This window comes from Aptenodytes patagonicus, chromosome 4 (genome assembly GCF_965638725.1).
Source record: "Aptenodytes patagonicus chromosome 4, bAptPat1.pri.cur, whole genome shotgun sequence".
Lineage (NCBI taxonomy): Eukaryota > Metazoa > Chordata > Aves > Sphenisciformes > Spheniscidae > Aptenodytes > Aptenodytes patagonicus.
In genome coordinates, this window is record NC_134952.1 from 56,980,704 (window position 1) to 57,108,696 (window position 127,993).

The window sequence follows — 127,993 nt, forward strand, 5'->3', positions numbered from 1 at the left end:
GAGAAGGGCAACGAGGCTGGTGAGGGGTCTGGAGAACAAGTCTGATGAGGAGCGGCTGAGGGAACTGGGACTGTTTAGCCTGGAGAAAAGGAGGCTGAGGGGAGACCTCATCGCTCTCTACAACTACCTGAAAGGAGGTTGTAGTGAGGTGGGTGTCGGTCTCTTCTCCCAAGTAACTAGCGATAGGACGAGAGGGAATGGCCTCAAGTTGCGCCAGGGGAGGTTTAGATTGGACATGAGGAAAAATTTCTTTACTGAAAGAGTGGTGAAACATTGGAACAGGCTGCCCAGGGAAGTGGTGGAGTCCCCATCCCTGGAGGTATTGAAAAGACGAGTAGATGAGGCACTTAGGGACATGGTTTAGTGGACATGGTGGTGTTGGGTCGACGGTTGGACTCGATGATCTTAGAGGTCTTTTCCAACCTCAATGATTCTATGACTTTTTCAATGTCAGGATTTCTCCTCCTTATACTTTGGGTTTAATTTATGACCTGTGTGGGGACGGAAAACTGAGCATGTGGACAAAGCGTCACCGTACCTGACACGGTCCTGCTGTGTCGAGATGGCCAGTGGTGAGCAAAGCCGCCTGGAGAAGGGCAGGGCTGTGTTTTCCAGCCTACAAATAGCACAGGGATGACTTCAGTACAAGTTCCTGCATCCTCCAAACAGGACAGGCTGCACACCCCGCCGTGGGCACAATCCCCAAACAGCTCACGCTGTCGGTGATCTGTAGGCACAGAAAAATTGTTTCTTTGAAACTTTGAAAGCCCAGACCAGAGAGACAGCACATTTGCACTATTCATTCATCAAAAGCCATCCCTTGCCTTTGTTCCCAAGACACTGCTTGAAGCAGTAGACCGAACCTCTCCCCGCCTGCCCGGCTCCCGCTTCTGCTGCTCCTTCCACGTCGTTCCACATGGGGAAGAGAAATCCACCACCTATGCTGTGTCGTGCTCCTGCACATGCTACTGCTTCAGGCCAGCAAAGTTGCAAAGAACTGCTAAAATGCTTTTTAAAAGAAGTTTAAAAAATAACGATGAGCTTTGAGAAACCATTTGACGGGGGCAAGCATCACTCCAGATCACGTCTTTTACAAGTTTTGAGGTTGGGCACAGCAAGCAGAGAGTCAGGCTCCAAACTTTAACAGTGTGGAGAGGGCCAGGTAGTGCCTGTCACAAATAGCTCTTCTCGGTACGCAAATGCTTTCATGGCTGTGCAAGGGCAGCGGGTGCAGCCCAGAGAGGTGCAGGTGCCTTCCACCCTGTAACGCCATGATTTTTTGGAAATGGGCAAAAGCAAATCACCTGAGAGAGCAACCAAAAACAGCACCTCACCGTGCGCCACGGACTGAGATGTACTCAAATACTGCCCAGACCCACAGTGAACTCCTCCTCCCAGTGCTCAGCCTTCCTGCTCCTAAGCTAGCAGCCAAGCCTGAGCGACTGAGGGGGGCCCAAGTGCATCCAGGTTTTTGGAGGATGGAAGAATCGTAGAATCATTAAGGTTGGAAAAGACCTCTAAGATCATCGAGTCCAACCGTCGACCCAACACCACCATGCCCACTAAACCATGTCCCTAAGCGCCTCATCTACACGTCTTTTAAATACCTCCAGGGATGGGGACTCCACCACTTCCCTGGGCAGCCTGTTCCAATGTTTCACCACTCTTTCAGTAAAGAAATTTTTCCTCACGTCCAATCTAAACCTCCCCTGGTGCAACTTGAGGCCATTTCCTCTCGTCCTATCGCTAGTTACTTGAGAGAAGAGACCAACACCCACCTCGCTACAACCTCCTTTCAGGTAGTTGTAGAGAGCGATGAGGTCTCCCCTCAGCCTCCTTTTCTCCAGGCTAAACAACCCCAGTTCCCTCAGCCGCTCCTCATCAGACTTGTTCTCCAGACCCCTCACCAGCCTCGTTGCCCTTCTCTGGACACGCTCCAGCACCTCAACGTCCTTCTTGTAGTGAGGGGCCCAAAACTGAACACAGTATTCGAGGTGCGGCCTCACCAGGGCCGAGTACAGGGGCACAATCACTTCCCTCCTCCTGCTGGCCACACTGTTTCTGATACAGGCCAGGATGCCATTGGCCTTCTTGGCCGCCTGGGCACACTGCCGGCTCATGTTCAGCTGGCTGTCGACCAACACCCCCAGGTCCTTTTCCGTCAGGCAGACTCCCCAGAGCCTCCATCCTTTGCAAACAGCAGCACTTACTGCCATGGAGGAGGGTGGAAAACAGCCCCAGCAATAAGAAACCTACCTGGGAGGGAGGGAGGGTGATGCACGGGCCAAATTTCCCTGGTGATCACACAGTGGCAGCACCTGAAGGAAATGATCAGGGTGATGGGGGACACATGTGCCTCAGGGCCAGCTCCCTTGTGTGGTGAGCACCCCGGTGTCTCTCCTAGCCCCTCGGCCAAACACGGTATGGCACAAGAGCATGAAAGCTTGCCACGGCTCGTAAAGCACCCAGCTTAATCAGCATGAAAGCGTGGCCTGGTTCACATCCAGGACCCATTTTATCTCCATCTCCCGGAGGTCCAGGCCAGGCCCCTCATGCAGAGCAGAGAGGGGCCCATGTTGAGCAGAGATTAAATCACTGTAGTGCAGTAGGATTGAGTCATCACTGTCCATGTCTGCAATGAATGCCCATGGATTTTGGGATGTGAGGGAGGGACCTGGGGAGGGTGTGGGAATCAAGCCCGGCAAGTCCGGGGCAGACAAGCTGCCCTGGGCAGCCATGCGGGGTTTGTACCCAGGAGGTGCTTTCCCTCCCAATCCTGCCTCTTTGCCCCCCTGCTGTGAGCAGGGGCTCTGGCCAAGCAGGGGGGAGCATTTAGAGTTTTCTGTAGCTCACCTTTGGGATTTGACCTGCAAGTCCAAGCAGCCCTGATGCTCAGCACTCTGTGCAGAGTAGCTGCAGGTACCCGCATATCGACTCCTCTCTGCCCTTTGCATCAGGTGTGTGCCTCACTGAGGTAAGCCGTTATATCCCAGGTGAAAAGTCTCCCTCCCATTACTTTTTTGATAGTAGCAGCTCTTTGCTGAGCTCCCTGGTACTAAGTCTTCTTTGGAAAGGTATGCATGGGGTTCATGAAAATAGGACTGAAAGTATCTGAGTGTGATCAAACTGGTTGGTGTGGGGCACGTGGGGCCACATCCTGACCCACAGCAAACAGCACTTATTGTAATCTGAGGGCTGAAGGCCAGAGACAGTTTTGTCTCTCCCGTGGGTTTTTCTTGGGGTGGATGTGAGCAGCAGAGTTCAGCTCTGGCTCTGAACTACCCCCAGCTACGCGGGTTTCATTTGGCATGCTCTTCCTCACCCTTCCTCCCTCACTTCACCAGCTAAATTCAGACGAGGCACTCGTATGCATAAAAGCTGTCAAAAGAATAACTTACAAGTACAGGAGCTAGAAAAGGCTTGAAGTGTAAAGCTGGCAGCCCCCAAAGAGCTGTGGGGACTATCCAATCCATACGGTACTCCTGGGTACACAGCAAAAAGGCTTTTGACTAGTTCATAACCGTGGCACATGTGAAAGGCTCAATGATTGCTTCTTAGAAAAACCAAATTATCTCCTGGAGTCGGAGACTGACAGCCACACAGTCTCCGCAGCGTTACGCACAGCTGAATTTTTGCCATCTTATTCTCTGCTGTTCTGTACTGCCTGTAATTGCATTGCATTTTAATTGTTTAGCATCGTCAGAACTTCAGCCTCGGGGGCAGCGGAGGTGGTGAGAGTTCAACACATCAAATTACTACCCGAAGACCAAGCAGACAAAAAGCAGAGTCGGGGGGGAGGGAGACAAATGAGCCACATTCATTAGAAGAACAGCAACCCTGACTGGGGAAGTGTCCTACTGATGTAATAAGAAAGCTGAAAGTTATTAATAATAAAGAGCAGAATAACACAGTTGCTTTTCTATCAGAAAGCACCACATCTGGAAAAAATTAATGCACCATGGAAAGCAGAGATGAAAACCAGCAAAATGGCCCTTGCCCACATAGCCCTGTCTTCCCTCCCGGTTTTATTTAGTGGCATTTTTTGTGGGGGTGAGTCCTGTAGTTGCACTGTTTAGTGCTCTTCCCTTGAATGCTGCGATGTGGCCCCAAAAGCTGGCATCTCTGCTACAGAAACCCCGCTGGGCGAGGCAGCGAGGCATGCTTTCCCACAGGCAGGCTTGCATTTCGCCCTTTGCCAGCCAGAGGTCCTGAGCGCTGCTCTTTTTGCTTCCCCAAAAGATGCTGCAGGTTCAAATCCCTAGAGCAGGTTTTGAAGGAAAAGGCCGTTCGTAGGCTGTCCCATGGCACAGGGAACAACGGCAGTGGCGGGGCAGAGGCAGAAACCAAGGGATTGGGACAGGGGCGACATGGCCCCCCGGTGCTTGCACAAGTTGGGCAGAAAGTGCATCTTTTTTTTCTACTCTGGAAGGTCTGCCCGTGGGGACCAAAAGGGGTGGATGAAAAGGCTGGATCATGTGCTGTTGATGAAAGAAATGAATTTTGCCATCTGTGAGTATCCTGATGCACATCAGAGCCCATGTCGGGGCTGCCGTGCTGAGGCACCACAGTAGCTTTGACCTCAAATAACTGAGTAAACTCTATGCAGCACCTGGAGCTGCTTAACACCCTTAAGTTACAGGAGATCCTTCCAGGGAACAGGTATAGCACAACATGGCAGCCGCAACGTGACAGCCACAGGACAAAGGGTTACCTGTAGCCGCCTGAAGAACAGCCCCGGAGCTGCTGACTATGGCGTGGGGTCCCCATGCCCCAGCAGGACCTGCTTGGTGTGCCTTGCAGGCCACCAGCAGGCTGCTCATGGGTCTTTCTCCTGGCTGCCTGCAAAGCCACGGGCGGATAAGATCACAGAATCATAGAATGGTTTGGGTTGGAAGGGACCTTTAAAGGTCATCTAGTCCAACCCTCAAGATGAAGGCAAACAGACGGGCACGTCAACAGGCATAGCCGGCACTTCCAGCAACAAAGATGCTGGTGGTAGCAGAAAGATTTCTGGCCCTGGCCCCGGTGCAGCCGGGTGGGGAAGTGTCTCTGCCGTGGCTCTTCACTCAGGGGAGTGTGCAGGGTGGACATGAGGGAGCTGAGAAGATCCTTCAGCTGTCTGTGCTGAATATTTTGAGGGTATTGGCATTTCACGTCAGCTGCATTCACCGGGGTTAATTAAAGCCTCTGTTTTATAGATTGTCCTCGGCCATAAACTGAAAAGCTGCCTCAATTGGGAATCAATAGAGTAATCTTTAAGCTCATTTATTTTATTAGATATAGAGTCCTAATTTGAAGAAATTGAGGAGCCATAATTAATGGTGCCAGAGGGCTCCTGAGATGTATATTTAAAGCTTCCTGAGAAGAGCACTTTGCCTGTAGGGCGCAGCGTGCTGCAAGTGCCCGGCGCGCCGGAGCGCAGCAGCCAGGCTGGGAGGATGCTCCGGTGGGCGAGCCCCGGGGAGCGCTCCGGCACCACAGAAATCCAACAGCAATTCAATAGCCAGCGCGCTGCGCTGCTCCCTCACCCCAAAATTGAAGGGCAGGCTGCGAACAGCAGTGTTGCCACCACGGGGCAGAAAAGCCAGATCCTGGGGTCAGCAGAGGGCTGCTGGCAACCGAGGCGTCCCAGAGATGCTGCAAACACCCTCCCTGTCCCGAGCCAGTGAGACGTATGTGCTTTATGCTCTTCTCAAAATCTACTGCGCACCGGCGTGCGATTAAATGGTTCACCCCTCTTCAGTGGCGTGGAGTCGCTCCAAAACCACAAAAGCCTTTGGGGGTTTTGGAGGGTGAAATATCCGGACGGTGCCGCTGCTTGCCCTCGCAGCGGCCTCGCCGGCGGGTGGTATGGCTTTCCCACACCGGACAGAGGGCCCCCAAGGAATATTTTTTTATTTAAGCACCTTTCTGAGCAGTGCCATAAGCAGCCTGTAAACAGTCTTGCCCACAGACCCTGGGATGTATGGGCCAGAATGATTCCTGTGATACAATAAGCAGAAAAATGAACAAAAGACTGACCTGTTCATGACCAGTTCACATGAGGCCCTCGGCCAAACATGCAAAAATAGATATTTAAGGACTTAGAAGGCTAATAAGCTGCTCGTGGAATTTTTAAAAGCACCTAATGCCTACCTCTCTGGCCCCTACGTTTTAGAAAGAATTATTTTCTTTTTTCTATGCTGTTTTCTCATTTCTGGACCTTTTTCCTGTAAATAATGATCAAAGTCTTTTTCTTTCTGGTATTTTTTCTCTATTTATGTAAGTCAAATAAGTTGCTTGATACAGCGTCTTAGAGTAGAAAGGCAATAGTCAATATGCTGTACCACACCTTTTTGTTTGTTTGTTTGTTTTTTTCTTTAGTGCCTACCTGTCTTGTTTGGGACTGGGTCCAAAATCCCAGCGTGCTGCATGAATTTGATCACTCCCAAAATATTGCACGTCTTTTAACTGAACAGAGTTAGGACTCTGGGAAGGGCTCAGGGAAACTTTTCTATCCTTGAAGACAGTGACTTGCCGTCCCAGTTGAGCCTGAGATGAACAGTGCTGAAAACGCCTTTCTCCTGGCAAATCTGAGCCCCGCAGGCTTTACTGACAGTGGCTAACAATATCCCAAACAAAGTCTTTGCCAGCCAGTTATGTTCTTTAGTCTTGGATTGTAACATGTAGATCAGAATCATATGGTTGACCTAAAAACGTGTTTAACTAGTAACTCATGAGCGGAACTAATTTGAAAGTCGATCCAGTTCAATCACATTCGCATGGGCATGCTCATTCCACACTGAAGTGGACATCATTCACTTCTGTAGCAAATGATGACACAGAAGCTGAAGAACACTCAATTTAGGTGGGACTGTCCACAGAACATTTAGTCAAACTTTAGTGGAAAGTATTTTACAAATGTAGATCCACTTTCCTAGGTATCCTCAACAAACCTTGCATGTGGAGGACCAACTTTTGCTTTTGGTTTTTTTTGGCCACGCTAGTGACTAGAAAAACTTGAGTGGATCTTTCAGACACGTATTACACTAGAGCTGTTGAGCCGGACAACTGGAATTGATTTTTCATTTCTTTTTCATCTACCTGAGCCATTGCGTGTAACTTCTCTCCTTTAATAACTGGGTTCTCTTTGCAGTCAGTTCATCACCTCCCATTAAAGCCAATTCCAGCATCTCCAGTGTTGCAGAAGAAAGAGCCCCGAATATTCTTCCAAATCCTTTCTGTGCTTTACAGATATCCTTCAAGCAAATCTGTCTTCTCTCCTTCATATAAACATCAGTTCCCTTCTGATCCTTCACAAGGATGGAAGAAGTTCATACATTTCCCTTTACCACAAGCTCTGTCGCCCTAGGGGTTAAGAGGATCACAGGTTCTTCATTTCTACTCTCCACTAAACCCACCTCTTTTTTCTTCACACACTCACACAAGCCAGTCATTTTGAGGTACGTTTCCCAGCCTTCTGATGAGAGCTTGGTTGTCTGCCATGCCCCTTATCATGAAAAGCCCAAACATCTCCTCCTGTTTTGGTGTTTTTCACTTCTCCAGTACCAAGATTTGCAGTGAGCCCGTGTCCTGGTTTCAGCTGGGATAGAGTTAATTTTCTTCCTAGTAGCTGGCATAGTGCTGGGTTTTGGATTTAGCATGAGAATAATGTGATAACACACTGATGTTTCAGCTGTTGCTAAGCAGTGTTCGTACTAAGTCAAGGACTTTTCAGCTTCCCATACTCTGCCAGCGAGGAGGTGCACAAGAAGCTGGGAGGGGGCACAGCCAGGACAGCTGACCCAAACTGGCCAAAGGGATATTCCATACCATATGATGTCATGCTCAGTATATAAACTGGGGGGAGTTGGCTGGGGGGCAGTGATGGCTGTTCGGGAACTGGCTGGGTATTGGTCAGTGGGTGGTGAGCAATTGATCGTGCATCACTTGCTTTGTCTATTCTTCTTCTATTATTATTATTATTATTACTATTATTACTATTTTACTTTATTCTATTTCAATTATTAAACTGTTCTTATCTCAACCCACGAGTTTTCTCACTTTTACTCTTCCCATTCTCTCCCCCATCCCACCGGGGTGGGGGAAGTGAGTGAGTGGCTGCGTGGTGCTCAGTTGCCGGCTGAGGTTAAACCACCACAGCCCTGCTCTCCCCATCAACTCTGGTAATGAGGAGGAGTTTTCTGTAGTCCACTTGCCACCCCCAGGATGCCTTCTGCAAGGTCTCATGCTCCTCCTGCCACCACCGTGCCCAGAATATCTAATCTCTGTTCTCTAGGCTCACCGTAAAGAGTTCAGCTCACTCTGTGCTACAGGAATGCAAAGTAATGAACAATAGTTGTATTAGGTATGGGTAATGAATTGCATTTCTGCAAAGAGAAAAATAAGAGCCGCTTAATAAAGAGAATAACTTTTAATAGGCAGTTAAATTTTTTTTTCTTGACACACCATGGTAGTTTCTGAACAAATTTCGCGCAAACATATATATATATTTCACAATCTTTCTCTGCTTTTTTTCTACTGTCCTTTCAGTATGATGCAACATGCTACAAAATACCTTTGGTTTTTTTTAAATCAACATGAAAATCCACAATGATTGCTTTTTTCATAGGAAACTTCAGCAATCAGGAATCTGAATAGTTGCAGATGCCAACTAGTGTATTTTAGATGGCCTGACCTTTCCAAAGTAGGCATCCAAGACTCCTCTGCTCCTGAGCAACCCAAGTGATCCCAGAATACCTGAATGAACCACAAAAGTTCAGCTGCTGCGTGGAGGGCACTTGTTGGTTCCCCACCTTTTACAGAGCTTCATTAAAGGTTTCTTATGGTGCTGCTAAGACAGGATTATTAGACCCATCTAAGTGGAAATAAGAGCAACAGTCAAGCACAGGGAAATGAAGACTTTCCAGCTTCATGTATAAACATGAACTAACAAATCTGCTCAACCTCTTACCATGCTGCTAGGTAAGTTTTATTATTTCAGAGAGAGAAATCGGAGAGAGAAGTTCCTCAAAAGCATTGTATCAATAGGTATCAAAACTTAGATCATCGTCCTGGCTCTTGGTGCTGCACTTTCACCACCAGTTGTCTTCTTTCCATTCGCCAATAAAACAATGGAGGTTCTTGGCGCGCTACCAGAGTCAGTGGATTGAGACTGAGCAGATGCTCACAGTAATATAATTTTCAAACATTTATAATTCTAGAAAAGTAGGATACATGCAGGTAGAAGCACTACTTGATATTTTTGAATTGCCAGCTCTGTACAAATTAAGAGAGTCTGTGATTAGCACTTGAAAAACTCTTTAAACTTCCAGAGTTATTCAATAACCCACAGGAATCCCATGCATTACTCAGAACAGAGGGAAGAAGGTTCATCTGTAAAATTGCTTATCTTGCTGATACCCACTGTGCGCCCCAGGCTATATAGGAGACATCTTTATAGCACATGTAATGCAATTAGCCAAGGAACAGGTGAAAATAAACTATGCTGCCTGCTACATTATAAGGATCATATTCAGTAATTTACAGAACTTCAAAGAGCCTCAGTGCAAGGTATATTCCCCCCTTCACAGAAAAAAGCACACACTTCAGCATTTCACCCAGGCATCCCATCCCGTAAACATTTATGACAAGTGAAGTGTGTGCTACAGTGAGGAGTCTCATGGGAATCACTGAATTAATTTTCATAGTGGCAATTTGCCCAGTACTGTTTCAAGGGTCAGGCCCTGTTTGTATTTTGCTACATACAATTAAAAGAACCCTATCTACCCTAAGTTCAACAAAGTATGCTAACATATTCCTTCCTCTATGTGCAGAAAACGTTTTTAGTAACTACTATGCAAACATCACCTGATTTTTACATTCTCTTCAACCTTCTTGAAAGTTTTCCTGCTTTTACTATATGTGAAAATAATAAATACATATGATATACCAGTTATTAAGCCATCAAAAAATTACATGTCGTTCCAGAAGGGACAGGAGACACTTGAGATTTAGAAGTCAAGAGCTGGTCGTTAACGCAAGAGCTGGTCGTTAACGCAAGTGTCCTGCCTGGTAAAAAGCTTCAGCTACTCCACATTTCCTGTGGAACTGCAACTTTGGTGGGATGTTCCTGCATATTGTGATAAAACAGGCTGCTTCACATCTGAAATGACAACAGTATCTCAAGATTATTATTTCAGATAAGGTTGTTCAGGAACACAAAAGTAAGCTGAAATGGATGACATAGAGTAAATCCAACATGGGATAGACAACAAGGAGTAAATCCATTGTCCAGGACATTGTCCTGCATCCGCACAAACAGAACCGCCTCTGGGTTTTCAGTAATGTAGGCAAAATAGCATTCTGCTGCTCTAATTCAAGGGACAGAGAAGGTTATTTTGCCCTTACTGTTGGCATCAGGAAAGCTCAGTTTCATCCTGGGGGAAATGAGAATAGGACAAAACCATCAAAGATGTTTTGCAAAAGGGTCTCTCCACATTTCTGGTCAACTGGATCTCTCTCAGTGGAGGGTGATGGGACCCGTTCTAGAGGGGCTTCATCCTACAATGATGGTGGAAGGCCGGGCTTCGTCTGGGCCCAACATAGCTGCCTCTGTCCTGTCCATCCCACATATGCTGTGACACCTAGTTCCTCAGCCCATCCTTCTCCTCTACCTGGCTGCACTACCCTGGTCACACAGGGCCCTTCCCAGAGCCTACCCCTTTCCCGCAGCCGCTTCCTTCTCCCACCCTCAGCAAAGGACCCCATTTCCCCACAAATGAGAGAAGCAACTCCATGGGAAGTGGAGATTGTGGTGCCTGAGAAAGCTTCGTACATGAAGGAAAATGCAGCGCCCACATCACAAACAGTGGGTTTCAGCGGTGCTCCGACAGTCTCTGCCCTGACACATGTAAGAATACTGTCCAACACCTGCCAGTTTTGCGTGTTAGCCACCAAGGATTTTAAGCCGTAATAAACCACCCCAATGAAAGTGCTTGCTTTTGCATGATGTGGAATGGACACAGATTTTTCACGAAACCAAAGGAGCTGAACATTTCTAGGTACCGAGTTCCTTTTTTTATAGGTAACTGCCTTTAAAAATCTCTTACTTCTCACACAAACAAAAAGAAAATTCACCTAGGGAATTACAACCAGGAAGTGCCGAACAGTTAAAGCCAAATGCTCTGCCTATAAAGGTCTACCTCTGCGAGGTGGCAGCTTCTTCAGTCCCTCGGTTTGCCTGGGACTCTGTTCGTGATGGTGTGCTGAAGCTGGGCTTTGTTTAAGCCATTGCTCCTTGAGGCTGCCGCCAACTGAAGTCATTGCTCTTTTTGTTTTGCATTTTTAACCCTTTCGTTTAGTTGCATAGCACAGTACTGAGACTAACAAGTATTACCAAGACTAACAAACACTAATGTTACAGGACATAAGACAAAAAGCAATAAACTTACGTATTTATTGCTGAGGTGTGAAGAGTTGCCGGCTTTTATTCTTCCCCTGAGATGAGTGCTCTCCTAAGAAACAGAAAATATATTTACATCAGTTAAACATGCAAAGACAAAAGGACAAACGAGTCTAGCAGGAACACATCACCGACCACCGTACAACCTAGCCAGTCTCCTTGTCAGACTTACTTAACCAGCAAAAACTGTCCACACAATAGATTTTTACTACTCTCTCTGTGTTTCATAGCTTACTTCCCCTATGATTTGCTCTCAAATGGTGGGTTACTACCACAAAGTATTTCTAAGGCAGTTCTCAAGGGGTTAGAAAAGGCATGAATGTAATTAATTTTTAACTATGATTAGAACATTAAACTATAAAAAGACACAGCTATAAAATTAATTATTGCCGATACCACTGACAGCAGCTCAGTTCCTCCAAAGCAGGAAAATGAACATTTAACAACTTCAGTCAGGGATTACAGACAGTTCTCACTCCTCCTTCCCTGGAGAAGTGGAGCCGCTGCCAGCAATTATAGGCAGACAAATAAGCCTCCAGATGAGGACGTGTTTACAGTCGTCCCAGGAACGGCAGTGGGATTTCTTTGCGCCAGAGATTCGTACATGGAGATGAACAGGGAATGGCATCCCCAGACTGGACAGAGCCCCGTGGAAACAGGCACAAGGGTGGGAAAACCCAAATGCCTCCAGGAAACTGCCTTCTGCCTCCCTGCTCACCTGCAGGAGACAATTTAATGCCTGACACATACACGAGAGGCAAGAAAGTGATGTGCTACATTCTAGCAGAAGCGAATACGTATTAAAAAGCTTGCATATGATCTATAGCCGGGGGTTGAAAACTGTAATACAAATTAGGATTATAACAAATTCACTGATTAGGCATTTAAATAATTAGCAGTCAAATTAGATAGTTGCACTCCTGAAGAAAATAGAAAAGACTCGTCAATGGTTTTCAGACAACTTTTCCTGGCAGCAAAAAGTGCTCTTTAATTTAGTGCAGCCTTTCGGAGATGAGTAGAAAACTTGGTATCTAATGGGGTTCAATGAGAAACACTGAAAATTGTTCAACAATAACGTGCTGGAATGGAGTTTGCTTCTCAAGTGTTCAATTTTGGATAAAATTATTTTAAAAACATTATAAAGTGTTGCTAAGTTAGAACTTCAGAAGTTCTGATGATGTTAAATTTCAGCTAAAAAGACCTTCAGCAACTACTTCAATATTTCATAACATAATTTTTTAGAGAAAAGGAAAACACAAGTTTCTGGTAAAGAAAATGAAACATTTCAACAAGATTTATACATTTTTGGTAGGTGAAAAGTTTTTGTTAGATAAAAATTGTGTTTTGAAAAGCTAAAATAAAGTGAACCAGTTCAAATATTGTATCGTTTTGTACTAACAAAGGAATGAGATTTTCAAGAACTCTCATTTCTTTTTAATTTTATTTTTATTTATTTCTTCCTTCTGCATGTTTTTACTTTCCTTGCTCAATATACAGAAATAGAAGATTTAATAGGGCACGAAAGGGAGAAATTGGCAAGGTTGTTTAAAAAAGAAGGTGTAGGAGAAATTCATTGAGAAATATATTACCATGGAGAAGATAATATTCAATAGTTTGTTATCAGTTCCACTCTCAGCTGGTTTCCCTGCGTACGCTAGAAATTAGGCAGACTTACATGGAAGACTGATACTTTGCACCACAGGAAAATAATGTCTAAGGAGAGGCTCCAGAGCCAGCGTAGCTCCCTGGATAACATCCCATTGATGTCAACAGGCTTTGGATCAGAGTGTGAAATGGGTGAGGCAGTGCTGGCTGCAGGAGGCAGACTCCCCGAGCGGTACCTGCCGACAGCGGAGGTCAGGACACGAGTGGTGAATTTGCCTTATTGCAGACCCTGAGACGGCAGCACACAGACACTCACATGCCTTATCCAGATTTCCTGGTGCTATACACATAATCCCTGGAAATAGTGAACTGCCACAAACTATTTTTGGGGTCAGTGTCCCCCTATAATATCAATGATTGTCTGATGAGGATTTGATGCAGGCAGGGATGCTCTGCGTTGCTTTGCCACTGCACTCCCAAGAGGGCAGGAGCCTCCAAGAATTCTGAAACAAAACCAAGTTATCGCTACTCCATGGTTGCAAATGTGCCTGAAGATATTCGCATTACAGGGTCTGTATTGTTAGTGCCAACTAGCAATTCCGTGATGAAAAGAATGACTATATACTGGAGAAGAAATGGTCACACAGATGCTCTCTGATAAGAGAAACAAGGGTAACACACGGGTTTAGATACAGGGCTGCAGTAAGCCTTAAGACTGCACAGAGAAGTGTCTAGAACAATTTTGGACTCTAATGGCTCAGCAGTTTGATGTTGTCCTAAATATCCAGCTGCAACACAAAGAGCAAATTAAGAAGAACATTCAGGTTAGTTGCAAATGGGAAGACAGTTTTATTGATCTCAAAATAGCCTTAACTGACAGAAATAAATTCCAAGACTGCAAAAAACCCAAACTTGCCCCCAAACCATCACCCACTAAAAACAGTACCTTGCTTCCCATAAGGGAAATGAAAAACAAATACTTGTGTTTAGTATTTTGTTAGAACAGATGATATTTTAATTGACTGAAGGAATTCTTTCACACCGAACTGTTTGCCAATGGAAAAAATACGCAGTGCAGTGGCGGTGCTCAACCAGTCTAGATGGATTACCTGCATGGTTTGAAGACTGTCGTCGAGAGAGAAAGGGTATAGTTAATACCAACAAGAGCAAAACTGCTGGACATCATCATCAGTGAAAAGTTGACTTTTGTTGATTCTGGGTTATCCATTTAGGGGAGGGTGACACACTTAAACTCCAGTGTTGCACACTAGGAGATGGAAGGTATCAAGAGAGACTTGAACCATCAGCTTCTCACAATATAGTTATACAGCATCTTGCATAAAGGTAACCTGGTATCGGTTGATCCCATTTGATAGGTACTATGGCAATAGTTTTCTGATAACGGGTTGAAAGTTCATTGCAGGTTTGTCTACTTTGATAAGTAAATGAGTGAACTGCAGAAAGTGGAGATGAAGGGAACGGGAAGAAAGCATTTGGTGCAGTTAACAAAGCACTGTCAACTGTGCAGCTGCAAGTGCAACGTGACCCCCTTTACCTGCGGTCCTGCCTTGTGACACCTCTCCTGATGGAGGAGGAGTTGTGGGCTCATATAGATTGGCAGAGGGCAGCGAGAAGCCAACCTCATATATATCACGCACTTCTACAAAAACTGAAAGAAATGATGGACAGTTTGAGAAAGAGGCCTTAGGAAGAATATTTGGAAAATGAAATCAGATTGATACCGACATGGAAGTTTTAGCTGAGAAGCAAACCCTCCCATTAAACCTTTTATTCTCCCTCTCGCCCTCCGATGTTGCACCTGTTTGTTGATTTTTGTCTGAAATTGGATTGTAAACACGAAGACATAGGCACCATGAAGTCTCTAAACATTATTGTCTTATAATACAGACAGATCTGTAGTTAAACTGTCTGTTAGTTAAACTTATTGCCGCAGGAGGCTGCGGATGCCACAGGGGATAAGACATATTCATGGAAGTAAAAGCCGCTGAGAACTACAAAGCACCAAAGATACAACCTCTGGTTCAGGACATCGCCAAGCCACAGACTGCTGGAAGGCTATGGCGGAAGACACGTTACTGGACTCCTTCCCTATTTGTTATCCTTCCCTTCACGTCTCATGCTAGCCACCCTCAGTGACAGGACTTGAGGCTACATAGATCCAGGATCTGAGCAGGTACAGCTGGCTCCGATCATAGCTTCATAGCTTCAATATTAAAAGAGAAGGTGCTTTAGCAACTACTGTAATACAGCACCGGTCTTTCATATGCACAGCCTCCCATGTGGCACCCCTCAAACACTTCTTCTGGAGCCCGGATCGCCGATTCACCCAAGTAAATTGGCAGTCTAGGCACTGGGCCTGATCCAATACACACTGCACACATCCTCCTCTAACACGCAGACATGTGTAAAAAGGATGAGGATAAGGAAGATGTAATAGGAAAAATTTTGTATTCATAACTCCTGATCCTTCAACATATTTGTTTTAAGTGTATGGGAAGTAGACTGAGTACACAGATACTGAGGACTCTGCAAATTTAAATGTTTAACCAGGAAAGTAATAGTACTTCAATGAAAACACAAGGTTTTCTTCCTAATTAAAATTTCACTTGTGCAGTATTTGATTTGATTTTTCACTCTCACAAATATACTCATTTCTGACTATTAATGTTGCATCCTGATGCCAGTATATGTGAATAAGTAATATGCACATAATCAGCTGAAATTACAGATTGTATAAAATCAATTTTGAAACTCCGAAACAAACATTTCTTTGTCTCACCTTTGTGGAAGGCTATTGTATTAATCTCACTGTAATTTCCACCCCCCCTCCATTTGGTTCAGAATCTGAACATATTATTCAGAATACACATACACTGCAGAACATGATGATATAAAAGAGAGTTAACAGGTCATGTCACTATGAGTACAGAAAGTCTTTGACCTGGGCAAAGCCCTCTTTGACATTATTGGGAAAGCTGGAAGAAAAAGGATATTAAAAAAACCCAGTCTTTGACATAAAAAGTAGGTTGCACTGCATCTCAGATTACATTGTCTGTAAGAAAAAATGAGTTGCACTGTTATTTCACTGTAATATCTGCTGCTGAGAAATTGCTCATAAGTGGCAATCTGGTTTGGAGCAAAGAATTAAAGCAAGTTTTTCATAAAATATGATTGCAGAAACCTATTTTTTATAAAAATATAAAACTACCTCTGCCGACACAGGAATCTAAATGTCTGTTTTTACTGTGCTGAACTAAAAAGAAAGAGGGGTGCATTACAGATGCTGGAGAACAGCACTGAGCGGGACCCAGCGCCTGGAGGCACTGGCTGGGTTTGGTGTGGGCCAGTGGGTCCAGCACCTGTGACATGCTGCAGCGCTCCCCTGCCACGCACTTCACCCATGCCCCTGCAGACTGCTCCTTGCCACCGTCAGCAGGACAGAAGGTTCTGTACAATTCACCATGGCAGAGAGAGCACGTATGGAAACGTTCAGGGGAAGGATAGGAAGGCAATTGCTGCTGAACAGCCAGCAAAGGGTGACGAGATGGTTCCCCCAACAGAGGAACATCTCAGAAAGCCACAGGCTGGAAAGTTAGCAAACGCTCCACAGGTGAAAGCGCCACCTGACCCTCAGCAGTCTCTGATTGTAAGAGACTGCTTTAAAAACTCTTGCAAATATGCTCAGCTCAAACTGAATTAGAAATATAGAAGGAAGCATACGCTATTTAATGTTTTTGACTACAGTTTTGCCCAAAAGTCTCAGCTGGAAGTGTGTGCAGTCAGATCTTTGTGGTGCGAGTAAACACAAACAGAATCCAGCCATGAGCTGCAAAAAGCTGAGAAAGTTTATTCTTCATTTTCTATGAAGAAAGAAAACACAACTTCAGGCCATTATACAATACAATGTTAAAAAAAATAGAGTATCAGAAATGAGAAAGAGAAGGAAAGGGAAGCAGGTACTCGATCTATCTCTTTGGTGTGAGGGGACCTTTTTCTATGAAGCAGCTTCTAGGTTTTCTACCTGCAGGGAAAAAAAATAAGACACTGAAAGTACAGCTCATAATAGGAAAAAGAAATAATCACATTATTAGGAACACCCGCTCTTACCACTTCTAAGCACTCAGCATGCCAGCAGACTGCTCTCTGCTGACCTGCATTGCTTATCTTGCAAGTGAGAGGAGGTTGGAAGGGAATTTTCAGTGACTGAGTGCCTCACCTAGAGACCCAGCTTCTTCAGCTGCTCCTAGAGGCATCCACCTGGATCCTAGACAAAATGAGAGAGAGATGAAACTACCAATGCGTGTTGAGAAACCCCATGGCCTGTTATGGAACCATGCCCCCTGGCAGGGGTAAGCTTCCCTGGGTTGGGCCCCTAATGAGGTAAAACCCGAAGATTTCTTACCTCCTTAAATGCCACGGTCCATGCTCAGATGTGCTCAGCATAATAGAAACAAAGGAGGAATAATCCTCTACCCCAGCTCCAGATTTGTCCCATTCTACCACAGCCACAGGCGGAATAATTAAACAGTCTCAGCATTTGAAGATTCATGGAAAGCGGTGATGAAGATATTGTCATTCAATCACATCATTTCAGAAGACCACAGGATTTTCCAGGTCCAAACCCTAGCACCACAGTGGACTGTCTCGTCAGGTGCTAAACTTCATGTGTATTCCAATGACCGAGGCAAGTTTTTGTGCTGAATGAGAACAAGGGTTTTTTTCTTTGTTCTGTGATGATTTTGGTGCTCAGTCACTATGTATAGTACAGTCATCAGCCTCTGACATCGAAGGCTAGGAATCCTCAACGCCTTTACAGAGAAGGCTTTGGAAATTGAGGAAGTCCAGAGGAATGCTGCAAGCACAAACTAGGGTCATCTCAAAAGTGACTGAAGTTATGGGGTCCAATTAATCTATGCCATGAAATCCCACATATCTTCAAGGTAGGTAGCTCATCTTGTGCAAGGGACGCACCCAAGAAATGTTATGAAAATCTACAGGCAGGAGGTACATCCAGTTGAAGAAGCAGATAACGGCTCTAAGGTTGTTATTACTGTTAACCAACAGCAGCTTTTGGAAGAGATATGGAGCATATGGCGAATGCTGGTTGGTCTACATCCTCGTTTCATACTATATTGTACTGCACTGCCATCTGAGAGTGCCTCTAGAGATTGACTGATCCCTTTCTCCAATGTGATTACAATTACGTAAAGGGTGTTTCACATGTGACAGGTCAGGTGTCTCCTCAAATATCCATGTTTGCCTGGTACATTTTCCCAGCTTTGTTTAGTAGCAACACTTGAATTTTCATTTGTGTCCACAGTTGGTGTCTTGGGAAGCTGTAATGCAGATGTGTACCATGGACCCTTCTCCAGCCACCTTCCATTCCAGGTGCCTCACCAAAATCTGAGCCACATCAGCTTTGACACATTTAATATCCTTTCAGCAAATTCAACACAGAACACACAATACCCCTAGAAGCCGAGTAAGTCATACCCTACCCTATCATCTCAAAAGAGCACACACTGGATAGAAAACCTGGCCTAATGAATCAGCTTATGCTAAGGTGCCAGGATTATACCTAACAACTCTGAAATATTATGTCACCTACCACATTCCTATGAGACTTTATATTGAATATTGAACTGGCGTGCTGTTACTATAAAGGCCCTTCATACATTTTACCTGCTCTAGAACAGGTACTCCAGGCAAGGGCCATAAAAGAAAATTGTCAAGTCATTACTCAGGTATCAATATTTCTATCACGCATCATTCATCTGTATGGAATAGCCTTACCCCAATTTCTATACCTCAACCTTTCTGTTACTGAGGAATTTCCATCCCTCAACATTTTTCATGAGTCCTAAAAGGTGATCAATACCTTTGCTGGTTTTCAGTGAAATATGCAAGAACCCTTACAGCAAAAGTTAGGTATGTTTTCAAGGTAGGCAATACTTTATCATTAACATCATGGATGGTGGTATTGATCTCTTAGTCATCAAGTAAAACCCTCCATCTTATATTCTTGGGAAACATATCTACCACTGACAAGCCAAACACGCTGTGGGCTATGTTGAATCCCAAATAAGAAATATTTTTGCAGGTAGATTTTCTAGAGCTCTGTATTGTGGAGGATCATTTATTATCCCTAGGAAGATCCACCCTAAATTTGCCTGTATAGTGAACACGGAATGGCTGTAGCAAATCCTGTATTTGCACATTAGTGTAAAACTTTTGAGACTATTCACTATCGTAAGCATTTTTATCCAAGTTGAGTTTTCACATAAGTAGCATGTACAGGCACTTATCTTGCACCAGGTGTTGCAGTTCACTGGCAAACGTGCATGAAAAATTCAGTGTTTAGTTTTGTCTGTTTGGTTTTTTACTCTACATCAATTCTCAACCAGTAGTGCCTTAGAGCTCATAAGCCATCAGCATCTCCATCTTTCTAAGAGTTTTAAAAAAATGAGAATATTAAAGCTCAGTTTTACCTAGTGTTCCTGATGATATTGCTCGATTAAAAAACATTACTTTAGTCCAGGCTTAACTGAAGACTGTTTTCCTGTATTCTTTCATATTAATTGTAGGTATTTGAAATAATAGTCTTGATTAAATCTAATTCAACTATGCTTCTGAAAAAGGAGTCTTTCCTTTTTTCTTTTAATTTATAGTCAGAACCTAATTTTAGAAGTCCTAAAATAGGATCCTTCAGTAGTCAATGGACCTCCATAGGTCAGCTCATTCCAGTTCAAGATACGTGTCCAAGACAGATGGGAGAAATAGCCCTTTGGACACATATATCTCTTTCAACTGACTGTGTGCAGCCAGCTTAGTTTTTAGATAGATAAAATAAGGCAAGATTAAAACTCACCAAAACATTTGATCAAGATATATCACGCACAACACTGACACAGGGTTTTTCTAGGTTGCCTGCTTGAGCAGTTTGTAGGTCGTATCCTTATTTGGTTTGTATATATGGTTTTTACACATTTTTGAAACAATTACACAATCTCAAAATCTCCTGTTTGGAATAATAAAAGTAAAAATTAAAAAAAACATAAAGTATACTTATAATTAAGCTTAAATTGAATACATGTCAAAGCAGAACTTTGTTGTATGTCTGCTTGACCTTAGGAGCTGAGCAGCCTATTGATAGTGAGAGGATGATGTAGGTCTATCTGTGAAATTAAGGCTGCTCTTGAGAACTTTCTAGTTATAGTCAAAACCTTTTGTAGTTTTGCTGGTATGTACAATCAGAGGCAGCTATAACACACACTTTCTAAATGGTTGGACAATGAATTCACCTTTTGATTGAGCTGGATTTTATGTGTCTAAAAAGGAAAAAGAACACCACATGTAAAGAGGTTTTACACAGTGCGATTGTTTTTGGTAGTTGTAAGAGGGACCACGAGTCAGACGTTCCTCAAGTTTCTATCTGTACCGTAAGAAACACTTGCCTTTATGCCCAAGCTTTTAATGAAGCAAGTAAATCTTATTCAAATGGGCAGGCATCCTAACATATTCAAAAATACCTGTATGAGTGACAAATATTTCTGTAAGAAAACAGGCCCTTCTTTCAGAGTGCTTTTAATTTAAGAAGTAAAGTGTCTCTAAAAACCTGGGGGAGAACAGGACTTCCATTTCTGTGAAAGCATGTTTAATTTTGAAACACATAAAGATGTAAGAATTCAAGAGAAAATGGTAGCTAGTTTAAATATGAATGGTATTAATGAGAAGAGGGCAAGAATCTTGTCTTCTAAGTGGTTATGACTCATACCTTCCAATTATAGCATGCATACATCATACTTCAGTAAAAAAAGAATATCAAGCATCCTCTGGATGGAAGAAATTCAGATACTTGGTGAACCGGTAGCTGATTAACAGGCACCAGACCTCATCTTGTGAAAAAAACCAGTGAGCCTGAGTCTTTTCTCATTTACCCTGCTGTAGAACAGACATAATTCTGCTGCTGCCAATGAAGTTACTTTATTGTTGAAACCGGTATGAGGGCAGAATCAATCAAAAAAGGTCTATGAATTCCAGTTTCTGACTTCATTCACCTTTCAAAAAAATTACTATGATTTTAAATGTTAACATACACACAACTCCATACCCCTTAAAATAAAGCTAAAAGTGCATTCCCAAAGACATATACTAAAAAAAAAAAACCCATAAAAAAATTCCTGAATCACAAAGCTCTGAAGTGCAGTCTCTTAAGTGCCAAAGCGTAGTTTGCAGTTGCTCAGCAGCAGTGGGGCAGAATGATGCAACCTGCAATAGAGCATGTTCCTCCTCCCCCTCTAGCCTGCTAGCATCCTGCTCTGCGCCTGCAAGGCTGCAGGGGTCTTGCACAACTCCTGTTTGTTGCAAGGGCTGCCAGAGCTGCCCTGTGGGTCTTTTGGATTGCGCAAAAGCTTCTGGGAATTGCAGAGAAGGCTGGAAAGTGCAAACTGTGCCTCGTCGGCAAGTAGAGGATAGTTCAGATCAAGTGCTGTGTTTCAGAGGACTTCTCGAGAATTTAGAGGAAAGGGGAGAGCAGCTATAGGGCAACCTCTGAAATGTCAGTAGGAGAAACAGGTGGCCAGAAACCTTAAAAAAAAAAAAAAAAAAGGGGTTTATACCTAAAAAACCAAAGTAAGAGGCTGTTTTTCCTGGAGGACTTCTGCAGATGAGGCAGGAGCAAAGGTAGGACCTACATGGCTGAGGAAGCGAACTGCAATGGGCGAAGGGGGGAATTTTAACCGTGAGTAGCTCTACCATGAGAGGTTTCATTTTTTTGTTTGTTTTTGTTGAATAGCTGGGAATCAGATTAGTCAGAATTTTGTTCTGCTTCAGTCTTATTTTGTGCTACTCTATTTCTTGCAGAACTTATAACTGCATCCATCTCTTAGCTTATATTGATGAGATTTTGCTTTCTTTTGGGCATGTTATCTATAACCTCTGTTCCTTTAGGTTTTATTACACACATATTTTGCAAGAAACTGGATCAGTGAAGCACAGGACAGAGGAATTTGCAATGAGAGTAGGATTTTGAATGCAAATGGTGTCTAGGTACAGGGCTGACTGCTGAACACTGCCAACACCAACTCCAGCAGAGCCCTGTTTACATACAGTACTGACTCCCAAACCTTTTGGCCCCTGGGATATTACCAGTCCTCAAACTTCCTTGTATAGCCAGATCTAGCTGATAAATATCATGATCACGGTTATTCCTGAACATGCCTAGCTGTAGATCACTTACCATCAATGACGTTAAAAAATTATTTTCCCTAAGAGAGTCATACTTACCACTTCCAAATACTGATACCACACACAGTGCAGCTGCACTGCAGCTCTACAGGCTCCCAATCTGGGGATTTGCACTGTAGAGGAATTTTTTGCAGTGACTTTGACCTGACAGGAGCTGAAGATGGTTCTACTATTGGAAATGACATTCCAAAATTGCTCCTCTCTGGGCTCAGAGAGACAGACATACACACAGAGGAAACACTCACCAGTCTCAGGAGAAGTTGTCTTCACAGAAAGAAGTTTGACTCCTTCTTTATCTGATTGGGCCCTGTTGAAGTCAGAAAACATTTAAGCAGACAGTCAGCATGCAGCTCAGCATGCGTGTTGGTCAGCCAAACAAAACTCTAAGATTATGATCCGGAGGAGGCAGCACCTATGCCAGTCTACACCGGCAGGCTTGAAATGGGCTTTGCATGGGATCATGGGTAAGTCTTGGTGGTGGAAAACACCGTATACCAATATCTCTGAAAACACCCTTCCCTTAAAATATGTAATAAATCAAGTTGCGTGTCTCCAGGTTCAATCTAGTGCTCCACAGAAGTAGTACATCTGGGGGAAAAGAGGAAGTAATCTTTTTTTCTCTGTCAATACAAGGCTTTTAGCCACGTTGAATTGCAAGAACCACCACTTCAGATGTCCAGGGAGTCAGGGCTAGCAAGTAAATCAGCAGTCCAAATGTTGCTTTTGGTCATGCAAAACATAGAGGCCACAGCCAGACTCAATGGCCTCTAGTATATATCTTCTAATGGATCTTTCTCGGTCTCACTCTCCTGAAACTCCTTATGCCAATACTGTTTTAACTGAGCCTCTGCAAATGGACTAGTGGAGAGAAGATGGGACAGAGGAAAATTAAATAATGGGGGACACAAGAAAAAGAAAGAGAAAAATAATCCAGAATAAAAGTCATTAAAAAGAGAGAAAACACGAACAAAAGAAGGGGAGTGGGAAAGGATGGGGGGAAAAAACAATCAATGGGGCAAAAATTGAAAAAAAGAGAAAAAAGACTGGGCCAGTTGGACCTGTGGCACAGCATAAGCCATTTCAGAAGGATCCCCTGCTAAACAGTTGAGAACCATCACATTTCTATCCACGCTGGAACAGCTGCTTATCATGCATACAGGTGTACAATAACTGCAAGCGCACCACTCTCAATAGGATATTTCTCTTTGGGGCAGCAACCGCTTATTATGTTTAAACAGAGAAAGATCAAAGAAAATCTCATGCGGAATCTGCTGCATTCACAAGTGCCCCATGATAGATCTCAAAGCAATGAAAAGACAGGATTCAACCTACTGTTCAGTGCCGTTCTCTTGTCTCTCTGGAAGAAGGAACAAAGTTAATATCATTTTGACTGCTGGAACTCGGTTAAGTAAACATTTAGACATAGCTATTGCAGTTGCTAGCAGAAGGCTTAGTTGTGATTTTCCAGTATTGCATTAAGTACATTAACACAATCAACCAGCTTGAATGGTAATTGGCACTTTCCTAGTTTGTCTTCCCAAAAGATAACCATGTCATCTATGAAAGTGAACTGATATTGCTGAAATCAATACTTCTGGAAACTAGGGAGAATCATATGTGACTTGCACAAGAGCACAACAGAAACGCATTTTTCCCTGCAGCTCCCAAATCCCCGGGTAGCTGGCACAGAGGAGGCGAGCATGCAACAGTTCTTGAGTACATAACTGAGCTGAAAGATACAGGGTGAGGGGAGTGAGAGAACAAGCTGTCAGACTGTACGCTCTGGGGGGATTTAACCTGGCACGACATCTGAGAACAGAGTCTGTCATCCCCGCCAATGAGGAATGGGTTTCCCCCCAAAATGAATCATATAGAAAACATATTTTATTCTTATGTGCAAGTACGGGCAGATGGATGAGGTTGAGGAGAGACATCAGAGACGCGGAGCCGATTTTAGCCCCATGGCACTGGGCACAGGGCTCTCCGTCCGCAGGGGAAGCATAGTGGATAGACCTGAACAAATCCTGCAGAAAGCAACACAGATATCGACCTACTCTAGCTTCCAAATGAATTTGCTAGTACTGTGCCTGCTGGCACTTGTGCATGGGGGAGGCTGGCGAGGAAATGTTCTTCACCTCATATCTTTACCTCTTGACTCCAAATATTCAGTAATTTCCTAAGCAAGGATCACACCTTCCTCTGTTTATCTGGGTTTGGTTTTCCATGTCATTGGCTAAATTGGTTGCGACACTCTGCCTTGGTCTACAGCTTCAACACCCTGTTGTGATTTTATATTTCCAAGGCTTGGTGATTTCACAGTTGAAGCTCTGCACAGGTCTCCTAACTCATGCCAGCTTGCAGGGAGAGAAAAACCACAGTCTGGATTCAGATCTGGGTTTTCTCTTAATGGAGAATTACACTTGCCTGTGGCCCACTCTTTGAAACATTTGGCAAATGGAATTTAATGGAATTACACCCCCCATTTTCTTAAGTATTTCACAGACAGCAGCAAAACAGATACTGGCTTTAGCTGATCTGTCAAAATGACTGTTTCTGAAAATACTGTTTGCTCAGGGATTTTGTGCCCAGGTGCATTATACTGTAACTGGAAAATTTTACTTCTATATGTATGTATGTGTGCGTGTGTGTGTATGTGTATATCAGATATTTCCTAAAAGAAAGCATTGATATTTCTTTGCCTGTATCTAGAACAGAGATAAAATAAATATGGTGATTTTGTTAAACAATATCTCCAAACTTAGTTTTCACTGTCTTTCTATCTGATTGACTGATTGTGTTAGCGCAGCTGTTTCTTAGCTCTTTGTAGCTGCAAAAGTGTGAACAAAAAGCTTTATGGCATTATATATTCTCCAAAAACCAGAGACATTTTTGCTCCCTCTGTTCTTCCTACTGATTTTGAAAATGACGTGTTACTTTCCTACTTTAGGCAAAATACTTTGAAATACAAGAAGCTTTCCTACCAGACTACTGCAACATCTATGGTTAAGGTAATCTAAAAAGACGCCTTTTAATTATGTGTCTAATAATAATAATAATTAATTAATTAATAATTATTTTATTATTAAAAGAGATCTTTTAATAATAAAAAGCACATTGAACTTTTCCCCCCCACAGAGAAAGCAAACCAAATACCTGGAGTTTTCTTCTGGCACATTCTGTACAAAGCCACCAGTGAGAAGACAGAAAGGGTAATGACTATCAAGGTGATGACAATTGGCAAGATAACACCTGCAAAAGAGGGAGAACATACTGTCAGTTTGGGGGCCAGTGTTGATGGGCTCCCAAAGGTTTTGCGAAACAGTCATGTTTCAGGAATAAATTTTTGATATATGCAATTTTTTTTTCCTCATTTTTGAAAACAAGACTCATCTGAAATTCAGCAACTGAAGCGATTGTTTCTCTTTTAACATTGTATGCCCAGAAAGACACCAAGGAGTTACATAATGCAGTAACATTCCCCACAGCACTTACAACCAGGGATAGAAAATGCAAGATCTCCTTTTTAAATGAGGACATTTCTTTCCTTTTATTATTTCCCACCATCTGCCATTTCCTGACAGGTGTTTCCCAGCCAAGAAGCAAAAAGGAAAGAATTATGTAATGAAGAGAAGCTTTCCCGGGGAAATATATAAGCCCAGTTTCTCCCCATTTATCTTTTTTCTGGCAGCGATCGGCCACATTCAAATTTAGCAGGTGCTCTCTCGTCTGCTGGCCTAAGCCCTGTGTTGGGGGAGGCTGTGGCTGCATTCCCGCAGCCTTCCTCAGCATCGGCCAACATGCCCACCCCATATTTAGAAATAGCATCTTCAATGGCTCTTGATGCAATTAATATTTAATATTCATATAGATATGTGCGTGCATCTATGGAACTAGAGGGAGAACCCGGAGACAAGTTTAGAGTGGAAAAACATCAAACATATTTTGCTAAGCTAGTACTTTGGGTAGGAAATAGCAGATCTGCAGCAACGCTTTTGCCCTAGAGATGCATAATATTAAAATAAAAGATTAAGTAACATGCATCATGCAAATATCTAGTGCTTGAAGAGTTTGCAGAAAGCTCCCTCCTAGTCCTTCTCTCCCATGACAATATGAACAATATATTCATATAATACATTCATAACAATCTATTCATATAATATGTACTCATAACGGTATATGAACAACATTTTCATATGTTTTCTTGTGTTTTCTCCCACAGGGGATAACTCTGTTCACATTTTTTTTTTCAGTTTTATCACTTTGACTTCAGTCCTTGGGAATAAATGTGCTGCTCTCTAGTGAGAGTGGTGTCAACTTGTTAAGCTCTGTTTCTCTTTGAGAGGAGTTTTATAACAGGCAGTTAAATTGGGTTTGTAACAGGGTCTATGTCTGGTAAGGCTACAAATAAAACTGCCAGTTTCATTTCTCTGCTACTTCCAATCACTCATCGAAAGCGAAACTGATCAACTGAAAACTCAAAAGCTGGACAACAAAGCAGGAACACTCACTAGAATAGTGGATAGCACTCTCTGGCACTTTCTTGTTTCCAGAACTGCTTCCAGGACTGCCAAAAGCTAGATTTGCAAAAGAAATATTGCCTTTCAGGTTAACATGTAATTGCCAGAACTCCCCAAACAACTCCCCCCGAAAAATTACCCTCTCAAAACAATCTGTGTCCCCAGTTCTGGAGCCATTTGGTGCTCCACAGCTATAGTTCTTCTCAATAATACCTGGATAACTTGGCATGAGGGGTGGAAAAGTTTATCTAGTGTGGCCTAGAAGAAACACACACTTTGCATGGGTGAAGTCTTCCCTAGGATCATCTGCTTGTCCACTTACAGGTTATGAGCTACAAACTTTGTCATGTTTAGGAGGTTAAGGTACTGTTCAACACTAGAAGAGATCTCTTGAAAAGCAAATAAGCAAGAGAGTGAAAATTAGACCTCCCTCCAAAAGAAGAAAGACCATGATTTTTCAGTGCTAATGAAAAAAAAGTGCTAATAGTAGACGAAGAAGTCTAAAGAGGTGCAATGTTAGTAGCTAGCGATTTTCTTGAGAGTTGAGTGTTATAAAGGGATGTGCGTGCTCTCTCTGCCACATTGGAGGACAGCAATGACTGTTGGGAGCCTCTGGGCGTTTTTTAGGGCAGGGTTTAAAGGAATGCATTTCTACCTTCAGGTGCTTATCTGAATTTGAGTCAGGTATCAACAACCCAAGATATTTATTACCTTGTTGCATACAGTCGGTGGAAAAACAATCACTGAACTTCGAGAGAGAAAAAAAGAAAAAGCAAACATCCGTGCTTCCCTAGTTACATTATACAGCACAAAAGATTGTATTCCCTATTGGATGGAGGCTTGAGTAGATGTGTGCTTACTGCCACTGAAGAAGCTGATCAGCTGGACAAATGGATAGCTAGATGCCTACCATCGAAGTTGTAATGCAAGGCCGAGCATTTCCATTGCTCATTTAAATATCAGAAACGGCTCTCAAACAAAGGTGCCTGGGAAGGTGGTCTGTTAAGCAGGGGGCCTAGTAGAGAGTATAGCTCTGTATATAAGTAGTGAGAACACGGCAGCAGTCACTGAGGCTCTGTTGCAGGCTCTGATCCATTGCTTATGTACCCATTCGTACCCCATACACCTGTAGGGTTGCACAGAAGAGGGCTCAACTTGATGGGTAGAAACTACTAGAAACTAAAAAATTAGCTGGGTCATTAAAACCAATTTACCAGGGCCATTCTGAGGGCTAGAATATAATTTTGTTCTGTTAAGTCTCTGAATGACACGTCCATCTTTTTTACAGATGGATTTTTTTTTTTTTTGTATAGGCAGTACATGTAATTCTAGTGTACTGAATTAGAGTAACAAACAAGTTTGTTTGTTCCAACCCTGTAGGGGTTCCTTGCTGCACTGATTTTAAGAACTCAGGCCCACTATTGATAAATGTTTTGGTGATTATTTTTTCTCCGCTATTCTCCTTTTGCCTGTATTCCCATGCTCACAACATACTGGTCTGTTCAGATATGTAAGAGTACGTTGTCTCCTGATGCAGGAAAGCAGGCAACAGCCAGGGGCCAGATTCCCCACAGGTTTGCTGGATATACCAATACACTGGATTTTCCAGGTAACTAGGAGCCACATGGTCCTGCTTAAAAATTTATGTGGATTGACTGGTAGCCCAAAGGGAAAGATTTGAGAGAGCTGTGTTTTCATTTTTGTTCTGCTGTTGTGTAGCTGTGTGAATTTTGGGCAGATTGTTTAGCTTCTCTGTTTCCTTTCCTTTTTTTTTTCCTTCCCCCCAGCCCCTTTCATTTGTCTGGCCAGAGACCAAAACCTCCTGGGGAAAAAGGATCACTTACTATGTGCTTGTGTGGTGCCTAAACAATACGGCCACAGCTGAGACATTCTGATGCTATAGTGTAGGAAACAATCACTATCTGAGACTCTTATCTCTGAAAAATCACTGTGTTTCTTTAAAGCAGAAGTTCTCTCTCCGTGGTGCCTCTCTGCTGAGGGGTGATAATGTAAGGATGGAAACTGTGAGCCATCATCAAGTGGCTGAAATAATTCTTATGAATTCGTAATTCCATGTGATTGCTTTAGATTTCCCAGGGAAATACTACTGCCCTTTTCACTACCTTACCTGATAAACTGCATGATATACAGGGCAAGCGGGCAATTATCACAGCAATGAGTTATCCTGGATACTGACTGAAAATGTCAAGAGAAACAAATTACACTGAAAAATATGAATGTGTATCCCTGCATTTGCGCAGCATCTCCTCAGGAGAAAAACTGAGGATTCAAATTCACTGGTTATTTTCCTAGTTCTCTGTTAAATAACCAAGATGTGAGTAATGCAGGAAAGACAAATCCATAGGTTACCATTTTAACTACTTGAGACCATCAATGAGAAATACAGTAGCTAAAAAGAAGGAGTACTGAATGAATAAAATTAATTACGGAATTAAAATCTTTAACTTGGGGGGGGGGGGAGTGAGTGAGCAGCTGCGTGGTGCTCAGTTGCCGACTGAGGTTAAACCACAACATCTCACAAGCCATCCCATCATGTCTACTTTCTCTGGATCTGGAAAGTGAATCTGAAAGATATTTTCCAGCTATGGAACGATCCGGGACCAGAATAACAACTGGAGTAATACACCCATCATGGTAACAGGACAGACAAACTTTTGCTGGCAGCAGCAGCGAGAACTGCAGGGACCAGTACAGAAGAGACTGTTTCCTGATAAGCCCAGAGAAAGGAAAATAGGACAATACAGGTTCACTAGCACAGGAAACTCTTGCCTTACGCTGGGACCTGCTGCTTCTAACCACGGGACGAGGAATGAGAGCTACTGACAAGAACAAGCTCCTTGGTAAACAATCTATTTATATCAATTTCCCATTGCATCATGCAATACCCAGGCCTGACTTTTTTTTTGTGCTCCCACCCTGTTTTCTTTTCATATCTGCTAGTCCAACATGGCATTCAGCCGAAATCACAGCAAAGTTACTCATTGGTACAAGTTGAACATCACTCCTCTGCTTCTCTGTACTACGCTTCAGGTTCTTTCTTCCTCCAGAGCCTCCTTGTTCCTGAACGTTTCCTTTCCTCAGGCTGCCCCCCTCCCGCCCTTTTCGCCAGTGTGCACAAAGCTCTTACTTGTTGATTCTGTCAGCGAGCTCACATGAGGGCCTGGAATAAAACATAAGGAACAGGTTTGTTAGTAACTGTTTTAAGGTTAGATGTCCAGAGTCTTCACATCATACAAACCGGCAGACTCTAGCAACACGCTCAGTAATCCCAAAAGAAATGCTGACCCAGAACTGACACGCTGACACCATTCCCAAGCCCAGAAAGTCTGAGCTGTGGATGTCTGCAGACATCCCTTATAGATGGGAGCAGAATCCAAAGCACAGCCTACGCTGGGTTGTTATTCTGCTTAAGAGAAGAAAATCCTGAATTAATTGATATATTCCTAAAAGATTCCTCCTGCCAAAACCAAATAAGTGCCTGGGAGTTAATAGCTGGCATTTAACTGACAAATAAGTGTTTTAATAAAAGAACCTCAAATGCCTAATTGAGACATGTCTTCAAGTGTCACAAAACCCTTTAAAAATCAATCTTCATTAATTATCTTGGTGCTTTTGGCTAGCAGACTGCAGAGCAGCAGGAGTAAGAGGCATTGGTAATGAAGAAGAAATGGACCTTGTAGAGCGCTGTGAACAATGCTTACTGGCCCACTACTGTCAGCTTTCCCCGGCCACTTCACAAGTTTTTGGTGCAGAACACTAATTTTTTATTAGCTTTTTGTTAGTATGCTGCTGCTTTTGTGTGTCTAGACTGTAGCATGCTTGGAAATTAAGGTGTCTGTGAATACTTCACATTTGGAAGCTAGCCACAGACAACCATCACTCCCACAGTGATTTTTATTACGTTGCATTAAATCTCTTCTGCGATCACTCTAAAGTCAAAGGGAGACGGGCACCTAACTCATCTGTGTCTTTGAGAATATCCACCTGTGTGAACTGGCAGTAAAACATTTATCTGTTTGTACAAGACAGACTGTCTCTTGCCAGGGGCGAGTGACTAGCACTCTGCCCGTCTGGTGAGGCCTCTCACACTGGATTACTGGAGCTACCATGGAAAAAAATCCCTCAGGCACTATATCCTCAGCAGTTGCTCATTATTTTGAGGTATAAATCACAGCATTTGGTCATCTTTCTCTAGGCTGGAGGGCACCATAAAAGCCCCCTCGCTGGGTCTCTTCAGGGTTCACTGCTGCCACAGCATCTGTGGGGAACATGGTGCATCTGACCCTGTCCCAAGAGCTCCCTGGGAGGACGTGACGCACCAGCACGTCCTCCATGTCCCAGCTGTGCCAGGCTGGGAGACTGCAGAGGGAGTGGCGTGAAGGCAGCCGTAACTCCAGGCAGGCATGGAGCCTCTCCCCTGAGTGCCCGGGGTTACAGCACTCCTCCTCCTCCGACCGTGGTCCCCAGGGAGTACAAATCCACTCTTACGCCCTCGCTGCACTTTCTGTGCTGTGGACTGATGCTCTGCACAAAGACAGCTCCTACCACCGGAGCTGTAACACGGGTGAAGCACATTATTCTATTGCTGTGAATGTACTCTTTGAAAACCAGAATGGCTGCTCTTGTTTTTCCTCCTCTCTACACCCAATTAAAAAGATGGATCACTTGAGCCACTGGGGTGCAAATAACCACTTTTGCTAATGATATAGGTGACAGAACTTTAACTGCATTTTAATCACAAACATGCATGAAAAGCATGTTCAGGTTGAAAAGCCAAGTACTTAAAAGTCATCAGTAAGAGCTCTTCTTGAACATACTAAATATTAGTAATGCTAAGTACTCTGAAGGTATATAGTTACGTCATCCTGGCTTCCTAAGATCCAGAGGAGACTTTTTTCCTAAGCTTTTTATCATCTCATCAATCCATCTGCAAAAAGCAGTGTCACCTTGCTCAGAGAGGATCTCTGTGATGATTCATTAGGCAATGTTTATAGCATGTTTGGGCAACATTAACGACAAGAGCCAAGGAAAAGCTTTCAGGAAGTTAATAACTCGCCTGTCAAAGGAGGTTTGGCAACACACAGTACAGAACGCAGCAGGACATACACCTGGCATTAAGGAAACATCCAAATATTATATGATTGCTTGTTACCCAAATACTGCCTTTCCTTCAGCCTATAAGGAGTGGGATCCCATGGAAAAAATACCATGTGATCACACAGCAATGGTTGAACAAGCAAATGGTAAAACCCTGTGTGTGCATATTCTTGGAGAAAGGTAGAAGACCTTGTCAAATCTTGCAAATAGGTCACTTCTCTATGAAACTTCAAGCTTTGTCTCCCAAGCCTGAGGAAATTTGAGCTTTCCTAAGAACCCCCCCAAGATTATAACATCATTATACATTTTCCCTTAACTTCACTCCTGCAAAAAAAGTGAACCATCTTGGCTCAAATTAGAGCAAATAAATAAACAGAAAAAGCATGTCAAGCCTGAGACTGATATCCAAGTTCACCCCAAATACTTAAGGTTTGTCAAAGCTGTATGCAGGTGACATTAGGCTCTGTGAACAGGAAGGGCCAGGCGACCTGCAGGTCGGTACCCACAGGCACAACCAAAACCCACACTGCTGTTCGGCCAGACCTCGCCACTTCAATAAACACAGACAGCAGAAATGATCCCAGGTAGGAAACATGACAGCAGCCCCCTGCCCTTCCTTCAAGGATTGTAGGAGCCTCCTAAGCCTTTGTTATTTTTTTACAAACTGCACACATCTACACACAATAAAACTACAAGCATCTTTCCCAAAGATATCTCACCCAGATTCTGCTAGAGCATGAAAAATTAAATAGGAAAAATCTCGTGCCCTTCTCTCTCTCCCCCCATCTCCAGTATGCAAGCAAGGTGCCAGCTCACCCTCTGTTCAAAGATTGCTCAGCCCTGCCACGCAAAGCAAGCTGTGCTTATCGGAGTTGTTCAGCAGGTACTTTCAGTTTGCATTTTCTAAATAACCATGCAGTGCCCTTTTTGGTGGCAGAGTCACACGCTGCTGTTCTACAGAAAGAGGAGGACAGAAGGAAAGGCAGCATTTCGCTTGCTGACATAGTTACCATAGTTGTTCTAGCCGCCTGTTCAGAGCTTACCACATCCTTTGGTGCAGCGAGTTAGGGGGCAGATGCTCTGCATAAATAATCTGGGAAGATTTCCAGATTCATCATGAAAAGTGAGGTGTGCAACACTGACTGTGCCGAGTCCTCGTTGTGCAATAAGGAGGACAAGGATAAAAAATTTGGCACATGACAGTGGTTTGATTTGAAAATACCTGCCTGAGTCAGGTCAGTGCTAGTTAGAAGCTTGACAGATGGAGAAAGAGACCAATAACTAACCTCTCCCCACTTTATTCTCCAATGACCACTACCTAGGCAGCCTGGATACCCTGCAGTTTGCTGCTTCTGTTTTTGGAGGGCAGCCACATGAAACTGTGTTCACTGGCAAAACAAACGAATAAATTTGGCTGATTACTCAGAGGGGATACCACAATATAAATCAAAGCAAAATTAAGAACTTTGAAAAACCCTCCTTGCCCTGACTATGCTATAGATGTGTAATTGTGTTAACTGAGGCTTTGCTATATTTTCCATCTCCCAGGCACTTCGATTTTTGTGTCTCTCTCTTTGTGAAGAAGCTGAAGATACGGTGGGTAATTTTTACCTAATATCACTATCCAGAGTTCCTACACAGTTTGCGTACAGAAAGAGTCAAACCCTCCTTGTCTTACTCATAAGAATTTTTCTTAGGGAGATGCCTCCTGTGAATCAAGTGAGTAGGATTTATAATTGGAGGAGTGCAATAAAGATATCAATAGATGCAGCAGGTTGATTCATCTGACAGTTTATTATAATAGATCATTTGATCTTACCACCCTGCTGGGTGAACTTAAGCTCATATTGCTTTATGGATTTTTTGTTGTTTAGGTCACAGAATAAAAAGCTACAATACTTGCAGTTTCTCAGATGTATTTAGACTCTGACTGATCCATTAAATCTCCAGTTTTTCATTAATTAAACAAAAGGAGAACATTAAATATTAGCAAGCAATGCTCTGTGGAGGTGGAGAATGAGTAGGAGGTATATTATACATGACAGCCAAAGTTGAAGTTAAAGAAGTGTATATGTCGATGGCACGCATGCAGGTTGCTCTCTTTGCTAAAAACAGTCCCTATTGCCTTCCCTAGCCTGGGTGAGCACTACGCAGCCCCTCCTCCGTGGCTGGTGGTTTCAGTCATCTTTAATACAGCAATACTGTTCTCTGATGTTTCTCCAAGTTCTTTCCTAGGCTCCCCCACTCATTTCAGTTGCTCTTCAGCTCTCCGTGGCACTCCTCCCACACCCTGATCTTTTGATATGGCTGATTGGAAATTTCTCTTCAAAATGTGCTTTTTTCTTTTTCTGCAGCAAGAAAGGAAATTTTTACCAAAATGGCATTTTTTAAAAAAATGGAAAATGGTCTCAAAACTAAATATATTCTTTTGCATTGAGGTTAGCCAGCTGAATTATTTTGGTTGAGTGTACCAAATAGAAATGTTCTGTTTTGGATGAATTTCACATTAATTTGTCTTCCCCTGAGCTCCCACACAGAAGCTATGGCTTGGATGCCTTTGGCTTGCAAGCTCTGCTATCCCCTATGGGCTGCAACGCCAGCCCCATTGTGCATACCAGCCTCTGCTCTGGTGAACAAAAGGTATCCAGCCCCCATAGAAGCCCCTGAATGTGAAATTTCAAAGAGAAATTTCAAAGCTGGGAAGAAATAATCTAATGGCAGTGAGAGAGTCAGCATTTCTTCTAGTCTCAGCACAGAATGAAACAACTGGCTTCGCTTGGCCCTGAGCGATTGCACATAGGAGAAGAAATCTGTTTAGAGGGAACCAAACATTTTTTCTTAAAGTCTTTAACGTACACAGAGAATAAGGGAGCAAGGGTGGTCTGAAGGTGCACCCATTTGGGATAAGCTACCTAACTCATCAGGGTGAGTAATGGGATTTCTTGCACATTTAAGCTGCAAGAAAGAAGCAAGGAGCTGGTGCTGTGAGGAGACAGGAAAGGTGTAAGCGTGGAAATCCTGGTGCGGGAGGAAGTGATTTTGAAATGGCAGTTTCATGGGAACTCAGAGTACTGGCTATGCCAAGCACCTAGACTGACTCCCCCTGGATAGATGGGCCCTTTCTTTCTCAGCCAGGCAATTATAGTCCTGACATCTTGGGTAGTCCCTGAACTCAAGAAGATTTATTGGTTTTACAGCAAATTGAGCTGAGTAAGATGATGACTTTCACAAACAGACCCAAGGAAGGTTGTAAAACTATCTGGGCAAATTTTAAATGTAAAATGCAATTGTACAAACAATGTGATCCATAGCCAGCTATGTATTACAATTTCATTTTAACCTGGAGAATTTACCTGTGTGAGAGAACCTTTAATTAAAAACATTGTAATTTACTGCTTTATTGCAGCGTACCAATGGCAAGGTTTCCATACCATGCACGTGTCTGCCAAGAGACACAAAACCTAACAGGATAGCCAAGTAACTACAGCACACAATATACGCATTATGGGGCATAGGCTCATTGAAATAATTGCAAAGAATCCTCTCTAAATCAGTGGCCTTGGATTAAAAATGAAAAAATCCCAACTCCCTTAAATGTTTATTATTATAATACCTTTTTGCATGCTTCTAAGCATTTCAGTGCGTACTGAGCATATGATATTACTCCACTTTTATATCCAAACCTATCCTCTATGAGGAAAAATCACAGTACACACGCATGCTTATCTCCCACAAACACAATTCAGAGGTTGTAAAAAGAGTCTTGTATCCTTTGGGGGATGAAAACATTAATAATAATTGGGATACGCAAACAAAGTCAGTGTCCTTATTGGATTTACACACATGTAGCTGAAAGTAAGTATTAAGTGAAGTGAAGGCTCAAGAGACCTTAAGAAAAACTGAGTAAGTGGTTCTTCAAAATCTAGGAAAGTTAAGCCAGCTAGAAGCATAATAAATGGTCACTCATATGACCTGGCATCTACGTTCACCACAGTGCTGCTTAGTGGATAAATACACCAAAACACACCCAGAAAAACAATAAAACTAGACTGGAGTTGGGAAAGATTATTATCTTTTTGACCCTGCATGTGACCATGTTGTACTTTGAACAATGTCATTTAATTGGTAATATGCATTAACTTGCCCTCCAGATTTATTAACAATTTTAAAAATTATAGCTGTTTTCTCCTTTGTCTCCTTTGCTTTGCAGCCAGAGAATTTATCTTGATGACCTCCTCTGGCAGTCAATGCTACACAATGACCACATACAGCACATATAAAGATTGCTATTGTCATTTGTAATTTATATCATTCTGTAATGACACTGAGTATCCCAGCTGAATGTTTTGAAGTTCACCCATCACTCATCATAACTTCATAGCTAGATGACATGGACACAGCGTACCCTGCATGAATAAGGAGGTGGCACTCATTCCAGAATGATGCACAACAAATGAAGAAGAGATTCAAAATTATTTGCATCTTTTTAACTGTTTGTATAGGAAAATAGACTGTATGTTTTCAAGACTTACCTGAGGTTCCAGGAGCAGAAGTGGTTTTTTGTAGAGAGATTGTAGAAGAAAAAGACCATTCCTTAGTAGATGAAGCATCCAAACTCTCATTTTGTGCCAATTGTGTTCCACTTGCTTGTGTGGCTGGAAATGAGACAGATGTTCAGGTAAGATACACCTGTATAAGCATTGTCTTAGATCCTGGACCATCCCTCAGACAAACGCTCCCACCATCATAGAAGAGACTTAAGGTCAGAAAGCACTACAGCTTCTGGTAATTGCTTGTCAAGTGACAAACCATCTCTATGGAGTCGTTACTACTGGCACAGTTGAGGCATCTTTAAAGCATATCCTAGCATCAGAAACAGTCTCACATCTGTGCCAGAAGACAGTCTAGAGCTCTGACTTGGGAGCCCAGAATAACTAGGCAGTCTTGCACCAAGAGCAACATGAGCAGAAGAGAGAAGCTCGCTTACTGCCCTCTATCTTTAACCTTCATTTTAAAAAAAATTAAAAAAAGCAAGCTTCAGCCACAACCGTCACATAATGTGATATTGTAAGGAGTTTTAGGGATTGTAATTAAGCCCAGAGTTAATTATTTCATTCTGTGCTGTTAAGGCCTAGGAAATAATATATCCTTGAAAATTAATGTATGAAAAATTAAAGTGTCTTATTTCTGCTCTCACACAGTCAATAGAGGATCAAGGCCATCTGTGTCACAAGATTTGCAGCCTAAGGTGAGTCCAAGACGATGGTGCAGGGCACCACCTGAGCCCGTGGAACTGAAGGTCACCAAATGACAACAAGAAAGAATTTAAGCTGTTCCAGCGCAGCTGATAATTCCTACGTCTACGCTCAAACCTCAGCATAACGACAGGTCAGACAGTGCCTACTGAATAAAACATAGGGGTGCCCAAGAGTAACCTTATGCTTCCTGTCTGATATAAATCAGAGATGTGACTGAGCTGTAAACTGTTTTCAGTGCCTCTTCATATGAATTTCAAACACTGGAACTAAAACAACTTTAAGACGTGTTTTAGTCAAACGAGTGCAACATCACGCACATGCAACATGTGAATCTTGAGGAATGCTTCATCACACGCTTTATTCAGAAACTCTGATTACCAGTTTGGCCCCTCAAAGAACCCTTTTCTCAGGAAAAAAAAAACCAACACCCAAAGCTCCCTATTCTACCACCACACACCTTTAACTTGGCCCTTCCCTTCCCCTCTTGTTTATTAAGTGCAATGCCTTGGAGAGGCAAGCTTCAAAAATCAATGAGGTAAGAAAGAGTGAGCTGAAGCCACTGGAGTCAGGGGATTCATACAACTTTGGGAACTGAGAGGAGCTGGACAGCCAGGGATGGTATCTTTGAAGGTCGAGGCATGGAAGGAAACCATACTGAATATTATGCAAAACAAGCTTAAATGCCTAAAACTTTCACTGGGATTCTAGTGATGAGAAGCATAATTTCACTGTCAGCTAATTTGCAGTAGAGATGAGCATAAAAAGCCCCTCTACCTCATTTTTTACTATGGTATAATGCAAGGATCTGAGAACTTCAATAATTCCTGCATTCTCATCATACAAGCCTTGAATGAATCTTTAAAAGCAAACTTTTTCCACTTTTGGTTCTTACTGTGGTTGCTTCAGACTCAAATTTTAAATGTTGAATTTTAATGAGATCAACTAAAAAAAAGGGCAAAAAACCCAAAGAACCTCCCTCTCCCTTTAAGATGCATGGGCTTGTAACAGTAACAGCAACCATCTTGTGGCTCCCTTATCATAAGTTAGTAAAAGCTTGCATGGGAGAATGAAAAGTAAGGCAGAATAACAGTAAGCCTTCATGTGCAGAGACATTTGAACACAAATACACTTTGTGAACACTGCAAAACAATCAGGTGTGTGGGAGAGATGAGGAGGGAGGCAGCCAGTTGCCTTGTAACCCCACGGAGAGCTGTTTTCCTATGGGGTTCACACGTTCCAGGCATCCTATCAGTCCTGGCAGCAGCCCAGACCTGGGTGCTCCTCTTGTGTTTGGGAGCGGCGAGAACAGATTGTTCTCGGGAACACGGGCTGTGCGCTGGATATGCCTCGGCGGGGGATCGGGAGGGGAGGGATGATAGCGTTTCCATTTAATTTGTTTTTAATTCAGGCTGGGTGAGATTCTTCCTGCAACTCGGGTAGCACCAGGTACGACTCACGCCTTTACCTAGGGCTTGGTGTGAAGTTTGTTGCATTTATTTCAGCAGACTGCAGAACAGGCTCCCCGCTCCCAGTGTCAAGGGGTGAAGTAGATGTGCTACGGTGCAGAAGTCTGTGTGCCAGTTTTCACCACTTCCAAGATGAAAAATGCAACCTGGCGGGGAAGGTTCCCTTAATTCCACTGTACTACTGTAAGATTAAATCCTAGCAACCCAATTCTCGGCTGACTTGTGGCTTTGAAGCGGCTTTTAAGCAGCATCCAAGCCTTACGCCTAATACACAGCATAGGCTCTACCACCAACACATTTAGCAGATCGAATAGCTTCAGTGCCAAAAGCCTATGGGAACAGAAGCAGCCATATCCAGCCACTGCTCACGTACACGACAGCAGCAGTGACAGCACAGTACGCCTGCTAGAAATCTGCCTTTTTGGTAAATCCCATAACTCATCTCTATGCAAGGTTTAATTTGATCTCAACAGGAGGAGACAGCGCAAGTCCTTACTGCGGTGCCTGTGCTCTGCGCGGGAACAGGCGGGGGACTGCGCGGGCACACAGTGACTCAGTTCTGCCGTCCCCACTGACACATCGCTGCAGTAATTCATCGAGCTTCGGCTCAGCCAGCTGCAGCAAAGATTTCTGCCTGTCTGGCAGAGGGGTGCCTGCGCTCACAGAAAAGCAGCACGGCAGAGGAGGGCGGCTGCTGCTGCAAAAGCACTCACATCATCGGTTAATGCGTTTGTTGTCAACAGCTGATTACGAATAAAAATGGTAAAGCAGTAAAGATTGTAAAATAGCTGTCCGAATGGGGCTGATGGCTGCAGCGGCAGAACTCCCTGGTGGTGATGCAGCTCTCCCTGCTGATGTTTTGATAAGATAAATGACAGTGTGTTAACACGTATTTGTCAAAGGGATAATCAACAACGGGGAACCTGAAGCTGCTCTGCAAAGCTGCTATCTGAGCCTCAGGTATTTCCTTGCTCTTTGTGCTCTGAAAACCCTTCATTTTCTTTAACCAGCTGAAATTCGACACATATCCTCACTTGATCTTAGCATGATTTTCTACTTAACCTACATATAATCCACATATATTTTGGCATTTTCCAACAGTACTTTAAATTTTCTTTACAGCAGGCTGTTACCTAACTAGCTTTGACATCATAAGATGCTTCAAGTAAGCGGCAAACACTCTGCATATACTCTATGAACTGCAAAGAATATAGACATCTGTACATGTGTTAAAACCTTACTTGGCCAATCAATGAATCAAGGAAACACCTTTACAGGGCAGAAGGAACTGCACCCAAACCACATTAAAACATCAGCATGAGGGCTTTGTAAGATGGAAGACTAAACCTTCTCCCTTGAGCTCCTATCTTTAGCATAAACACACATATAGGCCTCGCCCCTGTAATCAATAGCCTGAGAAACCATTTGCATTAACGAATGCATTCATGAAAGTTTTGAAAAATCCCGGTGTAGCAAAACCAATACAACTTCACGCCCATTCAGAGGAATGGAAATTGGCTAGGGAGGTAACCAAGCAGATCTCCCTTTCAATGTTTACACCCATAGCTGATTGCATCTGCCGTCTGCCACCTTTACGTTTTCTGGTAAGCAAAAAATCCCAAGTATTTCAAAATATATATTTTAAAACATCTCTCTGCCTAACATGTCTCCGCAGCCAACTATACTCAGCATTTACCTATAGCATGCAGTAATGACCTGAGGACAATTGAGCAATACATGTTACCATAACCCTCTTCTGGTAGTTTTACTGAAGTAAAGCTTCCTTCTTAATTACCAGTAGTTTGATAAAAAGAGAAAAAGTATCTCCTCCACTCTTTCCTTTTCTCACTTTTTAATATTTAATATTTCACTGCACCATGATGTATCATCATCCAGGAGAGTGGCATGAGATAAATTAGAAACACAACAGCCAAAAATCCATTCTTACTTGTAATTTGATGACCTTGCGTAAGATGCTTGCTCTGTATCCAAGGGAGGAAGAACATAATCTTTTTTTGCATTTCATTTCATATTCTCTTTGCTAACTCCAAGTGTCCCAGGATATGAAATCCTGATTGCAAATGCAACTTGCTATAGTGTGGCACCATATAAATTCTTGTTTGGGGGCCTGGACTGCACAAGTGAGGTCACTCTTTTCACTAAATGTGAGCTATTGTATTTGACCCCTTATATTAATAAATAAGAAGGTTAAGGAGACAAGTCTAATTGCTGGCTTCCAATATAATAAACAGGGCAGGAGGGCAAAGAGGGAGAGATTGTACTTATGGCCTGCAGAGGAAAAGAATACTGAAAACTTAAAAAAAAAAGTTGTTTGCATGATTTCAGAGCGTGTGGAGCACTGGGGGCTTTTCCTGAATTTATAATAAAAGGTGACAGCAGCCACAGAAATGGCAGCAGAGAGAGGAAGCCCTGTCAAATCTCTGCTGTGTGAATGCGATCATTCGCTGAAGCTTTTAGCGGGGATTGAAGCAGAGAAAGCGATGGCCTCCATTACAAAACAACAGAGGCGCCTGCTTTTTATTAAAAATCAGGTGTAGTAAAGGTAAATTTTGAAGTGTCATAAAGGCACCGCCAATTTCTGCCTCCATCCCATACAGCCAGCCCAAAAAGGGGGAGAAGTGAGTGCTAGTGAAAAAGGAAAAGAGAGAGTACACAACTTTCATCCCCTGTCCATTTTGAGAGCAGAAGTCTTGCTACACCTGTGCTTGCTCAAGGGAGCACGACTCCCCCAACCCTGCGCTGCTGCTGGGGATGCTGGCAGGGGCTGGGAAGGTGCAGTGAAGCCAATGGCACCTTGCCGTACCAATGTGTGGGGTGGAAACAGAGAGATGGCTGTAGCCAGCAGCCAAACGGTGGGGTCTGTGGGTTTTCTACAAGGGCTGGCCACACATCTGCACAGTTCCTGTGGCCTGTCCCAAAGCCACTACCTTGTGTCCCATCCCACTCCTTTGTGCTGAAGCCAAGGCTATGACTTTCTTGAAAAGTAGACCAAAATTTTGTCTTAAAACCCACTAAAATTGGTTTTCACCTACGCAGTTTTTCCAAATACTATTTAGCGTTGAAAGAAAATATAAAGTCTTTTAATGCAGAGCAATTCCCAATGTCTTCTTTAATTTTCCTGTTTACAAAGGGGAGTGAGAGGCAGATAAGCCCTGTTTTTAGGTTAATTTATCAACCATTTTTGTCACAAGTTTTTGTGGGTTTTTTAGCTTAAATGAGGATTTTTAAAAACAAGTCACAACCCAAGCAACTAGGGACTGAACTCTAGCTGGTGGGAAGAGAACACAAGAGGAATAGAAAGGAGGCATGTCGGTGAAAACTTCATGCCCAAGCCCATCATACCCCCAGCACCATCGTACCTCCAAGCACCAGTTTTTCAGGGCATCAGTGCAGAGCAGTGGCCAGAGCTAAGCTGCACTGGCAGGTATGCCTTTCCTCGTTAGCTTTCCTTTCCCTGCTGGGAGCTGTACCTGTCACCAAGGTTTATTTCCAGGTGGCTGTGCTGCTCCGGTACCCACAAGCCAGGAACCTCTGCCAAACCGAAAGGACTAGGAATCGCATCTGTAATGCGATGCACCATGCCGCGGGCTTTTGACAGGCCCACAGGGTCACAAATGCAAGCTTAAAAAGATTCTTTGTGGCCTTCGGTATCACTTCAGCAGCTTGTGCATCGGCCAGACTGTATCCTGTGACTCACTGATACTGGCATTTAAAAGCCAAGCCAAAACACAAAAGACTTCGGGCTGACAATCAGACTACTCCCTACACCAAGCACAGCGGAAAACCTGCATCAGTAGAAGATGTAACCACTAAGTGAAAGGGTAATTTTTCTCCAGGCAGCTTAGCATGCTTGGGTCCATGAGGGGTAGCTTTAAAGGAGAATTTGCACAGAGAAAGCACACAGGCTGTTTCATAGGAGTCCCTTTTTAGGCAAGGAAACCAAAGGAAGAGAAGTCAAATTCTAATAATTTGTCACAGTTCAGTATGCTCTAAATGTCAACTCCGAGAACATTGGTGTACCACTGACTGCTGAGTTAAATATATTAAAGTATTTATTTTTAATTTTTTGAGTCAATTGAGTATAAAAAATGGAGTATTTCAAAGCTGCGGTTCAGCAAAAGACGAGCAAAAATTTACTGTGTAGTTCATAGACAAAAAAGGGAGACTGAATTTAATCTTAAGTTTCCTGAGCTCCTTTTGGATGTTATCATACTTGTTTAAATTAATCCAACTACTTGCTGGATATGTGGGATTTTTTTTTTAATTTTCTTTTTCTAGAATCCAATCTGATGCGCTGGGCCAACATACATGTTATTCTGAAGATTTATGGGGAACAAAAGTATTTCCTAAGATTGATGCAGGGTAATTAGTGCCATCTCTCTGCTTTCAGTACTGTGACTCATAATAATATAGAACATAATTAACTGTAGCATTGTAACATATACAAAAATAAAAAACAAAGGGGGCTGTGCTAACACCACTCTGATCACACAGAATCATTTATTTTTGATGAAACACTTATTAAAAAAAAAAAAAGAAGAAAATAAAAAATGAAAACCCTTCCAAATACATCTCTCCCAATTGCAGGGAGATTCAAATCCTGTGTAATGGCTTCAGATGACCTCCACTACAAATTAAAGGTATAATATTCTTTGTGTAAGATTCTAGAGCAAGATTCATTGAAGATATGTAATATGGCAGGATGAATAGCTCTGCTTCCCCAAACCTCCAAATGCATAACCCAAACTAGTCTTTTTGACCTCCTTTTATTGCTCCACACTGTTTTATAGACATGTAGCATACAATAAATCAGAAATCTCTCAATGAAATTATCACTTACTGTTTGTTGTGCTGTCACTTTTATCTGCTGCTGTAGTGGTCGCTTTTACTGGTGGTTGTGGTGTTGTACCTTGTGTTATTTGTTGTGTAGTACTAGGTGAAGAAGGCGTGGAGTCTAATAAAGGAATGACATTCAAATTACTTCCTCAATTTTGTAAACTCACATATGCACACACACAAAACACACCTATTGCCCTGCTTGCAGCCTAGTTTTAAATTATCAAAAGAATATTTCACTTAAATTGAAGATCAACAGGGACAGGACTCCCTTCCCTGCACAGAAAGCCACTCCCTGTCCCATAGGTGGGTCATCCCACTGATAACAAGCCTGTGATAACGCAGGTACAAGGTCTGGCTTGGAGCTGCGTTGAGCCTGACCAGGAGGAAGCTCCTGTGCACACCTGTAAGATTTCACCAAAGAGTTCGCTATCTGTAAAACAAATTCCCAAGCCAAGAGGCACTGCTGCTTAATTTCCTGAATGACCACTGGAACAGCATTAACAATTAGCTCAAACAAACTTTCACCTACTGCTTGTGATGGATTCATTTGTAGCCCTGATTGCAGTTGTTGTCAGCACTGACGTTTGCAATGTTGTTGCTTGTGATGTTGGTGCATTCACAGCTTCTGTTACTGCAAGAAAGGCATTCACATCTTTATTGGTTTATTTTATCATGCATAAATAAACTTCACATACCTCTAGCTGCCTTCTCTCACAAAGGCAGTGAATTTCTGTTTAAAGTCTGGCCCTTACAGAGCTTTCTTACCCACACATTTTTAAAGAGGATTCAAATTGCATACGGTTGGTATCAGAGGAAAGGTTTGGCCTGTGGACAATCCACAAGTTGCCCACTGAAAGTTAGCAGCTGTAGCTTCCGTCCATCCCCTAAGAAAGAGGCGTATGCTCTTTGGGAATTACACAGAGGTGCTTGGCACGACTGCCAAGGGCAGAGGTGAGGGGAAAGGAGCCTGGCATGGATGGATGGGTTCACTGTGCTGCCGGACTGGACTGCTGACTAGCACTTTGCTGCATACCTGTTTAATAGGAGGAGGGATGTAAACTCCCCAGAAAGAAGTGCAAGTGACACACAGGAACACAGCTTATATATTACAGGTAAAGAACTGAAGGGGAAGAGACTCTAATAGTCCTTGGGCAGTTTTTTCTGCTTCTTTCTGCTGTCCACCTTGAGCCCTGCTTGAGTCTTCCTCTCTGGCTAGCTTTCCCAGACCCTCTTCCTCTGCACCCAGATTTCTAGGAAAAAAAGAGAACCCAGCAGGCCTTCCCCTGCGGTGTGCAAGCAAAGCTTAGGACATCTTGGATGAGATGAATAAGTGATATTCCCCAGGGTGAACTTGGTGCCCTTTGTAAGGTGGCTCCTGGTAGTTCTCTTCTCCAGAGGGGTGAGATTTGGAGGCTGAGGGAAGCAGAAAGGGCTCCCTTGGGGAGCAGGGATCACTTCCAGCTGCTGCTGGTACAGAAAGAGGGGAGCAGAGCTGCGCAAACATCACTAAGGCAATGGCAAGGTTTAAATAGGCGTGCCTTGCTGTGCATGAATGGCATACTGCAGGTCCTATGTGCCCCTGGCACATGCTCAAGGGAACAGATTGGCCAAATTGCTGCCAAGGGATCTGGGCTAAAAACCCCATAACTAATCATTTTAAGAGCCCAGTTTTCAATTCTGTAATCTAATACAAACAGAAAGTGCTACTGTCAGCTACAGAGGCTCATTTCAATCCCTGACAACAACCCAACATGTATCCTACTACCCCTTCTAGCACTTTTCATGGATGGGAAACATGATAGAATAGGAACAAATCATGATATGACATGTCATTTTCCCTCATATGACTTGAGAACTTCTAAATGCAATGTTCACACCAGAACTTTTAAAGTATAACTTATACTCTCTTCCTCCTCTCAGTTTCCTGGCTGTTCACCTAGAATAGCAGTGCCTCAAAGAATGGACCTCCTTGGGAGCTTGCTCCACACCCACAAAGTGCTTTAATCTCATAGGCATAATCTTCTGATGCTTTTCTCATGGGCATAAACCACAATACCGCTTTCCCTTCTGTGACAAAAAGCTGCAAGAGACATTTCGGTGAAACATTTGAAGAGCTCATTCACTGTGAGGTGTTGGGCCTTTATTAAATGTCTTTGAAACAGACATGAACTTCAGGGTTTTTGAAACATAAAAGAACTGCAACACAATTTGAAAGGGACTAATTCTTCTGCTGTAATAAACATAACATGCATACTTTACCTGGCTGCATCTCATTCACTTCCCTTACTAGCACTTCAAGCGTATACATCATTATCTCAGGGCTTTCAGCTCCTAAACAGACTCATTAGTATCTCTAGTCATCAAAAAACATAATCCTGTGTCCAAGTTTTCTTCTCTCATCACTTATTAAATGCAGCAGTCTTCAATATTCAAACTAATAGAGGAGTTGATATTTAGCTCACATGAATGAAATACGGTCAATATTGATTTTTCATAATTACAAAGCTACAAAATAAATAGAACTGAATGTGTCAGTTGAAGATGTAAACCAGAATCACAGATTTTTACCATATGAAGCAGATATTCTGTGTGTTAAGTCTTCATAGTTTTAGGACTTTAAGTTTGATCTAGTAAAAACAATCACAAACAAAAGAGAGAGAGAACACAGCTTTTGAAACTGAGAGCACTGGTGCCACCCCCCAAAAGTGAATCTTGACATCAATAGTTTCAAGAAGTTACCAACAGCATTTTTACAAATGACAGCTTTATGCACATGTATTCTTTCCTATTAATTGAGGCCCAACATTGGCATATATTGTGTAACTCCTTACTATTAAAGTCCATGTCCTCTTCCGTCACTCTACACCCATCAAACCAGCTGCCCGATCCCTTAACTGGTACTGTTTCCCAAATTATTCTCAGTCTGATGACCTCTTGAACTATAAGTCTTAGCTAATTTTTTTAATATCTGATCACACTTGAACCACTCCTTGAGAGCATAGGAACTCAGAGAATTTCAGCCTTTTTCACCTGAAACAAAAAAATGCAGCCTGCTCAAATTAACCCTCTCCTTACTAAGGTCCCTCAATCCTTTCTTCTCAACAGGCTTTTGTAAGAGGCCCAGGGAAATACATTGCTCTACAATCACCTTACATGAAATGATTCACCTAATTTCTCCTAGAAGTTGGAAAAGCTGAAAGCTAAAAAGGCAATGGGAGCTTCAGAATACCAGATAACAGTGAATTTGAACTCTTACCAGGTTTTGATGTTGATGCAGAAACGGTTGCACTGATGTTACTGGTTGGAATACCATCTTCTGAAATAAACACAGAAAGAATCATATTACTTCAGCCACCTTCCAGATCTATTTAGTGCTACATAGGCATATAAGGCAGAGAGCAGCAAGGACCTTCCTGGAAAATCAAGTTCAGAAGCCTATTAGCAGAAGCAACCAAATCATACAACTCTGCTAGCAAACTTTTCAAGCTGTATCCTAACTCTCTTAGCTCTACCCTCACTGCTGTAATGGGGAGCATCTGCTACGGCCTTGACCCTTGGACTGCGGGTTGTTTTCCAACAGGTATTAGTGTCTCTAGTTTGGAAAAAAACCTGGAGCAATTAAAGGTTTTTTGCTAGCTCCTCCTCTCCTTGACTACAGCCACAATTGCTCTGGGTGTTCAGGGTGGAGGATTGACTAAATAACTGGCCACAGGAGTAAGCACCCATTCTCCTGCCTTGGACGAACAAAATTGTACTAGCTCCCTGGCTAGTACAAGCACTTCAGGAGGGGTTTTCAGCATCACCTTGATCCCTATATGTGAGGGGAAGAGGAGAATTCACAGAACATGGCTTGGAAAGCAACAAGTTGAGTAACGACTGACTCCCCACTGCCCTCAAGGCAGTGCTCCAGCTGTTGGGAGTTTACTGCAGTAAATGACACCAGTCTTAAAAATCCTAGGTCAAGTTAGTAGGTGAAAGTCTCCAATATTACAAAACAAACAAACTGGCCAAAAAATCCCCCCACCTAACAAAAAGCAAAATAATTTCTATCTCTTCTGGCTGTGCTGAAAAGTAGTAACGGCATAACTCAACTAGAGTTTTGGCTTCAAATAAGATTTTCAGTCTTATTTCTGGGGTGTCCATATTTTTCTACTAAAAGAAGTTAAGGGGGTGATGAAGGGGATGAAAAGACTACACTGAGTCAGAAACAGTGGCATTTCACAACCATTTTACACCGCTGTGAGACAAGGATGGGTACATTTGGGGGGGGAAGAGATCAGCTCTGCAACTGAATGGGAGAGCAAAATGGCACAGACTAATCCCCCAGTGCTTTCAGGTTTGGAGCGTGACATCCTGTCACGCTGCATTAGCATGCTGTAATATAGACATCACAAAACTGAGTCAGGACAGCATGTCACTATTCTTGTGTGACTCCATTCATCTGCTGGCATTCTCTCTTTTTTTTGGCTACAGGGCAGAACAGTCAGCTTTGTTCCCTTTGCTCAGTGTGCTGTGCTCCGATTAACATTTCACGAGCACCACCCGAGGCCTGCCAGAGTCACAGATCTAACCTGGGAAAAAAAAAAATACAGCTGCAAGAACTCTGCAGGCTCATATTAAGGCCTAGTCAGATAAGCCCTTACAACTCCTCTTCAAGCAGTGTAAGGTGTTATTGGCCCTCTTGGCACCTGCGCATTTCTAATGGGCCTCAGCTGGGTTGTTGCCCCTTCCTAGTGAGCCCCACTCTCTTGGGCGTCTCTTCTAGCTATGCTGCTGCCTTCACAATGCCTCGTCACAGCACGTGCTAGCCCAGTTTGATATGGGTATATTCCATATCAAATTAAATCAGTTCCCTATGGGCCTGCTGCTGCCCCAGCCCTACTCCCCAGGACACATGAATACAGTCAGGCTATGCACAGCCCTTTGCTCAGTGCATTTAAAATACTGTTTTTTCCTGCCATTTAGTTACCCAGTCAGAATAATGCTTCATAACTCACTCTTGAAGTACTTTGAAAACAAATTTTATCCCAATAGACCAAAAAGCAATCTTGTTTCCCTAAACAACAAGCATTTTTCCATGTCTTCATTCTCATTACGAGCTGCTGACAAAGCTCCTGTAAATCCCCACGCCATGAGGCCACAGCACTAAAACAGAATGTTTTTTCAACAGTGCCTACATTTCATATGGTTTGTTATAACATCTCTCAGTAACTACTGTGTCTGTAACACCAGCTAAATGCACTAGCTGGCCAATTAGCTCATTCCCTAACTCTTCCCTTAACTCAGCATGACTTTGTGGAAAGCTCATTGCAATACTTAGATTATTCATCCTTTAAAGGCATTCCATTTAATAATTATGTTGATAGGCCAAGATTTCCTCAAAACTAAAAAAATTGAGAATTTAACTCACAGTTTTGTTATGATTCACAATTTGCTGATTTTATCACAGGCTAGAGATAAAGTAAGGTAAATTTGATTAGCAGAGTAGAATAAAGTGGAGTTTTATGAATTAATTGCTTTCTTAAAATGGTGGATAATTAAGTATACTTTAAAAACAAGTTGAAAGCAACATGCAAAAATGCTTAACACTAGCCAGGATTTTTGGGGGAATTGATTGATTAAAAGAAGCGATAGAACTGGTGGCTTATTATGCTTTTATCTGCAATGTTAAGTTCTGACTAACGAGAATCCTATGAGGTATAAAAGCCAGGGATCAAAAATGATTGAGAAAAGAACTTTGGCCCATTAGAGACTGTTGCTAGACAAAGTGAGAGACAGAAAGATTAATTTTTCTGCTCATGTCAGGTTGGCTGCAGCCTCAGATGACAGACAACCAATTGAGTTACAATTGCATGGTTTTGGCAAATTTAGATGCAGTGATCCCTTTGATACGAGAGCACCTCGATGTACTCTGATGTGGGAATAGCCAAAATCTACTTGGCAACTGCTCCCACACACAAACCTCTCCCATTTGCTGTGCTTCCTGGCAATAAACTCAGCCAAAAGCACGTAGGTGACCTGTGATGTAGCACCCTTGTGTCTGGAGAACACGCGCAGAGCTAAAAGGTGCTCAGATGTGACACTGAGCTGAATAAAGGGATGATGGTGGTGGTGGTAAGATCCAAAAAGAAAAAAAAAACATGTCTAGATAACAAGGTGAGAAGAAATCAGAACTGAGAGAAAGATAACAGGACAGGAAGAAGATGAGAGGGGAAGGGCAGGAAGGCCCAGAGACAGTAAGACAATAAGGGTGGCAGGGAAAAATAAGAAGGAATTAAGAAGAGCTCGAAAAACATTTGACCCATGGCCACAAGGCCAAAATTAAAAAAGAGAAACTGTTTTGGTTTTTTGTTTTTTTTTTTTCTTCCAGGTTCACAGAATTTCCCTTTATTGTTCTTTCTGGCTTGGATTTAAATGGTACATTTGTTCTAAAATTAAAGCAATGGTGAAATCGTTTGTATCTGGTCTTCAGACATGATTTCGAAATGAACGAACTGAAACACTGAACTTACTTTCTTTTTTAAAATTCAGAGGGAGTCCCTGAATTCAGCCAGGGCTGACCAACAGCCACAGTTGTCCTCAAACTGCAGCTTTTGATGTAGGCTTCAGTCTCCAAGGTCTGAGCTTGGAGCTCTTATCATTTCTTCCCTCTCTCTCACTCATTATTTTTACCTTTACACTGAGAAGACTAAGATAAGTGGGTTTTGACCTTGTATTAATTAGGTGCCTGTCATTGCTATAATCAAGACAGAAAAAAAGCAGAAATGACTGCGTGATACTACATCAGTAGTTCTGTTTATGCACTACAGGATACTGCAGGGCACAAACCACTAAGTTCAAAACACCACATGAAACAGCTCATACAAAAGTGAATGCCAAAAAGTCAAAACAAAAACATTTTTAAAGATAAATAGATTGTTCAAAATATATATTGATCATATTCATTACATGAATTACTGAATTTAAATGCTGTCTGTTTTGCCTTCAATATCTGATTTTGAAAAGAAATTATTTTTATGGAAAAGTCACTACTTCTACAGAAATAGTGAGTGAAATGGCCTGTTTGACATTTTTTCACTTGACCTTGCACTAGGTAGACAGGAGCATATGTTCATATTAAAATCCCTCCATTCAGATGAGCACTGGTGAGGCCACAGCTGAAGTACTTGGTCCAGCTTCAGAAGGGTGTTGAGACGGTTGTAGATGCCTGGAGCGGGGCTTACTGGAGAACCATAAAAATCATCAGGAGTCTAGAAAAAAATGACCTCTCAGGAAGGATTGCAAAAATTCCATTTGTTTAGCCCAGAAAGGGAAAGATTAATAGAAGGCATGATAGCAGCACTCAAGTAGGTGAGGGGCTGCAATGAAGACAAAGGAATAAACTTCTCATTACATCTCCTGAGGATGAAACTAGAGGTAATGGACAAGGGAAATTTGGACTAGAAACTTTGCAGGTTTTTCAGTGCCTGTGTCAAGCTGATGGCATAACAGCCAGAAGCTACTGTTTTAACTGTCTTCCCGATGAGGATGCAAGATATTCCCACTCAAAAAACAGACCAATACCCAAAAGGCTATAGCTGGGAGCAATTACCAAAGAGGTGTCCTGAGGAAACCTGTACATGTTAATTCCCTGCTTCAAGGCTATAAAGCAGAATCTACAGGTGGAGTTGTTACGTTTTTTTATTGTATATTATGTTATATTATGTTTGTTTGTGTGACCCTGGGCCTTTGCAGTTATGCACAAGTCATGGAGAAGTCAAAGTTGCTTTCCTGCTTTCTGTCAGGAAAACAGTGTTTTCTGATGGAAACACACCATCAGAAATAAATAGTGACCTTTTTCCAGGAAGCAAATGATAATTCTGCCAGCCCCCACAACAATGATAAAGCCTCCTGTAACAGCTGCTCCAACAGTATCTGTGGGAAGACTGTACACTTCTTCTGACATTTTGTCCTTTCTGGAGAAAGTTATAGCTGTCCTTGTGAGAAAAGCTGGTGCTGATATTCTCAGAGTTCCCAGTAAATAGCTGCTGCCTGACAATGTATACAACCTGTTGACTCTTACCTTGGAGTTCTGTTGTCTATTATGTTTTCTCTTTCATTTTCATTTATTGCTGCTTCATCTCTTCATTCTCTTATCTGATCTTTCCCCAGGCCCGGTGTAGTTCTCGCACTTCTCTTCTTTCTGTTTTCACTCCTCACCCATCTTTCTTTCCTTGTTCATGACCTTCTATCCTAAACCTTGAGATAAATTTCTTTCTTCTTTCATAATGCATTTTTGTGTAAAGAGGCCCACATCCTCCAAAGAAAAAAAAATACGGTTTGCCTAGATGAGTAGTTCATCTCCCATCAACTAGTCATTGTACAAACACCGCTTCCACGTGCGGAGAGCAAAAACAAGTTTTGGACACTGCTCAAACCCTACTCAAGCCCTCCAAACAGAACTCAAGTGCACCCGAATACATTAATTTAGGGATCAAACTTAAGGTTTAATTCCTGATGTAGAAATAGGCCTTCTACATGGGCCTTCTACCTGGTGAGGTTTAGCATTTAGGTGCTTTTGGGCTTTCCTCCTCAGTAATGTTTTGTGGAGGCCCAGGTTGCACCTCCAGCTAAGGGGGAGAAGGCAGAGTGCTATAAGCAGTGTTTAGGAAACCCAGGCTCAGTTTCCTGCACAGCTTCAGGATAATATTCTGCCAAGACACATATAAAGTAGCTTTAAAGTAGCTGCCACCGATGTTTATGGCTGGTTTGTAATGATACGGTGCTGGCCAGTTCTCAAAGGAGCTACCCAACTTCCTGCATGTCTGTGGCATCCACACTGCAGTACTGTGCTACCATAAATAGTGTGTGAGCTTGCTGGTTTACAGCTCTCCTGGCTATATCATCACAAATAAGATAAATGGCTACGACTGCGGAGTAGAGATTACTCCATCCTCCCTGGTATGTCTATGTAGAACAATACAGTTTAATTAGTTTAGATGGAGCTTCTGGTACTTAATCTGCCTCATTTAGATCAGCTTGCGTATGTCTATGTATTTTGCCACGTAGACACTCCTTGTGTCCCATTTTCCAATTGATAAAAGAGGAGTAACAGTATGTTCTTATTTTCTAGAGGACTACAAACTGCAACACACAATGGCACCACACTCTAGCATTAATGGAGTTACGCGAGAAACAGAGACTTGCAGGTCAAGATCTCAACTGCATCTGCAGTTTTTATCATTTGGATCTTCCAGAATAATAATATGCATACAAGCTGCAACATTTGCATTTGCAACCGATCTCAGCTTTCTCAATATTTTGCTTTGTCTGGAGCATGTGTTCAGTGCAGAATCAACCCTCTGAAAATACTGCCGAAAGCTGTAATGTAGGACAGAGCAAGGAATGGGATTAATTTTAGATAACTGCTGTTATTTCAGTCCTCCCTCTGCATTTCTGCAGCTTATTTTATTTCCACTAGATACAGCCTTTTTTCCCCCCACATTCTAATTGCACAAATAAGAGCTACCTAATACCAAGAGAAATGCATTGCCAGGAAATCTGCAGGTTCAAGACAGGCATGTTTCTAAGAGCAGAGGGGTTTATCTCCAGTGTTTCGATAAATCTTAAGAACAGTTGTCCCTGTAGTACTTTCAATTTCATCTGGAGTATTTTGTTAAGACTGAAATCATGACATGGAACTTCCCAAAAATCAATAGTGTTGAATTCTGGTCATAGGTTAGTTGCTGGTTGGCTAAAAATGACTAACCCATACTATGCAAATTATTTAGAAAACCAGCAAACACTGCAAAAAATCTTAGAGGAAGCATACATGCTTCCAGATCACAAAAACTTCCATTTGGGATGTACTGTTAGAAGAGGCTTAAGTGCACTTTTAACAGTATCGTTCAAAACCATCAATTCCTTTCTTCCTATTCAAAACCTCCAAGATCTCTGAATTAAATCTATGAATTAAACATTCAAGAATTAAAAAAAAAAAACCATGATAAAATATTAAAAACCTGCAGATATTGTGTTCTAAAAGAATTTGATAAAAGTAATACTCTTTCTAGTACATTTAATCCTTAAGGACTCAAACTTTAAATCTTTCCTCTATAGTCATATGAGCCAGATTTTAAGTGGGAATCAAGATTCTGATGTAATCCAGTGAACAGCTGGAGCTGATAACAGTGTGTAGAGTAAAGGATGTTAAATTAAACAAAGCCATTTGCAAACTTCATGAATTTGAAGCAACCTCAAAGAAAATACACAACCTTCATGTCTTCATATTTCTTCAGTATGCTAAAGCAATACGCAAGGCACGGCATGCCTCACACGTACATTCAGATGTGTTTGTAATAGTATCTGCACACAACTATTCGTGCTGCGATAGCACTTGGTGAAAGGAAATCTGCGTTCCTAACAACAGTCCCATGCTGGATCACCACCACTGCAATATCATCATGAGTCAAAATTGCAAAGTGTTTTTCCAGCCTGGTCTCACAATGCTTTTGCACTTCTGCAAACGTTCTTAACACAGCCTTCTGCAATATAAGCCATTTTCCTCCTCAGGATTTTCTCTGTTGTGAATATCTTACAACAGCGACTGGAAGGACTACGTGGACCCTGAACAAAGTTACACCGGTCACATTTAAGGTGAACCCCTGTGAGATGTAGTCAGATACTACATGCAATGCTAAAACCCATAAGGTAGGGAGAGAGACCACGTTCTTTGCTGCCTGATGCCAACCAGCTGGAAGCCTGTGACTCCTGCTGCCTGTGACAGCCAAGCTGTTCCTTCCTTTCAGTCACACCTCTCTTCAGCAGCAAACCGAAAACTGTATGTATTCATACTGTATGAATCCTACATGTTGAGATCTTACATTTAAGTTCAACTTTCTACTTCTCCACTGTAGCTCCTAGTCCTGGTTTGCAGGCTGGTGTCACGGGACAGAGATGACCTGCTACAAAAGACTGGGAAGAAACATGGGCAGGAGCATGGGGGAAGACACCAAGGCAGGAAGGAGAAGCTCCTGGGCCAGAAGGGCATAGCGCCCTCCCTGCAGAAAGCAAAAGCACCTGAAAACAGGAGAGAGAGGAAGACATTAGGGAAGGGAAAGCATAAATGCAAAGCCCCGTAGCTGGAAAGGGAGATAGTGACAGGGCTGCTCCTGCATGGCCTGGGAACGGCAGGAGCAACTGGGGCAATGTGGGACTTGGGCTTTGCAGAGGAAACGCAAACCGGGTGGGCTGGAGGCACCCGGCAGCAAGAGTTGAGGAGAGGAAGGAAAGGGAGGGACCTGCCGCAATTTCTCCAGCAGGGAACGGGCAGAAGGCAGGAAACACAGATTTAGTGCCAGCACTGCCCCAGTGCTCCTCCTGCTCGCCCAGGCGTGTGGCTAGCATGACCCAACACCAAGCCCTAGCAGAGAACTGCTGGGAATTCCTAATTCCCCAAGCAAATAGCGCTGTTTCCACAAAGCCTGCTCAAAGCACCCAGCAAACAGCTCCTGCACAGGGAGCCACCACACAGAGAAATACTGAAAAAGCAGCTGCCAAGGACCAGCCTCAGCTAACATGGGGTTGTTGAGAGCTCCCCCACAACAAAAACAGTAATGAGAAGGGTTGGACGAGCGCTCCCGTGTTTTACTGAGTATCTGAAACAACCCAAGCACAGCATGCTTTGCCTCTCTGCACGTGTGGACATAGAAATCTGGGCACTTACCAGCCAGTTTCATGGTTTCTTTTGTTGACTCAGAAGAAATGCAGACTCCCTATCAAGGGTTTTTAATCACAAGATTTGTCAGAGCACTTTCTGCTCCTACCTAAAGCTTGGTGGATATCTTTATTACTGTGTACTACAGAGGGATGAGCACATTGTTTGCACTCCATAAAATAATAAATGTGCTCAGCATGCTCATCAGCACTCCAGCCTGCCTTGGACAAAGGCTCCAAGTTCTGCGCGTCTCTTTATTTAAACCTGTTAAACCTATTTAATAGGTTTTAATTCGACCCTTTAAAGCTATTTAAACCACCAGATTGTCACCCTTTGATGGTGATATATTTGTCTGTCCATGTGTAAGATAAAAGGTAGGAGTTACTAAGGGTTATTTTATAGTATCAAAACCAAACCGCTACCCCTCTCATGTTAGTCATGCTAAATCAATTTGAAAATGTCTTTAATGGGTGCAGTTTTATAAAGAAAGAGCTTTTTACATATTGTGCATTGCTGAGTAGAACAAGAAAAAGAAAGGAGAGCCCCTTCCCCTGCAACAGGAAAGAACAGGAGCGTTGGTGTAAGTCACCCCCACCCAGAAAGCGGAGAGAAAGCTACCTCCTTCTCCGGGTAATGCTTACAATGCTTTTTCCTTACCGTGCTATTTGCAAGCCTATTTTTGTTTCCCAGGAAAGAGTGTGTTTGGGTAGGGCAGATATAAAACAGCCAGAGGGGAAGCTGAGCCCAGGTCAATCGGTAGTTCTTCTTTGCAACGTGCTGCAGCAGTTAGTAAAATCATAGTTCTTCTGCTCTGTGTTTGTGATCCAAATGCACCTCCAGCAACGTGACTAATTGTATAATTCAGGAAAGGGTCACTGCAGTGTCTGCTATGATGTATTTATTTTTAGCACATCCCGGATGAGCCTAGACACCCATTTCAGCCACACCCGCCCATGCCACTCTGTTCCTGACAAAGCTCTGAAAGCCTCTGGAGCATCAAAAACCTGTTCCCGTCAGAAAACTACTGTGGAAACACTGTAAATTGCTTCTATAATTAATGTAATTCTATGCTCAACTGAGTCCCTCTTCATCTTTTCCACATTGCCTAGAACAAAGGTTAAATGGTACAGAATATCCCAATGGGAAAGCCCAAAATGAGCTTTGCAAGCCCAAAGTGGAGTAAAGTCTCATTGGAGTTATGTTATATGCAAGGATGAAGGATATACTTTGAAAATATCTGATTTCTGTAACTGGCACATATAGCTGATGAAGACCTCCTTGTCTGTGAGTATCTTGCAAAGCTGATTGGTAGAAATTCACAATAACATGAGTATTCAATCTGATACAACTGCTAAGCTCAGATGCGAAACTGAAATGCTTTTCTCACATGCTTTATGTTCCAACGTAGGAACTAAAAAACCAAAGTTGTTACTAGGAGAGCACTTGAAGCAGAGGGTCAGCACTGAGGACCTACACTATCAAAGAGCAGTGGTAACTGCTGCGATAGCCATGCCAGCATCCACGCTGATGACCAGCTTCCTAGTGGAGCAGAAAGTGGATCACACTCAGGATGCTCAGGCTTGTCAAAGCTCTGGGTCCCAGTCAGTGCACTGGGAAGTCATGGTGAGCTGGGAGCTGATCATCTCGTGTTCGTGAACAGCTATAGACATCACTTGTACTTTCATTGGCAATTAGCATAATTTTATTCCCCATTCCTCAACTATTGTGAATGAGTTGTTCCATTCCTACTCAAACCCTTCTGCTCTTCTTCTCCCTTGGCCATTTCTTCCGTAAACGACCAATCCTCATTTTCCAGTTTTTGCACCTGAAAACAGTATTTTCTGCCAGTTCTTAGAGATGCAAGGTGAACGCAGTTAGGGAGGAAGCAGACAGTGCATTACAAGAAAGTGTCACTAGGCCAGTAAGATAAATTGCGCACTAGTTCACCTGAATTCAACAGCATTGAGACACACTAGCCATGACGCCATTAACACAGGGAATGGCTTGCAAAGGGAAAGAATGGATTCCTCTGAAGCCATTTGAACTAGACAGGATAAAACGTGCAAAGAACCAAAAAACACTGGGAGATTTTTTGCCTCTAATACCTGTGCTGTGTCCTTCCCTTGCTGTCATGGGCACATCTCGGGGATTGGGTTATTTGGCATAGATCTTTAATAAGTTCTTCCTCTTGTTACATGTTGGAAACTACTCTAGCAAGTTGTCGCAAGTGAAGCCAAACAGTTTGGTAAATACATTTGCTGCCTTTTGAACCACAGCAAATATATTAATACACCACTCTTGTAAGAAAAAACCTTCCTAAAAAGAACCTAAAGCTGCTCTACTGTAATAGCCTTTCTGGGCAGCCAGCTTTTGGTGCTGGCTATAATTTCCAAGATCTATGTGTTTTGTGGCAAAGCAGAGTTAAATTCCATAGGATTCAGTAGTTTTCAGAAGGAGATTTTAACGGTCCTGTGCAGAAATTAGTAACTACAATCGAATTGCGTGTTGGCCCCAAACATTTCTTTTGACATGCCACAGACTTCAGCCTTTACGACCATCTGTAGGAGTCAAGGGGAAATGAGGTTTGGACAACTTGGTAGGAGTTTCAGAGAGTCTGTAATTCTTGGGCAAAAAAAGCCCAAATTTTGGCTTTTGGGGACTTTGAATGGCAGCAGAACCATTAGGCATGTATCATGTCCAAAGTCACCCCTCTCTACCAGACGTGACATGGGGAATTTGGGAGTGAAAACATTTGAACTTCTCATTTCTTGCCAGAGCAATCCTCAACTTTTTCGCCATTTCACCTAACAATGTTTGGTGATATTTTTGCTTCCACAGCCTTTGAATGAGTTTGCAAACACTGATGTTTACAGCATCTATATTGCTGTGGTATATAACCCATGCTGAGATGAGGAGGGTAATTCGTCTGTCAAAGAAAGATTATTTCAGACTGTCCTCACACTGGGATAGATAGCACCACATGCATTAACATTTTGAAGGTTATCAACACTGTATTTCAAATAAAAGCCTAGACTCAATGTTGAGCATGCAAAGAAGTGGGAAAACTAGGAAAAAATGAAGGAATGTATGGGGCTCTGATCACTTCAAATAATTATCATGCAATGAAAACGCACCTCAACAAATAAGTAAGGTATTTTACAGAGGAAAATTATGCGAATCCTTGGCCAGGAAGGTAAGTAAATCTCCTGGCACTGTTTTCCTCAGACTAACTAAAATCCAAAGTTTTTGCCATTCTGAACAGTTGTTGCCTCAATAGCCAAATTTGTCAAGCCCAAATATGATATTAATCTCCTGCTAAAGATTATGAAAGAAGAAATCTGCAGGAAGCATAAACATCTCATTAATATAATCAGGGATTTAATTGATTTAACCCTAAAGTTTTGATTACACTGACACTCCTCAAACCAAGTACCACACTGAGAAATCATGACATTAAGACAAACTGAATGTGCTTTTTAGAACGATTACATATCTTGTAGAAATCTTCAGACAGCAAGGCTGGTGTAGTGCTCCCGTCCCGGCAAAACGCGTAATTTCATTAGAGTGATAAGGCAGAAAGGTTACAGCAGATAAATATGATGCAAAACTATGTGCCACTTGCTCTGTGGTTTCAGCAGCCTGAGATGCGTTGCTACCTACAACATGCAGCTAACACCTAGGAGCATGTTAGTGCCATTGGAAAAAAAGAGATTAAAAATTGTTGTAAAAATACTCTATTGATAAATCGGCTAGGATTTTCACCTGTACCAAAGTCAAGCAAGCATCCACTTTCCACATAAAAGCAGTCAGAAAATCCTTGCCCTGTTACTAGTTTGAAACGTAACCCTTGGAGCATTAGCTAGTTAGTCTGGCCTGAAAGGGGCCGTTGTCTAGCCTGGCTGCTGAGACAAAAAAAAAAGACTTGGAATTAATTTGGACCCCTCCAGACCAGCCTCTTGTACATGTGCAGGTGGCTTCAGAGGGTTTCCTACCCCCTTTCTACCTCTCCTGCAAGGGGACAATACCCCAGCAGATCACACCTGCTGAATTTTGTTCCCTTAGAGCCATTATATCAGCAAGTGATTATCAGAGCACAGCTTTCTTACATGGGGAGGTAGGTTCAGAAGGCACAGCGTAGAGATAGCATCATATTAAATGGTGTCAAACCACTTCTATTGCAGGTAGGTCTGGCTGGATCCACTTTCACAAGATGAATGCCAAGGTATCGCTACCTGATAGCTCAGGTGCTGGGACAATAACAGTGGCTTGCATGGCAGGACATGGTGCGACTCAGGGTTTCGACTCTTCTGTTTAAATCTGGGACACCTATTTTTAGAGTGCTAGCTGAAACCAAAAGTAAATGTTTGTCTTCTAGGGGAGCCAGGTCTTTAACTCTTGACTTGTATTTGGAAAGAACAGCTGCTACACACACAAATCCAACATTGTCTCTCTGTTTACAGAATTGCAAAATAAAACCATTAAAGGGTCTTCCTTGAGTTGTCTCAGCAAAAAATACAAACAACACCCCACCCCCCTTCATGAGGAACACAAGTAATAAGGATGTCTTTCACATGTGATTTTATTGTGGGGCCCTACTCATCTTTAGACTGTGAAGTTAGCCTGGCTACCGAATGGCACCAGTTAAAAATACTCCCTTCCCTAGGTTGAGAGTTTCTTAAAGATTACCTTTAATTTGCATTTTTGCAGGTTTTTCACACAGGACTCAGATGTATAAACAATTGGAGACCAAATTCAAGGTCCTTTCCTATTTAGAAAAAACCCACAAACCCAAACCAAAACATAAGCCTCAGCAGATCTTTTTTCCTAATTTATAAAGGAGTAAAGATTAACAAGAACCCTAGGTTTTAATCCAGATAAAAGAGACAGCTAAATAAAAGAGAAAACATTCTGGTAAATTTTCAGAAGAGATAACCATTTGTTGGGCATGTTATATGGTATTATGTATTCTCAGGTTTGGAGCCGAATGCTGCAGGCAACTTGCCCTTCAAATTCAGTTTCTATTTATTTTGGCTGCAAATCATAATCTCCTTATCAAGCAGGTATCAAGCCATCTGCTTCCATCCTCAGTAAATGCAGTAAACTTGCATTCGGGTTTGGGGCTAGAACAAGCAGTTTTCTTCTGTCCAGTAATAAATACACCTTTAAGATCCATTAGGCAAAACTGGCCCAATATGAGAATGCTCTAATGAATGAAAGGAATGTTGCAGCGGGAGCGGGGGCGGGGGGAAGAAAGAATGAAAAAAATCTGTACAGGAACAAAAACTCAATTAAAGGCTACGGTAAGCTCCAGCACTACAATTTGATCTTTGAGAAAGCTAGTCTTGCAAACTGCTAGGAATGGTGCAAACACCCAAAACACATTTTTTTTTCACAACAGGCAAACTCTCAAGACATTCAAAGTTTGGGTTCAAGCAAGCTAAAGGTGTGAAAAAGCAGCTGGTTATCTAAAGCATATTCACATTTCTCAAATTTTCAGAGATGAGACAACGATCCAACTGTGACAGTCTGTGCCTTGCTGGTCTCTCCCAGAGCACAGCCATGAATAATAACCCAGAATGAGGGGAGACCATGCTCAAAAGCTTTAAACGCTCAAAATGGTTTAGTTAGTATTTAATTTTAAAAATGAATTTTTTAAAAGACTCGAAGGCTTGTGAGCTGAGAGCACAGAAGATGGAAAAGGCAAAGGCTATCCATCTCCTCCAGTTAACATCGACAAGAGCAGAGTTCAGGTGGCTGCAAATATATGTACTCACTACAGGAGCCCTTTTCTCAAGCTATCAGCCTGGGAGCCGGGATTAATCTGCTGTGTTGTAGGGTTGGGGTGATGTCCCAGGCTCCACAGCATCCCCTTAATGGGGAAGGGGGTCGGGAAGCACGTAACTTAGGGTTGATCCACAGTGTAATGGAACAGCTCCAAATTGCTTCAGTGGCCTTTGGACCAGGCTCTCAATGCCAAGATTTGGTCCTACCTTTCCAAAATGAAAAGCACCCTTGTTTTTTTGTAGTGCCATCAATTTTGACAAGAGCACTCTTGGAGAAAGGTACTGCTAGCTGTCAACAGGGGTCACTAATCAGACGTTAATAAACCCACCCACTGTACATCTACCACACAAGACAGTATGTTCCAGCTTCTACATTTGAGTGCATAACCTGAACGCACCCAGACTGATGCTAAGAGGAGCACAACCCTACTCTTCTCTGCTATAATCTCTGCAAGGAAGAAACCTGGGTGCCTGAGTGAGAAGGAAGCTTTGGTGTGCTACAAGCATTTTGTGGAGGACATCTGCTATGCGGTGTAGCCATAGCCATGCTGTATTACAAGGCCAAGGCACAGGAAGATGTAACCTCTAAGCACTTACATTATAAGCACATGCCAATTCTTCTCCCCTCATATTTTAGAAGAACAAACTTCACCTTTACACATTTTAAAAGTAATTACACCTTAATGCAGACTTAAGAGCATTTATATTTGATTACTATCCTTTGGCAATATATTCTTTGACCCATTCCAGTGCTGTCCCTTGTTTAAAGCTGGAAATGCTATGAACCAACCCAGAAAGCATTTCTATTTGAGATACATTTTGGAGCAGGTAAGAATAAAAGGTAATATGCCAGGAGGACTGAACACCTTGAGATGAGCATGAAGGAACTCCTGCTTTAAGCATGTCATTTAGCTCTCAAAGGGTTGAGAAAAGCCTCGAGAGGAGGGACAAGTTGTCAGGAGGCTATTGGCCTCCACATCTGTACATAACTGAGCCTCTAATAATTTGCTGACAGAGGGTAGATCCCACCAAAACATTAGGAACTTCTGAGGATGCAAGATCCCAAGATGAATTAAAAAATTACCAAGAAAGCACCGCCAGCATACAGGCTGAAGACAAGGTATGAAATTTGGAAGCCCTGCAGGAGACTTGGTATGTTCTTTACTAACCACAGTGGAAACATCCTTCCCCACTTCTGCATGATTTACAAAAGATACAAAGACAAGCAGCTTGTGTGTATTATGTGAAGAGGCTGCGAGCCCACACATTACTTGTCTTGGTAAGCTTTGAAGACAAACTACCCCAAAACCTGAGGGAGGGAGTATTAAAATGCCAGGGTGTGATTTGACCTTCTCTAAATTTTACTGAGCATAATTTTAAAATACTAAAAGTGTTTCTAAGCAACTGAAGAAATGTCTTGCTGCTGTCTCCAATGCTCAAAAAAGGGAGACTGAACACGAGGGAGACTGGTGTCCGCCTCCTTACCATCCATTCCTCTCTTCAGATTATAAGATCCTGCCATTACAGCCCAAATGTCCAGGACACTTAAGCAATCACAAAAAACCCCAGTGGAAACCTATAGACTTTGGTCCAGCCTGATATAACAGACAATAAAACTGCTTCTGTCTTAACAGGTGATGCATGGGGTAGCCTGAAGGAAGCTTGACCAGATTATGTTTTTACTTTCACAAGGTAGACAGAGACATGTTCCAAATTTCCCCACACATATTCTTCACTTTCTAATGTGAATTTACCAACAGAATTTCACTACCATGTCTACCTTGCAATAAAGCATTTAAAAAAAAATACTTTTACAGAACCAAAATTGTTTAGAGCAAATGTATCCTATATGAAATTTGCTTATTCGCTGTCATCAGTTCTGCCCTGTTCATATCATGCAGAGGAGGGAAAATAATTTGTTGAAAGGATTGTATAAAATTGACAGAACTCCTCCCACCTTTGCATGTTGCTTTCTGATAAGCTTTACGGACTGTTGTGTTAAATATGCTCCTTTTGATCCAACTCCACTTTGCTTTTCAGAAGTTGTGAAATTAAAGGTTTAACAATGACAGGAAGGCTATTTTTACTAGGAGTAGCAGACAGAGAATAAATAGTACCTCAACACAGACTTTCAGGGCTTGTACTTACTTAACATAGTTTTTAAAGCAGTTCTTTCTGTGGCAAAATCTTATTTTTAATCTCCTTTATTGATTTTTTTTTTCTAACAGCAGTGAGCCCAAGCAATAACATAAGATACATCACAAAAGACATTTTTAGATTTTAACACATAATCTGAGCAAAAGTTGATTAACTTTTTTTAGATCAGTTAATCTAGTATTATAAATTTTTTAACTTCTGATTCATAAAATCCCTTACAGGCAATCTATAGGCATTTGTGGAAGCTTTGGTCATGAGTATTCACACCGGAGGGCCACCAAATGAAAGTACAGCTAAAAAGCAGATTTGACTTCAAATGTATCTTTTGACAAAGGTGATGATAGACTCTGGCCCTTGTTAGTTTCTCTCACCCTTTCAGGTTTTACTAGTTAATTCTACTGTAAAAGCATGATCTTACAAGCTAAAGAATAATGAAAACAGCAGTTCAGTGACCATATGAACACCACAAAGTTTTATTAAATCTGTGCATTTGAGAATCACTTTTAAAAGATATTGCACTCAGTAACTAATATTGCCCCTAGGCTTGCATCCCTCATTGTTTGACACTTGATAAATGCTGTAAGCCCCTATACCTTTGGGGGCAAAACTAAGATAATTTCTGAGAGATACCCTTGGCCAAACATTGCTGGTGTACTGCCAGGGAAATCCATCAGAACAGATTTGATTTGCAAGAGCAGTATTTGCAAAATCTGACAGACATTCAATTCCCCCCTTAAATCCATCTCTACAAAAGATGCTTTATTTCAAAGAAGAAAAACGGAACAGAAAGCCTTTGTAAATATACCTCTGCTTTTAACTCCTCTCAGATTGAGGAGCTTCATGACACCCAGAAAGAGAGCTGTCACAAAAATACAATGGCAGGAAAGTTTTTCACAGAACACATATAACTCAACTACCAGTTAGTACCTTCTTCTCCTCCAACACACAGTCTTTCAATCACTGCACTAAAAAAAAAAAAAGCATCCAGCTACTGACAGCTAAGATTTTGCTCGCAAAACACCCCACAAATGTGACAAGTCTATCCAAAAAAGCCAAAGAACTTACCTCCTACAGTGCAAACACAGAGTACAGCTAGGAAAAAGAAGGCAATCCCCAGGAGCTTCATGCTTGGTGGTGGTGGTGCTGTCAGCTCTCCCTTGCACAGCTGGGCAGGGAGTGCTCTCTCACTCTGAGGCAGGCCTTAATTACTCCATGGAAAAAGGTGTGTAGAGACTGTGCCTAGTCACTGCCCATTCCTGCTTATTTTGGGGACTTTGATAAAGAACAGGAGGAAACACAACATACTCCCTCTGGGAGTTCAGTACAGAGGAGATTTATTGTTTCAGTCCTTACAGGAACTCCTTTTCTTTGGCAGTGAACCGTGTTTTTGTTAATACATTATTTTGTTCTTCTTCGGCCATGAGGTCAGGAAGGTTTTTGCACAGAGGCAAATCTTTCTTTAGAATATGCTATACATCACCAACTTCCATACTGTAGCTGGCGGTACTTTTAAAGGGAACATTTATGAGCAGCAAGGGAGCCCAGGTAGTAGGGGATAATGCAGCCAGGAATGGATGAGCAAAACAAGTAACAGGAGCCCTCACCTGGCTCTTCTTTGTGTTGTGTAAAGTGGCTTTGGTGAAAATCACAGCTGCTTCATGTTAAAGGCAGAGAGAGTGCCTCCCTGAGAGAGCTGCTCTCCTGCAACCGAGAGGATGTGAGGGGCCACCAGCCCAGGGCGAGGAAGTGACTCCAGCAAGGTACCCCCGCAGGGAGAGGCTCTGGGCTCCACAGAGTTAGAGCTGGGGTGTGTGGTTTTTTTCTTTAAATGAAAACTGGGCTTTTTTTTTTTTTTTTTTAATTTGAAAAGTTGCAACTCGCCTTGACTGTGTCTGCTCCATTAGTAATGGAAAGGTTTTTTTATTCTTCTGTATAGGTACTTGCTGTGCCAGGGGATGGGAATATAGTCCCCAGAGTGAGCCTCTTCGCTGGCCTATTAGACAGCGCAGGTCAGAATCGCTCTCTCCTTCTCAGGACCCGCTGATCTGGGAAACTTTGGTATCTCTCCTTCTCACAGCCATTTCTCCAACTTCTGTGGAAGAAACCCGAGCAGAGCTCTAGAGTTAAAGGCTGTCAAAACATGATCTCATAATACTCTTGTGCTCTGTCTTAACGATTTGAGGCAGCTGATGGCAATTAATCACAAAACTTCAACCACAATGAGAATGTGGTGCAGTATGTTTGCTCATCTCCCTCTCTGTCAACTCTCAGGAAAATTTGGTGGAAAAATTGACCTCACAAACAGCCTGACTCATTAAATAGTCAACCCTACTTATTGCAGTAATTAAGATTTTTTTTTTTTTTTTTTTTTTTCCTCATGACTGTTTCTCGCTATAAGGGGAAGTTTTGGAATGGCTTCGCATGCTGGAACTCCCAGGAGCTAAGCCGCAGTGCTTCCAACAACAGTACTGTTTTATTCATGGGATGAGGAAAACGGTAGCAGCTCAGCATCGTGTGTGGAATAACTTCTGTTTAGTTAAGGAAATCACATTTCTACATCTTAAGGCTATGACACATCCTCTGCCTATTACAGGTGACAAAAGCTGGTACTCAATAGAAATCTGATGGTAGACAATGAATTTCTGGCACTTCATTCAGACAAACTTAGGTATTTGCATCCATGAGAGATGCAAACATGTAAGTTCTCCTTAGCGAGACGGTGTTTTCACCGTCATTGGAAAGGATCACACAGTAATACAAACTTGACTCGGAGTAGAGGTGGGCCACACAATGACACTTTTGTCAAGTTGATCGGAGCATATGGCAGGGAGTTAGCACCAGTGCTCTGTTTTTATGCTAGTTTTGTGCTGACTTAAGACCTAAAGTTAGAATGGGCTAGAAAAGCAGTAACTACTGCAGCAGAAAGCCTTCAAGCAAAAAGATAAATCTGAACATGGAGAGTGAATTCATCCCAGGTTAGTGCTGTTTCTGATGCAATAAGAGGGACTCTAACCTTTTATTTACTGCATTGCCAAACCACTACCTGAAATGTTAATTCTGAAGAAGGATACAGAAAGGAATATTATTTTATTGACTGAAATGAAACCTCTGCAAAATCCAAGAGGCCTGAGGACAGGATCATTTCCTTGGGTTTTGAGACCATGAGAAACTATCTGATTGCCTAAGAGAGTATTGATTCAGTTCAGTGCTGTTCCTCTGAGTAGCAGCATCCCAAGGAGTCCTCAGTACGCTGCTGCTGCTGAAGATGATGACAGTGGTGGTTATGTGCAACTCACTGAAGGCAGAAAGGGCACAAAGTGTCACAGCCCTGCAGTAGCTACCCATATCGCAGGTACAAGTGTGGAAAAGGCTCCCCAACCTCATGTAAGGGATTGGGAGGGAAAGAAAGAGAAAGGGCCAAATGTCTTTGCCTTACACCACGTCATGCAACTTGAGTTGTATCTCAGAGAGTCCTAGGGCAACTTACTGCCTCCCTGAAGCATCAAGAGACCTGTACCCCTCTGAGATACTCACTAATATCAACATCAAAGGCAGCTAACTTTTGCACAGTAAGGAATAATAGGAATAGAAGGGGAGCAGCTCAAATAAGTCACTGAAAGAAAAACTCTGTCCAAAGCTGAGTTGTAGCTTCTGGCTTGCAGTATCTGAGCTGCAGAAGAGAGATTCTCACAACTCTTGTCAATGGAAACATTTTTTTTTTTTCCTTTAAAAAGAAAACATTTAAGGTTTTAAAAGCTTCCAGCAATCTTTGTAGCAAAAGATTATTCCTCTATGTATTCACTGAACAGAAATCGTCACTTTTTCTCTCCACCGACAAATAAGTTTTCCTTTATTGAATAAATGTTTTTCTTTCTTTCCTCAAACCAAGAAACTTAGCTTCAGTGCCAACTTGGGCTTTGTTTTATAAAGAGAAATTTGGTCATCGGTACTGCTGCCAACTGGGGTATTACTGCCAGTGCTGGAATATCTGGAGTTCCACTTTGAGCCCCAGAACAAGTGACTGTGTGACAGTCTCAGGTTCCACATTTTTTCAAGTAAGATTTTAGCCCTCCTAGTTGCAGAAGAAAACTTGAAACATGACCAAAGAGCACTCTAGAGAATGAAAGGACTCTCTGTTTTAAAATACCATTATTTTGTAGTCCAATAATGGTTGGGGTAGCCTGAGCTATAGATTTATTTTTGCCAGTGTGGTATTTCATTATTAAAGGGAAACCATTTACTGCCACAGTGGATTTGCAGTTACAGATTTATTGGTCTCAGGCTGTATTTATATATTCTTTCTTAGTTCACATTGCTTGGAGCAAAACATTGCCTTTTTATGCACAGTTCTCCTATAAGGTTCAAATAAACCCCTTCAGATTTAGAGAATGTAAAAATTTTACATATTGTTCAATATTCTTGAAGCGCCACTACATAAAACAGGAAATAATATGGACAGCCATGCTGCCTTGCTGTGGGCTACTGGCAATTTCCAATGTGGGCCCGAAGAGTAAATTTGTCAAAGCCTTTACAAAAGCAAAAATAAAAAGATACAAAGATACACAGTCTTTGATGATTTACTATAGCGAAGAAACAAACACACTGACTAAATTTGCCGGCCTTTCCCACTGATGCTTGCTATCCCTTCCACTGATGGTTATTTTAACGCTTATAGCAGAATGATAGAAAAAGAGCAAGATAATCTCAAACTCCTATTGTTTTGCTACATCTGTATTTCAGCAAATATATCTAAAGTGATATTTTATCAGAAATTACCTATGACTTACCTGTACATTTGGTTATACTCCCATAAGCAGGGTAAATTTACATTGAAAAATGCAGTTGTAACAGTGTAGAAATAAATTGTTTAGTTATGCTTTCTGTTCTTTTTAAAATTGGTTTTAAAAGTACTTGTTTTGGTCTATGACATATTAAAATTTTAATATAAAGTAGAACTCCAAAGAACTTTGATATAGCGTTGCGAAACCAAGATATTTTGATGGCCATGTATAGAAGTTACTCTGAAAATTCATGCTGAGGGACATTATAAAATGTAGATATTTTGTTCTGAATTTTTTATGGAAGCATTGGAACATCTCAGGGAATAGAAATGTCAGTGCCCAAATTCCTCTGCACACAATAATATTAAAAATATGAAAGATCAGGCTCGCAAATGTATTTAAGTGCTTAAAAAACCAAGATAGCCACCTTTTCTTTGTAGCACGGAAATGCTTAAATGTCATTGATTTGATTCAGAGCCAGCTGCTAATGTGAAAAATTCCACTAAATCTCTAAGTGCCTAGACGCCTTTATGTAGGCACTAAAGACCAAAATGCAGTTAGTCTGTATTCAGTACTCCTTTTACAAAAGATATTTTCAAGGCCAGATCTAATAGAATTACTGCAACTCTAGCTATCAGGCTTGAGTATTGTTTATTTGCAATACCAACAGACTCTGTAAGGATATCTGTTACTGCAGAGCATGTTTTTCCTACTCTTTCATACCTGGAACACTATTGATGTACTACAGGGAGTGAAAATATGTTTGATGGGACTGGCTCAATGTTTATTCACTTGCAATTGATACAAGTAAGGACCATATTTGTAGAAATGTAGTTGCCACTCTGCTAGAGTGCCAGATTTCAAAGGATGCTGTACGTTTGAGGTATTCAGTAGATACATGTCACTGTCAAAAGGGTGCAGCAAACTTACGCTCCTGAGCTACCTCTGTCCATCTGTCTTACTGTACGCTCCCATTGCTGCTGCTAGCAAAACACAAGATAGATAGAAAGAGGGCTCTGCACTTACGTGTTTCATGTTCCTGTTCCCAAAACTGTATTTCCATCCTGAGCCACAGTTTATTTCACCGTCTCATGAGTCTTGGGTATCAATAAAGACAGTCTCATTTTTGTGCTCAGTCCTTACTTCCTAATCCAGTAGACAATATATTTTAATGGAAGGACACCAATTTACCCTATACCTGATGACCTGGTTCATTGGCTTCAGGAGTTACTCAGATCTGGATTATGTGCTTGAAAAGCTGCGTACTTGGTTGCTTTTGTTGACTAGTCACCCTGTGGTTATCCCTTGACTTTGTGAATTCCTTGCTTGGAGTTGCAATGTGCTACTTGACAGCCAAGGTCCTTCTAAGGACACCATTCTAGGTCCATTCTTTCTCTGTTGGTGAGTTACTGATGTATAGATATTTCGATCTTTCTGGTCAGAGAGAAGCTTAAGCATACTACAGTGGCAGAGAGAAGAAAGCTATGGAGGGAAAGGTACTGCTGCCCAAGTCATCTTTCACACTTACGTACAGGCAGTCAGGAGGGCTGGAAGAGAGAGACCATAAAGAGTCATTCTAGGGATATAAAAAAATGTGGGCTTGCAAACTTAGAGCAAGGAACTTCATGTCATGTAAAGACTCACACAGAATGTGTTTATAGGCTTTGCATCCTGTCCTGGGCTAATGAAATGGGAAACAGTGAGTCAGTCTCAGTTTCTCATGTTATTTGAAACGCATGGAATGATTATACGGTTGGCTGTCTCAGAGGAAACAAAACAAAACTATGTGTTTGAACCATGCCTTAATTTTCCAAAAGGCTGAATAAATCCAGCCACTATCTATCCAGACATATATCTTGTCTCTGTTGTGGTAAACGGCAACAACCTCATTCTTATTGGGCCTGGTTAAAAAATAGGCAGCAGTATGAGACTGCAGTGGACCTCAGTACTGAAAAGCGAGATGTACTTTCTGTTCCAACCGTATTTGTCAGTTTTCCTGGGCAAGATGTTGTTGGACATTAAGCTTCTGCTGAGCTGAGTTTCTGTGGCTTCTCTTTTCCATTTGGTTTCCTCTGCACAAGCAGTGGAAAAATGTATCAGGTTTCTCGTCAGCCCCATGAGGGGATACACTGTGCATTGGTCTGTCTAAGCTATAGTTTTTAACAGTGTCAGTTTTGTTTTCAGACCACTAGTGCCAGAAAAGAACATCTTAGAACATTATACAATATCTGATTATAAAGAGCCTATTGTACCTAAATACAACACAGTATTACAGCTTTCTCAGCAGCCAACACTATGGCTATGCTAGTACCCCAGCATCTATTATAAACCTATGTTTTCATCCACTCATAAAAGGAGTCACTGAAAAAAATGTGTCCAGATTCCTCATTGGCCAGTTTTGTTTCTGTTTGTCAACGTTGTGAGATTTGAGGGGCTTGGGCTACTTCTTAGAGGACCCTGGGAGCTTCTGAGCTGCAGGACATGGGGCTGGAAAAAGGGAGTTACAGGAGATTTGGCAGCTGCACAGAATTTAATGGTGGGCAGATAGAGAATATGCAGGAACTGCCGGGCCAGCACACTCATTTCCTGCATCTCTTACTCCGTCACAGAAGTGAGGTAAAGAGACAATTGGTAATGAACAGCTTTTTCTGGAACTCATAACAAGAAGCCAGAATTCACGTATCATGAATTTGAGACTAAGTTATGCTCCAAGACAATGTCTAGGACACATTTTGTTGCACAGACCTGCTCTTGAACTTAAGACGGCTCCTTTCTGCTTGGCATTTTTCCTCGTGCTTTTTTTTTTTTCTTTTCCCAGCTATCTACCATCTCCTCCAATCCAACTTCCAGCATTGATAGGCTTGAACTCTTTGTGGCTCAACCTCCTTATCCAGAATAGCTATTACTGCTGCTCCTCGGTGTCTGGCTTCCCAAGCCTTCATTCCTTTGGTGTATTTCAGACTTCCTGTTGTCGCTATCAGAATGAGTCCTTCTGGCAAGCACTTTTTGACACATGCAAAATACAATGCGTGTCCGGTCTGATAAGGAAACAACATCGCCAAGAAGAGTGGGTAAAATATCTGTGCCAAAATATACCCCCAGCATTTCAGCTTCCTAGCAGACTGCGTATCTGCCCCTTCACAGATATCATAAACATTTTCCTGTTCTCTGCATTTCTACTTTCCAATTTATTCAGCAGTACAGAAGGGACTAAATGCTTTCCACAGCATGTAATAGTTAGGCAGTAAGTAGCCAACTGAAAATAAAAGCATCTTGGGCACCTGCTAAAAGCAGCTAATTCAGATCATCCATAGATAGCTGGAAAAAGCACAAAAACTTTCACACATACCTGCTTTTGGTAATTTGTTATATTGCTGGACAGTTTGTCATGAGGAATGCACTGATTCACATTCATCTCTGCTTACACTCACCTAAATTTTTCTTCCAGACAGCTGGGATAAGACTACAATTTTTTAAGGAAAAAAAACAAAACCCAAACAGACAAAAATGGACTACCAGCATTCTGTGCTGCCACATACTGTACTTAGGGCTGTTCAGTAGCAACGGAAAATGGTTGTAGTAACAAAAAGCTGTTAATAAACTACTAAATATTATGCAAATCACCTTTTTAAATTAACTTTATGGTATATGCTGTCACATATTTGGAGTTATAAAACTATGCTCAGGGACATTAGCACCATGGGTGTTTGAGGCAACAACACTGTATCTCAATTTAACATTAAAAAATGCTGATTTTTTATGCAAATAAGTTTGGGGTACCATGAGAAGATGGCTAGGCAAAGAAGAGTTTTAAAAAATTGCTTCTCTCCTACATCTCTCCGTGAAGAACAGGACCACATACAATCTACATATTATGTTCCGACAAGTTAAGACAACATATTTTCCTTTACAGTTGGGTCAGGTTAGGAGACTGTTAAACCCCATGGCTCAGCTGAAAAGCAAAACCCCACTGAGCTCCGGTAAATCAACTGGAGTTACACTCTGAAGTTCAGCACTTCAGACACTGAAGTTAACACTTTGCTTCATTTTTGTACAGTGCTGGGAATAGCAGGTGGCCATCAATTGCTTCTGCAGACTAGTTATTTTTGTTTCTTGAGGGATGGGAAAAGAAGGGAGGAACAATGACAAGGCTGGAACAATGCAGTCCACACAACTATAATTTCAGGCTGATTACCCTAATCACATTCATGAAGGAAGTAAGCACTCAATAAAATTACGGCATATTGTTTTCATCTGACTTTCTACTGTTTGAATAGTTTGGCTGAAGACAGGGAATATCACCATCACTGGGAACATGTAAAAACAGGTCAAATATCTGTCAGAGATAATGCACCATGGTTTGTGGCAGAGATCTGACTCCCATTTCTGTAGGACCCGTGCTATCCTGAGAGTCTATGGGGTAGAATTTCAGTCTGGAAAATGTATCATTTATCAATTTATTAATCCACTGGTTATCTAACTTTTGTCATCACCCACAGATATGGAGGCCCATTTTCAGCCTGCGTGTGCAGACCACAGCTGGGGAGCCTGAGGTTTAGTCCATTAGAGTAACAAGATGAAATGCAAAGTCTATCGAGGGCTAGCTGAGGTGGCAATTCCTCATACACAGACTATCAAATCCACGTGTTAACAAAAGACGGGTAGAAATAGCCAAAACCTGTGAAGTGACATGTTGTATCATCACATTTACTGAAGTAGATGTAATGATAGCACAAAACTCCTCCCTTGCAGGGGTATTACTGTACTGACAGAAAGTTCAATTTTGCAGAATAGCTTCATCCCCATTAGGAGAAATGTAAAGTGTTGGCAATTGTTCAAGTACTTATTGAGGAAACCTAAGATTTTTATTTAATTTAATTGGCATAACCCTTTTCTGTCATCTTCATTGCAAAACAGAGCTTTACAAGAAGAGACTGTTTGAACATAGCTTATAGCTGCTGGAAATCACTATATAACCTGATGCCCGGATCTGCTGTACAACTAGGACTGCTTGGATCAGCTCAGTACTTGAAAGAAAAAAGCATTGGAAAGTACACATATGTTTCGGGAAGTAATATTTAGATGTTAATACTGCTCTAGCAGAATACCAATGAGCAAGGGGCAGGAGGAGCAATACCTCACTGACAACCCACAGCCAGCCCCTCCTCTGTGGTCTCCTTACTTTGATCAAGTAGTTTATAGCAATCACTCCTTGCTTTTGGGGGATGGTGGGGAGAAGGGCTCCTGCACTTCAATCCCTCCATAGCAATTGGTGTTAGAAAGACTTTCATTTCCCTGGGATCCTGTTGTTTGGCTGCGAGGCCCTGGGGTGAGTCACTGAGCCACCTACCACAAAACAACAGGAAGAGTCACAAAATCCTTCAAGAATAACAATGACTGGGAGGTGTCTTCATCCAGGCTAGATTGCTGGTTACTGACAACATTGGAAATATGCTTCTTTCAGGCCGTATTTTTATTTTATTCCCTCTTCTAAAATGGATTTTTTCCACAAAATCTTTCAAACAAGAAGAGCTGATAGAATACTATTTATCAAGCTGACTATTTTGTGAGTTTTTCTACTTTTTGTTGAAAGATTTATTTGATAAAGAATTTTTTTAAAATTTGGTCATCTTCAGAGCTGGCGATATGCATCCTTTCAGTACATGTTTTGGAGAGTAAATAGCAATATTTGCTGAGGAATTTAACTGAAAATAATGTTTTCTGGTGTTCAGCCAGACCCAATCTGCACTCAAGCCAGGCCAGATCTGCTCTCTAGCCAAAGTTAGAGGGCAGATTCTTCAAACCCTTCCAGACTGGCCTAACTGTGCTCCCAGTAAAATCAATTAAAAAACCCAAACCCAATCAATTTCAGTGAGCAGCATTAGGGCTGATCACTTTGGAAAATTCTGCTCACACCTATTCTATACTTATTTTAGTGACAGGTTAACAAATCTGTACTTGGAGTGCGTAATGATTATTCCTATTAAATTCAGCTGGACATCTTAACATACAAAGTTATACATGCAAGTGTTTATAGAATCAGGCCCTGGAGAAGGAACTCTGGCATATGAGTAGGAGTCCTGTATTTCTATTCTCTGCAAATCTCCTGCATCCTACTCCAGCCTCATACTGCATTCCCATACATATTAATATGTTGGCCTCACTCAGAGTGGGAGCTACATGGAATAGGGATTATCTTTATTTCCATTGGGCAGTAGCCCAATTTATGGGGCAGAACGGAACCTGCAAGTTAGAAACAATACCACCACCAACAGGAAATTTCCATCACATCAGGTCTAGGATTGAGTTAGTTGTGAATTCGCTGAACCGTTGGCCTGTGACATTCACTGTGCAGGAAAACGAGTGAGTATAGGCAGTACTAAGTAGCAGGGCATGGAACAAGAAGCGCACATCACGTTTGCTTTAAAAGGTGACAGATGTGATCTACGTGTCAACCAAAGTACCCAATATTGCCCTTCTGCAATTCAGCTGCTCCTTATACAGGAATCAGCTGTCACTTATAACCACACATGACCTTGCCAATGTGACTTACAGGTATCTGAGTGCCCAACTGTTAGAGTAACGAAAGAGCAACCTATTGCATATAGACTTGTCATGGTAATTAACAGAGAAGGCACTTACACTCACGTGGCCATTCTCCCTGGTTTGTGCACCTCCCATAATACCATGGAGCTAAAGACTCGGCTGAACACTTCTTTTTGTCTTGCTTTCAGCATTGCAAACCTTTTAACATTTTGTTTCCCAGTTCTCAACAGTTCTGACATGCCTTCCATTTCCCTGCAACGAGCATTGCTTCTGTTTGTTTCCCCCCCCCATTGCATCTTCATACACTCAAATTTCACTTCTCCCCTTTGTACCTGCACTGATAACAAGTAACATTTTTCCTTGTTTATACAACGGGCAATGCAGTATATACTCAGCTGGAGTGGGTTCTGACCGTATGACTACCTGGCAAACCTACACAACTAAGGTCTCGCTAGCCAATTATTCTCTTGGAGATCATAAAACCAAGAGAAATAATTGGCCAGGAGTGAAAAATGAAGATAGTGCTCACACTTCTGTAGCTGGCTGATATTCCTTCTCAAGTTACTATGGAAAATTACTTCAGATGTGGAAAAGCTGGGGCTATTTTACTGCTAAAGTCCTTCAGTTTAATGCAGTTACCACCTTTTGCCAAATGCATTTCCTTGGTCAGTAAAAGCAGGGAGAGCTGCTGGCAGCCTTCAGCCAGTATGTCTGAATTCCTGTCATGTTCGACGATGGGGCATGGGATGGGTGAAGACAAATGTTTTGCAAACGCTATCTATTAACACAAGACATCAAGAGGAGTCTCAGGCTTGCATTTGGAAAAAACATCACAAAAATAAAAATATATAAATCAGGAATGGGCTAAAACTCAACGTCAGCATGCTTCAGAAGTGGGTGTCTAATGTTAGGCTCCTAAATCCTTTTTAGCCACCAAGATTAGTAGCTTGATCTTTGCTTCTGGTAGTCTCCCAGCAGGTTCTGGGAAAGTAGCCTATTTAGGCACCTAAATGTAAGGTTTAGGAGCCTAATTTAGTCCCTCAAGTCTGAAATCTTGGCTGTGCATTCTCAACCAAGGACAAATAAGAGCACCAGGATTTTCAGTTACTATTAGAGTTTTACTTCCAGGTCAAACAAAATCAGAAAGGCTCTAATTTTCTAGTTCCATTTTAGATGCAACCCCAAATTTCACCATTGCTGTAGTTATTTTGTAGGTGGAAGGGAGGAAGGATGGCAGGCCCCGTGGTGGAGCCCCAAGCACCAGAACAACTCCGGGGCCACAGCCTTGCTTCCTTTCCTCCTTCTAGCTCCTTGTGAAGTTGTCTCAGGTCTTACTGCATTTCCCCCCAGTTGCTTCCTTCCTTCCTCTTGTAATCTATGCAAAAGCCGCTCGTGGTCTATCTGTCTGCCTAGCCTCCAGTAAGGCTCCGCAGGCTCTCACGTAGCTTTCAGCCCATGCAGTGGCACCATTCCTACCTCCTGCAAGACAAGGGACCCCTGAGGCCCCAGGGATCTCATACACACCAGCAGCCAAAACTACCTGCCTTTTTCTGCTGAAGAAGTGGGTTTGTCTCTGCTATGTAACTGGTAACAAGAAGCCCTACAGGGAATTGGAAGATAAAAATAAAAATAAGCTATTTTAATTGGCTACTTTTAAAGAGGCTCTGTTTTCCTTGTCAAGACCCTCTGGAACACAGAAAGCATAACTCCAGGGTATGGCTATGCTTGAAACCAAAACGTAGGCTAAATCTTAAGCAGAAGCCAACGCCAAACCAGAAGCACAAATCAAAACCAAATGTGTAACTCTATTCCTAGAAAGTCCTCTTTTCAAATAAAAATGTAATTACGCTCTTATTTTCTCAAGCCTCGCCTATACACAAAAGCTGTAACGATATTACTAACCCTTTTTAGAAGCTGATTTTTATTTTAATTAAGACAGTCTTTTTATGTCCTTTTAGGTTATTTTCAGAACACCTTGCACTGATTTGTCTTAATTCATTCCTTACAGACCAGGGCAGCTTTTGTCTCTGGAGTCCTAAGAGTGAACATACATACTATATATTTTTCTGTCCGGATTTTTTTTAGTGACTACATTTGAATAATTTTATGAAGAGTAAGAATCTTTCTGAATTCCTTAATTGAATTTAGTGTAACACTTGTATGGCTAAAGGAATTCATGTAAATCACCCTCTGCAGGATTGCAACGGGGACTGTGGGATAACAGTGTTGACTGGTCATAGAGAGATAGGGAATTAATCCAAAGGGGCACTAAAAATAGCGTGAAGAAGAAGCCTTCTTGAGACTGTAGCCACCCTACTCAGTGAGTAGAGCAAGGTGGCAAACATTTTTGCTAACAAGTCTTAGAAAGATTACAAAACAAGGATTAAAAGACAACTGATGTGAGCTTAAACCCTTAAATATCTCTTAGATAAGAGGAGAAAATATTTTCACAGGAGCATGGAGCTCCTATTTTGTAGAATGGCTTTGGGTTTATCTCCTAGAACTGCTGACCCTCTGAAATCCACTGCAGCAGAGCTAGCAGGGTGATGAAGAAAATAAGATGAGGATGACAATGTCAGACAACATAGATTAAGCAAACAAATGCAGTGCGCTGTTGAAGCTGTATGTTCAAGAGCTCACCCATACACAGCTGCTCCACAGATTTTAGTGGACACTTGTGCCCAAGTACAAAGTTAAGAAATTTTGCAGATCCATTTTCAAGGGCTTCCCCTTGGAGCATTGCCACATATGCAAGACTCACATCGTGAATTCAGGGATGGCCACATCTTGGCTTTAGTTTCACCATCCTTGTTGGTAAAATAAAGTTAGTAAACTGATAAGAACTACTTAGTGGAAGGTAACTGCAGTAGCTGAAGTGCAAGATGAGCTTGTTCTTTGCTAATGTGGCTGATTTGGTGGAGATTAAAGAGCAGTTTAATATTGCAGTAAAGGAAGCTATATGAGCAAACATTATTACGATTGTGAAAACACCCCACCTATGATTTGCTTAAAGCAGAGCAGCACAGTAACTACCAGGGCCTTATGTGTGTTTTCAGTTCTTTCATTAGTGAGAGGCTTAACAAAACCTCTCAAAAGAAAGCAGGAAGGGCTGTGCGCTGATTCTTGGTGATTCATTGACTTCCTTCCTTCCATCCCCAGCTAGAGCTTTACTAGATGAGTCTGCACAGTAGTGTGCGTAGCGCTGCAGTCAAGTAATGCCCAACACAAGATAGACCCACCAGCCCATTACCCGCCTTCCATGGGAGAGCAGTGGCAACACCAGCACTGTCCTCCACAGACACCCCCAGTGCCTCCTGGCGAACCGTAGGGCTCTCTGAGGAATACCTCTCATTTTAAGTGGTACTCTGCATTCCCCTCCAATGAACAAGCATGCCACAACCGTGTGGTCACCAGCCTTGTCTTGCTTTCATGGCCTGACAGACCTCTCTGTTCTGTGTGCCTGAGAAACAACATGATGGATTACCAGGTCAGATTATCTACTACAAAAGCAAGTTGTAAAATAAGAAAATGTAAATTTTAAATACATCTGAAGGTGTTCTTTTCTCTGACCTGTCATACAGGATTTCTCTGAGGCATCTCTTAGCTGCACTAGTTCAGATAAATTCAGTAAAACCCTCCCACTGAGCCTTGGCTTCCAAAGAGGTTTCCCCTATTCCAGTTAGATCAGAGATACCTGTTAGGGTGTTACTATGTGAAAGTTCATCTTCCAAGCAGCTCTTGAGTCCTGATTTCTCCTTTTTTTAAAAAAAAAAATTTAAATAAATCAGTCTAGGGGAACTCAAATGCGTACATGGCTTAAATGGGCTTGTGATGTCTGCAAGGGTATAAATGAAACAGCATTCCAAACTGTTCTGGAAAGGTCCTGCAGTAAGCTGATTTCTCCAGCTGTACGCCAATGCCTGCTTAAAAAAAAAATCAGCCAAGGTTATATTCACAACATATTTCATGACCATGAAACACACCAGGATCCTCATGTCCCAGCTGAAGGGTTGCCTGATAGTCCAGCTTTGTGCCTGGAATTGAATTGTGTTTTGACCTGTGTCCTTGGAAGCCCTTGATTATTTATGGGATAATTTTAACAAACAAGATCAAGAACCGTTCAAGGTGGCTGGAATAACTTTTTCAAGCTTCTTGCGCACTAAGCTCTAACTACCAAAGTGTTTTTATTACTGGTCAGAGTAATATCAGTAATTAGATGTATCACTGCAGTCAGCCATAGAAAAATTATAGAAATGGTGACCTCCTTTAAAGTTTTTGTCCGAAACAACTGACATTGGGGAAGGACTCCCACTGGACTGGGGGTTGCTAGTGGGCTTTGGTTTAGATTATGCTCTCTCTATACAGCACTTCTCTGACCTGCCAGTGTGGAAATCCAATTGACTTGAGAAGGAACAGGGATAAATTCCTGCTGAAAATGCCACCCTTAGTCTTCTTTTTATCTTCAAACAACCCATGTAAGCTCAGTGAGACTATTTCAAAAGAAGGTTTTAGCATATAAATACTAAAAGCAGCTCCACAGTTTCATCGAATTGCTTTTTCAACTGGTTGTTCCTTTTATATCTTGGCTTTTCTCTTGTAGTAGTTTTTACACAAAACAAACAGACTAAACATTATTTCTGTGTTACAAAATGAGTGGCATAATTTCTCACTATCTAAAGTCAATTGGAATTTTCTCAATATGGGGAAAATTTGCCCCTTTCCCTGGGGGGAATTTGCCCCCTGTGGAAAGGGGCAAAACCTGACCTCTAACGGCTGTAACACTTGCCCTGTTAAGAGCCATGTCAAAACAGCTACTGAGTTTAATGGAAGCTAGAGCTGCCCTTAGGTTCCTACATCCTTTATTTGCATTGCAAGAATGATCCAACTGCCCCGTTATATTTTCCCTCTCTTGAACAGGATCCCATCACCTGTTCTTGTCCAGACTTTTCCCTGTATCCAAAGTTCCGTATATTCAATTTCAGAGTCTTATCACCCAGTTTGCAGTGGCATAATGCCACCCTATCTAGTAAAAGAACATGGCTCAGCTCTCAGCAAAATCAGTAAAACCATTTCCATTGAGATCCCAGCAATGTGAACCAGACACAGATCCATAACTGTGAGCCTTCCTCCATGGCTCCTCTGCTCTTTAGCCTTGAATTCCAGCAGCCTCTCAGGAATTCTCTCTGCTTTTTCTTCCAAAGCTTTCAAAACAAAACTGATAAAATGATTTTTCTCTCTGCAGCTCTTCAAGGTTCTTTAGACAGAGCAACCAAACGGTGAATGAAAAAAAAACATTTGGCATAATGTTCTGTAAACAGAGGTCTCAGGAGTGATGTGAGTAAGACAGGAACTGCTAAGCCAGGATAGGCAAGTAGTGCCTCTGGTCCTCTGTAATTCTGTGGATTACAGATCACATCTAATTGTCAAGCATTATTTCAACATATTTTCCTCCAAATCGCTAGCTGAGATACTGGAATTAACTATGCACAAGATTTTTTTTTTTTTATGATTGTGAAAGTGAAGAGTAGCTATAGCCCTGGCCTGAACAGGAGGGCAGGACACAAGGAAGAATCATATACCCATGGGTTTTACACAACTGTCACAGGGCATTGGAGCCACTGCTAAGATTCACAACCAACTTCTTGTCCATCAGAGGTCCAGCAGAGCAGCAGGGATTAAGAAAATACCACTGGAGTTGTTGAAGGGGACATACAGACCCGACTGCGCTCTGTAACTGTATGTGTCTTTGTATTGTGCAGCTCCTCGCTCCTGGGAAGTAATGCCTTGCTCTATTCTTATTTCAGACTGACACAACTTGAATTAAATTACTTAGTAAAATTTGTTTCTGCTCCAATTCCATCACTTAGATATTTTGTAGAGAGGAGAAAATTGGTTACTTGTTCTTCGAAACAGAGTGAGGAGTTCCTCACAAGTTGGCTGCTTGATATCACCCTCCCAAAAACTTGTTCAAGGTACCGGTAGCAACACTGTCTATCCCTACAGGCAAAAGTCCTGAGTCATACTTCAGTTCTCACACATTTCCAAATCCCACTGACTTCCTTCACTGCAAGTGGCTCAGGATGTGATATCACATGTATAGGGGATGTACAGCATTACTGTTTTAATGTGTATGTTAATATCTTTTTAAGTAAACTAATGTTTCAGTATAAAATACTGTCATTTTTCAGTTTCAAAGGCAATTTTTTAGTTAAAATGGTGGTTAAGCTTCATTCTTTCCTTTTTCTTTTCTTTTCTTGTTGCAACCCTTCCGTTCCAAAATCAGAGATGCCAAGCTTTGTCCTGAAGGAATTTTCCTAGCAGAATTGTCCCCCAAATACTAATAGTATTAGTGTTGTCCAAGCTGGATAATTGGCAATCCCAAAAGAACTGATAGGATCTGTTGCCTATATATTACTAGCTCAGGGCTATGTAATGGCCAGCACTAATTCATTTTCTTTCTTTCCAGTCATACAAGTATAAATCATAGTTAATAATTCTCTCAAGTAATTTCCAAGATAGTAAGTGTCTATAATAAGCATGCTGCCACCACAAGTAATACTTTTGATATGCTTTCTTCCTAGGACAGACAGAAAAACATCATTCTTCATCCTGCCATTAAGCACAGATTGGAGATTTAGACATGTTAAGCCAAAGCTCAGACTACAGTGGTACGTGATGTATAGTAGAAGGGACTGCATGTATGTGAGTTCCATAAAAAAAAAAGCAGACACTATTAAAATGTAATGATCAAAATGCAGCCTCCCTGGCTCCCACTGCACTTAACTACACTTAACAAGTCATACAACGCAATAATAGCTACCCTCGCAAAGCTCTGTATAGAAAGTGTGGCATAACTGAGTTGTGGCGTTCCAGGACTTTTAAAGCTGGTTAATTGGACCTTTAAAATGTATTAAATGTCCATTGAAATGCAGGCCGTAATAGCCCCTGAAGGAGAAGGGCTTTAATATCTTTATGTATATAAGTGTATTTATGTATTAAATATATAATAGAAACATTGCTATATAAACATATTAAATAAGCATAGAATGAAAAACACTTTTTACAGAAACATAAATGAGTACGTGAAAGCAAGAGCAACATGGTTGAGTGCAAGATACAAATGTACAGCAGATTATTTTGCACAAAGACTTTAAAAAATAAAAGGTCAAAGCTTTTTGTTTAAAGAACATTCTGCAACATCCCCAAATAGGATATAAACAACATAGCAGCCACAATGAAACACTCTATCTCCTTGAATAAACAAATGATGTTAGTTAACAATTGTAAGAGACTGATAGAAACTGAAATAACGTCCCAGATCTTTTAGACTGGTTGAGCTGTGCTGGGTGCATATCACAGTAGGAAAAGCAAGCAAATCTGGCACTAGCCCAGTTTCCTTCTCTCAGAGCTGGCTGGTAGTAGCTGGAGTGATTCTGACATTACTCTGCACCGTGCCGAATGCCCGCTGCCCTCCTGGGCCAGAGCAGCAGTGAGAAGCCATCTGGATATAAGAACGGCCTCTTTCTCTTCACCAGATGCTAACACAGGACTCCTTGGCTATTACAGCTAGCATCGGGTCCATTTGTACCAATGAACCGAATGCATCCCACAGCATCCACATGGGTGTAATCACTACTCTGCATATAATCAGCATGTTTCTCAATACCAACCTCCTTCCGTATTTAAATGGAAGTGTTTATGGCAGTTGAGGCAGGTGGACGAGAGCCTGAATAAGTCTAGAGTATGTAGTCTCAGATCAGACGTATGTCCAGCAAAGCTGTTATTTGTATAACTAGAGGTGTATTACCTTCCACAACCTTTTTCTTTTTTTCTTTCTCATTCTTTACTCAGAAAAAGCTAGTGGGAGTTTTTCCCAGAGCAAGAACTGAGCTGAGTGCTAAGTTAAATGTTTCTTTGTTTCAGGAAGTGTTCATCTTAAGAGATATATCAAATGTATATTAATTTTATATTAATAATGTACTACACTGCATACACACACACACACATATATGTCTGTAAAAATTGCAAGCCATTTCATCACAGTTCATAGGGAGGAAAGCCAGGAAGACAGCCATCACTACTGTGTAAAGCAATGTGCAGGCTGCAGCATCAGTCCCTGTTTCCATGAAAACAGGGACTGATGCTGAAAATTCAGATGACATCACAAAAAATATGACAGTGGGGATTTTCAGGTGGTCAGCCCTGGCCTGCCTCAAATTGGTGGAATCACAGTTAGGATAATGCTAAAAATTGTCTCTTATTCAGGTCAATCACCCTGAGACAGTTGCTAAATTGCATCACGCTTCCAAATGAGGAATGAAGTCTCTGGAAGGGGTTTCTACTGCACAGGGGTAGAGTCTCTGCCCATTGATTTCATGAGGAGTCTGATCAGGCCCAAAGTCAAATGAGGAGAAAAGTGGTCTTGTGTACTTTTGAAACTCCCTTTTGCTTTCAGACATCAGAGTAGAGAGGTTTGGATGGGTGAATAGGTGGACCATAAACAATGATCTCTGCTTCCATATTTACTTAGGAATGCTATACTTGGCAGCGCATGTTTCCAGTAGCGGAAAGCTCGCTTCCTGATGTCAATATAATATTTGGCAGTTAACACATACTCCCTGAAGAAAATCATGGCCCAGTTTGAACACAGTGTGCAAGGGTCTACAATGCTCAGATGCACTGGCTAAGTTCTTATTTTTTGACAAATCTTACACCAATATGTGCAATATAAAAGAGAGAAGACTTAGGCACACAACCCAAGCAGATTGCAGGCTGTTGTTCTGAAAACACTGACAGCAACTATTGGAATATTTTCTTTGCATATGAATGAATTGCAATAATCCTGAATGAAGACAGGCTTTTGGCTATTTTGTGAAATAAATATTTTCCTTGTGTAACATTGCCCAGTGGATTAAAAAGCAAATGAAGTACAAGACTGTGCCTACATTATCTAAAGCTCCAGGATCCCAGGAACCACTGTCTTGTACAGCATCCCATCTGCACAGCATCATTAAGAAATGTCAAGGCCATATTTTACTCTACTTCCTTCATATACATAAGAGAAGAAGGATTTTAGTCACAAAAACATCTCCTTATTATACCTCAAAAGTATGCAGTTTCCTTGGGAAAAATCATGAATTCTAATTTGTTTTTGAAGGAAGTAATCTTTTTTCTTGGCAGATCTGATAAAAACAACAGCCCATGATTATCTAATCTGAAGGTCATGTCACACTCAAATAACTAACCTATCTACACAGTGGATGGAAATTCTGCTGTCACCACCCATCATGACAACTGTCGGCAAAATAAAAGCAATGCTGCTGCCTGCCTTCCTGGTACATCCCAAATTGTCTGGATGGTAAAAATAATTCCTAAGAACAAACAAACAAAAAAATCTGTAATATGTGGATATGCCAGTAAACTTTCAGACAGGAGAGAAACAGAGGTCAAGAAGAAAAGAAGCTTCAGTAATAACCAAATCTTTGCAACTGCAGAAATTTAGTTATAGTTTAGAAAAGCAAGAGTGGAGGGTGGCGTAGCTCTGAGGAGCTGACACACTACGCTGTGAGCAGATGCGTTAGCGAAGCCTGGTTTTCCAAGGGTTTGTGTCACTCCCCTCTCTCCCTTTCCACCTCCCATGCTCTTCCCCCACCCTTGCAACGCTTTCATTTCCCCTACCCCAATCCTTCCACCACATTCCCCCACCATGCCCGACCCCTCTTACCGGCACTACCTCCTGCCTGGGCACCTCTCCTTGGCCCAGCTCCAAAACACACGTGCTGACCAGGCACCAGAGAAGGCAAAGTGTGGGGTCAGCAGTGACGATTTCCCCAGTGAGGGACACGACTCAGGGGGTCTCCATCCTCTCTCCATCTGCCAGTTTTCATGTAATTCTTCAGGGCTTCGTCTCTTTGAGGCCTTCACCCTTGCTGCCAGGTGTGGGTGAAGTTACTCCATGAACCCGGGATCTGCTAGAGGGAAAAAAGACACGCATGAGGCTTGCTCTCCTGAGAAGAGTTAAAGGTTACGTAACTCCGAGTGGAAACCATGCCCGGGGTTTGTCAACGGGTCCCGCTGGGGGCCCTTCCTGAGCCAGCAGTCATCTGCCTCCCACACCATCACCTTCCAGCTCTCCTCGCAAAACAAAAACCATGAAATAACTATTATTGAATACATCTCTTGTTAATAAATACCAACGACGTTGAAGCATACCTTAACAGCAGTGGAAGCTGTGAACAGCCAGGCATGCCCAGGCCTCGCTGGCCCGGCCGCCCCAGGGGCCTGCTGCCGCCCCAGGCCAGGCCTGGCTGGGGCCTGCTCCTCCCGGCCCTGCGCCACCAGGGAAGGGAACGGGAGGAAAGATCGGGGCGCTTGCCGCCTCAGGGGAAAAACACGATGACCATCGTTGTAGGGTGTTGCTTCTCAGAAAAAAAACCCCAGCTGGTTCCTCACAGCTGCACAGAGGAAAAGTGCTGCCAGAGGGAACATCCCTGCTACTTCCCCGGCCCACAGCAGATGGCACCAACATTTAGTTAAGATTACAGCCATGCTTGTTCTGCTTGCGGCGGGAAGGAGGTACTGGCTGCTAAGCTGAACGGTGAGGCCTTTTTGCTGAAGTGAATGTATCATAAAAAATAGAAAATAAAAATTAAAAAATAAAAAGTATGTTCCTTGTCAATACTTGAAAAAACCCTCTGGTTTTTATGCTACATGCTGCCTCTCCCTTGCAACGTGCAGGGAGCCAAAACCAGCAGCTAGCTGTAGCTACCACACTCTGATTTTAGGCTTCATTTTCTCTTAATCTATTGCTTAGATTGATTAGCTCCCTCTTGCTTAATGAGTGGTCCTTACGTTATTAATTCGCTACAAAAGGAAGGGGAAGACTTGATTCACTCAAATCTTTCCAGAGCAAACCCAAGCAGTGTAATTGTTAATTAAATCACCTGAACTAATTAAACTATTTGGAAAAATTAAAGAAATCAAAAGCAAGTGAGAAAGAGAAAACATCTCCCTTTGTGTTGCTTGACTGAAGTGCGCACCTGAAATCATAGATGTGTCTTCCTCCTTTGAGCTTTTGCTGGTTTAAACACAGTATTTCCCCAGATCTTTTGTCTTTGCACTTGCAAACCTGGCAAGGAAATGGCAAACGAGAAGAAAAACTTCTCATTGTTAATGTTTATGTAAACAGCAAGCATTTGCCACACAGATGCAGCAGCATGGTTTTCGTGCAAGGGCTCAGTAAGTGCTATGTCCAGCGCTGGACTTGGAAGTGTGCTAGAAAGCCAGTTTTCTTTGTATTACAGCAATGACTGTGCAGGAAGTAAAAAGAGGAACAAAGGTAGAAAATTAATTTTAAAAAATTACTTATTCCTCCCTTAGGTCCTTCTGCCAGGCTGTTCCTGGAGCTGAGGAACCTGATCCGGGGCCTCTGAGCAGGGAGCTGGGGAGGGAAGGAGAGGAGAGGCTTCCCCGTCAGTGAAGACCCAAGTGGCTTCATCTCAGCTGAAAGCTGCTGGTGTTCCCCAGGCCACTTTGTTGATCAAACCTTGTGTACTTGATATCAAAGAGCAGTGGTTTACATATAAGCGGTATCTTTAAACAGAAAGGGCTCTACGTGTCTTTACAGTCTTTGTATCTAAATTACATCTCCTCCTGCTGAAATTCAGACAGGTGTATTTGATATGCAAGGTAACTGTAGTCTAATTAAAAGCACTGCAGCTAGATTGCTCTGGTTGCCATACTTGTATCCAAAGATGATTTTATCCTGTATATTTTTATGAGTTAAACAGCGGTTGTATGGGAGGATAACTGCATCATCAGGACACAAACGCAAGGCAGAAAGAAAGATCATGCTCTAATAATAATAAGGAGAAATACATTCTAATAATAATAATAATAAATATTACCGCCTTTGTGAATTTGTAATTAATTGTAATGTCCCTTTTGGATCGAGACCACAACAGTGCTATCACAGTCATGTCCCATTAAGAATTCAAGACACTCTCCTAAGGAAGACCACATTTTGTCTTTTCTGAAAGGGGTGAGAGGCAATTTTGCACAGAACCAGTCAGAACAGGAACAACTGCCAAAGGTTTACTGTAGTCAGTGTAGAAATTTCTCTATTGCTCATGATAATGGATTGTCAGGTATAAGGCAGCAAGCAAATGGAGAGGACCAAGGAAGTGATTTAAATACGGTGTTTCAGAACAAAATATTGTCGGAAATATTTTTGTTTCTAGGAAAAGTGGAAAAAAAACCCAGAAAACACCAAGGCAACTGCTGCAGAACTAATAAAGTGTTCCTAGTCCTACTCATATGTCACGTTTGTAACAAGTTAAATGGTACTTTCCAAGGTCTCAACTGTAGCTAAAGAGATACTCCTAGTAGAAGAAGGAATGTATAGCTCAGTAATATCTCCGATCCTCCTTAAAGTAAAGATGTGCTTGCAAAGGCAAAGTATGTCATGAGCCTTAATGCCTGCATTCATGGGATCATTTTTTTTTATTAGTGTATTGCTCTGGTGAGAGTACTCCTACCTGGAGTACTGCGTCCAGCTCTGGAGCCCTCAGCATAAGAAAGACACAGACCTGTTGGAGTGGGTCCAGAGGAGGGCCACGAAAATGATGAGGGGGATGGAACCCCTCTCCTATGAAGAAAGGCTGAGAGAGTTGGGGTTGTTCAGCCTAGAGAAGAGAAGGCTTCGGGGAGACCTTATTGCAGCCTTTCAGAACTTATAGGGGGCCGATAAGAAAGATGGCGGCAAACTTTTTAGCAGGGCCTGTTGCGACAGGACAAGGGGGAATGGCTTTAAACTAAAGGGGGGTAGATGTAGACTAGATATAAGGAAGAAATTTTTTACGCTGAGGGTGGTGAAACACTGGCACAGGTTGCCCAGAGAGGTGGTGGATGCCCCATCCCTGGAAACATTCCAGGTCAGGTTGGACGGGGCTCTGAGCAACATGATTTAGTTGAAGATGTCCCTGCCCACAGCAGGGGGGTTGGACTAGATGACCTTTAGAGGTCCCTTCTAACCCAAACTATTCTATGATTTTGTGATGTATTAGGTTTGTTAGTATATAACTGGAAGGGGAAAAATCCATTGGCATCTTGATTGCTTTGATGAAAAGCAAGTGAAATCACATTTAGAATGTTGGAAATGTTTGAAGTGCAATGCGACAAAAGTACAATCACTTGTGGCTGATAATGCTAACTTTAGTAACCACCAGTATGTCTCCAAATCAATGATAAACAAGAATGAATATTTACCCGCAGCTAATTCTCAGTTCATACCCATTGATATGTTCAGCTGGTCACAGATAAGTCATCTGTTGATCATGGAAGTAAGTAACAAAATCTTTTGAATATTTTTCCTTACTTCTCAAGGAACTATGTTTGACATCCCATTCTGTCTACTTGGAATACATGTTCCTACAACCTGGTTAACTTTGAATTCTTCTCCTGGAAGATCTTCATTATGGTGCTGCTATTAGAAATTACTTTTTACATTAAATAAAAATTGTGCAATTGCAGTTTCTAAGTCATTCAGAATGCAGAAGAGGCAACAATAAAGAAACTTTTTTAGTGACTGAACACATCTAGTATTTCTTTCAAAATGTGCTTTAAAAATTTTATAATGTGGCATTGAAAAAGAGAACAGGCTGGTTTCATACTTGCTGAAGTTCATGCTAATAGATTGACTGAGGTAATTGCAACGAAGAATTAATGACTAATTACTTCCTCATAAATAAACTCTTTCTTTGAAAAAACCCACATCATATTGAAGCAGGAAAACTAGGAAAGATTTTTCTTTCAATGCAATTAAATCTTACTGTCTGATTAGGGAAAACAAAGTTACCTTAATAGAGACTTTTTTTTCAAAAAAAAAAAATCTTTTTAGGACATTGTAATGCTTTTCAGTATCATTTGTATGAAGACTATCATACAGTGTGTATGTGCTCATACTTGAATCAGGAAATGGTCTGATATTTATATATATTAAAATACATATATTTTATATATATATAAAATATATAGTTTCTATAAACTATAGTTTCTGTTTCTGGAGTTTTCCCATCTTACACAATTTAAGGAATCTTTTATTTATGTCAATCTACCTGAACAGATGGCAAAAATCTTCTAAATATTGATTCTTTGAGAGCAGAGTGGAAAACTGAAGTCAGCTCCAACCATTTCTGCAAAGAACACTATAAACTGATTTCAGTGAACAGAGGTATCTGAAACATATTTGAATTAATAACACTTAAGGGTGAGCTGAGGAGGGAGGGAAATAGAAGAGAAGGAGACAAGACTGTAGCCCAAGGCACACTTAATAAACTAAGACATTGGAAGAGCAGTGTTAGGAACGTAGGAGAAACTAAAGCAGACTAAAGTCACTCTGTAGCAAGCTTTGAGACACTCAGTGAAGCAGCCCACTGCTATCACGGGCCATCTGTTCTTCACAAAGTCAGGAGCCACTCAAGGCAGATGAATACTATATTCAAGTACTGAAAAATATCTAATTTGGTATGGATAGGAAAAGAATTGTGGTTACTCCTTGTAAGAGCAGGATCACAGAAGAAATAGGATTTTGCATATAGCTAGGATTTTCTTCTATTTGCAGCTTCTGTGAAAAGGCTTTTTCCACTTTAACTAGCCAATGCGTGAGCTAAATAAATATGTGGGCAATGGCAGTCCCTATCCTGCAGGGAGCACGCCGGAAAATATGTTTGTTCAAAAAACACTCAGTGGAACAAAAAATATATTTAACTCACAGTTAGGGGGCCACAGAGTTCAGCCACATTTGACCAACTTACCGCGTGCTGATTCAAGCCTGCCACAGACAGTTTGCTGAAGTTCAGTAAATACCTGACAAATGACAGCGATGCAGAGTCACTGCTATATGTGAACATCTTTCGGATGAACTCTTTGGTAAGCAAAAATTTTCCATTGTGAATGCACCCTAGTCACCAACATTTCCACAGTACTTGGTAGCCATCACACTTGATGCTCTAAGCTCCATTTAAACTGATAGAGACTCGAGTGCTTGGCTCACACCCAAAAGCCGTGGAGAGCAGGGGCCTGGAGTGCTGCCCTTCACAACACTGAGAACTCTGAAGCTGAGCAATGGTGTAGATACGGCTCTCGGGAGCAGCTGCAAGTTGCTGGTCTACAGCAGGCAGTAGAAAATGGGAGCTTTACAACCATCTCCCTATCGATGTTTCAAAAAAGAAGTCACCAGTGCCACAAAGATGGCAGAGGCCAGCGAGTCCAGCAAAGGGAGTTACGCAAGCTGGAAAGAGCTGACGAAAACTTCACACTGATTTTTAACCACCCCCATGAATCACCCTTGGATAGGAACTACACTGTGCTGGATAAAGAAAATAAGCACTTGGCATAAACATAAAAGAAGAAGGAAAAACTCTCTCTTCTCTGTTTTTCCTTTCCTGTTCTATTAATTTCTTGATGTTGTTACTTCATTGTCTCCTCCTAGTCACTGCTCCTGTGCCACGGTCCTCTTTTAATATGCAACTTGTTATCCCTCCTCAGGGCTCCCAGTTTTCACAATTTGCCTTCAGATTTTACCCAGTAAATTTCCCCTCCTCCCCACATCTCCTTTGTCACCTTGGCTATCTTTTCTCCTTCCTTGGCTCTCCTTCTTTTCCCATCAAACAGATTGTTTCCCAAACCTCCCGCTCCAGGTTGCCCGGTGTAATGTACTGGCTGTGTCGCTTTGTTTGCATTATGTCATCCCGTCACAGGCGGCCCCCAGCCCAGAGAAGACATCACTACTTAGCAAAGACCGGAGTTTTATTTTAGCTCAGGTGGAGGTTGCCTGAGCTCCCAGCTCTGCTCCATTATCCACCCTCTAGCTGTACCTCTGCATATAATTGAGAGGTGCCTGCTACACCGCACTCAAGGCTCAGTGGACGGGTCCGTGGGGAGGGGGATCCACACCCTGCAGAGCTGCAAGTAGGGGGAGACCCTCAGGGCACATCTGGCAGGAGCAAATCCTTAAGCAATGCAATCATGAGAACCAAAGTCTCTGCTGAATCCAAGTGCGCTCCCGCTTGTGCTTTAAGGGCTTATTGTTACTATTTTTTATTTTGGCTAAATGTGCTTGGTTTGCCATATGTTCAGCAAACAGCACTGTGACCTAACTTCTACCACCTTGCCAAATTTCAAAGCAAAGAGATTGTAGTGATCTTTTAATATAGAATAAAATATTCCCCGTTTGGCTTTGATCTGGGAAAAAATACATTGCTTTATTTTTACTTATATTTCACAGGCTCTGGTCTGCTCCTTCCCAGTATGGTCAGTCTCATCCTAAATGGTTAATGTTTGGCTAAACTGTAAGCATCTAAAAACAGGATACTACAGCAGAAAACCGGATAAGTGCAGTAACAGTGGGAGCTGCAAGGCCCTTCCCAGTTGTCCCCTCTCCCCCACTCGTCAAAACAAGTAGAGATAACATCTGAATGTATTCGTGTCTAGTTAAAGCCCTGTGCAAGTTTATAGACAAATTAAATGCAGATTTCTGGCTTCTGGCAAGTTTTGTTTGTGATTGCCAGTGCTGCAAAAGTTGACACAGACATCCAGGACTGTGGTGGAAAGAGTGCTTCTCGAAGGCATTCACATCAACACCACAAAAACAGCGTTTCCCCCTCTCCCCACGAAATGGGGAATGGTCATGACAGCTGGCAATCGAGCGACTCCAGGCTTGATGTGTCACCTCCTTCCCCACCCACGTTTTTCTGCCCAGCTGGTGGGCTCACCTTCACTGTGCCCTGCAAGGCAGAAGGTAACGGTGTGTCCCAGGAGGGGACAGGTCAAGGAAGTGAGATGGAAAGAAGCGACGATTTCTGCCCTAATTCCCTTCCACACCACTTGTTCTCAAACGGAGGAGGAGAGGACCGCGTCTGCCACTGGTCTGTGCAGACTGCCTCACCTGGGCGAGCTGACTCACAGCCGAGACAAAACCAGCCCAACATTTGCACAGCTGTGGAGGAAGGGACGCGGTAGCTTTAACACAAAGAAGTTCAAATTGTCTGTTCCCCCTGTGCAATGATGCATGTAGGAAAATGAAGGGGACTGTGTTTCCCCCTGCCTCCTTTCCTCCCCTGCAAGGTAAGAGGCAATCCCATTTTCAGCCTTCGCATCTTTCTGGACAGGAGGCTGTTTACTCGCATGTGTTTAGAGCCAGAGACCCTTACAGTGGCATAGGAACTGCTGGGACGGCAGCGCATGAGCAAATATAATCGCCACACCAGAACTAAACTTATTCTCCAGGAAAGAGTTTTATTTTATGTGACTTAAGCCACATTTGCTTTTGCTGTTCAAATCCGTTTGTTGTGTGTTCATTACATCACCACAAGAAAGGGAGAAAACTTGTCATTCTCCAGAAATTTAATCTTTCCAGGAGAATTCCTGAAGTTCCTATCTTTATTAGATTTCCACTCAACTTTGTGTTTTGGGTTTTTTTAATGTAGATATGCCTAGAGCTGTAAAGCAAGAGGCTGATCTGCTTTTCCATTGCATTTGGCTGCTTCTTTGCCAAATCCCAACATGTCCAGAGTCATGCACACTTCTTCCCTGCTTTAAAATAAGCAAAGGAATCCATGCTTCCCAGAAGAGTCATGAAAAAAAGGAAATTGCTATAATAAGCCACATTTCTTCCTGAAAGGGAGAAATAGCAGGGAAGGGACGAGGGAAAAACGCTAATGTAGGATGTGTTCATCCTATTAGCCTAGCAACAAAACACACTGGAAGGCAACAGTGCTTTCAGCATTAAACACACTGAAAGTCCTCATGTCAACAAAACAAAACAAAAACGCATTCGTGATGGGGAAATTTCACCTTAACTTGATGTGTGTAATTTTGAAAGTGCCACCACTAGGGAAATAAATCCTGCAATATCCATTTTATGTGAGACTCTATTTACCATAACAAGATAGATTTGTTCTGGAAAATTTTTCGTCAATATATCCTTTGTTAGGTAGTACCTTCATCTCCTAGCAACAGTGTGGGGAAATCCATCAGAGACATGGAATTTAACTGCAAAATAGGATGGCTCATTGTAGCTTTTATGCTTTTGGAAATCTTCACTGACATGCAAATAATTTCATGCACTTAGGGTGTCTGTGTCCACTGATGGACTGATAAATCAAACTAGAGGATGGAAACTGAAAAAACCCCACTCTCCCTCTCATTAAAAACAAATTGACCAAGGCACATGAAATGCTGAAATAACTGCTCTACCTCTTGCTCTTGAGAAGGCTCTTTCACACCCATACGCACTGCCCACAGCTCGTGGGAAATTGGATACATACACGCCACATTTAAAATGTTTAAATGTCATCACAGAGCAGTTTTTCCAGCCTCAGAGATTTGCAGTGTCATTTTTCAAAAGGTACAACAGCAATAATAAACCTCTTGTAAGCAGCACAGAGTCACTGAGCAGGCGGGGGTGCAGATGATGGCAATGCTCCTCAGGTGCCCATGCTTTTCGAGGCATGTCCCAACCTCTGCTTTTATTTTCTTTTTCTCTCTTCCCTGAAAGAACCTGTACTCCATTTTAAGGAAGTCAAGAGTGAGCTAAAATGCTTTAAAAAGTCTTTCAGGGATCTCTTTTAGCTGAGCTCTGCAATACCCCTTTGATCTGCATGTCATTCTGCTGGCTGTTTTTCAAGGTTGAATTTGTCCCTCAGGCTGGTCCCAGCTTCCCAGGAGGTGGCTCGCCTGGGGTGAAGCTGCCATTGCTGCAGCTCAGCCTCTGCAAGCGCAGAAAAGGGAGAGACGGTACTGCAGCCTTGTGGCCTGTCTGTGGCATGAGGAAATGGGAATTCCCCATCTGTCCCGTCCTGACCACATCTGGAGACTTGCAGCTGACGAAGCTCGGCCGTGTCTCTGGTCGCTCCACAAGGGTACGAACCCCTCGGCTTCATCAGCTGTGTGGTTCCAGAAACACACGGGCTGCAAGAAAAGGTCTGGGATGTGGAAATAGGCTTTGCAGAAAGGACGTTGCCAGAGACTTTGGGGAATGAGTTTGAGGCTTTCTGACTAAAGGTGTCCTCCAGGTACATGTGCTTTGCCCTCCAGCTCCCTGCGCACATTACCATGCACAAAAGCCTCCGTGCAAGCACTGGTGCATGATTCACCCCAATGCTCCCTGTCGGACAGCACTGTCTGAACCAGTCCCTTACCTACAACACGTTCTTATGGACACAATTCAAAGCCCAGTAAAGATGCCTGAAGTCTTTGTGTGCTCATACCCACACCCCATGAGAAACCTGATTTAAAAAGTAAATTGTACAGTTTAATCTCCCACACTAGCGTAAAAGCGATTTTTTATGTGCCAGTCAGATAAGAGGAATATTTCTGTGTCCCTTTACCACATGTTCACAGAGGGGACACAACAATAGGTGAAATTGCCTTTATATGTGAAGGCAATATATATCTATGCCTATATATATGAAGAGGTGGCCCAGAAGTACAGTCAAGCGCCCCTGAGGGACTGAGGTAGTGTCATGTTGTTCTCACAGACCCTTATTATTTCAGCTGGGGAGAGAGGAGCCAGCTGAGGAGGGCACCTCCGCACCCCTGAGCCAGCCTGAGACTGCGGCTGTTCCCGGGAGGATGTTAACAGCATCATCAAACCAAAAGGAGTTTGTTTTTAATTATGCCTTACAGATGTGCAAGGGCTGTAGGGGAGGGTTAATTGGCAACAAAGTGAATAAATAGGTCCCAATACAAAAACAACTATTCAGATCTCTGCTGAACTCCGAAAAGGCAGTTGGGGAGACAGGTGGGTGAGGAAAGCCAGTCTTCAGCAAAAGTCTGTGCTTCCAAGAGAAAAATAGACCCAATTATTGGGTATTGCCATTGCTGCCCAGGGAAGTGGTGGAGTCCCCATCCCTGGAAGTATTTAAAAGACGAGTAGATGAGGCACTTAGGGACATGGTTTAGTGGGCATGGTGGTGTTGGGTTGACGGTTGGACTCGATGATCTCAGAGGTCTTTTCCAACCTCAATGATTCTATGATTCTATGATTCTATGGGGGAGATCTGAGCAGGGACCCGAACTCACTTCTGCCCATCCCTGGAACGAAAACACTTTTGCTGTAAGGAAATGCCAAGACCCTCTGTTCTCACTGCCTGACCCTCAAGCATTTGTGGAGGACACAGGAACCATCCCGAGCAAACCTCCTGCTTTAAAAAGGCATTTAAATGGGTGTTTCACTTGTCATCTACCCTTTGATGAAATTAGCTTTCTGACTTGGGCAATAATGATTTCAGTCACTGTGAATTTATTTCCACCTAAGCTGTGTTTGCTCTTGAACTTTTTGCTATTGACTCGCACACATGTTCGGTATATAGAGCAAACACTTTGGTGTGAAACAACATCATACACAATGAGTCATCCGTGCTCTGGTCCACAGCCATCCCACAGAGAGCTTGTGCTGTCAGTCACTCTGTCATTTGCAAACATAGCTACAAACACTCAAAACCAGACAGTTATCTCGTATAACACCTTATGGAGAATCTGCCTTAAGCAAACAGGAGCCGTGTTAATGTATTTTTGGAAGAGCTAGAATAAAACGATAGATTTTTTTTGTAAGGAATCAGGTTTTGCACAAGTTCTGTCTAAACTGATGCATCTGAGTGAGATGATTTTAAAAATAATTATAAATTAGCCTTTGACTTACAGGTGAAACTGTTCTAGTTTATTTGGCAATGTGCAGCTATCATCAAGCATTAGCTTCTAGTGTGCAGAAAAAAAATGCATTTACTCATCCTGGGGAATTGCACTAAATAAATTAACAGTACTAACTCCAGACATCCTGATGCCACCGTATTATTGACTGACAAACCTTAAATCCCTTCATCATGTGCATACATGAACACCAGTCAAAAACGCAGCCCAATATTTGAGAACTAAGGCATTTGCAAAATTTGGGTGTTACCATTTTGTCAATTATTTGATGAGTAGCAGCCATAGACTGGTAAAACAATGTCAGACAAGACGAACACATGCCTTTATAGAAAAAAATTAGCATAAGGCCTATATTCTCCTTTAAACTATTTGGAGATTGAAGTAACACATTGTTTGCATGCCCTCAGCACCAGGGCAGACATCAGTCAGTGTCAGCAAATACTTTGCTTGGCACATCACTGCAAAATTTGGCATCGCTTATTCCCCGAATAAGCAGCTTGCCACTGGCATGACTCTGCATGAAAAATAAGCACAAGAATTATTACCACTAATTATATTAATGATTTATATATTCTTTTATATTAAAATGTTTGCTAATACCTGGTTGCAGAATGAAGATAATATGGTAGATAGCTCATTGCCACAAAATCCAGTCCAAAATATTTCACTCCAGGATCATACTCCAATGAAAGAGGAATCCAAAATGCACAAATACAGAAGTACAGGCTCACATCCTCCTGGTGGATGCACCCTGCAATAATGTCAGAGGTTTGTTGGTCGAGGTCTAGTATAAAAAGATGACACAAAAACTCTGATAGTTTTTGCCTACCTAAGCCAGATGTGACCTTTGAGAGTTCCCTGACATTTTACAGTTTCATTTCCGCAGATGCTGTGATTAAACAAGGTTAGAAATAGCCAAAGCAGTGCATAATCCTCTTTAAAAATATGATTGCCCACACAGATATAAATACAGGCTGGTGTGCAATTATGCCATCCCCCAAGAAAGAGGGAGTCACATTCAGAGCTGCTGCTTCTCCCCTTGCTCTAGGTGGTGAGGGAAGCAATGTGACGGATTTCCTACCCCAAGCACCGCCAAGCAAGGCGATGAGTTCTGCTGGCTGCCCTAGACTAAGGCACCCAGCCTTCGCCCCTCAGTTCTCTTCCCCTAAAGTAGCTGTTTCTCCCCACAGACGCACTATCAGAGGACTTAGGAAGCCAGAAGCACCATTCAGCCCTGAATCATAAGCCCAAAATGCGGTTATACACTACCTTAGTTATACTAACCGAGGCTGTGGGCTGTCAATTTTAACCTGTCATTGAGTTTTTTTCTATCAGCACGTACTCTGGCTCCGGGGATAAAATCTGAAATACTTCAAAGCACAGATGGCCCAGCTTCTGCTCAGAAACATGGCTTTTCATTCCTGTGCAGCCAGAAACAAAAGCTTCGCATCTCTTTGGAGAACAGGCATTGCTTCACGACATTTATAGTTTTTCGACTCAGTAACCAGTTCCTCCCCAGGGGACCTTTATGTCAGGAAAGACAGAGGGGAAATTGTTTAAAACTTCACACTTAAGTCCATATTGACATACAAAGCCCATCTGCAGAGCCTTGTGCTGTCTCTGAGGGGAGAGAGCTGCTGCCTCCCCTGTAAATGAATTCATTTGAGCGCGTGAAGATTGGCCTAGAATGAAAGAGAAATCCAAAATCATTGCCAGCAAGACTTTATTCTCAGATCTCTCTGCAAAGGAGGCAGCCTCAACTTCTGCCCACACGGGTCAGAATAAACAGAGTAGATCCAATTACCTGATACCAGAATCTGAATCGATGCAATTTTTTTGGTCCAGCCAATATGCCCTGCTGTTGCTCATTTATCTCATTCAAAATTGCAAAAATTAAACACTCAAAGATCGTAAATTCACTTTCCCAATATTGGCACTGAGCGTGTACTAAGGAAATTCATCCTGCGATTGATCAGAGTTGCTTAAGGATTTGTGATCAGCACAGTGAAGCTGATTTCCCTCAATAATACACACACACACACACACACACACACACATTTTTCAGTCTGAATGGGAAACGTGGGAGTTTTGCTCTCCTCTTTCCCTACCCCACCCCTTTTGGTCTGGGAACAGAGAATTCAAATTCCACTCAGCCCTGTCACAGCAAACAATTTCCAAACCATCTGCTATCTAATAAAACAACCCGTCTAGACAAACCCCAAGCCAGGCAACAAATCTGATATTGTACTTGAAGTCATCATAAGTATTAACAACCTGCCATTGCTAACATGTCAAGCTTCTTCACTGGGAAAAGGATTCACATTTAGTCTCAGGCACAGGGACTGGAAATGGGAAAGATTTTTTCCATCATTAGATACAGAAAAGCTTTTTAGAAGATGGGACAGGATCTGGTCAGCCCAGCTCGGGCACCGTTTACACCCACGCAGTCGGTGCTTAAGAAAGCAGTGAGCAGTGGAAAGAGGTGGGTGCCTTTGAAGGGACCAGTCTGCTCGCGCTGGAGCTCCCAAAGGAGGTTCAGTGTGAGTTAAAGTTAGGTAGCTGGCGTCCCATCAGCCTTGCCTACTCCAATACGATGGAGAGCCCAGTATATTCAGGATCTGCTGGCAACCTGATTTCGATTCGCTACCTCTGAGACAGTGGGATCTCGGATTTACTGAACTCAGACTCACTTGTGAGAAATGGATTAAAAATATTGTCTGTCTCCAACAACATGAAAAATGAGCTTTGTGTTGTGTGAGCTGAGAGCTTTTCCTTCCCCTTCCTCTTGGTTTTTTTTTCCCTAAGTGAGTTGATTTGAAAAGAAAGCTGTCATGTCTCCTTGATGAAAGAGCTCTTAAATACCCAGAAGCACCAACAAAACAGGGCTGCAGTTTCTAGGCATTTCACTGTGCAATTCAGAGCCAAAGTCAGAGGGTAGCAGTCTTTTCAGGGAAGGGTCACAGGGCCAAGAAATAAGTTTAGTTTCAGCTGTTTCAGGGAAGAGGTTTTGAAGCTCCTTTTTTGGTAGGAAACCTGGGAAACCAAGTTATGGAAGTACATAGGCTGTTAAAAGGCTTTCCCGAATCTCATTTTATTCTGTTCAGAAAGAGTCAGTTATGGGATAAAAAAAGCAAGCAAATAATAAGCATAGTGCTATAACACTTGGACACGGGTTACCTGTCTGGAAGCTCTTTTTCCCCAGTCTTTAGCAGTTTGGTCCACTGGCGCTACATCCAAAAAGAAAATACCTCTGGAGGGGTCTGACCCAGCAACTCCTTTAAAGCTTCTATTGCTACAGAGCCAAGCGGCCACAGAAATGAAGTCAATGCGAATTAGGCATCTATTTTCAGTGAGAGCTTTTGCCTAGCCTACAAAGTGCCGGTCTGCATCAGGATGCCATATTACATCTCATCAATTGATCAGTATTTGTCTGTTCGAAGTTTTGCTCAAGCATGCAAGGCCAAATTCCCTCTCGGGAGGGTTAGAGAAAAGGAGAGAACTTGATCAAGTCTCTTTTGGGTGCATTTGAGCTGAGCAGTGGCTGAGTCCAAAGGTATGCCCAGAAAGCATCTGGTTGTTTAGATGAGTGACCTGTCCAAAAAAATGTCCTGGCCCCTGCAGCTGGGTTTCCATTCCATAAGAGGGGAAGGTGTGGGGCAGGGACTGGTGCCCTCTGATACAGGAGCAGGATGTGCCTGAGGCATGCTTAGAAACACACTCAGGTCCTCAGCTGAAACATAACCAAACCACCAACGAAGATAGTTGGTGCAGATAGAAGATTCAAGGTGCAGATCATGTCACTGCAATGCTTGCAAGTTCTGTCATTGTGTTGTAGACCAGCCTGAAATGGAGGATAAATTCCTAAACCGTGAACTCTCATCACAGGCACTGTTTAAGGCTTCTTAGATATGACTGGTGAGGTCAAAGCATCAACTTTGCCACTCGAGAAAACTGTGATCTTTGTTTTCAGTGCTGAGCTGAGTTTGAGCCGCAGCTGTTCCCATTGAAATTGTGCTTGATTTTGAGAAAAACGACAGTGAACTGGTAGAGACAAATCTGGAACAGAGAAGCATATTTGGACAGTGGAGTGAGTGGTTGTACTCACCCAAATGGGATGGTAAGACAGGATGATAAGGGAAACTTAGTGACCCTCGGGGGCCAGGAGTTAAAGGAGGAGTCAGCCAGCTGTACCCACCAGCATCTCCTCCTCTGCAGTAGGCATGGACACGTTATGATGATGGATTCAGTCATTAGATGTTTCGAGATTTGTTTTCATGATACAATGTCACCTCTCATTAAACCAAGTCCTGGTGAAGGAAAGGCAGTGGGAAATGGGAAAAAGAGCCTGTAATTAAATCTTGCTGGTTTTGGTAACTGGAAGTAGAATGAAACAATTGACTCTTTGGAAATGGATTCTGCAGTAGCTGGATGACAAATTACAGGACAGCCATGTCACCTTTAGCAGCACAGGCAAGACCACTTAAACACCTATTTAAATTCTAAGATTTACAGCTATATTGATTAGGAATTACAGTCAATTTAGTGGTTTCTTTGTAGTGAAGTAGAAGTAAGCTGTTAATCTAAACTGCAGTGTTATAAACACATCCAATTTTGATTGAACTGTTACCAATGTAAACATATCATTATAATGAAATTAAAGTAGTAGCAGGAATTGTGGTATGAAGTTCTAGCCAGATCTCAGTGACATTAAGATAACAGGTAGAAGTGCAGAAAGTATCGATCTTATGTGACCAGTAGGCTGCTTAATAAAGGGAGAAAGACCTACACATTGAAGAACTGAAGATAAAAAATATTAATAGCAAACATGAAGTACTGCTTCAGTGCATGCTTGAAATATCACAAGATGTTAGAAAAGCTCATTTACAAATTAATATTCCTTTCATATTTATGAAGTATGAGAATCTAGAGTCATATAGCTGTTATTGGCACATGGAACATTGAAACGACGTAAATTAGACATAACTATGTTGGGGGGGGTTATACATTCATATCTGAACATAAAGGAAGAACGTAGTTCTGTTTAGAGAGAGAGCAAAGTATGTTTTTTCTTTCCTTCTCACTTAATGTGATAAATCATGTGTTTATGTCCCTCCATTTTTCCATTTGTAACTTGGAGCTAATATTGCTGTGACATTCAAAAGGACTGTTCTGAGAAGAGAGTCATAAAGATAAGGGGGAATTCAGCTACTGGAGCGCTGATTACCATCTTAATTAGGTATTTCTTCTCATTACATCTGATAGGATGTGAACGCTTGCTGTTTATTTTCCGTCTGTGAAAGCTATGCCCAGTTCAAATTCAGTTTTCTGCCATAAGGATGACTCTGGGAGAAATGCTTCCAGCCTCCACATCCAGCAAGTGAGAGGTGAGGGGACCCTTACCCACTCGTAAATACCAGCAAACACTGCTCCAGGTTTCACGATGCTGAGTATGACCCAGCTGCAAGTCAGTCACTCACAGCAAGACAATAACTGCGCTCAGAGGAAGCCATCAAAGACTTCCAAAAGAAACCTGCTCTGAGATGAAAGAGAAAATTATTATGGTAATCAACTTTGCTAAGAGAAAAGGAAAGCTGTTTCTCTTTGGGAAAATTTCCAGTGCTGAAGAAAGGGGGGAGAAGGCAGGGAGGGAACATGATAAGGTCTCACACGTTCAATTGATTGTTCACATCTAACAAAAATAGCCCCAGCCTGTTCCCATTGTCCTGCAGCTGCTGGCTTCATCATGCTTATTGTGCGTTTCCTCGTGGCTGAGCAGCGCGGTTGCCCAGTTTCCTCTCCTTCATTTCCTAACAAGATCTGCGATGAACTGTAGGAAAAGCCAGCAGCACTTCAAAACAACACCTTTCAAGTTTCGCTGGGGCCATCCAAAACCCAGGCTAGTGTCTCATAGCAGAGCAAAGCAATTTCAGGCAAGTACCAGTGCAGGTAGCTGGGTCCTGTCCTGAATCAGGATCCCGTCGCTTGCATATTGTTGGTGCTTTTTAATTCCTGGGGCACGTTTGCGTTTATGTGTACTTCAAGCTTGCTCATTAGGTGACAGGAGAAGCTTCCTGCCCTCAAAGCCAAAAGATCTTAATCTTGGGAAAAGAATGCGCACAAAGATGTGAACATTGTATTTAAAAGGTCTCCCTCGCCTCTATGTATTTAACAGCAAGTGTTAGTTCTCCGAGGAATCATTCCTCTATATGCAAGCAGGTTTTGGATAAAGAGCAAGGTGTGGGGGGTGTTCCCCCTCATTCCTTCACTGGTCCTGTGTCGGAGTTTACCTTGTCCGGTGTCGACGGCGGAGCGGGAGTGCGAATCCGGAGTAATGATAGATCCCAATATGAGTATGGTCATTCTCCTTTATTTATACTTATAACAGGGCTTATATAGTTATCTACTGTGGACACGCGCTTCCTAACAACCTATGATTGGCTAATTACGGCTGTTCACGCGCTCACAGCTACTTCGGACACGCGCTTCATAACAACCTATGATTGATTAACTACAGCTATACACGCGCTCACAGCTCCTTCGGACACGCGCTTCATAACAACCTATGATTGGTCAATCACAGCCGTACATGCGCTCACAACACCCTTCTCATTGGTAGCTGCTGGCTGGTCCCGCCGATCTCTGCCTCCTCCCCATCCCGGGTGTTGTTCCGCTGTTGTTGTTCATCACGTGGCGAGGTACCTTCTTCTGCCCAGGGAAGGACGGTCAAGGTCACCAGCCGTCTTTGTCAGCATACCCCTGCTACTGTTTAAAACATGGGTTGCTCAGGGATACTAGATCGTGCCCCTGCTGTACCAGCCACTCCTCCACAGTCCTGGAGCCGTTTAAGCTGAAATATCAAATTGACCTGGTGTGGCAGGATTGGTCGTACAACAAACCTGCCCAGCCCTCGTGGAAATAAGCCATAGAAATCAAATTATCATTCCCAAGAGTGGTATTTTCTGCATACAGAAGTTAAACATCATAGCACCATAACTGAACACCATAAGATGGTTGAAAAACTTCCTATGAATATTTTGGAGTCTATTAAGCCCTCTTTAGCTAAATTTCTCTCTGTCTTTCATTCCATCCCCAGGAAATTACAGAACACTTTTCTATAGAGAATTTACAGAGATGCAGTATTTTGCATCTATGCCCTTCTTCCAGCATGGATTCAAGATGCAAGCTCCTTCTCATGCCCCGTGACACTTCTTTTTCTTTAAGAAATGTTTTCTTCATCGAGGAGTTTCATTTATGCAGAAATAATTTCAGATGTTTCAAATAAAACCAGCTGAGGGAAAGATTTGCTCTTTCAGTTGGTGTTTTGTTGTTATTCTCTACTATTTGTCAATACCTTAACTGTTCCACTGGATAAAATCAGCTTGAACAAAACCCTGTAGGTGAAACAGAATTAACTTCTGGTGAGAGGTGCTGGATGAGAAGTCCAGACAGCTATGGACCAATCTCAAGGCTATTGTGATGCCCCCTGCCCTGATATTTCATCAAAAAGTGGCCCTTCAAGAGCAAATCGCTGGCACCCAGATGTAGGTGAGCCTTGTACACAGATGAAGGAAAAAAGCCATTTGGGAATAACCAGCAAAAGGGAAGAGCACCTGTGAAAGCGTCCTCAGTAAAATAATATTTTTCCAGCCCCACTCCTCCCTTAGTAATCAGTCTGCTTCCTGGACGAGGGACTTGCTAGCCCTGGAAATCCAGCCAAACAGATAAGCTACACTTCGGTTCACCTTATTTGCTGCCAGATCTTCAGTCTCAAAAACACTTAGTGCTCAACAACTCTTAATCCAAATGTCAGACTTAGCCTCTCTCCTCCGCTCAAATACTTCACATAACTTGGAGTGAGGAAAATATTTGCAGGCGTTTTCAGAGCTGCTCACAGCCCTCGCCACAGACCTTTCCTGCTCCTGGTCTTTACTACGGGAACTCGACCCTTGGAACATTTATTTGGACTTTTAAACAGGGATTTAATGACACATCAAGCCTCTAAGAAAAATTGAGAAGGTGGATAAATGCTTTCTGCATTTTAAATAACAAAAAAGGAGAAGGGATAATATAAAGTAATGACCAGTCCGTGAACTATCCATGACTTCAGGCAACACCTCACACAAAGCTCATATGAGTACCTGGAACCCACAAATTAATCAGGGTCTTAAAATTGCTGATAGGCTCTATTCAGAGTCTCTTTTTACTGTAGCTTGACCTAAATTCTCCAATAGTCACTGAAAAACCTCATTTGACTGGAAAGAACATAAAATAAGCTTACTTCAAGTGCTGCTACTAATGCTCTGGCATGTATTTTAGCAGCTTTTCTAATATTTTTGTTCAACATCATAGCAATGTAATAATTCTCCCTGTATCAAGTCCCTTGAATTCATAATTCCACAGTAAAGCTGAAATTAGAAAAAACTGCATTAATTAGATAACAACAGAGAAAAACAACAAAGTGATTGTCATATCTACCTCATCAGCTATATGATTGTTTCAAACATGCAATACTTCTTTAAGCTGAATTAAGAACAATAGAGATCAATTTATATTGATTAAATGTGAGAAAAAAGATGGCATTAAATAAATGGCAGGTCAGTTCCTACTGCATAAAAAGTGAACTGTGATGGATGTTTAGGCAAGGCATTTTCTTTTGAGTTTGTCAAAGCCTAGTTAAAGAAGAAAGCAAATTTGTTCAATAGGCAACCCTTGTTGATCTTGGGAGATGTGGATACGAGAGCAAAGATCAGGTGTGCGAATGAATAGGGCTTGTGGTTAAGTCCTGATGTGCATGGAGAGATACCATCCAGAGAAGTAACCCAGTGTGACCTCCTCCTAAGCACTTCTTTCTTGGATACTCCTTGGATTGTGCATTTGTTGTCCCTAAAAATCTCTAAATCCTTGCAGATATTTTTCATTACTATGGTAACTGTTTTGAGAGGAGCTGGTGATACAGTCAGAGGCAACTGCCACTAGACAAAATAAATCAATCATTGTTTTATTAGTTTTATTGGCTCCTTCATACTCACGCACAGAGCTAAAATAGGAAAACCAAGAGTCTGCTTGCTCCCCGGCCTGAGGCAGTTTGCACCTCAAGTTGGATAGGCTTTGCGTAATGAGAGGGACTGGGCTTTATATCTCACCAAAACCAGTCACATCAGCTGTCTAAAAATATTGAGTCCTCCAACAGACCACAATTTATTTTGTTTTCCTGCTACATCTTACTTGTCAGGTGTGCCAGGGTAAGCCCAAATAGGGCTGTGCTTGAGATTCACTACTAACTCTGCCTGAGCTAAGCCAAGCACTGGAAGCAGCTTTTGTGCAGGAAAGGTCCACATCTGGGCATGTGCACAGCTGCCGTATTTCAGCACCTCGCACTTATGCCTCCATCAGGATTAGGAAATGAAATCAGGAAGCTCTGGAGTGAGCTTCGAGGAAGACATCCCTTTTTCATGCTCTTATGGCTTGGCAATTACAAAACTCTCTTTGGAGATCAAAAATGTGGCTTTAAAATTTCTTAGCCCGACGGGAGATTTGAACAACGTACTCCCAGTATCTCCAAAATTCCTTCAAGCAAGAGTCACCACAAGCACCCTTCACATTTTCCAAGACAAGACTGTAGCCCTCGCTGCTCTCTGAAAGACTGAAGGGAAAAAAGCCCTGTCCTCAGGAGAGGTGGGCAGCTGCTGGCCTTCCTTGCAGCCCTGAGAGGACACCCTGGAAACAAGAGTGATTCCAGATCTTTAAAAAAAAAACCCAAACAATTGTTTTTCCCAAGGACTACACTGTGCAGTGTTACTGTAATATTTTGCATCAGAACCAAAACTCGGGCAGGCTGACATCTGATTGTTCATTTTTTTCTTTTATTCTCCAATTTTGTTTCTTTCCTTGCTCGCATGCATGAGTGTTTAAAAATAATTTCACAGTTCTCAGACAGGATACCTCCTGATATCTTACGGAGTACCATCAATCCATGGACCAAAGTCTGAGAAACATCTCGAATGAGATTCCCTACTCAGATGGCTATTGATTCTCTCCAAGATGCAGAGCACCTACCCTGTCCCAGGCATCTGGGTTTCTCTCCCTGGGACCTAGGAGTCAAGCACTGGAATGCCTGAAGGCATTTAGGCTGTTTCTTTGCTCCAGCTCTACGACCATCACAAAAGAGTTTTTGGTCCAAAAACCATTCCGGTATTACTTACTTTTGCCTCCCCCAGGAGCACCAGAACTTTCTCAGGCATATTTTGTAAGGATTAAGTATGTCTGTCCTGATAACAGCTTGATGATGTTCTGAAATACTATAAATGCGTTAGGGAACCACGCTACTGATGCTCTCCTTGCTAGCAGCAGCTCACCTTTTCACATCCTATAATAACCCATAAAACTCCCGCACTGCCTTTTTGGGACTGAATTGAGAATTTTGGCTAGAGAGAGGCAGTCTCCCATTCTTCTGCAGGCTGCTAAATAAAGCTAAACTAGACATGCAGACCTTTGCAAAGACTCATGCAGCTGTATTCATACTTCATATCAACAAAGAGGTTTTACCAACCCGTTTTCCGTTAAGGTCTGCTGCAGATCCCTGCGATTACCAGTGCCACCTCCTGGTACTGAAACGTACTGAGATCAAGCCATGCAGGAATGGTAGGATGAAGAAACACAAAATATCCCAGTCCTCGCTTCCTGCTCAATTTTTGTTGTTCTCTACAGACTTTTATAAACAACTATTTATTTTACAGATAATCAAAAAGTTAAATATTCTTGTAGCTATAAACGAATGAAAGGACAGGGGAGCTGTCAAAGGCAAGAGGTTACAATGGATTTTCCTTTCCAGGATATCCATAACAAAGCTAAACCCAAACCAGATATATGCTCATCAAACCAGCTAAAGCTGAACAAGAGAAAGCTCAGGAGTTTAAAGATTTATTCAGAAATGTCTGCATTCATTGCAGGACTGAGGAAATTCTTGCAGCATTTATGAACCTTGGATACAAAACCTGAGATTTTGATTGAAGATTTGAAACTGGGGGGTTTCCATGTCCCCACAGCTCGGGTATGCAATTTACACTGATTTATCCAGGCAAATGAAAGGGAGAGAGGCAAGGCTACAGGTTAGGACATAGCTGCTGGCAGGAGGCAGGACTCTGCTCAGGGCTCTGCCAGTTTTCTTTCTCAAAGTGACCAAAGATGTGCTGCTTCTTCCAGTAGCAAGTCAGATGTTGTGCTCAGCTACTGTCTACTTCAGTATCCTTGTCGACCTCCAGCAAAACCCCTCAAGCAGGTATTCCTGAGCTCCCCCATGGGCACTGCTCACCATCTGGGCTGGGTCACACTTTTGCCAGCCTATTTAAAGAAACCAACTCCCAAAAATGCAGATGAGAGGAAAAACTGACGTATATCCATGAAAGCAAACAATCTCAAAAGTTGAAGCACAGGATCTATTTTTTCAGTGATACCTTCTCATCTCTTCTCTATCCATCTTGCGCAGAGCCTCACAGCAAGAGAAATCACAGCCTCAGGTCTGAAAAAGCAGCAGTCCTCTCCCTGTGCCCCCGTATTAAATACATTTTTGCTAGTGCTGGGATACCAAAAGGGCCTAAAAGGCAGCAGAGCAGGCAGCCTCTCACTCCAGGAGAGGGCAGTGAAACACGGCTCAACTTGGCCAGGAAAGGGCAAATGCACCTTGACCTGCTCAGCAACGCCCGCTTAGTCAACCCAAATGTTGACCTCGGTGACACAAACCCGGGCAGATTCAAAAGGAGCTGTCATGAGTGGGGTTTCGTGTGTCACAAGTGCCCTAAATTGATTTGTGTCACTATTTCCTAGGAAAAAAATTATGCAACCCCTCACTCTCTCTCTGCCCATAGAGAGGAAAAAACGTCATTAGGAGGCAGTGTTCGCTTGCGCTTAGGTTAATAGGTCTCATTTGTTCTGCCAGTGTGGAGGGAGGCAGAACCAATGGAATAACTTGTAATTCTCCTTTATAATTAAGATAATGTGCCGTGCTGGCCCTCAATCATATTTTTGGATGTTGCAGTGTCCATGACACATCTTGGAGAGATTGCAGCTGTGATTAAACATTTTTGATAACCCATAAATGTAACATTAGTTGCCTCGGTCAGGTTTCTGATAACATCATTCATTTCAGATCATTCAATTAGTGCAGACAAAGGGGTTCTTTCCAGGAGACATAATGTCATTGTCTCTGGAAAGGAACGTACTTCCCAATGACTGTTTATCACTCTCTAATTACAGTGCTGTAGCAGCCATGCTCTATATTACAAGGAGTCCTTTTTGTGCCCAAGGATCCAGCAGTTCTTTGTTTTAATTTATTTTCCTCTTAAATACCTCCTGCTATTCAAGCAATAATTCCCTGTAAATCAATTGTTAGCAGCAGTTAATGACTGGTTGGTTAATTAATAGCTGAAAGCAAAGCTGAGGGTGTTTGCTGCTCTAACAAACCAGCAGACATTAACTGTGGGATTATTGCTAACATACCCTATAATCAATGACTTCTTGCAGCAACGGGGTAGCCTATGTATCACTTAAAGAAGGGGCCAGCTGGGTTGCAATAGGTGGTGGCATTAGGAAAAACAGTCACTGACTTGTGGGTTGAGCCACATGCCCCTAAGCAGGCAGCGGGGTAACAGTGTTGGTGCAAACATGGCTCAGTTGTAGGGTCTGGGGCCTGAAGCCCCCGTTGCTTTTGGGGAGATGCTTGTGCAACCTCCTCTTATGGCAGTGCAGCTTCAGCTGCTGCCTGATGCGACCTGGGAGGGACGGTGCACAGGAGCACATGCCAGGCACTGCGGGCGAAGTTTGCACAGCCTGTGCTTTCCTCACAGCGAAGAGAGCGCTCATGCACGGGACAGGCTGCACAGGTGTCATGATACCCTGTGTGGGATGGCTGCAGCAGAGATGGGGCTGCCCCTGTGCTCCCCCAGCTGCCTCTGCTGGAGCAGTTTCGGCTCAGAGTCCCACAGACCCCTCAGACTCACGCGGGGTCAGCAGGACCCCAACTACTGAAATCAGGAGTTGCATCCTTGCCAGCAACACAACAAAAAAGCCTCAGGTTTTTGCCTGTGTCCGGATCTGATTATTCAGAGTATTTAGGGGTGTCTGTGTTCTGCTGGAGAGCTGCATTAAGATGTTTTTAATGCAACAGTCTGCTCTGCTTCTCTCTTGAAGGGACAGATTCTCAGATAATCTCTTTTCAAAACATTCTCAATTAATATTTATATAAGCCTGTTTTGTCTCTTATCTTCCACAAAATAAGGTTTGGAGTGATGCTGCCATGGAGAAAGGAGGAGAGTGTAAAGCAGGCAGTAATTGATGTTCACAAAGAGAGCATGTGTAATGGACCAACTGGCTTATTATGAACTAAAATACTGCAGTATCTTCAATACAGAGGATGGTAACGGAGAATAAATGTTGACATTTTTGTGGTGAGCAATGCAAGACCATCAAATCAAACAATTTCTGGCATGTAGTCAAAGCAGCGTTAAAATGGAAACTCGAGTGATAAGAATATTTTTGCTTTTTTTTTTTCCCTCAGTAGAAATGTGCGTCTGTAGGAAACCTCATGGCACGAGTTCCCTGCACTGACATGGATCCGGGGGTTCCCAACAGGCACTGTCTGACTTGTCTTAAGGAAAAAGAAAAAACTCCAGCGAGGAGCATCCTTGCATGACTGCGCCAGCTCTTCTCACCCTGACATTAAGTGGTAAATCAAGATAATTTTTGCTTGTTATCCTCTCCGCGACCAAAGAGAACAATTGCTCACTGTCTTGTTCACAGCCACCACCTCTGCACTGGACGTCTGCTGCCATGTTACTCTCTCAGCCTTCTCCTTCCTGAAGGGAACAAACCCAATTCCCTCGGCATCCCCTCGCAGTTTGTGCTTCCCAGCGCCCTACATTCTGACTGCTTTCCCCAGATTTTCTCCACTTTCTCTTCATCTGCAGGAAAAGTTGGAACAACTGGATGTGGATCCTCAAGTCTTTTACAAACATGCTGCTGCCTGGTTATTTTTTCCCCCATATAAAGTCTCTGCATCTCTCCTTCCCAGGCACAGCACTTTGGACTGTTCCTGATGGAATTTCATTTAAATATTTGGGAGCCATTTCTCTAAGCTGTGAAGATCATTTCAAATTCAGATCCTGGCCTCCTAGGATTTGCAGCATCTCCTAACTGTGTCATCCACAGGTTGCGTTTGTTTGCTTGTTGTTCAGTTGTTAATAAAAAATATTTAATAGAACTGGGTATAAGACAAACTGCTGAATAACCTACCTGAAATATCCTTTCTGACAGTGATCCAGTGCTAGCTGTTGCTGCGGAGCTATTTTTCAACAGGCTATGCACCTACCCCATTGTAATTATATCTATACCATATTCCTTAGCCTGTCATATATGTCAAAAAGCGTTACTAAAAATCAAGCACTATTGCATTTGCTGCTTCCTCTTTATTCACTAGATAAGCTACTGTGACAAAGAAGGAAATTAGGTTGATTTGACATCAACTGTTCTTGACAAGCCTATGTTTTCCTTTGGGTTTTTTTTTTTCCTTTCTTTTTTTCATCACCATATCAGCTGGCTACTTGCAAATTGATTGTTTAATGATTTGTTCCTGAATCTTTTAAGGACCTAAGTTAGACTGACAGGTCTGTAATTCCCTGGGTCCTCCTTTTCCCCTCTTTAAAATATAATACACTGTGTTTGCCCTTCTCTTGTCTTCGGGGACCTCCTCTCTCGTCTGTGAGTTCTTAAAAGATAATCACTAATGGCTCAGCAATTGCTTCAAACAGTGCCTTAAGTACTCTGGGGTGAATTCCATCAGGCCTTGCTGACTGGAGTACATCCATCTTATCTAAATATTCTTTAATCTATTCCCCTCCCCTTCCAGTCTGTACTTTTGCCTCCTTGTAAAAATTAAGTTTAAACAATTGGTTGTGTCCCCTGGTGATGGATACACTTCATAATTCAAAGCAATTAAACATTCTTCAGTATATCCTTTAATATTTACCAAGGTTTATATTTCCGTTCTCCGCATTACAATTCTAAAAAATAAACCCATCCACCCCTATTTACTGGCTGCTAAACCGAGACACCACTCTTCAGGACAGATTCACAGCTGAGGGTGGAGCAGAAAGAGGAAATGTGACTAAAACATTGTGTTTTTTCATTCAGAACTTCAACATCCACTGACAGACCTGTGCTGATCACAACAACAGAGGCTTCCATTTCTCCCCAAGCTGTTCCTAAAATATAACTAGCACCTTCATATCTGAGACTGCACCTGTCCATGCACCAAGCACTCCCTGGAATGAACAACTACGGTACTTTGAATTTGGGAAACTGTTAGGGCTGTTGTCTAGACGTGCACTAAATTACAACATACTAAGTCCATGTGTTGTTTGTTTTTTTAAAAAAATAAAACATCAAGATCTGCCAAAAGTCGTGGTGGGTTTTCCATGTAAATACAATGTGGAGATCCACTTCCTTTGTTCTGTCAGCCACCTGATGCTGTAGTACCCAGTGGGAAGATAACTCGGGTTTCTACCTGTGATAGCTGAACAGAACAATCTTTACTGCTGTCTTTAATAAAGTCTTTTTTTGCCCACTTTTCTCCTCAGTAGTTCACAATCATTACAGAGCTGAGTGACAGTGAGTGCTTGCATATGAAGGCTTTCTCTAAAGCAGGGTGTTCGTACAGTCAATACTCTCAGGTTTGTTTTCATTATCAGTTTGAGGGCTTTCTGCTAGAATAAAAGATATCTCATAACAGCTATTACTTTTTAGAGGTCTGTAGGTTTAAGCCCCACCCCATTCCTAACAAGTCAAAATGATTGCAAGAAATCAGCTTTCAAATGAAGAGCACTTGGCTCAAGTGAGTTTGAAGAAAAGCTAGCAAGAAGCAGTAGAAAGCTGGAGAACCAGTGAAGATGGTCTCCCATCCTCCCAGTCTCCTCCACATGCCCAAGTCTTGCAGCGCACGCTTTCTGTTTGACCCTGCTAAGCCTGGATGGCCAACCAGGCAACATTGTTCATGGCTTGAAACCCTGCTCACAGCTCTCATATGAGAATTTACCCACAGTGACCCCGATATTTGTGACTCATCTGCAAACATCCTCTTTACCTGATGCTGGATACAAAGAGTATGTTAAGGTACGAGTTAGGATAGGGTACAGCGTTGCTCACTTCCTTGCCTTCTCTGTGTCTAGAGGAATATTCGAGACTTGTCCTCAAGCCCGTCTACTTCTCGGTTTCATGTGCATGCTTAAGGCTTTAAACTCAAAGTCCAGCTATGCCAAAGTCTGAATTTCAGTGTATCACTACCAGCAATTGCCCCATGTTTCTGAAACAAGGCAGCCCAAAAAATCTAGGGTAAAGCTTGTAGTGGCTCAGAATAAGCCTTCTCATTTGAAGGGATCTGTCTCTGGAAAGGCACATTCAGAGGACAAAGGTAGACCAAAAATTTAATCCTTCTTCCAGAAAGTTTTTCCTCTACAGAAAGAATGACATTTGAAATGACAGCTGGTTTGGGAATTTTCTAACTACCTTTTTTTAATCAAAAAAGTATGATGAGTCAAAACTGACCCTTTTTGCAGTAACATATTGGTTTTGATGAAACTCTCACTGGCAGCATTGCTGAGGTCTAGAACAGAAATTACTTGAAATTCAAGAAGGCGAGAGGCACACCACAGAGCTGGCAATTGCCAGTTGGAAGGACACTCACCCACGACACAAAATACTCCCATTTGCACTTATAATTATCCACATCCTATATGAATACAATGATCATCAGACCTACCTTCTGACAGAAGATTTTCAAAACCCCCACAACAGAGTAACTCACTGCTGCTTAAATCAAAATAGGCTGGAAATTCTCATGTCTGGGGTATTGTCCTATGGAAAACTCAATGTCTGAACACTATTTGAAAGAATTAACTACCAGATACAACTTTCCCGTAATGCCTCAGACTTACTTTCTCATTTCCTTCTTGGTCTGGAAACAGCACTGTTGGGTTCCTCAGATGGGACAGTTGGCTGACATCTGTTCTCTGCTGCTTGCATGGAACAATTACTATGTTCACCTGTGTTTTCTGAATTTGGAAAAATCATATAAAAGGAGTCATTTTTGTCTCATGAATCTTCTATACCTCATCTGATATATAGACATAAATGCTGCTTAAATGGCCCTTTTCTCTGAGCTTTACTGCCCATCCTCCTTTCTAAACCCATCCTTGTCTTTCCACTCCTTTTTTTTCAGACATTTTACTTTGAAGGACCCTTATCAGTTTGAAAATTTTCATTTTTTTAAATGCAAGAATCTGTCCAACCTACACTCAGGTTATCATCTCTAGATTTTGCATTTTTATAATGTATTTGAGGATGACTGCATTTCCATGCCTAATTTTAAACTCCTACTTGTAATTTTGACTTCTGTTATAAAACCCCCTTCATAACTACTTTAGTAAGAAGATAAACAACACACTCTCCCATTGCTGTCTTCCTCAAAGTTCAGTAACTCAGCAGGCCAACTTTAGCAGTAAGCTTCAACTTCCGAATTTTCCTGTTCTTGAAGCACTGGAGGAGCAAAGACTATAAAACAGTTTAAGAACTGGTTGATAACTACCTATCAAACTGACAGGTTGGCCTTAACCAAACATTGAGTCAGTTTAGAAGCATTCATGATTTTTCCTCGTCTAGAATACCAGTAAACCTTTGAATCGAGGTTTTCACGATAAGTATCAGTAACAAAGTCAAGTAAATCTCACCGGAATTAGGAACTTCTCATTGTTTATTAATATCTTTAGAAAGCATCATTATTTCTGGGAAGGTGGAGTTGCCCATGGAGCTTTGCTCCCCACCGAAGACTCCCTAGAAAGGCCCCTTATCGTCTCTGCATGAATTTGCTCATCAGCAAAAGAGGGTAAAACTTGACTATTCTCATTGTCTTGGGTAAACAGCACTGCTTTAGTGATTTTTAATGCTACACTTCCACTCCTTAGGAATGATAAATTTTGCAGTAGAACAAATTCCCTACTATACTGCATGAAGGATTCAGAGCTTCCCACTGAGCTGCTCAATAACTGTTCAAAAAATAACTGCTCAAAAACTGTTAAGCTGTTTAAAAGGGGGGGATTCGCTGTTATCTGTATCAGGAGGAAGAAAGTATAGCCCTTGGATCAAGCAGCTGTCCATGGCATCCAATTATTTGTTTTCATTGCACAAAAGAAAAGAAAAAAAAGACTAAAAGAAAATTAGCTACATCGATTCATGCATTGATTGCTGGCTGGGGTTTCATTTTGGGTTGCCCCTGGGACTGCAGCATCAGCAGGAGTGGTTACTTAGTCATGAACGTGCTACACAGCAAGTAACCCAATTGCTCTGTGTAAGGAGCACCGCTTTTTTCTGGTCTCGTTGTGCAAGGAGGAAAACCAGCTCCCCCTAATCACAGGCTGCCACAGCAGAGGACGCATAACCCACTCCTACGGCACATGAGCTACTACAGCTTTTATTATATGGTTTACCAAAATTAAAAGAGCCTGTAGATCTTGGCTGTGGGATTGCTTGGAAGGGGACGTGTGTCCCTGATGAGAAGGCAGCCCAGTTTTACAGACTTGCAATGGGTCTGGTGATTTGAGAGTTTTCAAAGAGGCACAAGCCAAAATACAGTATTATGAAATTAATATTATACAAAATACAATTCTAGCAGATCACCTTAGCACTGCTTTTTAAGCTTCTTTGAAACCAGGACATTTTTAACTGTCTCTTGAAAAAAAATCAATCTATAATGGGCTCCTGATTACAAAGCCCTTATTATAATATGATCGCATATTAAAGATGCAATCATGCTCAGCTTCCCCTTGTGCCAGAAGCCCTATAATGGAGGGATGGTGCCCTTTCTCAAGTAGTAGTTATACAGAAACATAATAAAAAAATACAGTCTAATAAGTCGTCGGGAGGTAAGGAGCAATTCTGGGTCAAGCCAGAAGAAAACGTTAGAGCAGGCCAGAAATCCATAGTCAGCTCGTATGCCGGTCACTGTTTTCAGCCAGAAAATAACACTAAACAATCTCTCCTCATTTAAAAGTTATCTCCCTGAAAGTGAGTTTGTTACTGTTTGTAAAACATACTGTAACTTGCCTTACCAGATAGATTTACATTCTGTGTACTCCAAACTACAAATTCCTGTTGTTTGTTAGCAATTAGAGGAGTCTGTAGCTACATATTGCACTTAGTATAGATCCCATGAATTGATGTTTATGAAGCTGAACAGTTAAAAATGTTATGGGCATTACTCAGGTTTCCTTCCACTGATAGTAACAAATTACTTCAAAGATACTGTGCCCTTTAAATATGCTAAGGTATAACAATTATGGGTTCAGTAGACTTAGAAAGTGTTATGGTTCTGAATGTATTTTTTTCTATTGGACATGTTAGCTTTAGAGCCATTGGGGGAAAAAATGTTATAAGAACATCAAATTTATAATGTAAAAATAACATTCCCTGAAAAAAATAGAACTGTAATTAACCACTTATACTACATCACGACAATCACTATTTTTCTGTATCTCAAACTAATCATCAATTATTAGTCACACCTGAGCAAAAGTCTGAATTCCTATACAAAAGGGAATTTCAGTATGTTTGATTAAAATGACTTTAAAATACAAATTCTAATGCAAAGTTGATATTTTTTCAACATGTTAATTTTGACTGAAACAAAATGTTTCAGTCGTGTATGTTGAGGCAAATCAAAATATGTTGCTTTGGCTCTCTTCAGAGTGAAATAGTATTTCTGCATGGCCTAACAGTGCCTCCACGAGTTGTGGCTTCCATGTTCTCCGCGTCCTCTCCCACAGCAGAGCTTCCCATGCAAAATGTATTTCCTATGTTGCAGCTTAGGCGTCAGATAAAGAAACTTATGGTAGGTTAGCTCTCACCAGGAGGCTGCCCAGCCCCCCCCAAAAAATGAGGGCGCTTGTGGGACTGCAGGATACAGCTAAACCGGCCTGCTACGTGCACCATTTTCTTTCAAGATGGACAGGTAGGGCACAGTTTGGGGAGCTGCAGTAGGGGGAAACTGGGCACATGACATACATCGCCCAGAAAGCATTTTGGGGGTGGTACCAGTTAATACTGAACTCACTCAAAATACAGTATTTTGTTTCTGTGCTACAAACATGAAGGTTTCAGTCTGTGCTAACCCCACAGCAAATGGAAGATTTCCTTTGCATTTTCCTTTCTGGAAAATCAGAACTCTTCTTTTGCAAAAGTTTGATCGTGAAAGAACTATGTTTCGACACGAAATTCCTAACAAACAGTATTTACAAGCAAATGATGGGACTGTGTGAGCCTAACAGCTGCTACTCAGCTGTTAAAATACCCAGTAACAGATTAGCAATTTTTCGTAATCAGAACCATAATATCAAGTACAAGAGGGCTAAACTGATGGCAGACAGTGGAGCGAGGTGGTACCGGCTCACAGTCCCTTACACAGCCCCTCCTTTGCAAAATAAAGATTTTTTTTTTTGCCTTCGGGTGAACCCCTTTCCCTTGACCTTAAGACCCTCCCTGGCTCTCCCAGACATCCCCAGTGACATCCCTCTCCCCCAGCACTGCATCGCTCTTACAGAAGACCTTGCAGTCGGCGTGCTGATGTTAAATAACACCGTCATCTTTTCTAGCCGACAAAAGGTAGCCTCCACCCTGGAGTCTGAAGCAGTATTTTTCCACTTGATGAGCTGCATGCAGTGCATTGCCTACAGCAGCTCGTTTGAACATCCCGTCCCCCGGGACGGAGATGCTCACAGGGTAGCTCTTTGTGCCACCCCACCCGTTCCTCCTCCTCCTCCCTGCTTGGCTGAGCAGAGCCAAGGGATCGCCACAGCAAAATGGGGGGCTGCGGTGTAGGCATAGCACCATTGTGCCTCGGCACTGCATTATCCTCCAAATTGAAAGGAAAATAAACAAGAGTAGCACAGCACATCTTAATCTTCACTGCTGGTAGTGACAGCTTTACTCAATTTTAGTCAGCTATCAAGTAATCAGAATGAATTAAGCAGCAGAAGGAAGGACTGCACCGGGATCCAATAAAGCGGTGGGCACTGGAGCGCTTCAGGGCGTCCCTACACATCTCCCTCTTTACATTACCACCGTGGGTTCCCCACTGCTGCCATCAGACAGCATCTCTGGACAGCTCCCATCCACCAGGAAACCAGCTCCTCCTGAAAACCTATCACCGGATTTCAGAAACAGCTGTCAGTCCAGCTTGTCTCTGCGGGATGGTTATGCATGCCTGCCTGCATGTCTTTATCTGCTTTGAAGAGTCTAATAAGAAGGCTTGAATGTGTTAATAACTCCCAGCAAGTCCCTCTCACACCTTTAACCAAGAGCAGTGCTTGCACTTGGTCAGCGCTCCTGATCGCTCCTGCGCTCCACCAGCTGTGACGGACACGGTGGGACGTACGGTTTCTTTGGAAGGCAAAAGGCAATTTCTTCTTTATACATCCTAGAGGAAAGGAGCAGCCTCAGAAACACTTCACTCCATGGTTGCACTTCTCAAAAAATTAGTAGCTGCTTTCAAAGGACTTCAGTCTCAGAGGTCATTTCAGTTGCAGCCTTCACATATAGAGCGGTTGGATATTGTTGGCTGCAAAAAGGAGGGGCTTTTTATTAATGTCTAGGACCTCCCTGTGGCCAGAGATCAACTTTCAGCCCCAAATTCTGCATTTTGCACATCATGCAAGCCGTGAGGGTACTTACATATGCAAACTTCCAAGCATGTCATTAGGGCATGAATTAGGACAGCTCTCATGAAATCTCTGACTTTGACTGCGTTTTACCACTGCCATTAAACTGTCGCACATGGGCTGTAATCTGCAGTCATTTCATCTAACTGTACATACAAGGCAAACAGTTAATGGCTCCTTCATAAATCCCAACGGCCGAGCAGTAAGCAGGCTACAGACACAGACTCTGCTAACTAAGTCGAGCACAAACCTTCTCTTTTACGACACTGGCAAATAACTATTTCCCTGGGAACAGGACTGAAAGAATGTGATGGAAAAGGTTCACAGCAGGCTAGAAGAGGACATGTAAAGGAAAGTGAGTTTTGGCGCAAGGCGGTTGTTCCTTGTGGCTGTGGTATCTTCCCTTACGCAGGGCAATCCTGGCCCATGTTAACTGGTTAGAAAATAGATTTATCTAGATTATGGTCAAATTTATCCTGAAGGGGATGGAAAACACTTCTGAAAAATCTGAAGAACATGCAAACAGCCTTTGATTATGCATCATTACAAAACTACTCTGATCCGAGACCCTTTTTTTTTTTCCTCCAACCGTTATTTGCCTCCTCCTACCTGAAACACCCCCACCCCTCGGCAACTCCCTCTTGAAGCTCTTCGCAACATCTCAAGAAATTCAAATGCCTGCTCTTAGAGCAAAATAGTGTCTAATTAAACATACCGTGTGGGTGTGAATGAAGCTGGGCCCACTCCTTGCCTCACTGATGTCAACAGAAAAATGTTTTTCTTTTTTACCGCGAGCATCAGCAGAGGCAGGGGCGATGGAGTTTTGAAGGAACAGAGGTTCACCAGTACTGACAACTAACATGGCTTTTCTTTAGGTTTGGTGAAAAAACCTGAAGTTTCCTAAATTTCAGACTTAGGGTCCAGGCTTGTCTGGGAGGGTGTGCGCCGGAGGGCTAGGACAGCCTCACCGGAGGTCAGAGCGTGCCCGCTGGGCAGCAGCTAGCCAAGAAGCAGAGTTGTTTGTGTAAACGTTAGCTACTTACGGGTCCGCTCTGGATGTGAGCATCAGAGAATCTTAAAAACCTTCCTATGCACCACATCAGAGCACGATTTTGCAGGTTTTGAATCAAATTTAAGTATTCAGGGAATGCTACACAGCATATTCATGGCAAAATAGGTTATTTTGCAGACTGAAAATCTACCTAAATCGTTTTTTCAAATATATTCCTTTGTTCATCTGAGGACTGAGTTCAAAAGATAATCCTATATTTCCTCATTTTTCTTTCTATTATAATCCTTCCACAGAAACATCAAAAAAATAAAAGAAACCATTGTAAGTGCAGACAAACAGATAGACACAAATTTTGCCAACATCACAACATAATACAGAAAGGTGAAGATAGAGCATACTTTCCTTTCATCTAGGTGGCAATCCCCCCAGGCCAGAGTAGCTCTAGATAGTGTTCAAGCTCCTGATGATTTGATCTCAATCTCCCCAGTTCCCCCTCATCTTCTTTCACAACACTAACACAGCTCTCTGCGCTGCTCGAGCGGCGGAACAGCACTTTGACCAGCGTGGTTGTAGGTTACGTTTGGTAGTAACTCCTCAGAAAATACCCATCTGGAAAACCGGAGGAGAAAAAATAATGAGCTGAAAGTTTTGCCTGACACCACTAGGAACCGCATAGTTTGTTTGTTTGAGATAACTTCGCTTTACCAGCATGATGGATTCCAGTGGTGTTAGAAGAGAGGTTCTGCCTCTGCTCCAGATAAGCCTCCTGCACTGCATGTGAGAAAAGCTGAGCGTGCTGATGGATTATAGCACCTCATATTCCATTTAAATTCTCAGTTATGAACACTCGTTATTTTTGCAACAGTAGCTGGTAAAGTTAGGGCCTGTGTGAAATAGGAAGAAATGAGAAATTTATTATATTTCGGTAACACAAAATTACATTTTCCTTGTAGAGCTACACAGACTCTCAGGAAAAAAAAAAAAATCAGTAGCTGATCTCTGGAGGTCCATCCAGTCCTTTATGCTCAAAGTTCACATTCCTGCACCTAATGATATATTTTCCTTCAGAGTTTAGCTTGTCTGGAAATGGGAAGAAGTGATCTGGTTTTTCATTTTGATGAGGCTAGCACTTCTCAAAGTTCACCTATGAATAATGTCGGCAGGGAGACGTGCATCTAGCTGATTCAGAAGACACATTTGTGTCAAAATCCATCTCTCCTGATTTTCACTGAAGTGCTTCGATATGCTATGGTACTTCACAAGATTGAAATAAATGCATTTCATAGCCCTCGCCTCCCCCAACTGCCACCTTCCCTATAACTATATTTGCATCCTTTTGTTGCAGAAATACCTGAGGCTGCTTTTGTTTTTCTTAACACAAGACCCGGGGTAATTTGTAGACTTCTCTCTCAGACTTGTTTCTCTACAAGCCATAGCTCATCAGCATAGCAGCATCTCCCCTGCACAAGAGCGGCTCCGGGGCCTGCCAGGTGCTGAGTTTCCCAGCAGAAGAGGGGGGTGCCAAGACAGTATTTTCTTGCAATAATTATGCTTTTTTTCCCCCTCAAATGTAAACATGTTGTGTAGGTTGTTCTGATTTAAGGTTCAGCTGGGCTTTTGGAAAAAATATGCATTTTCCCCTGTCTGTAACTGACACCATGGCTAAATTTTTGAATTATCACAGGATATAGTTAGGCACTTTAAAAAATCCCACAAATGAGAAACTAATCACCTTCAGGAATACCACTGAAATTGTGGCTCCAGCTGTTTTAACTTCCTACTCAGCCCCTTGGAGGAGTGATTAAAGCCTAAGTCTGAGTGATTTAGATGCAAGGCTTAAAGGTATTCCCTCCCCCAGCTGCCATCCTAGCAAACATTATTTTTCTTGCAGGAAAGGCAGCAGACCAAGCTGTGCAACCATGCTTTAGCCACTCTGCTTTAGCCACCCTGGTGCACAGTCCTAATGCGATGCAAATCAGTGATCAGTGGTTTTATACTATGTTGGTGGTGCCTGAAACGTAGGTACGTTTCCTTCCCCCACCCCTGGGAGAGAGGCAACCTAGGGGAAGACAGCCAGGAGGTGCTGAAGAGAAATCTGCCATAGGTTCTGTTAAAACCCTGGTTGGAAAGCACTAGCCCTGAACTGCATGTTCTCATTAAACTAAACAGGGAAACCCTTCTCCTTTCTAGCCCCTGTGCGACACAAGGGGACCTCCAGAAGGGGGGAGCATCGGAGGCAAAGCATCCTTTAACCTTCAGGTTCTCGGCAGCCACCAGCATGGTTGTCAGTGTGCTGGACCCAATTACCTATGCTTACGTGGCATTTCATACTGAATGCTTGAACTCCATGGTATATAATGTTCATGACATTAATACTTCTTATTAGAGTAAGTTGAAGTATACAAGTGGAATAAAATACATTTTTTACTAGAAGAGTATTTTCTTTCACATGTAAGGGTGAGCCTTACATTCAGCATAGAAATGTTATAATGATATATGAGAGAGGGACAGAGCTATTGATAGCAAAGGACAAAAGTTTTTTAGTTAACTGAACAGCATTACTCCTCAGACTTATTTGAAACTGAACCAGTTCCATCCGGCTTAAAAAGTCCTCCAATACTATGTTTCTGTATCATGCCCGGAAAGATTTGCTGTGCCCCTGGGATAGGAGCTGGACTCCTACGGATGTCGTGTAGGAAAGCAGAATGATGAGTATAATGGGACAAACAAGAGAGAGAAAAAGAACAGAGGCTTTCTCCAACTCTTGTGCTTTTTTTTTTTTAAACTAAATTTGAGTTTTACTTACATAAAAGTGTGGAACAGATCTTGTTTTGTCTCGGATTTCTGTGACCTTGTCACAGCAGAATGGCTGGGCTTTGCCTATTTGCTGCATTCAGTCAGTATAGGACATAACGAGTACGAGAAATCCCATGCATGAACTTGGGGTTCTGGAGGTTGAAATACCAGATTAATCTTGCCAGTTCAAGCATTTCAAATAATCACTAGAGTTGCTGCATTCTTATTCAGCTTAAACTTCAAGGGGGTGACTATTGGTTTGCCACACTAACACCAGCGTTGTAGGGTTACATGCGTGCTGCATGGAAAACAGGTCCCCACCCCGCTCCCCATATGTCTGAGCTGCTCCCAACCCGAGATGCAATCTGTCATGCTGATCTGGGAGGAGAAATTTGCCCCCAGCACAGAGGATGTTACTTTGTCTCTTTAGTAGAAGACAAATTCTTTTTTTTTTTCCCTTCCTGAAAACAGTTTCATTTCCTAAAAAAAAAAAAACCACCATGTGGAGGTCTTGCGTTGGGATATTTCAGAACCTGAGTAATACAGATTCCCCATGGAATAGCATCCAGGCCCCTTGGGAGGTTTTGAAGACTGCAGGCTTGCTGTCAGTGCTAGCCCAAAAGCAACCACACAAAGCCTTGCTGAAGAACATGAGGTTTCTTTGGTCCTGCAGTGAATTTAAAGTGGAAGAAGGGTCTGGGGAAAGGAAAGAAATGACAAAATGGGGGCAGCTTGTCCATTGTGAGAGCGCTACCTGAGGATGCTTGAGTGACCCTCAGATAAGCCTGATTTCCTGAAAGCGAAGAATGGCGTGGAGGCAGAGAGAATGTAAGGAACCAGCAGAGGAATGGGGGCTTCTCCCTGTCCCTGTTTCAGTATCCCAAGAAAACACAAGGAGATCTTTCACTGGGACTCCGTACCATGCCTCATTATTTCTCATTCTAGCAAAAGTTTTATCATGTCAGCAAAAGGATTTGTGGTATATGACACTCAAAATTTTGTTCTGATAAAATAACCCAAATATTACAGTGGTGATTTGATCTAAAGTAGCATAAAACAGAGACAACCCGCTCATGAATTACTTAATTTTTCTTTACCCAGAGACCCTTTTTTCACTGCCCTGATTTTCTCAGTGGATGCAGCACACATGCACAGATATACGTCCTTGTCATTGTACCCCTCGTGCCAGGTGTCAGCTTTCTAAGATGACCTTCACCACCCCGCGTAGCTGCTCAGTGCAAACTTGCTGCATCACCTACAGCCCCCCACTTAAACCTTCTGGGACTGAAGCTATTTATGGGGTTTCCACTGAAATGCTGGAGAGGAATGAAATTCAACTCTGGCAGAGAGTCTCTCTCTTTCGGCATTAGTCCTTCCCAGTTTGTAGCTTCCCGCTCTCTGTTTTTCCCTCTCTAGGGAGGAAAAATAGCCCAAACAACTTACACAGAAGTTTAGCCGTTGAGTAAAATTTCACAGCTTGCTACAGGTTTTACAGAATGACTCAAAGAGGCTATTTATTTGCTTTTCAGATTTCGTAGGTTTAAAAAAGAAATGTCTAGCATGTCCTACAATCCTTCTACAGAGCCCTGCTGGTTATGTTCCTCTCAGAGGCAAGTCTTTCTGTTCCCCTCCTCGGCTAGAAACCCACCACCTCCTCCATCTTAATTTAGATTTTACTTCTGACAGAGCAACACGAGATGCACCATGGCTTCCTCAAGGGGCTGCATGCTGTTCCCCATGAGCAGTGGCACAGCGTGAAATCTCCAGTGCCCAGGGAGAGCGCAGGACAAGCTCTACGCAGCGTCAGAGGGAGATGCATTCCCTCCCTTGCACAGACCCCTTGGGTCTCTCAATTTCCTTTGTTCGAGCTCAGGACCAACACAGCCTTATTTTAGTTCAGGCTGCCCTGTCAAAACTAGACTAAGCAAACACAGAAGGTTCATCCAGTTTTGAAACGAACTTAATTTTACTTTGGGGGGGGGGGGAGGGTGGGGAACAGCCTGTGAGTCTCTGAAAAATGCTGATTAAATATAACTTGCTCCATAATGATTTGTTGCCATCTCTTGACAAAGATGATCTGGTACTTGCAACTTCCACTGAATTTCATTCCTATTGTAGCTGAACTTGGGGGAAGTGACAGGGGAAGGATATTAATATATCTTGGGGCTGAGAGGGAGCTGTTTTTCAAGTGAGACAGAAGCAATGAGTGTTTTAAACACCTCATACTTCAGTGAAATCCAATTTTCTGTCACAGGTTTCTCACTGAAGCAAGAATGCGCTTGGAAGTCAGAGCCCAGGATACTAAGTGGTGTCTCTAAACTGCATAGGAGATGAATGCTTTCTGTGCCTTTGTTGCTTGCAAATGTACCCTTTGGTCTGCAGCGGGAGAGAGCATTAGCCGTTGGTGCAAGGCTTTGTGCTCAGAGGGCTTTGTACAGAATCCAAATTGCAGCTTACAGTTCCCTGCAAAGGTTGAAGAAAATGGCTGTGAATTCCCATGCTCGAGCAGCTCGGGAATAATACACCCCTTCAAACATTTTGAGAAGGTAGGGCATCTTTGCTGAGACAACAGCTCATGAAGGCAGGCTAGGCCTTCAGCTGGTATAAGCTCTGGCCAGCAAATTTCTGCATTTAACCCTTGGAGAGTCCCCTGTGCCATGCCTGCTTGCGAGCTCCCGTTGATCCCGAGAGAGACAGGTGCAGGTGAGAGCCAAGAGCCGGACAGAGGGACCCCACGTTGATGGGTTACAAACTTGAATTGTTTGATATGGGAAAGCAGCCTGCAATCTTTTGACCAAATTTGTCCTGGCAAAGAGCATGATAATAATAACAGCCCTCTTAAAAGGATAAAGGCAAATCCCAGCGCCGAGTCTGGTGGGATCTCTGAATTCTTTGTGGCTTAATCACAGCAAAGCAGTCAACCATGAGGGTAGCTCTTAAAGGATGTGTGACAAACGTGCTGGCCTTGCAATACAGCAAACCTACAGCTATCTATTGTTTCCTGGCTGTTCTGTGGGTGCGAGACCATGGTGGCGGCAGCAAGACATGTTGAAGGCATTAGTGGAAGGACTCCCATTGCCCTCCCATTGAGGGCAGATCCTTAGGGCAGAGGTTTCTGTTTCTTGAACTGAAATATTTCATTAACTTCAGCTGAATTAGGTAGAGCTAAGCCCTTGGATTGTGTCCAGAAGAAATAATATGCATTTTACCTCCTGCCCAATTCACCAGTATAAACCAATTAGAGATACACTTTAAGCATGTCATAAACCACTCCTGGCTTAAATTTATGCAGTCTTAATAGCACTGCATTTAGAATAAACTCCCAAGTGAGATAAACACAGTTAGAAAATAAGGCTTTTGCTCTCCTGGAAACAAAATATATTCCTTTGTCATTACTAAATAATGAGAACATTAGTACAAAACATCAGGAAACATTTAATAGGACATAAGCGGACGATTTAGTAAAAAGAATATGTAACAGCAAATTTTTTCTGTCCGGGAGAGAAGAACTTGGGAGAAGCCATGCCATACCAGAGACCAGCGCGTGGCCCTGGTTGTCACTTCTGCCTCCCCACCGCAGGAACGGGAACCATGTACGAGCGCAAAATTCTGTTCCTTAAAATACGGTCAGTTACCTGAATGCAGGAGCTGCTGGAGCTTGAAGCTTTGTTTTATTAATCAGTTTTCATACATTTAGTTGAGGATTAGCATAGGCTGCCAGCTTTATCAGCATTAATTTAGAGTACCTTGAGGTATTGAGGACAGAGCTGTCTGCTGCTCATATAATGTCAGTGCATCGCCCCCACCCCCTGCACTCCCCATCTGCTAAGGATTAAGAAACCATTAGGCCAAAATGAACGCTTCAGATACGCACCGCTTGTTACGGCTTTGCAGTCGCAGCAGAAGGGAAAGGAAAACATGCCAAAAGCAGCACTTGCAGGTTACTTTGCAGCCAGAGGATGGCTGGGGCTGCGGTGGCAGGGCCGAGCAGCAAAACCCGTGCATGCATGCTGCTGTAGTCCCATCCCCCCCAGGCAAAACTGATGCCTCCCCAAGGGAGCACAGCCTCCTAATGGCACAGGGGCCCCCAAAGCTCATTACTAGAAGCATCACATCTTTAAACAACAAGGCTGAAAAATAACTGAGAAAGATGAGAGACGCGTCCTTCAGGCTGCAGCACACAGACTCAGTGGGTGCCTGTGCAGCTCGCTCCCCCGCAGCTCATGTACCTTCTGGCTGGCTAACCACCTCTTGCCAAAGCAAGTCCAGCAAACCTGAAGGGATGTTCACTCCCCTTCTGTCCCACTAGTACTTTCCACTGATTTTTTGCCACAGCAAAGATTTCTCTGCTGTAGCAATCTGCATAGACCCTGGAAACCATTTTGGGGGCAGAAAGTACCGTAGGGCAGTTTGCCTACAGCCTGAAATAGTCAGCTGCAGCTGTAACAACAGCAATTAATGCCTCCCTAATTGAGCAATTAATGGTTCTCTACCTCAGAAGGACACCTGGGCATAGATCTGCTAGAAGAGCTGAACATCTCTGCTGACCATCTAAACCCAAGAAGGCCTGAAAAGGCAACCACCACTCACATCTGCAAACACCTCCTCCTGGCTGAATCCAGGCAGCAGGGCAGACACTAGCAAAAAGTCCGCCGGAAACCTCTGGCAGCGTTTGAGCAGCTCGTATATCTGTGTAGTGTAACTACCTAGTCTCAATCTAAAGGACCTGTCTCCCCTTGGGCTTGTTCCATGTAACAGAAATATACTCAGGTGTCTTCAAGCAGAAGGGCTTGGAACTGTGATCAGATCAGAGGGACAATTTGGGCTCTGGGGGTGACTGAGCACCCACAGAGGCCTCTTTCTGCCAGAGCGCATGGCAGACCTGGAAGAGTGACTGTAGTCTTGTGTTTGTCTGTAGTACGCTCAGCGTTTCCTCTCAGATGCAATCATGAGATGAGAACAAATTAAATTCAGAGGTAGGTGCACCACCTGCACAGTAACATTGACACCCTACCATAAAATAAACGACAAAAATCTCTAGAAAGTTGGGACGAGGAGTAAGCAATTAAAAAGTAGCTATGGTTTGTTAAAACCAGGTTTCTTTAGACCCAAGCCCTACTTGATCCAAGAGTCTTTTTGCCAACACTGAAGCAGAGTATAAAGAGCTACCTTGGGCCTGGCGCATTTCTCAGCTGAAAACCACAGTCCCACAGACACCAGAGTTCTATCTGGTGCATCCACATCGCTTGGGATCTCCCACAGCAGCTGTGCTCCACGCTGACCCCTGCCAGAGACTACAGCTCTCCCAGAGCGGCAGCCTCTCAGCATCTCTCAGTTACTACCACCTGATTGCTCTGCCCAGCAGCTGTTGCTACTTCGGCTCCTTTGGATGGAAAGAGGTTCGAGAGGACCTACCTGATCCCCTGCGCTGGCAGCTTGGAGGTGGCAGTCACGGTGTGTGAGGGACAGCAGCCTCTTCAGCCAGCACCACAGCAGCTGGAAAAAAACATGACATAAAGCTGTGAACCAGGAGATATTTTCCCATGCTGGTGTACCTTCTTGGTCAGTCATTCTCAGGGCCAGCACACCTGGGCTGCCTACTTCTTAAGGACTTCTTATGAGAGGCTGCCGTGCATTTGCACCGCTCGTAGACTTTGGCACCTCTCAGTCAGAAATGGCTTCTGGAGCCATGATTGTGACTTTGTACTGATCTTAGAAGTGGGGGAAGGCATTTACTGATTTACTGTTTAGGTCTAAGACAAAAGCTCCCTTGACATAATTACTCATGACCTATGGAAAGAGTATGTTACACAGTGTTGGTCAGACTGGTCCCTAGAAGGAGGGGGCTTAACATGTTTATCAGCATTTTGTACACCTCTCAGTCAGAAATGGCTTCTGGAGCCATGATTGTGACTTTGTACTGATCTTAGAAGTGGGGGAAGGCATTTACTGATTTACTGTTTAGGTCTAAGACAAAAGCTCCCTTGACATAATTACTCATGACCTATGGAAAGAGTATGTTACACAGTGTTGGTCAGACTGGTCCCTAGAAGGAGGGGGCTTAACATGTTTATCAGCATTTTGTACAGGCAGATGGGATTGTAGACAACTGCCTTCATCAGTGCTTGAACAACAGAAAATGTGTTGCAGAAAGATACTGCAATTCTCCAGGAGCAATTGTTGCAGGGGTGCACAGAGCACTAAAGTACCAGGACTACCTCCGAACCTGCTATGTGGTACCCTCAGCACCACATAAGGAAACTGGTCAAGGTCCTGAAAAACAGCTGGCCAACAAATCAGGTACTTTGTAGGGCTGGGACTCAAGTTAACACAGCTTCCGAATTGCAGCTGGCTCCACTCTGTCTGGCTCAGGACACGGGAGAGGCACCGTCGACTTAGAGCAGTGACAGTGCCTGGTGCTCAGCAGGAAATAAAGCCTTCTCAGGGATAAGCTTCCCATTAATTGTTTCTTTGAAGTCCTATCTGGGGAGGCTGCCATGAAATCCAGCAAGAGTAAGACGATTGCTCTCATGCCACCTTGTGTGACTCACCAGAGAGACAGGAGCATAGCGGTACAGAGAAGATAATTACTCTTTTGTGAGTATGTGCCTGGTTTCAGTTTGTTTAAGTGTCTAGTTCTTGGCCATTATATTCAATCTTATTTTTATTAGGGTCTTAAAACTTGTACAGCATGGAGGAGTTTGTACCTCAATGGGAGCTTTCCTAATACAGTAAAATACAACCATAAATAGCAGAAGCACAGGTTGCTCCCTGGCATTTACGTATAGTGCTCTTGCCTCGATAATTTTGTAAGCATTCAGGTTTGCTAGAAATCAGTGTAATTTATACTAAATCAGTAAAGCAAGCAAGCCAAAATACAAACATAACAAAGCCACTCTTACTTCCATGTTGCATGTTGCCACAGACAGAAAGCTGGCTACTTGAGGGAGGGAGAGCTGGCGAAGCTGCTGAGGCTGTGCTGTTTCACTGACAAAGATCTGACTGGACTCATACTGAGGGGAGGTGCAGGCAGGTATATAACTACAAAACAGGGGCTGCAGCGGTGACGTAGGGATGCTGTGGGCAGGAGCACCACTACCCGCAGCCTGAGACGTACGCCGACCCTTGGCTCCAGACGTTGAATAGTGGTGTGCAATACCCTGTCTCTGGTACACTTTCTTCTTTCTGTATTCCCCCCCCACACACACACTTCTCCAAGTGGTTC

General features: G+C 42.6%; 1 protein-coding gene and 2 long non-coding RNA genes across 5 annotated transcripts; all 3 read right to left on the minus strand.

Annotated features, from left to right (window-relative positions):
* Positions 1 to 8,398: 8,398 nt before the first annotated feature.
* EMCN (endomucin) lies at positions 8,399 to 64,397 on the minus strand. Of its 3 annotated transcripts, XM_076336806.1 has the most exons (12): positions 64,235 to 64,396; positions 46,791 to 46,850; positions 44,064 to 44,165; positions 43,536 to 43,649; positions 36,483 to 36,605; positions 29,981 to 30,013; positions 26,824 to 26,889; positions 25,469 to 25,564; positions 23,648 to 23,672; positions 22,561 to 22,622; positions 11,433 to 11,495; positions 8,399 to 10,144 (listed from the first exon to the last, which is right to left on the minus strand). In XM_076336806.1, the coding sequence occupies exons 1-11, from the start codon at positions 64,293 to 64,295 to the stop codon at positions 11,437 to 11,439; spliced, it is 801 nt and encodes a 266-aa protein (XP_076192921.1). In that variant the 5' UTR covers positions 64,296 to 64,396; the 3' UTR covers positions 8,399 to 10,144; positions 11,433 to 11,436. The 3 variants fall into 3 exon arrangements, with proteins under 3 accessions (XP_076192921.1, XP_076192923.1, XP_076192922.1); XM_076336808.1 differs by lacking the exons at positions 8,399 to 10,144; positions 11,433 to 11,495 and adding an exon at positions 18,176 to 18,405 and having other exon boundaries at positions 64,235 to 64,397; XM_076336807.1 differs by lacking the exons at positions 8,399 to 10,144; positions 11,433 to 11,495 and adding an exon at positions 21,386 to 21,655 and having other exon boundaries at positions 64,235 to 64,397.
* Positions 16,898 to 18,107, minus strand: LOC143160093 (uncharacterized). The gene is made up of 3 exons (XR_012995319.1): positions 17,472 to 18,107; positions 17,286 to 17,333; positions 16,898 to 17,090 (listed from the first exon to the last, which is right to left on the minus strand). It is a non-coding gene; the product is annotated as an uncharacterized LOC143160093 (long non-coding RNA).
* A 19,854-nt stretch (positions 64,398 to 84,251) lies between the features above and the next one.
* Positions 84,252 to 127,752, minus strand: LOC143159642 (uncharacterized). The gene is made up of 4 exons (XR_012995193.1): positions 127,671 to 127,752; positions 126,184 to 126,264; positions 112,188 to 112,304; positions 84,252 to 84,467 (listed from the first exon to the last, which is right to left on the minus strand). It is a non-coding gene; the product is annotated as an uncharacterized LOC143159642 (long non-coding RNA).
* Positions 127,753 to 127,993: the final 241 nt, after the last annotated feature.

What these genes read in the sequence shown, in the direction of transcription:
- EMCN (XM_076336806.1), bottom strand. Translation starts at nt 64,295, where the DNA reads ATGAAGCTCCTGGGGATTGCCTTCTTTTTCCTAGCTGTACTCTGTGTT. An exon ending in AAATGAATCCATCACAAGCA is followed by an intron (nt 43,650 to 44,063) that starts GTAGGTGAAAGT and finishes TTCCTTTATTAG; the next exon opens with ACTCCACGCCTTCTTCACCT. An exon ending in GTGCCAGAAGAAAACTCCAG is followed by an intron (nt 23,673 to 25,468) that starts GTATTTGGTTTG and finishes TCCTTCTTCCAG; the next exon opens with AGAGACAAGAGAACGGCACT.